This window comes from Micrasema longulum, unplaced genomic scaffold (genome assembly GCF_059751315.1).
Source record: "Micrasema longulum isolate JH-2025_06_02 unplaced genomic scaffold, ASM5975131v1 h1tg000794l, whole genome shotgun sequence".
NCBI classification, from domain to species: Eukaryota; Metazoa; Arthropoda; class Insecta; order Trichoptera; family Brachycentridae; genus Micrasema; species Micrasema longulum.
In genome coordinates, this window is record NW_028277986.1 from 243,929 (window position 1) to 388,107 (window position 144,179).

The window sequence follows — 144,179 nt, forward strand, 5'->3', positions numbered from 1 at the left end:
AAAGTGTTGTTAATTCGGGCGCTGTGACAGACGCGTCTCGTAAAAACGGATTAAAATAGTTTTAAAATATTCAAAGTAATTTAATAATAAAAATCCGTTAGCGTGTAGGCCTGCAAGGATTGACGTTTCTTATTTAAAATTATATTTTCAATTTGCATTATGTACGCTGATGAACAGAAAAAATTATTCAAAATGTGGAATAAGCGATACGTTTGCAATTTATAAAAAAATAATAACGTATGCTTAATTAAGTTTTTTGTTTCTTCATTGGATGAAAAAATTAGATATAAAAAAACCGATTTCAAGTATACCATGGTTTAAATAAACTGCTTTAAAAAGCCCCATTTTATGAGTTGACAGTGCGTTAACAATTACAATACGAGGGCCAGTATATATATTTTTTTAAATTTTATAATTACATTTTTTAATTGAAATTAAATTTATAAACTCTTACTCATAATATTCATTCAATAAAAGAAGTGTTCTTTTTTAATGAAATATTCTGTATTAATGAAAATATTTTTTTATCGTTTGTAGAAGTTGTCAGGCTTTTGATTAGTTTTGTTTAGTAGTTTATTGTATAACTTCAGTGCCTGGTGCATTAGTTTCGACTGTCTTTGTCTAGTTTTAGAATGTTGTAAAGGGATATTTAGAACAATAAATGTTGTAAACACGGACACGATACGTGAATATCAAAAGATTTTCTCGTATTGTGTCCGTGTTTACAACAATTTTTTTCAAGTTTTAGTTTTGTCTACGATTACATCAGTGGCTTATTAATTAATACATTTTAAAGATTGTGGTTGAAAAAGTTTTGTAACAGTAAATTAAATTGTTAAGTTTGTTTGAAGAGTTCTTCAGTTGCTGTTAGATAGGGGATGTCATAAATTAACTTTAGTATTTAATGTTGCCGTCTTTATGTTTATGTTATTTTGGATTCCTGTTTCCTATAGCTGTTGCATACCTATAACAAACTTAAGATTTTTTATTTTTTTTATTTGTTTCCGGAACACAAAGTCTTAAATTAAAAATGCAGTAGAGTTTCTCGATTTTTTACTAAAAAATAATTTTAAAGGAAATTGCAACGGGATTAAGGATGAAGGCTATGTTTAAAAAACAAATACTTACATTTTTAGGTATTAAATTATATGTAACCGTTGAAAAAAAATTCAGGCCTAAGAAATAATACAGAAGCGTGATTTTTATTACTCGTAGCATGCGTAGGAGTGATGAAAAGGTTTTTTTAGTCTTTGCTGTCCGATCCCACGTAACAAGTTCGTTCGTGATTAGGAGCACAGAACAGCGAAGAGGTTCGTGAGACGCGCTGTATTGTACGTACATACTAAGGAGAGGAGTCAACCAGCAGGAGTCTACCGTCTACCCTACCTACCTCCTTCTCCTGTCGCCCTGGGCGTTTGACAAACACAAATAAAGTACAAGGCTTTGAAAGTCGTATCGACTGCCGTACATGTTACTCCTTGTCAAACACACTCCACGCGACCATTGTAACTGGTCATCCCTTCGAAAGTTATACAACAGTACCCTTATTTTATTTTCTTATATGTAAGAGAATGTTGCTTGTTTAATCTGTTATAAAAGTCTTCCTTAAAGCTTTCCATTTAAATCCTCTAACGAAAAAAACCTCGTAAAAATTAATTAATCAACATAATAACAAAAATCTTTACAATTTTTCATCTGCAGATTCACCTTTTCAAATGTTATTTATTTATAAACGCTATTTATGGCACTAACGATACGTAATTTAACATAGTTAAGTAAATATACGGACTATATAGAAATAAATTAATTTTCAAGACCGTAAGGTAAAATAAAAAAAATATAATAAAAATATTTTCAAGGTGCAACATATTCATAAATATCTAAAAACAATGTAAAGTGTAATTAATTTGGAATGATGCCGGAATGTAACTCGCTTGATTGAAATGAAAGTTTCAACTTAAGCTTTCAAATACTAGCGTGTTATTTGCTACGTAATTTTAGGAAAAAATGCTTTATCCGATTTTTATAAATAATTGTTTTCTACCGGTGGTTTTTTGGTATTTACTTTAATTTCAATTATTTGGGTCGCAAGGCTGGAATTTCTACTTGGATATTCTCTTTTGGTGATTTTGGAAACCAAATACTTCCCGAAAGCCCCTAATGAATCTTTAACGAGTTTTGAGGCAAAATATGGAGGACACATTTCCTATTCCGGGAAATCACTGTTTGTTTATGTTATCATCTATATTAAATGATTTTCATTCTCAAGCAATCTACAATCATTTTGCTAATGTTTGGTTAGACAATATTCGAGGACCGTTTTCAGAAAGCGAAACGTCGACAAAAAAAACAATATTTGTTTTGTGATGAAAATTGATTTTTCTACATGAAGTCTATCGATTGATAAAATAACATTTTAGCAAAACTGTATATTTACAAAGTTGAAGCAATTCGAATTGAATTAGTTCATCATTTCATTGTGTAATAATACTAATTTATTATGCTTTATTAAGTTAGTTCATACATCTGAATATATTTTAGAAATAACATACGTTTTCATAAGGACCTATTTGATGGCAAATAAAATAAAATAAAAAAACAGTTGACAGTGATTTCACTGAAAAGTCAAATTATTTGTTATATTTCTGACAAAAATCAACTTTTTTATGCATTTCTTTCCCAAAATACTCGAATGAAGACATATCGTTTTTGTGCAAATTCGGAAAGTTTAGATTTTCCAAATGAATTATTATAAGTAACTAATGTTATTAAATATTTGCATAAAACCACTAACCGACTTTTTTCTATCTACCGGTTACGAGACGTACCCGTCTCTTTGTCAGGACACCAATTATACCAACATGCAATTCAACATGCAAAACCCATTATACACCTTCACCATAATTGTTGCACAACAATATAAAACCAACACGACATGTATTTTAATAAACACATGCACTCATTAGGACAAAAATGCACTGATTAAATGATGAAAATATTCTTTGGTTTTTGAGAAATAGTTGAAAAAGGTAGAGGGTATGGAAGGAGGGGGTGAGTTTAACAGGTTTAATAGGGTGACCATTACAACGGAACATCGTAAAAAGGACTATATTAAAGGTTTGTTTGATTATTGATCAAAAGAACATTATTTTTTGAAGCTCCACTAATTTGAAATATTTCCATATTATTTACTATTAGCCCTTTATTATTTGTATGTAAAATTTTAAAGTGAAGGTGCTTAGTGGGTTTTGCATGTTGGTTTGCATGTTAGTTTAATTGGTGTTCTGACAAAAAGACGGGTACGTCTCGAAACCGGTACACAGAAAAAAGTCGGTAAGTGGTTAGATACGAATATTTAATAACATTTAGTAAAATGTTTGACCACAAAGTTAACGCTTTAAATATTAATAATATATTTTGAGTAAGTACATAAAATCTCTATAAAACTATTTTTGTCTTGAAAAGTTCCCCTTTTGAAGATATTTTGCTTTTTGTAGATATTTATTGCAACCAAACAAGTTTTTTTTGCGTGATCTCATTTATTTTAATAAAAAGACCGTGAAAATCTACGCAACTTTGTTAAACAAGTACGGTTGAGTTTTTTTTTACTTTTAAATCTATTTGATTTTTTTTATAACACAGTGAACTAATTTTAATAACATAAATATTTACTCGAATTCAAAAAAAAAAAAAATCATAAACTTAAAATATCAAACTATAAAACTATAAAATATCATTTTAAACGTTTATTCCTAAACATCCATATTCCTTCTCTGGTTCTTCATTTCCGTTGTAACATGTTGACAAAATAAAACTGTTTCATGAAAAAAATAACAACAATTATATTTATTGTGACGTGCCGAAATTCATCCCCTTTGAGCATTTAATTTACTTTACAAATAAGGTGTAAATAAGCAATATTGATTTCGTTACTTTTACCACCCCCAATGACACGCGTTGCATAAAAAAGCTACCCCTTGGGTTTTTCTGATCAGGAGTTAGTGCAAGGGAGCACCACAAATGGTTCTAGATAGGGTGGCTCGCTGTGGAGGTAGAGAACTAGAGGGTGGGGAGGCGGTCCTGCCAATTAGTGATAGCATGCCCGAGGGACTAGGCAGGAAGGGTACGTCAGAAGCCTTGACAGGACTAAATACTACCTTCAACACGGAACTTCACTTTGTTGGTGATATAAAAATATCCAAGCGATTAATTTTAGCTGCTGTAAAAAAATATATTCATTTTGAGTGTCCATATAACATGAGCGTTTAAAATATGTTCTTTTTAACTTGCGGCCAATTGGCATATGTTTGATAGAACGGACTATACTCTGTTGAATAGATTCTCCAGCTACTTTTCTCCTCACAATTACTAAAATGCCCATGTGTTAGCTAAGATACTGCACAAATCGATCTGGAAAAACAAAAAAAGCGATGGCATAACCTTCCATTGGTATAAAATGTTTTTATCTTAATTAATACTTGTTTAAAATGGGTACTTCAATGTTACAAAATATTTTATTAATATGTTACCAGTTATTTCTTGTCTCTGTTCTGCTCATTTAGTCAGGCGTATATTGAAACGATAAATAGAGGTGACGCGTATGTGGAAGAGAGCGACGTTCTCAATAGAACTTACAGTAGACTGATAAAAAAGGTCCGTGTTTTTTACTGTATTACTTGTTTTGCTTCTCAAAGTAGACGTGATATGACGTGATGACACTTGTCATTCCCTTTCTTTGCGGATGACTTTTTAGCTCGTATTTATAATATCTGTATAAATTATATCTCAATAGTTGTATATTATTAATATTGTTGTATCCCAACTCAACACAGGGCTTAGGGATACGTTATATATAATTTTTTGTATTGTTTATTTATGTGTTTGCATGAATAAATACATATTATGTCCTTAAATTCTATATTTCGCCATTTAAAACCTCAAACGACAAAACATAATTTAAAAAAAGTGTAAAATTGACGAAATTCCCTTTTTTAAATAAATATGTGCAAAAATACAAAACTATGCAAAAAAAAAGAGATTTTAACAAAGTGTAGAGCAAGAAGCAACTAGGTGGGATCTAAATGCAGGAATATGGAATTCTTTCACTTCGACATAAAGTTATATTTCATAGTTGTTTCTTGGCTTGCTGGAGTATATTATTAATACGCTAAAGGATAAACACTTTATTATGACTCGCGATATCTAAATTGTTCCCTTTGAAGTCCAATTACAATTGATCGGTCGCTTGGCAATTGGGCAATTACGTTTATCGCTAAACCCCTCCATTTTGCGAGAAGTTTCCTTGTGTCGAAATAATAACTGGATCGCTAGGATATGGAACTTGGTTATGGCAGCAAAGGACGATAAAAGGAGCAGTAAGGACGATAAATGGAGAAAGAAAGATCGCGGTGGCCATTGATTGGTGGCGTGGTCCTATTAGGCGCGACACCCCGGCCGTAAATGTTTATATAAGCTCGTATAAGGACGGAAAATGGATTGAGCTATTTTAAGATGACTCTAATGATGTAGTCTCTCGCTAATTTTATATGGAATGATAAAAGTTAATGCTCAGCAAAATAATTCATTAGGTTCTAAAGATATTATAAAAATATAAATAATGTTTTTTTTTAGTATACGTGAATGTCTAGTTATTAATCACAATAACTTCTATGCCCCGAGGTGCAAAAGGCACTGATTTGGTGTTTCAAAGCAGCATATCTTGACCATTGTACACTAAAAAACAAGATAATCAGTCTTACTATTTCGGTTTTCCTAAAATTTGATAATTTTTTTATAAAGTTTTTAATGTTACTATTAAAATCCCTTATAAAAAATCAAACCTTACTTCTTAGGCATGGTACGCAAATGCTCTAACTCATACATTTTAAGGCGACTTTATCTCCAGTCAACTTCTTCTTTCGGGATAATTACCTCCTCTAGTGTCGAAAACACTTGTTTTTGGTTCTAAGTCACACAAATGACAATATTCTCGGAGGTGACAAAATTTATGAATACTAACAGACAACAGTTGGCAGTCACCGACTCTCGTATAGGGAATTCTGACCATCAGGTCTTGTTTTATGGGCCCTACGGGCCTCAGCAGTTTGTCCTCATTAATAATAAAAGACATGTTAGTTAAGATACAACTGAATAATTTTACGCAACGTGAAATATCAATAAAAATGTAAACATCCAAAATAATAACTGACAGAAAGTGTCAATATTAAATTAAAGGTAATTCGTGAATATTCTTGTTATCAATTTGAATTTTTATATCAGAAAAATGACGCTTTATAAGTAATTATTTTTTTTGTTAAGAAAATATATATTATGGTTTATATTATATAGGATGCTTCATTTTTTCCAAATCTTCACAAAACGTTACAACTTTTTTTAAAAATTTGACTCATTTAAATTTTGTCTCCAAAATTTTGCGTGTCTTAAAATAGACAGCTTATCTCGCCGAGAGACGGTGTAAAATTGGGGCGTGCGTGGGCAATAGTAAATAGTTCAACACGAACCGAGAGAAAATCTAAAGGGTCATAATTTTTTTTTATTAATCATCTGGTATTACTATTTCTCTAGAGCAACGATGTTAAAATATGAAAATAGCAATGTACCCCGAATAAGCGAAAAATAGGTATTAAAGGAAGATACTGGATGAAATCATACAAAAATGAATTTTTTGCATTATTTGTGTGCAACACATGGGTTCAATAGGCCTCTGATTGAAAAAATACGTTATTGATTGGTTGAAGTTGTTACCTTAATGTGTACACTAGGAGAACCAATATTTTTTTTACGAACTTTGAAATGAAAATGGTCTAAAAAGTTGCTTTTTGGATGACTCGGAATACAAAAAATATTTGATACTGCTTTTGGCCCTAAACCAAAGCTTGAAGTTTTCAAAAATGTCAATTTTTTGCGCTAAACCGGCTGTCATTTCGTATTTAAGTAAGAAAATTTTTGTTTTGTAATAAGTGGTTACACAAGTCATGGTCAAAATAGTTTTGTTTTCAAAGGTGTAAAAAAATATGATAATCTCCCCAATGAACTAAAATCTATCAAAAATAATACATCAATAAATAAATTTAAAGTAAATCTAAAAAAACAATGTTTGAGTATGTTTAAATGCTTGCAGACTGGCTGGATTTCCTCCCTAGGGAGGTATTCATATTTAAATTTATTTTAACAAAGAGAAGTCTAGGCATTTGCAGGGCTTATGACCAGTCATTGGCTGGTTTAAGTGGCCACTTTACACACTGTGTAAAATTCACCATTCTGCCCATGTTTGAACATCCACATTCATATTCCCTTCTCAAAAAAGTTTTCCCTCTCTGTTGAAATACATTTAAATAAATATACAGAAATTTGTTGTACCAGTGTAAAAACTGCATTCTATTTTAATTAATATTAATGTATTATTATTTTCTGTTTTTCTTTTTATATTCTATTAGTCTTTTTTTGCTATGTACTCGTTTATAAAATGATATAAACTCTTATAAATAAACTACTACAACAGTGTGTAAGATTATCACTCTCCAAGCACAAGAGTTAGTCTCTATTTTTTGGAGAGTTACAGTGATAACATTTAATATATGTATAAAAGTAGATCTGTATAAAATTAATAAAAAAAAAAAATACCTTTTAAGAAATGTATAAATAAAAAATAAAAAAAATATATAAAAAATAGGTAGCATTGTTTTAATGAGCCATTGTTTTAGTCAATATTAGCCAGGCGCTCAACGGAATCAGTTCCGCTTAGTGTAAACTTTTTCGTTTCGGTAGTTTTAAAGCGTTTTTGAATTTGTAATGTGATTAAGTTATATCTTTAGTATAAATTTTTTTTTTTTTTAATATAGATAATCAACAAATTATTCAGACAATTGTAAACTTCAAACCTCGGTTGACGGCCATAAGTAGTATGAAATATTTTTTAAAATAATTTTTAGGTTCAATGTGATCCAAAATGCAACTTTTTAGATCCCTTTGACTTTGATGTCTTAAAAATTAAAAAAAACTTTAGTCATCATCGGCCCCCTCTTGTGAACACTGACTTCCTAATTTATTTTGCCCTCGATTATTAAAAATTTTGATTTTGTGTTTCTTGAATAAATTAAGTTTTTTTGAACAATCGATAAAAGTTCGATTGCTAGAATAAATATTATTTAAAATAATGAAATCATGTTGAATTTATTTTTTTCAATCATTTATAAGTTAACAGCGTGCTAGGATAAGAACCGTATATTAACAGATTTGAAGTTATCTAGTCTCTTTGTGCATTGTTCGTATTTTGAAAACCGTTTAATATAACTTTAAAATTATGGTTCTTCATAAGGAAACATCAATGAAAATGTAACGCATTCCTGTTCTAATACTGTTTCTTTATACTCTAAGTTCTTAAAGAATTTTTCTGATGGAATTGATTCCCTTCGCTTGTATCTTTCCTCCCTTATGATATATAAAATGCATTTGATTTCACCCCTTGTTTGAGCAAAGCCGGGGGTAGCTAAAGACATTACAAGACAGCAGCCAACCTCCCCTCAATATGTGGCCGGCAAAAACAGAGGATTTTTTGTCTAAATACCATCAAGGGATGACAGGTTCATTTCTAAATGCACTGAGACTTTGAGAAGAGAAGTAAATATTGTCCTTTGGATGATAAATTAATTGTCAATAGTGTGTAAATGGTATTTTAAATATTTAAAACGAATGAAAACTTACTTATGAAAAAATTTAAAAAATGTATACTTCTCGTTTTAACAATAGGTTACGTAAATATGTTTTTTTTTACCGTGACCGTGAAAAGCTTCGCACTTATTTAACAGGTTACATTGTTTTACTTTTAATAATAATATTTGAGATTTTTTTATCAAACCAAATATTTAGATTTTCAGCCAATGTCCTCAAAGTCGTAAATATGTAATTTATGCTGGAAAAATAGGAATACAGTTATGGCAGAGTAATATTCGAATCTCGGATCTTAGATTCGTGAGTTCATATCAATACGGAACCACAACTCGGTTTATTTATAAATGTTTGTTTTAATTTATGATTTTTATTTAGGTGTTTTTTATTGATTTAAAATAAACGCAGTTTTTCTTTTATTTATTCGCTACGAGCAAAAAGTTCAATTTAAAATGAAAATGTCTACTTTGTTGATAAAAAAAACAAAAAAGAAATATGAATAAAGTATAAAAATGAAACTTTAATACACAAATGAAATAAATAAATTTATGATGGCCAAATATTCAGCTTAAGTTTGAATTGCAATATCAGAGATTATTTATACTGTGAAATACTCTTTGAAGATTTTTACTTAGTTTAAAAAATTAAAAATATGTAATGTACGTAAATCTACATTATTTGTTCGTGGTAGTAAAATAACATAATCGTCTTTTCGTAATGGTTTAACACAAACTTTTTCAGCCACTTAATTGTTATAATTAGTATTTTTTCGTAATTAAAGATACATAATTGTTTTTATGATATTGAAACAAATAAATGACTAAAATAAAAGCTTTAAATTCCATACTAAGCGTAATGGTTAAATTGATTCCTATAATAAATTAGCTATCGATGCAAAATTCACTGGAGTTAGTAAATATGGCATAAACTAATGAGGTGAATTCAAGTAAAGTTATTTAGTACGTCTCATGATGGTTTACACTTGGCTGCTTGCTGGATTCTGGATATCTATTGCCTGGAGATTTAGTGCAGAAAATACGAGTATATATTGAATGGGGCGTATTGACTTCAGTTTAGGAAACTTCCATGTTGATGAACGGAAATCATACAAACTTTAGATTCAATATTTGATGAATCCTTCTCAAAGCTTGTAACAAAACCTTTGTTTCTTCAATATTTTATAATTCAACTCATTTCGAATATCTAATCTATCATACTTAACTTTTCAGAAAGAAAATTTTAGTAACTGTTAACTATTAGTTTTTACATGTAGTATACAATCACTATTGCAAAAAGCCGTACACTGTGAAACTCTCCGTGCCTTGATGCTCTAAATCCTTTGACTATAAAACCAAGTCCTCGAAAGGGTCAAGAGTTTCAAATACCTAGGAATATATGAAACAGAAAATGGGAGCTTTTTTTTTTGACGTTGCCACGTAACACACTGTGTTACATTCACTATTCTGCCCATATTTTGAAATTCCCATTTTCTTAAAACATTTAAGTTTGTAAGTGAAAAATTTTGATGGAAGTTCAATGTAATTTATTATATGAATAAAAGACGTGTGATACTTTAATCCACAAGTTTGGAATATCCAGTGACCGGTTTCATCGCTTTCGCGATATCTACGAGACTGGTATCTTTATTAAGAATTAATTAAAAAATAATGTAAAAATAATTCATACTGCACCTAAAGGCCATAAACTTGACAAACTCGAAATTTTCGAAATTAATAGATTTAAAAATAAACCCGACGTAGAATTACTTAATGAACAGATAACACACGTGCATTCTCTATTATTTTACCCATTGTAATATATTTTTACTAATGACTTTTACCCTTTGTTTTTCAGAAATCATAATTGACAAAAATCACACTCACGAAGGATAGGACACTAAAAAAAATAAAAAAATACTTAAACTCATTAAAATAATATTATATCAACTCATTATTTAACCCAATCATGCATATTGCCGGTTACAACATATGGACTAAAAACCATGTCTATAACACTAAAAAGTAGTCAGAAATTAAAATGCACGCAACAATCTATGAAAAGACAGATGCTCGGTGTATGTCTAAGAGACAGAATAAGAAATGAAGAAATAAGGCGCCAAACCGGAGTCGTGGATATCATGGATCGTGCAGCGAAATTGAAATGGCAGTGGGCAGGGCGCTTGGCGAGACAAAACGATGGCAGGTGGACACCCAGAATAATAAAGTGGAGACCATGGGCGAACAAAAGAAGTGTTGGAAGGCCACAAAAAGATGGGTCGACGACATTGCCTCTATTGCCGGTAAAACGTGGATGATGAAAGTGGGTGATAGGAAGGAATTGAGACGTTTGGAAGAGGTCCTTATCCAGCAGTGGAGAGAATAAGGCTGCAGAAGAAGAAGAAGAAGTTAACCCGAAAAAAATCTTATAATGATCCTTAAGATAGAAATAAGTTTATTTAATTGACTTTTATTTGATTTTGAAGTATCTATCCTTACCTTTGTTTTGTATAAATACATTGAACTTCTTAATAAAGATACCAGTCTCGAAGATTCCAAATTTGTGTATTAAAGTGTCACTCGTCTTTTTTTTAATATAATAAATTCCCATTTTCTAGTCTATTCAATTTTTTGACTTTTCCGAGTTAATGACTTGTAAATGCCTAAACTTCATTCCCATTTTCATAAAAATGTGTTTCCTGTTTATTGCGATAAATTTCAATATTAACAAATCCTAAGGAAACCAAATCCACCCTTGTCTACGAACATTTAGATTAACTTAAAATACGGGTGTTCACCATAGTAGCTGCACAAAAATATTATAAAACCTAGTTGAATTTTTATAAATCTATCCATCTCACTGTGAAAACTGTAAATAAAACTGTATTCTGTATTTGTTCAAAGAACAAAACCTTTACAAAGTTAGATATTTTTAGTCAAGTGCATCAAGAATATACTCTCAGCGATTGGTCAACAGTGCAATTCCATTTAGTATTGGTTTAGTACGATTGCGGGGCGATCCGTCAATGTCTATTCGTTAATTTATTTAGACACAAAACTTCAGGGCTTGGTTATTCAAAATAAATAGCTCTTACAACCACTTGATTTTTTAAAACCTTCAAAATACTTTTTTCTGCATTCAAGCGCATGAAGAATACAGTTCTAATTGTAATAGGACCGGACGAGTGTTTTCTAAAAACTACATTACTAAAATACTGAAAAATAAAATCTAGCAAAGATTGGTCCACCTCATAAGCGCTTATGCGAATGATCGTTTTAATTCTGTAAAAACGGGCCTGTAAGAACAAGTCCTTTTTGACAATCCGTCTATTCCTTCTAGCCCATGCAAAACTGTCCAATAGAAAGTGGTCCGGTGCAAAAAACGGGTACAAACCCGTTGCAAATACGATTGTTAATAGCAATAATTGTTCATTTAAGGTGGTTCTACACTGCTTTATTTCACATTTCCTGGGCAGGTACTTGAAGCGTAAGACTGACACCCGATGGTGCACAAGACAGTTCAAAATCAAACGCAGTTTTTTTTAAAAAAAAAATTTAAAAATAATATAATTTTACAATTTTAATATTTAAAAAAAATATTATTATATTTTACTAAAACTTAAATCCCACCAAGCCACTTTCTGTAGCTTGTTGGTGTGTCTCGAGCATTTATCTCAAAAATGTAAAGTGATCAGTCTTACGCTTCAGGTGCTCGTCCGGGGACAATTAAGTATTTTACAATAAAACCACCTTGAAAACAAATAATTCATGTTAATTTTCGTAAGAATCGAACACAGTACATCAAGCATGGGAATGCGCCATCTTTTCGTTTTCTTAACGTGATTTTTTTTTCAGGATCTTCGAATGATAGCTGCCATCGAGTCGAAAACACTTGCATATAATTCAAATTCTATTTTACACACAAAACAGTATTCTCCATTCTCTTGTACATAAAATATATCATTAATATACCATATTAAGTGTTTTATGATATGTATTATGAACACAAAATATATCATCCAACACTGAATTCTATTTTTTCGATCAAATAAAATATATTGATAGTTTTTTAAAACTTTAATAAATAAATTGTTTTCTACTATAAAAGTTTATTAAATAGAGAAAATAAAACAACAGAATGAGCCATCTAAGATGGAGACTAACCTAACCAAAAGAGACTCCATATTATGCATATTCAAATGCTCTGGTGTTATAAAGATTCAAATTTATTGCAACAGAGAGGAAAAACATTATTGAGAAGGGAATATAAAAGTCTAGGCATTTACAGGGCCTAAGACCTGTCATTGGCTGGTTTATTCTATTTATAAATTTATTGCAAAAAAATATATACATACTTAATAACAGGGAATCTATATTAAAACAAATAAATGTAAAATGAAAACGGAGTGTTCTCTGTTTATGAAAGTCTCCATCTAACATGGCACAGCCTGTTTTAAGATGGAGATTTTCTATCTTTAGAGCATAAGTAGTCCTATACTAATAAAACAATAACACAAAAAAGAAAAACTAAAACTACCTTATTATAAATGTCTGGCTAATCAAATGTAAGAAATTAAAAATCGTTATTATACAAATATAAAGCATATATGTGTGGCAAAAATACATGTTTTTTTTACATAAATAATATGGTATAATAAATAAAAAAACAAATATAAAGCAATGAAATACATGTAAATATAAATAATATGTGTACCAATCATATAAAGTACTATGCTTTTTTATTTACATATATTTATGTGGCCACTTTACACGCTGTGTAACATTCACCATTTTGCCTATGTTTAAACATACACATTTCCTAATCTCTTCCATCTTTCGACTTTGTGAAGTGAAGGAGCTAAAACCTTTATCATGCGGGTGAGATTCACCAGGCTGAACCAAATCACATACTAGGCAACGCTCAGGCAATATTCAGATATTTATACAACTTTCCAATTTTCTTACTTCTTCTTTTACCAGGTAGTTAATCCAAAAATGTTTGAGTATATCCAAATGCTTGCAGACTTGCACTTAAACCAGCCAATGACAGATCATAGACCCTGTTAATGCCTAGACTTCCATATTTCTTTGTCAAAAATGTTTTCCCTCTCTGTTGCAATAAATTTAAATATGAGTTACTCCCTGGGGAGGAAGTCTAGCCAGTCTGCAAGCATTCGGACATACTAAAATATTTTTGAATTATAAAGATTCCCTGGTAAGAAATATGTATGCATATTTAATAAATTCATTAATTAATTATTTTAATTTAACGACCGCAATAGGAAAAAATCATATACTACGAATACCGATAAAAATATATAAAATGGATTTAAAATAATCAATCGTATTTTCAAAATCAATATGGATATTGTAGAGAAATGTTTTCAAATATAACTTTAAAAAAAATATAATAAAACAATATGTCACTAAAAAAACGCGAGATGTTTGGCATTGACAATTGTGGCGTCAAGATTCGTGACGATGTTCTAAAAAAATTCAAATGGTTTAGAATAATGTTGAAAAAAACACGAATTGTGACGTATTAGGGGCCTTGCTAATGCAATGACCGTTTTCGCGGAAATTTAAAATTATAAATAATTCTTTTTGCTAGTAATGAGAATTAAAAATGTTTTTTATTACCTCACAGTATTTCATAGACCCTCATTGCTTTAAATATAGATATTTCCTAATGGTTTTAAGAATATAATGCACAGCAATGTATATTAAATACTCGTTAATCATTAAACTCGGGTTGTGGTCCCGTGGCTAGTGTCTCGGACTCACGGATCAAAAGTCCGTGGTTCGAATCCCACTCTACCCCAACTTGATTTCCATTTTCTAATAGTGAGTTATTTACAACTCGTTGAAAATGGCCCTCAAAATTAAATATTTGCGTAAATTATAAGAACGCAAATATTTCTTTTAAAAAAAAAAAAAAAAACTCATGCAATTTTTCATCCATTCGTTAAAGTATGTCTTAAAAACAAAAAATATCCCGTTAAAAGTCATTGGATTACGTGGCCATCCCTCTTTAGCAATTTAATGCAACGTCACTGAATAAGAAAAATGCAAGTTGCCCTCGTGTCCCAGCCTTCTCCCCCTACTCCATCTCCCGATCCATGTCCAGTTCTCGTATCAATCATCACGATTGACTTTTCCTCCCCCGATTTCATACCCAATTTATTTCCTTCCACCCCCGAGTCGTGATGGATAATCCCGCCATTTTGAGTCCGTGCAAGACTTCAAGATTGAAAAGTCACCAAAGCTTGGGTACTTTTGTGATGAAATAAAACAAACGAATGTTTTATGGATAAGGAACCACATCGTTTAAAGAATCGCAAAATATTTACATTACTTTTTAAAATATATATTTTGAACTGTATATTATTAAAATGTGAAATATGCATACTTAATTGCTGCACTAGAAACTGTCAAAATGTTAATTATGAAATTTATTGTAGGCAATAATGATGATTTATTTTAACAATATTGATTTTATTTTCAGTCTTTTTATTAAAAGTTTTATTTTTCATTTTTTTGTTTTTCTATGGATATTTTTAGTATATGTCTAAGCGGATAAAAAATATAATTAGGATAGGGACTAGGTTTAAAATTTTTTTAAAGTTCATATTTAATGAAAATTTATTTATTTCTGTATGACGCAATCAATAATGAATTAAATGATCTAATTTATTGTATCTGCTTTTCTTTCTTTTACTTGCTTTTTTTATATATTGTGATGTTAAAATTCATAATTTTATTTTGAAAACACCGTTATTTGGTAACATAGTTTATTCAGTGTTAAATTTAATTTAAAAACCAAATTTAAGTTATTATTTAAATTATGTTTTCGGATCATTTTCTTGTTTTTCTTAGATTCTTGTATTCTTTATATATTTGATAATGTCTTCAACTTAATACGTATAAATTGTATTTATAATCTACACTATATTGTTTTTTCCATATTTAGATTATTATTATTTCTTTTATTATTATATTATATTTAATTATTATTTATTTAAGGCCACTTATTTTTTTTTCTTTTTGAATTGTTATGGTTGAGCATGGGCAAAGCCTGAAAAGCCATTATAAGTTCGTAAATTTGTAACAACCAGAACACTGGACAAGTATTTTCGACTGAATAAAAAAATTGAGTGGTCATAAGTCCGCCTCGTTTTGTAGTGGTTACTTATCTTCCAGTCCTGGGATCAATTTCTGGCATGATAGACATGAAATATTGTTTCTTAAGGTTGTTTAAACTGCGGTATTTAATCAATTTTTTTCACTCAATCTGTCAGCTCTTGAAATTTTCTTGGGTTATCCGTGATTTACCCAATTTTAATCGGGTTATGTAAAATTTTATGAAAAATTATTTGTTTGTAAAATTATTCAATCGTCTTCGTGATGTTTCTGATATTCGAATCAACCTTCTGTCCTGTCCTTTTATACCCCTCTAAAAATACTAAGTAAAATTTCTCGCTGCTCTTATTGGCCCTGTTATAGGTCCTGTAAGATAAACTGATCTGGTGTCTTCAAAAAGGAAATACAAGGTTTAAAAAATAAAAAAAAACATTTTAGCGAATTGGTCATGTGCAACCATTGTAATCTCAGTCAGAGAAGAATTCGCTTCCCTCTTTTCTTCAATCTAAAGAAGTACATATTGTGTACTTCTGGATTACTTTCTTTCAGCACGAAGAGGTTAAGGCTACCAGATTATAGTGAGTTCCCTCGGGAAGGTTTTTTTGTTTGGCAACAATATTTTTTTTCCTTACATTCATGTAACATATGAAAGAAATACGCTGCATTTCGCTAATAAATCATCTGAACTTCTGGGCGCAAAATGGGAATTATAATTAGAATTACGGATCTTTTTGCAAAACATTGCTCTTGAGAAGTAAAAAAAAAAAATGAAAAAAAAAGTATGGAAGCGCTGTTAATTTATTGTTTAATTAAAAATTTGTTTTTTAATTTAATAAAAATATCTACGTAAGTAAAAATTCTCACAAATGGGAACAAATTCCTTCATTCAAAATATTGACTTTCAAATCTATTGGCAACAAATTCAATAGAGGAAATAGTACCTTTATTTCAGCGAAAATCCATCAGTGATTGATAGTTTTACCAATAGATCGTATTTGTTCGTTTACTCTGTTTTATTCGAGGCGGAAAAACGAATTTTTAATGAATACATTGGAATGCATTTACTGTTTACGGATCCACGCATTTTTCGTTATTTTTTTTAATAGGCTAGAATAATTTTAAAAAGTTCAATTTGGCGACATTGCTACTACAAAATGACGTGTGTAAAAAAATTACAATGCAAATTTAATAAACAAAAGATTCAGTATTTTTATGTGGTAAAGAGAGTAAAAAACACTTACTTTAAACTAAACATAGATCAAAAAAAAAGTTCTCAATGCATCGTTAAAAACGCAAATTATAAATATATATGCGCCATGCGTGATAGTTTATGAAAATTTAATTTAATTTTAGCAGATATTATCCAACTATTTTATCAATTCATGTAAATTCTCATATTTTTAATTAAACTGAAGTAGAGCAAGTTTTGTAAATAATACGTTTTTATGTCAATATATATTTAAAAATTACACCACAATAGGCCAGAAGGACCAATCGCAGTGGTGAATTACAGCGCAGAACATTCAGGCTTAAGAAAAGTAATATTTAATTTTTATGTTCTCACCGGGGGATCAAACCTGGAGGCTTTCGCGCGTGAGTCATACGTCTGAGCCATTACACCCCAGAGGCCGCTGATTCTCTTTTCTAAAATGTTAAATTCATCTCTATTTTAACATGTTAATCTTAATAATGCCCTTTATAATGTGTGAAATCAAGTCATGTACCAAAATTGGTATGAAATCGAAATAATGTTGAACTTTAAATATAAATTAATCTTTATGGAAACATTTTTAATACCAGGTAAATTTGATTTAGTCGCTAACTCGACGCGATAAATTCTGATTCAGTTTCATATTGGAAACCCTAAATTGAACGATATCGCTTCTGGGAATTAATGTATCGGGGAAAGCATATTTGTTCCCGTTTTCAACAAACTAAATTTCGTTAATAATGCATGACATAGTTTTACTGCTACGCCGTCAAAATTCATGTACCGACAAAGATAAAATCCATTCTTAAAAGACGTCGTAAAAAATGACAAGAATATAAATATTAATCCTTTAGTAAACAGAAAAAGTTAATAAAAAAATAAATAGATTTTTTATTCAATTCATTAACAATCAAACACTGATTTGATTCCAGGAACTGTTCTTATTTTACTATTTAAACAAAATAATAGACAGTTAAGTGGTTTGAAAAACAAAATAAATTCAATCAGTAGCCTCAAATTATCATTTGATTTTAATATTAAAAAGTAATATAAATTTCTTCAAAATAAACGCCATCTGAATGAATAAGTTATTTAAATATTTCATAAGAACGACCCCTTGTATAATTGTATACGTGAGATAAATAAAAAAAATACATATTCTAATGTAAATACAACAGTTAATATGAAGACAAAATCTGTTCATAATTTTAAGAAGAAAAAGTTAAGTAAGAGGGAGTGAAATATTTTTAATTCATAGTAATTCTCTTTATAAGTAAATAAACCGCAGCGTATTTCGATATTTGTTTGTTACATATAAGTAAGATATGCAGTGTTACTTTTCAGGTACCAGTCCCAGTTTTATTTTAATATTTTTTTTAAGATGAAACAAAAAAAATTGAAAAGAAAAATTGCATTCATGATAATTTCTTTTTTAATCAAAAGAAGATCTGAACATGAAAATACCAAAATTTTTGTATTTATAGCACAAACTTTGTGATTATCCATAATAATAAAATAAATATAATACAACTTTTTTGTTTTTTACCACATATTTTTTCTCTACCGATCAAATAATTTATATTCACTATAGTCCACTCCAGTCCAGTTTTTTCACTTCATACTTCCCATTATTAAAAAAACAACTTGACTTTTTAGCTATATATATAAAGCCTTCAGTATCAAAGATGGCCAAAAGATTCCATACCTATTTTGAGAAAATTAAAAAAATCTGTGATTGCACTTTTTGATTGAAATATTTCTAAAATATTTTTTTTTTGAAAAAAAATGGTGTCATTAACACTTTGAACAGTTAACCTAACCTTAAGGTTAACATAACAAGAAACGTTATTTTTATTAAGTATTAAATATGCAGTTGGCCGCTTTTGGTACTATTTTTAGCGTTTGGCTATCTTTGATACTGAGGGCCCTCATATATTAATGTATTATTAAGTAATCTCCGTTAAAATAAAATAGGATAGAGTTCGTAAGTTAAGTATATCTTGATAAAAAATCTTGTGTAGCTTTGAAATCGGTCGGAAGAAAAAATAAAAAATAAGTGGTTAAAAACAAAGTGGTTTTATTTAATTTTATTTAGTGTAAGAGGGGTATTACCTTACATTTGACAAAAGTTTTTTAAACATGAATGCCATAAAATACATTTTAAAGGAAATACAGATCTATAGAGGGAAATAAAATTAAATAAATAAATAAAATATTAAATTATGGAAAAAAATACAAAAAATTAAACCTTCAATTTATTATGCCCCCCTATCCATTATCTAGTGAGCTATCTAGCAGGACATTTCGGCAGGCGGATGTTTTCTCTTGTCGAGTTTTTTTAATTCCACAGATGGAGCTTGAATGATTGCACCAATAAGGGTAATTAATGACAGACCATTTGGTCCTCGCGCAGATCACGAGAGCTAGTAAGGGTCTTCAGAAGTCGAGGTGAAATTTGTATCACTGATGGCTGAAACAAAGAAAATATATTTTTCATCCTAACCCAATATGTTTCTTCATTTTTGTTACGTATCTTATCTAAATAGGTATTATAATTGACTGTAGTATTAAGACTAAATAATGTCTTTTAACCAAATTTGTAGTAGATTAAAACTACTTATATAATTGGTTTTTTGTGTCTGTAAAAGTCACGTGTACGAAAATAATGTTTGTGTGAATATTTGAAATGATTAAAAATAACGATATCAGAATAAAATATGTCAATGAAAAAAAAATCAAAAAAATAAACCTGTGGTTTCGTTACGTATACTTAACATTCCAGGTCCTCTCCCTAGTTGGAGCATATAATATCCACAAGGAGCCTCCATGCATCTCTGTCGGCTGCCAGCTTCTATGCGTCCAAGTCTCGTTTGCGTCCCGCAGTTCTGACGCAGTTAGTAGCGGACGTCTAGGACGTCGAGAACCTGACGCCTAATAAAGTAGGTAAGCGTGGTTAAGGCTCTCAGGATGCATATACAGTATACAGCTTAACCGTAACACCTCTGCTTAGTGACAGTTGTCATAGGAGTCCGCCACGTCCATTCTCTTATTACTTTATTCCCCACAAATTCAAACCACCGTACACACAAGATTCCTCTAAGACACCAATTATCGTGACTGAGAGTTTTTCTGTTTTGGGCCCTAGTGAGGTGCCACAATTCGCCTCCGTAGATGAGAATAGGCGTTGTGCAGGCGTTCTATATGCGGAGTTTTGTTTTCAATGAGTAAATATCCGATCTCCAGACAGCCTTCATTCTGTTGAATGTGGCACCTGCTACACCTTTTTACGGCGTAACCTATACTACCTAATTAATATTAATCAAACAAAAATTAACAACTTAGACCATTCCACATAAATGGGTTGACTTAACATTTAAAAAAAAAAGTCTTATAAAATGTATCTACACTCGTGTCATTCACTCGTAATGATGCGCTGAACGGTGGCATTGTCTATGAAGCATCTCTTCAGCGACAGATTTGTGTTGAAATTTTGAAGAAAATTAAGCGAAATTCGCAGACACACCAAATATTGACCCGTTTACACAGCTGCCACAAACAAACTACATGACAAATCGCGTTAAAAATTAACACGAATATCTACTTACCTCAAACATTAGAAAAATGACCAACATCTTCAGCGTGGCTCTTTTAAATTACAAATTCCATGTCATATTTGAACATAAAAATATGACGTACTATTTTGAATAAAAATTTTGCAAACGACTTAAAAAGTATTAAGTAAATTTTCACTTATGTTTCGGATTATTTATTTGACTTTTTAAGTGAGTAACATGCCGCATGCCTTTTCAAATTATTTCTACTAAATTTATTAATTATAATTATATTTGGCTGATTTATGTAGCGCCATTTTTGTGAAAAATCACCTCAGGGACGCTTTACAATTGTATACCTAAACTTACATTCAAATAAAACTTAAGTGACATATTATATTTGTAGATTTAAAATTAAGGGTATGATAGTCTAAAGAAATGGGATTTTAGTCGGGATTTTTTTTTTTTTTTTTTGCACTACAACAGGCCAGGAGGCCTAATTACAGTGGTGAATTACATCACAGAGCACCCAGGCTTGAGAAAAACCACATTTTATTTTTTTTGTGTTCTCACCGGGAATCGAACCCGGAACCTTCCGTGCGTGAGTCAAGCGTCTTGACCACTACACCACGGAGGCCGCCTTAACTGACTGGGACTGTCATTTGCTGACTGTTGCTATTTTAGATAAAATGATCGTCCTTTTACAAATTAATGCAGTCAAATAAATATGATTTTTTAATATCTTTAATGGGCGGACATAGAGTACCACTCCAAAAATGAAACTTTTCAGGAGAGTAAAAAAACGTTATTTTGAATCAATTTTTTTAGCTACAGAACTCATATTTTGCAAAATGGGTAATTTTTTACTGATAATTTTATTTGTGTAATAACATTCAAGTAATTTGTACGAATAACATAAATATTCCAGATATACAACTTGAACCATTAAAGATGGGACAGAAATGAATTTACTTATACTACTAGAACTACCTAATATTATTTGTAGAGCTTAATTATAGAAATAAGTCTCCTTTTATTACTAAAATCATCTGGAACTATTTGTGCCTCTGAAAATATGACACAAATGTGCACACTTATTTCATTAAAACCAAGGTTTAATAAGCAAAAAATTATGTTTTGATTAGTCATATAAATGTACTGTTAATATCATTGATGCAGGCATGTACGAGGAATATTTTTGCATATAAATCACAAAAATGCCGTTATACTCTTATGTCAGCTCATCCAAGATATATTATCACATTAAATTTTCACTTACTGTTTAAAGAAAAAAATTTATCTCGAGTGACGAGTTATATTATATTTTCTTTCCCCCTTAGGCTTAAGATATTCCTGCAATATTTTAATAATGTATTCCTCCTCCCCTTTCCTAGGACAGTTATCAATTCCATTCTGCACTTTTCACCGCTTCCGAGGGATAAATTTCTGTTTTTATATTCGTTTGTCTGCGCGTCAAAAAAACAGTAGCAGCTACTACGTTTCAATTAGCGAAAAGCCGCAGAAATGAAAAAATGCGACTTCTTCTGAATTTAAATTATCTTTGAGAAAAACAAAGCTTCTGCTTCACCGAAAAAAATTGTACCTTCCAAACCATAATTGAACGTAGTTATGCCCAAAGCAGCCAGCCATAGAAAAGTGAAACTGAGATAATAGCACGTTTGCGAAAAGCGTGAATAACCCAATTTACACAACAGTTGTATTGTTTTTGACTTTGACAAATGAAAAAAAAAGGAAGTTGGTTTTTACATATTTCAAATAAGTATATAATTATGTATTTGCCTAGTTTAAGTAATAGTTTTAAAGTACCGAAAGATTTTTCTGCTAATTGAAAAATACCGTTTTTGAGATCGACTGATTTTTTAAATTATTATTAATATAACCATATACATATAGTACATATTAAACTCCCTGGAGTTATTTTTAAAAACTCATAAGAAACCGTACATATAAAAAAAAAACATTTTGGTGACAATACATAATATCATACATAGTTAATACATCCGAAATAGTAAGAAAATATTAAATAAGAAACATAAAACACAGTATTTTACACCTTCTGCATTTATTACACTAAAAACTATTACTATCAAAAAGATTTCATATGTTTTAATTGCGACGCTTTTGAATTTTCTATTTGAGTTTTCGTGTTAATTAGCTTAGCTCATCGGTCAGTTAATAAATTTCGGAATGGCCAATATTTTCCAGAGACCTTCTGCCAAACTTCGTTGAGCGAAACTTAAACACATGAAGATTCCCCGAGTAACGCGTATTGTAATTGTGAAGATCATGACCAAATTTGTATTTTGAATTTTTGTGAGAAGAAAAGTTTATGATATTCAAAATAGTATTGGTAATATCATGCAGTGGCATCACCTTGAAAGGAAGTATTTTTGTCTGTCGGTAGATATCCTTGACATGATAAATATGGTAGATAGGATAGGTGGGAATGTATCATAGCGTAGAAGACAGCAAACAAAACGGAAACAGGAAGCAAGACACGAAGTCTATGCAATACGCCAGTTACGGGTGCTATTTTTTATTTTACATGCTCAAATTGGTAGCTCCATGAAAGTTAAGAAGTTACTCTATTTTTAAAAGATGATCATTAAAGTTTTTCGTATAAAAGCGTCCTGGCTGTTTTAAGCAGAACATAGAATTGACTTAACTGCGCCCGACCACACCTATTTTTAATTTTTCCCAAATTGCGGACTGGCTGCTTTCTGCAAAACTACGTTCAATTATAACATAAAATCACTAATTAAAAGAAATAAAAAAGATTCACAGACTTACGTTAGTTTTATTGGTCATCCATTAAGATGCTTTAATTTAAGATATGACAAAAAATTTATATAATTTTTCTTCCTTTTTATAATTTAAATGTTAAGTTTATAAAAAATGTTTTTATATTACACAAAAAACCTACTAATTTAAGAAAAAATCTAAACATAATCTTATTTTATAAATATTTAATTTTTAAGCGTTATACCGCCTTTAATTCTTGTGTACTGTCACTCGTGTCTACATACGATACAAGACTTTATATAGGTTTAATTTTTATTTTTTAATGATAAAATTGTAATTTTTGGTATGATCAAATCATTTTCACTCCGGATTTGGGAAATAAAATTCATATAACTATGCTGGATTTCAATACAAAAATTATTTATCGAAGAATGAACGTGACTCTAATTCAGCAATGAATCTGTACAAGAGAGAGCACGAAGATAAAACTCTGATAAAACAAGGAAGACAGAGACGCTGTTCTGCGGCCGGTGTTAGCGTAAAAAAGATTCAGTGTGTAATTAATAGTGATGAAAGACGCACGCATGTCAGATGACAGAAGTATAAATGATTTTAAATTAATTTTCCTGTAACAGGGCTAAATGATACGGAAAATTAATTTTTAAATATAATGTTTCCATATTTTTAATTTCAAATGTCTGCATTAAAGAATATTCCGTCTATAATTCTTTATTCGGATAACCAACAAGTATATTTATATTATATACAAAATAAAACAAATTAGAAATTAGCCAATTACAAGTTTTCTAGCAACATCACAGAAAGTTAAAAAATATTCTTAAACATAAAATGAACGATTTTGCTTATGGTAACAAGATGTTACATCACCGAGCCCAAAGGAATTATTCACCACAGTCTTTCAAGAGTTAACCGTCAAATTTGTGTCTCCCGAATAGCGAATAATGGTTATAGCTGCCGGTCCAACAGACATTACCGAAAAGACGGTGAAAGTCAATTTGAAACTTATTTGATTAACGTATTACAACAGAGATAAAGAACATTTTGGAGAAGGTAATATAGAAGTCTAGGCATCTGTAGGGCTTATAACCTGTCATTGTCTGGTTTAAGTGGCCACTATACACACACTGTGTAACATTCACCATTCTGCCTATATTTGAACATCTATATTCCTTCTTTCATCTGTTGATGTTTTTGAAGTTAAAGAGCTGAAACCATTATTTATGCGGGTGAGATTTATCTGATTGAATTATATCACCTACATACTAGGCAAAGCCTGAAATTTTTATTTGTCTAATCTCTTAAATGTTCTTCATATCTGTTGTAATATGTTAATATTAATAGCTCCCTTAGGAGTTGAATCCAGCCCTTGTCTACGAAAATTTGGAACTAAATGTATTATTTATAAATCCACCTGGTCTACGAAGAAGTGTAAGAATTTAAAAATGAAAATTTCATTTTTTGCTTAGTATGTAGGTGATAATTATTCAATCAGAATTTTAAAAACAGTTGATAGAAATAGCAAATAAAACCTTTTTTTTCTAATATGATCTACAGTTTAAAAATCTTTAAAAAAACCTTTTAAATAAAAATTTATTCTTTGTGTGATTAGATATTATTATAAAACTACTTATAGACTCTTCTATGTCTACCGGTTTCGAGACGTACCCGTCTCTTCGTCGGGGCACTAATTTAACCAACATGACAAAAAAAAGAAAATATTTAATAACATTTAGTAAAATGCTTGACCACAAAGTTCATCAACATCATCATTCCTTTTCCGCATTGAATGGTGCATTGGGCACTACGTTGGTACATCAATCACGGCGTATCTTGTTCATTTTTGTTAAATGAAGGTAAGATGATCAGTCAAGTTGATACGCTTCAGGTACCAATCCAGGGACTATGAAATATTCTTGTGTGAAAACGAAACCGACACCTCTTGCGTAGTATATTAATAATAACATTTTATTTATTCATTGCGTTCGTTACATTATAATTATACCTTATTTTATATATTTTATGGAAACGTAATATTTAGTAATGCATAATGATGTTTTATATTCTATAACAAATTTTTCTCTTTTATTTTCCTAGATGTTTTGTTATTTTTAAGTTGGGTAGTTTCCTTTCCAGGAGAGCTTTTTCACGATAAATTAAGCTCAGTGTAACCATGACTTTGGTACAAAGTGCTGAGTCGGAGCCAACTTTTCTGATATTATATTTTCATTTCACCTACACAGGCTTCTGGGGGTTGTGCAGTCGGTTTTTTCTCGGTAAAATAATTATTTGATTATATTGAATGTGCCGGAAAGGCCCTATTTAAGAGTAAGGCTGTTTCATTTGCAAAGCGACAGTTTAATCTTTTGATTAATTACAGCCGTGGGCGAACTTATTACTGAAGCTTTAAAAAATATACGAAAATCTTTTGGCGTTGAGGCGATGAACGAAATACAGTAAAAAATATTTACTGCTACGATTTAGTACTTAAAAAGTTAAAAAATGTTATGGTGATTTATAAGATAAATTTATTTTCTTAATGAACACTAGAAATTGTTCTTAATTTGCGAAAAAATGGTTTTTTATTTCATCGACTGTTTTAATACTCTAATTCGAAAACTTTCAAGGTGCCTACATCAATAAAACAAATGTTTTTTATCGAAAGTTTCTAAATTTTTTTATACGTAGTTTTCAGCAGTAAAACTGCACTTTTAAATACCTTTAGACATACGAGCAATAAAAAAGTTTATTTTGCTTTCTTTTACCTTTTGATCATCATATGAATTACTTATTGGTACTTATAAATAAAATTAAAATAAAAAAAAATAAACAATTCGTAATAACTGTGATTAAGAAGAAATTTATGTCGCGACAAAATCTTGATATATTTGTCACCTTGATTTTTTAGTTTTACCTCTCAAGCGGTCAAGTTTGTTCCTCATTAGCGATAACTGGTACTACCAAGAGTACCCTCAACCCCTGTCAGGGTGCGCCGGTAGTTGTGGCGAGGGATGCTGAGGACTCATTACCTACAAAAGGAAAGGAGACTCTAATAAGGGTAATAAAACTACACCCATCGTCTATTTGCAACCTTGTATTTCGTAATATTTTTGGATTATTATTTTTATGGCTATTATTTTGTAAAATTGTTGGTTCTTCGCCAGTGAGATAATGATTAACTATAGAAGTTTTTCAATTTGAAAACAGGTTTTTGCAGTTCGATTTCTTACGTTATTGGTAACAAGCTACATAAAGCAAAGACTGGGACATGGTACGAATTCTAAGTCCATATAGATAAACAAATCTTTAACCAAAAATGACACTAACATTGTAATACCATCCAGTAGAGTATTTAGTGTTTAGAGTATTTATTGACTAAATAATCATTTAACACTGCACAAGAATACCACATATGATTTAATTAACAATGTATTCCTCACTGAGAAAACCTGTGAGGAAGAAGACATTTTACAATTTTAGTTAAGTGTGATAAAAATACATTTTTTGCAAAGTAAATTGTTTTCTATATCTTTGATCTATGATGCGATCAGAAACTTTGCAGTGCAATGGCGCTTTTACTCAGAAATGCTTGTGTGGGTTTTAAAAAATGTTTTTCGCGACAAAAAATATGGGCTATTCCATTTTATTTTATTTGGAGCTAAGTGATGATGACCCCGTCATAAAAGATCTTCACAGGTCGCATTGATGTCAGCCTGCCTAACACTGACCCCCCCTTCTAAGAATAGGGATGATAACGGATTTACAAAAATGATTAAAAAATATTGTTTAATAAAAAAATATGATATTTAGGCTTTCATAGTATTGAAAAAGCGATTTATTAAAAATTAAATAAAATGTATAATCGCACTGAAATACAAATAATAATTATAAGAAATAAATGACATTTGCTTTATTTTAAAAAACATTTCATATTTCGTACTCCCACATTACACTTCAAACAAATTATCGGGTTTTTCATAATGAAGTGCTATTCATAATTACATATGTATTACTGAAAACTTCATACATTTTCCCTCCACGAAAGGACATTATTTTCAATAACTTTTTACAGGAAGAAAACAAAATACCGGCAAAAAGCACAAAGGAAATTTTCTTTTGTTAATTTGCCCTTAAATCTGCTCATAAATACAGAGAAAATACTCCACAGTAAAGTTTGCAACCTGCGGCGGGAAGGGGCCCCATTCAGTGCAATTATATATTTTTTCTAGCGAAAGTTCAAGTACCAAAACGAAAGCACAATAAACCCGGGTATGTGAATGTATGTGTATCAGTGAGGGGAGATTCGAAGCGTGCGTTTGAATTCACCTTTTGTTAATTAGAACAGGCGAACGTACTATTTTCAGTTTGTAATTCGTTTCCATATGTTTAATTCCATATACCATAAAGCGTAATAAATTGTCCTTATGATTATCATTAAAGCAAGCGAAAAAAAAATAGATTAAAAGTAAGGTTTTGGTGAGAAATGAAAAAAAACAGTAATCTAGTGGGTAGATTATTTGCTTTTGAAAATGAATAACTATTGCTAAATGTTATTAAATATTTATATGTTTACCAGTTTCGAAACGGACCCGTCTCTTTGTCAGAGAATCAATAAAACCAAAATGCAAAACCCACTATACACCTTTACCGTTATTGTTTCACAAAAATATAAAACCAACATATGACATGCATTTCAATAAGCACATGCGCTGATTAGAATATGAAATTATTTTATGTTGTGGGAGAAATAGTTTTTTAAAAAAGGGGGAGGGGATAAAGGTAGGGGTGTGACTTTAATAGGTATAAGGTGATTATAACAATGGAACATCGTATAACGAACTATATTAAAGGTTTGTTTGATTATTGATCATAGGAAAATTATTTTTAAAAGTTTTCCTAGTGTGAAATATTTCCATTTTATTTACTTTTAACCATTTACTATTTGTTTGTAAGATTTAAGTTCCTGTATCTTTGTTAAAGTCACGATTAAAAATGATTAGGTGATTTGTAAATTCAAAGAAATTGTAAGACACCGGTACACATTGAAAAGTCGGTAAGTGGTTACACACAAATATTTTTTAAATTTTTTGCCACAACGTTAATACTTAAAATATAATAAAAAGGTACTGATTAACTATATGTGAGAATAAATAGTTCTAATTATCAAATGAGGTGTATTGTAATTACGTTATAAATTAAATTTAGTTCTTCATTTATGTATTTGTAAAAATCAAATTAATTAAAAGTTACGTGTCAACTGGTTTCGGGATTAATACCTTATCGATAGGAATAATGCTAACTTTAAACTTACTACCGTCACTTATTAAATTACGAAATGTTGAGCGATACGATTGAATTCAGTCGATATATAGTAAGGTATTTTCTTTAAACCTATTAAAAAAAACTGAAAATATTAACTTAATACATGTTGACTAAATCATGCTAATAAATTGTAAGGATTTCTCATAAATCGTATCTTTTAAACAAAAATTATGTACATATATAAGAGTATGTATGTACGTTCTTTAGGAACAGTTTTTAAATATTTTTTTCTTTAGATGTAGAAATACATACTTGAACTTTTAAACTGATTGCATTTAGAAATTTATTAATATAGGTTTGAATGTACACAATAGTCTCTTGATAAAAATATGGTCAAAGGTACTATATTTAATCTCATCCAGAAACGCGTTAAAAGAAATATTTTATATGTTTTTCCTTTTATATCCCTTATCAAAAAGTAAGTGGAGTACAGAATGAACAGCGAACAAGTTTAGTGTAAAAATGACACATAGTACAGAATTCAGCTGAGCATAAATAATGTTTACTGTCCCGTCAAACGAGAGGGGAGTTGAAATGTACGTATCGTGGAATCTCGCATGGCGAAACATCGTATGGTGAAAATTTGTATATCTGATACTCGCAAACTGGAAGGAACGCTGTAAACAGGCTATTCGTCAATGGATGGCCAAATAATAAAAAAAAAAACGAAAATAACGGTACCACAGCAAAGTACGGGTGGATTTTAATTTCGGTACAAGTAACTAACATTATCGGCTTAGATGATCGTCCAACGCTGTCACAAAACTCTGTCCCCCTCTGACTCGCGGATCCATCATTAGGGGCTGCATTCGTCTCACTCTGTTTCTCTTTTATCTTGTTTTGGTCCACCCCAGTAGCTAAAAACGGAATGAAAAGCTTTTTCACTTTAGAACTGGGTAACGAGATTTCGCAGAAAAAACACCGCTCCCTTTAATTAAAATAAAACTATAAAAAAATTAAGTAATTATACTTTTATTTCTCCGTTAATATGTCGAGTAAAATAAATAATATATTTTTGATTAAGTCGGAATGATGTTGGTCTGGGGGAGATCTAAAATTCTTTCATCACAATAACTCTCGGAATTATTTTCGGACTGAAGTTTAGTGTCATCTTAAAATGGCATACACGTCTTCATATCAGTGCAACCCCCGAAGAAGGGATAAAGGTAATACAGAAAATAATCAAGATATATAGGCATTATTATAGAGCCGAAACATTTCCCGGGTTATTAACTTGGAGAGAGGGCTTCAAATGGGAGAGCGAGAAGGTAAATGTTAAGATCAGATATGGTTGACTATAAAGGCTGATTATAAATATTAAGAGATTATTAGGCTTAATCTATAAATATTGACGTCAGTTATGAAAAAAATTCAAGTTGTTTAACCAACCCTCCTGATAATAATTTAAATAAATTAAGTTCTTTTTTATATTTAAAATGAATAATTGTTTTTTCCTCAGAGTAATAATGCGAACCCTAGAGAAAAGCCCTACCACTATGTTTCATAGAACCCAAGTGATGTTGGTTTGTTGGCTAGCAACCAATTGGTGACCATTTTGTTTTATTTGACAACATTAACATAACGGTTTGATCGGATACTTTTGTAGCTGTGATTGGCTTTGTTTGTAAATAACTTGCATATTTACGTTTTAATAAATAAAAATCGACTCTAGTGAATTTCAGTATGTTTAGTTGCAGAAGTAGGAGCGTCAAAGGTGTTACAGGAGTCAGTTTTCACAGGTAATTGATTCCGAATATTTTCTTATGATTTACATCGGATTTTCGGCCTTAATTCGATTAAAATTTTACTCAAAAATAGCAAAATTAACCTTGAAATCGCATCTGAAATGACGTGTTCAAATTTCAGGCCCCTACGACTCGCAATTTCGGAGATGTGACGGACAAACAAATAAACTTAACACAGGACTTAGGTTCAGTGGAGTTGGGACTTATGTCTCAATAAATATAAATTAAACATATTGTGAATTAAATGAATAAATAAATAAAAAAATAAACACAAACATGTATTTTCAGTTTTATAAAATAAATATAGGCAAATTATAGAAAAATAGGTTGGAATAACCCTGCAATGATAAATACACAGGTACATATTTAAAAGTAATTACAATGCAAATCAATATCCATTTTGCAATTCTCGACCTGAGTACGGCCCATTGTTTTGCTGCGAACTGTAGCTAACTTAATACCCAACTGTCATGGAATGGTTTTCCTACGTTTGGGCTCCTCTCTAGGTTACGCATTATTCCTCTGAGGTTTTTTCAAAATAAATAATGAGCATGAGTGACTGCAAAAGTGATTTTTGTTGTTGTCTTGTCTCCACTCTGCACAAAGACAAAGATGTGACACTTGACTTTAAATAGGAGCACAAAATTCTATTTGTGATTTTTTTTATTTGAAAAAAAAATGCATGTACTTTGAACATAATGCTCATATTACATTCACTAGAACTCCGTTTCTCCGAACTCCAATCATCCACATTGCCAAATATCTGGCTTTATGTCAGGATATTAAAATTAACCGTCAAGCGTATACGAGACCTCGCTGCTCGAAAAAGAGTTTCTTTGTCAAAGCAATAAACTTTGGGGGACATTTTTAAGTAAGTTATTAATGTGATTCTAATTCGCTGTATTATTTAAAAAGCAATTAAAAAAAATCGTAGAGTTAATTTTGCGTCTTTCTTCAAAACTTCGGCTTAATTTATTGGTTTATTCAATTATCTGGATTTCTGCATATCCGGAAAACGTCGAGCATTCGTCGATCCAAATAATTAAAATTTTACTGTACGTACATCCAAACAATACTTAAATCAAATAAAAACAACAATGTTTTTGCCCATTCATTTTTTAACCACTTATAAGTGGATAAAGACAAAGTTGTTGTGTTTAAAAAAAAATGAATAAATACAAAGTTAGCTTCAAAAACACCATTTATACTACTTGAATTCACCAAATTATTATTAAATAAAACTTATTTTCGTTTAATTTGAACACGTTAACTAACACAACTTTATACTTTCATGATTTAAAACCCTCCCCCTCACTTATTTATTTTATTTTATTTTTATTTAAATATTATTAAATATTATGCTATCCCATTGAATCATATATAAATTTATTGTATTTTCGCATGTGCATATATATTGTGTATATATGTGTGTATATATATGTATATGTATGTATATGTGTGTATATATGTATGTATGTGTATATGTATGTACGTAGTATGTATGCTTTATATTTATGTATTTAATTGTATTTTTACATTTAATGTAAACTGTAATATTTTTTTTTTCTTTTCTTCTCTTTTGGGCTATAACTGTTTTTCTATTTCTTCAATATTGTTTTTATTTATAGGAAACATATTCGAAAACCATATTTGCCGCAACAAATCAGTTTCTTAGAACAGGCATTTGCCCATATAGGAACCGATTGCAACATTAGGCATATTATTATTTCTGGCTTGCCGACCCTTCATATACTGAGCCTACTCCTAGTACAAGCAGAATTTGCCAGAGTGTTTTTTATCCCATTTTTGTAACAATGTATGTATAAACTAATACATGAAATAAATTTATTAATAAAAAAACAACGGTTTTTATATAAGAATACAAAATATATAAAATAGTACATACATGCAGTTAAAGTTTTTCACAGATATAATGAGAAAACATGTTACACGGTAAAAAGAAATATAATATACATGTATATGTATATACATGTATATATACATGAATGTATTATATAAGAGAAAAAAAAGAGCTCGTAAGAAAGTTAAGGGATGAGGAAATAGAGTGGAGGAGTGGAGGAGAGGGATTTTCATAATATAGTTGACCAATTCAAAATTTTGAAATAATAAAATAAACATATTTAAAGGAACATAAATTTATTACACACTAACAAATGTTTCATTTTACAGTAAACATTTTTTTTAAATATCTAAATGGGGACAAAGTAAATTAAACTTGGAGAGGCTACGATAAATAAATGAGTTTTGAACATATTTTTTTAGGCAATGAATTATAAAAAAAAAGATCTGGTCGTGTTGACTTTACGGGACAATTGATTGAAATACGCTCCAAGAGATGTGGAATATCGATAAAATTGTTTAAAATTTTAAAGAAGAAAGACAGATCAGAAATGCTTCTACATTTAGTAAGGGAAGTTAAACTATGAATGAAAGAAGAGTCTTCATACGAGTCAAAATATGTAAGAGATTTACGATTCAGAAGTTTAAGGAATCTATTCTGTATTATATCTAGTTGTGATATATAAATTGTAAATCGAGGATTCCAAATACATTACGTAAGAAAATGTATAGTCTCCCACCAATCTGATGATGTCAGTTACTACAAAACCCGGTCACTGGTGAAAATTATAAATAAATACAGTATTTTTATTGTTATGGTGTAAATATTTTTTAAGGGTAAGTCTTTCAAATAAAAGACGTTCGATGCATTTCTAAATATGTGTTAGGAAATCCATTTTCTTTCGTCTCTTAAACTGAAGAATCTATGTTACAGAGCAACAGCATTAGCACCCGCTAGGTTTTTAAGCGTCACAAAGGAAAAGTTACGCCGTAAAAAGGAGCTTTTCTATAGTGCATATGCAAGTAAGTGCTTATACACTATCGGAGAACTTAGGGGAGATTGTCTACGTATATTAAAATAAAGTGTTGGAGAAAATGATATTTTGTGCAGAAGATTGTTAGTATGAATATCGCACTCGGCATTTAGCGAGTTATCTACTCGTACAAGAGTAATGGGCTTTCACTAATGAATCTTTATAATTTGCTTGAGTTCCTATACATTGCAAGCAAAGTATAAATATAATAATATTTTTCCGAATAACTATAGCGTGGCTGTGGTGTAACGCGAGTCTTCATAGAATACAAGTCTTAACACAACTCTCTTATTTATTTGAATGTTGAAGTTGTGTTTTTTAAAATCTTCAAGTGGACATTTTTATATCGGATTTGGAAAGTTATATTTGTATGAATACGGGGGATTTTAATTTTAAAAATATTAATCCTTATTGTGCGAAGAATAATAACACGAATAAAAGTGTTGCCGATACCACAATAAACTTGTTTTACAATGTTCACAATAAATTTATGACAAGGAAGACAAAGACGCTGTTCTGTGAGCGGTGTCTTTATGAAAGAGAAAAACAAAAAAGACATCCGCTGAATCAGTCAGTTATTGGTAGTAAGCGGGAGTGCACGCTAGTTATATGACCAGGGTATTTATGTTTTTTTTTATTGATTTCGCTCTAACAGGCCTAAATGATATTTTTTTATAAAAATTGCAAAAGTAATTATTCAACAGTGTGCCTATAAGTTTTTTTTAACCAAATTAGTGGTTAAAAACAAAGTTGTTTTATTTATTTTACTATAATGAATAACCACAAAGTTAGTGCTTTAAATATAAACTTTATATTTATAGACTTATTATTAATTCATTATTGTTTGTACGTAAGATTTAAACTCTTTTATATTTATAAAACTCGTGATTAAAATATATGAGGATTTAAAAAAATATTTGTTTGCATTTCTTTTTAAGATTATCAAATACGTTCATATTTATGTGTTCTATTGGTGTTGGAATGTTGAATATGACGACTACCTACAGCTCAAATTTAATAAGTGGGGAAAAAAATATTAAATTATTATGAAAATAAAACTTTGTTATCAGTGTTACACAATTTTATTCTTTTACAAGAACACAACTATAGTTTCGGGAGAGCACTCCTCCCATCGACGGGTGATAGTTTGAGTTTTATATCACGACGGGTGATAGTTTGTGTTACGAAGTGAATGTCGATTCAATTAAAAAAAAAAAAAAAAAATATTACTTCAAACCGCGAGAGTTTTTTCTAATATTTTATTATTTAAATATTTTCAAAGCTTAGAATGTAAATACTCTCACAACTTTTTTATTTGATGAAAAAATATTTAATACATGTTCAAAAAATATTCAATACATGTTCAGATTCTCTGGAATATCCTAGTACCTGCATTACAATTTAAGTTTGAAGAGAAGTTGAAGGGTATTTACATTTTTTTATACATTGTTTTTATTTCTTTTTTATTATTATTATTATTTTATTCATAAATATTTTAAATTAATGCTTAGAAGAAGAAGATACGTGCTAAGGCACACAAAGATATGTTTATTTATATATCTCCATAAACATACACACACGTGTGCACCCTTATAAACATTTATACATATACTCGCATACATACACATACATACATACATACACTACATACATATATTTAACTACAAAAAGTCATTTTCATTATAAAATCAAATAGTTAAATGTATATTTTTCACCAATTTAAAAAGAAACTTAAAAACATTATTATTGACATATTGTATAAACGCTGGAGTTTTCAATAATTTCATTTTGTCAAATATTATTCAGGAAACATACATTATTAATTTATTTATTTCATTTTATTATATTAACACAAACGGCAAATCTGCCTTTTACAATTTTTAAAAAAATATTTGCCCTAGTATTAAAAAAAAAAACATTAATGACCTTTTACCTAAGGTTTATAAAAGAAATTTAATTAAAAAAAAAATATAACATATTCAGTAGAAAGTTTCAACAATTTAAGAATAAACTTAAATATTTAATTGAGAATAAAATATTTTTACGTAATATAACAAAAAAATTTAAAAAATGAGAAATATATAAACAAAACAGATTATATTTGAGCACTAAAGTTCTCATGTAAGCATTACAATACATATATTATGCTGAAAGACATGGTAGGTATGTACTTAAAAAGCTACTTAAAAGTACGAAATCATCTTTATTTTATTTATTTATTTCATTATTTTAAAACATACTAAGGTTCCTTGTTTCTAGTTCCGCAAAAAAAGTCCCATGTTAAGACAGACCTTATTTGTAACATAGATTTTTTCATTAAATGATGCTTAAGCTATTCAAATCAACAATAACGATGTTATAAAATAATAATAAATACGAATTGGAAAACGTACCAATAAAAATTAAAATTGAGGCATAGATATAAATAAAAAAATACACCATTATTAAGAAAAAATGAAACATAAACATAAATACTGATAATAATACAAGATTAGTGAACAAATGAAAATTAAAAAACATTAATAAAAGTTTGTGAATTATTTATATTCATTTAAATACATCGTTTTTTTTACAGTACATACTTATCTATTTTCAATCGTTGAATATTTCGACACTTTACAAATTTTTATTACTCTTTTACTTGGAATACTTTAATATTTTTACTTTATAATTTTTACTATACGAGTAATTATAATTGCCGAATTTTGTCTTCTGAATTTTAATTTAGCGCATACCCCATTAAACCTTTTATGCGGCCCTAAAATTTACAATTCAGTATTCAATCAATCATGTAAAGGTTTTCAATATCTAAAATTGTATATTTAAAAATGTACATAAAGGATTTTTATAATAAAATAAATAAAAAAAACTTTTTTTTAACCACTTATTTTTTATTTTTTTTATTTATTTACTTTTTTTCCACCTACCGGTTTTAAAGAAGCTTTTTCGTCAAGTTTTACGTAACTAATGAATTAATTCCTATTTTATTTTTATCATGTTTACTAAATACTACACGTGGACCCAATAAATCAAGTATTTTTTTCCTTACATGGGTGGTGATTTGATATTAATATTTTCGAAACTAGACAGGAATCACACTGGATTAAAAGTACTTCATGTTTAAAATAAAATATTTAAATTGGACTACTTAGAAATCTTAGAAATTAAAAAAGCGATTCATAATAAGAAAAAAATTGTTAATAACCAAATAAACAATATTTATTTTAGTCCCCTCCTGTCTAGCTAAGAAAATATTGATATCAATTTACCACCCTTGTAAGGAAAAAATGACTTGATTTATTGGGTCCACGTGTAGTATTTAGTAAACATGATAAAAATAAAATAGGAATTAATTCATTAGTTACGTAAACCTTGTCGAAGAAGCTTGTTCGCTTTGAAACCGGTCGGTGGAAAAAAAAAACCATGGTTAAAAACAAAGTTGTTTTATTTATTTTAATATGCCACTTGACATGAAAACATGTCATAGTAAAAATAAAATTAAGTTTCTATTACGTAAGTGGTTAGTAGATATAACGTTCCTTTATTGATTTATTATTTATGTTATACATTTTTTTTATATATATATTTTTTTTATTTATTATTATTTTTATTTATTTTATTTTTTATCCCTCATTGAATACATTTTTGTTATTTTCTTGGGTTAACCTTTTCTTTTCTTTTATCACTTTCTTATTTCATTTACATTTTTTAGATCTTAATTTTAAAATGTACTCTTAATTTTCTTATTAATTTTTTTTTTCTGTAGATATGAATTGAAATTCTCGATTTACTTTACTTTGTTTAATTTATTTTTTATCTTGTTTTGATTACATTTATGAGCACACACTATTTATATATGTGTCTATTTTTTTTTTCTTTTATTTAAAATATATTTAAGTAAATTACTATTCTTTAATTTTAATTGTATTATTTTACTCTATTTTCCTACTTAAAAAAAAAATCTTTAAACAAAGTAAGTGCTTCAAATATAAACTTTATAAAAGATTTTTATTTTAAAAGATTTCTTCTTTTTTGCTCAAGAGGGTTAAATGAGGCTCATATTTTGGAGGTATGATTAAATAAATGTCCCGCTTCGTGTAACATTTCCAATGAGACCCTTTTCCTTCGTAATTAGTATTGCAACTAATCCTTTTTGCAGTTACAGCGTCGCATGGCCCCGATTAATGACGTTTCTTCCCTCCGGTTCCCTTTTGGAACGAAAAGAGTAATTATCTCTAAATACTTGCCCAATCACGCGAGAGAGGCTTATTTGTCCCCCGCCAGAGCTTTCCGTGAGAGCCTTAGATTCCTATCGGACCTTTCATACCATACCGAGCGGAGCTTTCGGCCAATAAGTCGAGATTTCATGAATATAATCTGATTACTGAAAGTTAGCTGCACAGAGCTTTTTCCTGAATTTTTAAATGAAAAATTATTTTTATTAAGCGCAGATTTTTTTTAGCGATAAAATTTTCGTACGAAATAAGTAATGTAAAATGTAGGATTGGATTATTTTTCATAATACTTTTAAGGAAAAAAAATAAGGTTAAACGCAATAATTATTATTTAAACGCGCGTAAAATATAATTAAATATTGCAGCTTAACCTTAAAAAAACAAAAGAAAATGTATATTTCGATCGAAATACAATTAATAAACCACGTGGATTAATAAAACATGTTAAAATAATACCACCTCTTTTCATATAAATATTGAAATATCTGTTTGTGTACCTCATTGAATTATAAGCATTTAAAATACATTCAAAAATGTTTATATAAGACTTTTTTTTCTTTGTAGTTAATATTTTATTAAAAAAACTAGATGAAAATGAAAACCATATTTTTAATGTTAGCGATTTCAGGTTAAATCAATATTAAAAAAAGATTTTTTAATGATCTGATGCGCGTTGCCTTTAAATGTATGAGAACATTAATTCCTAACAGCCCTAAGAAGGGCATTTAGTTACAGGGGTTTTTGGAGCCGTGTTTTTGTGGATGGTTCTCATTTCAGTTGCACGCAGATAATGTCGGTCATTTCCCCGAGTTATTTGGGGCAAAAACAAACCCCGGTAATCGGTGACAAAATGTTAGTAACACGTGGCATACTTTAACGGTACATTTATCGATGGTTTGGTGATAAGGGCCGCAGAGGCCGTTAAAGGGCCGGAATAAAGCCAAGCGTGGCGTGACCATAGAGACTTGGCGATAAATCACAGAAAATCACTTAAGCAGGAGAAATATAAAACATTGGACTGATAAATAAATACACTCTGGTTTTCTCGTGAGAATTGCGTGAGGTTATGTAAGGTGAGATTAGGTGAGGTTAGGTTAGGTTGGATTACTTTGGGGCATTTTAGATTGTCCATAATAATTTATGACTCGATATATAAATACACTAACATCGAAAAATAAAATTGTTTGCTCATAATTTTTCCTTATTTTACGTTAAATACATTACCTTCATTTCTGATCAATGTTTGATGGTTTTCATGTAAAAAAAAAAAGAATTCTCAAAATAAAGCATAATTACAAAGCTGTTTTATTAATTTAATTTTAATCATGTTAATATTAAATTGTGTGTTTTGAAAAAAAATGTTTAAATGATTATTTAAAAAGTTGCAAACACGGAATTCATTATATGTTCTAATGTTTTATTAAGTATTATTTAAGAAAAGTAATTGTAATTGAAATTGTTGGAAAAAACGAAGTAATTTTAATTTATTCAAATAAACGGCACCTTGTGCCTTTTACATAAAGATAAGAAGAAAATATGTTATAAAATATGCAAACACGGAAATATAATAAAGTAGTTTATAAAATACAACATTCAAAAATAAATTAATAAAAGTAGTTTGACCAGCAATTTACAAATACCCTACTCATAAAGTGTGAAAATGGCATGAAAAAAATGTATTAATTAAATTTAAAGGGAAACATTTACATGAAAAATTTAATAAAATAAAAATATTATGTTTGTATGAGATATAAAATAATATGAAAGAAAATTAAATCGTCAGAAAAAAAATGTTTTTCATACTTAATGTTCGAATTAACGTAGTAACCGTACGGTAACGCCTATTTAAACGGCAAGACGCTGAACTTAAAGCTTCGGACTTACCTCAATAGATGGCAGTAATTCGATTTTCTAGTCTAAAAATTATGCGGAATTTTATTGTGTAAGGTAAATTTTAATTACTCCAAGTTGCTGGGCTTAAAATAAATAAACACTTTTAAAAACAGTTATTTTTAGTATGAATTTAACTAAGAACATAATAATAATATAGAAAAGCTGAATGTTTTAAAATGATAGTACCTAAATAAGGATTTCAAACAAATTCTTATGAAACAATGTCTTGAGTTATTTCTTTGGCCAAAACAAAAAAACGGTTTTAGTATTTAAGGAAATAATTTACCTAAAATTCATTAATATAAATATATAATATACTAGGTATATTTCTAACGAAGGTCATTTGGAATACTTTGTGCTTGGCTTACGTTTGATAATTAATTGAAATTATTAATGTATTGTGTAAAATATTATGTCTTTGATGTAGGCAACATTCGAAGAAAACGCTTTGCCGAGAAAAAATAAAGGAGGTTAAATAAATAAAATAATAATCTTGATTAAAGCAGCTATGAGCAATATTTTTTAGGCATTGCCTAGTACGCGGGTGAAATAATTTAGTCAGGCCAATCTCAGCCGCACCAATAGTGGTTACAGGCCTTTGATGTTGGGAAAACTGAAGAATAATGTAAAAATAATGTGTGCGGGTTCCGTCGTGTACTGGTTAAGACGTAAGACTCAAGCTTGGAAGGTTCCGAGTTCGATTTTCGGTGAGAATTCAAAAAAGAAGATGAGATTTTTTTCAAACTTTGGTGTTCTGAGTTGTAATTTACCACTGTAACTGGTCTCCTGGTGCTTTGGGGTACAAAAAAAACGTAGGCAGATGTGAACGGTACACTGTGTGAAAAATGGCAATTAAACCACCCAACGACAAATCACAAGCCCTGTAAATGCCTAGACACTCATGATCTGTTATCTAATTTTTTTTTGAACTTTGTCATAATAATATTATGTTAGAATTAATAATTCCCTGGGGGATTGAATCGAGTACTTGTCGGCAAAAATTTGGACACACTCAAAATGTTATTGATAATTGCATCAATCAATTATATCTTTTCGTAATGGCTACTTAAATTTTTAATAAAAACCCTACTTTAAGTGATAGAACCAGAAAAATATGAACATAAATTAGAGAAGACAATGAGTTATAATTATTTACAAATTACAACAGAGATGGAGCAGCTAAACTTGCAGTGTACAACGGAGTTTTAGTCCCAACACTTATGTATGGAAGTGATACACGGAACTGGCAGACGAAAGACGAAAGCCGAGTGAACGCGGTTGAAATGCGATTTCTTAGACGAATGTGTGGGAAATCAATGTATGACAGGGTTACAAATGATGAAGTCAGGGGAGAGTGTAAATCTGAGTCAAGTATAAATGATAAGATTTAGAAAGGGTCTCTAAGATGGTTTGGTCATGTAGAACGAATGGACGACGAAAGAATGGTAAAACAAGTATATATGGCGAAAATGAACGGTAGCGTGAGACAAGGACGACCCAGAAAGACGTGGCATGATCCGATAAACCAAAATCTTAAGTCTGGTTATGTTGAAAGCAAACAGAATCGAAGAGTATGTATAACAAGATATATGAATATGGAAGAAGCTAGGAATGTATGCCAGGATAGACATGTGTGGCGGTCCATTCCCTCTGCCTACTCCTACGGGGAAATGGCGTGATGGTAGTAGTAGTACTACTAGTAGATGGAGAATATTTCAGAGAAGGAAATATGGAAGTCTAGGCACTTACAGGGCTAATGACCTGTCATTGGCTGGTTCAAGAAGATACTTAACCCTCTGTGAAACATTAATCTTTTCGTCTATGTTTGAACATCCATATTTCTTCAGTGAAATCTAGTCGTTTTTCTATTAGTATTTGGACAAACTCAAAATATTGTAATAATTATAAGATATTTTGTGTTTAAAATATATTTTATGCATTCAATAATTATTTTTTTGCATATGCATGAGTACACGCATTGTTTTAATTTGAATGAACGATTATCGTATTTTAACATAAATATGCACTGTTAATGTTAAATTAGTAAATTGTTTTACTCAAATTGCAAATTTAAAAAGTAAAAATTATATTATTTGTTTATTTACAGAATAACTTTGTAAAGCGTCCTTGATGTATTATATTACAAAAATGGAACTTTATAAGTTACCCATAATAATAATAATAATGTCCTCTGATAAAGTCTCCATTTAACATGACTTAGCCCGTTCTAAGAATTTTTCTAAATTAAACTAAAATCAGTTTTATATCAATACAAGGGGATGTTAAATAAAACAAGAAGTCAAATTAATGCTCGAAGCACTAACTTTGTGATTTTCAATGATAAATAATCTAACTACCTATTTATTTTCTGGTTTTTAGGTATTGGCTTGTAATTTGGAAAGATTTAAAATGAAGTGTAGTTTTATTTTATAATTTGAATAGGTGTCGTCGTGTTCTAAAACAGATCGGCATATTCAAAGCATTTAGTTTAATTTTGTCCACCTTGTAGTCTAATGACCAGCGTATTTGCCTACCATGCAAGAGGTCTCGAGTTCGATTCCCGTCGCGGTTCGCACAAAATATTTATTTATAAAGGGGTTTTTATACCTTCAATATTCCATAATAAAACAGTCCCTTGATTAACACCTGGTTAATAAGTTTCCTCATTAAGGTTTAAAAAATAAAAAAAATAATTTTTGATAATCATTGTTCAATATGTCCACTTATATTCACTACACTTTGTCACATACATACAATACTCACACACCCATACACATATACACACACCCTCACAATATATCTATATATATATACAGGGTGTTCTTTAAACCCTGTCACATCCGAAACCACGAAAATCAGTATGAGCACGAAGACATATTGGCACATTAAAATATTTTTTTAGAACGAATAAATTTTAAAAATATAAAAAATCAAAAAAAGGAAATGGTTGCTTACTTCTGCAGGGGTGAACCGAGAAGGGGAAAGAGGGGAGTCTGATACTGCGCCGTGCTCCCCTCGCTTTTCCCCTGCAGAAGTAAGAAACCATTTGTTTTTTTTAATATTTTTTTTTTCTTCTTTATTCTAAATATTTTTAAAAATATGCTAATATGTCCCTTGCCCATACCGATCATCATGATTTCATGATTTCGGATGTGACAGGGTTTAAAGAACACCCTTTATATATGAAACTAACTAACATGCACAATAATAACACAGGTTCACTAAAACAAGTACTTAGCATAAATATTATTATATTAAAATTAAAGTTATCCTAATATTATAATTAAGACACATTTTATATTTATATTTCTACCGAAATATTGATGCCATTGTATTTATTATATAATCGGTTTTGTTTTATTCAGAAAAATAAAATTAAAAACTAAATAAAAAAAATAAAAAGTAAGACTGATCATCTTACCTTCATGCTAAAAAAATATTTATATATGCTACGGTTGGTATACAAATGCAGTCCCTTTTCCATCATTAGAAGCGGAAAGAGAAAAATGAATTAACTGATTTCACAATAACTAAAAATGAAGTGAAATTGTTTAAATAATCACAACCAATGCGACAGGAAGTTAAAACTGTAAAATTTGGCCTCTGTGGTATATGGTTACATTTAACTGACGAACGATAGGTTCCGAGTTCAAGCCTGGGTGTTTTGTGTTCAAATTCATCGCTGTTATTGGGTCTCTTGGCTTGTTGTGGTATAAAATAAGAACACAAATTCAAGTTGTGAAAAGGCTCTCAGGGGGTAGAATACGCAATTGTTTGATAAATAACTTACATATAGATTTCGATAGTTAGACATACAAACAAAAATAAGCTCAGACACACACAAACAAAGGATATTTATTTTACCCCACCAATGCTGTTTTCTTCAGCCGTATCTCATTTGATTTTTAAATGCGTGTGTCAAATTATCATCACTTTTTAGTTCGTAATATTATATTTGCTCACGATCCTTATCTTTATCGAGGAAGAAACAAAAAGTTTCGTTAAAACAGTAAAGTTGTGTTTCCTAACAAAGCTTAGAAAAGATTTCCGTAGAGATGGTTGCCTCAAGAGCAAGATCGGAAAACTCAAATAATTTTACTCTTTTTGTTTTTCTAGAACTTTAAATTTAAAGTCAATATTTATAAAAAAAGCACATACTAAGATACCTTATTGTAATTTATTAACTAGTCCTGTTCGGACAAACATAAATCTAGTGGCGTATCATACGAACTGAAATGACACGCATTAATAACTTTTAATTTATTGAGTAATAAGTTTCAATAAGATAAACATTAAGCACATTGCATTAGTAAAATTTATAGATTTGTCACAATTATTGACGGATATCATCATTAATATTAACATTTACCTATCCGCACAAAAATAGTGCAAAGGGCACTGCATTATTGCGCCAATTGCATCGTATTTTGATCATCTTTGGAGGAGAGGTGATCACTCTTAGGTTTCGAGTGCCAGTCGAGAAACAATAAATACTTTATTTCATATAATAAACTTTAAAATTGATATTTCATATTAACCCTGCTAGGAATCAAACCTAAAAATCAAATGCTAATCACTACATCACAAGGCAGACTTATCTTCACTCGATTATCTTTTTCAGGTTTTTTTACCTAAATAACCTCTCGAGTCAAAAACACTTGTCCAAGGTTCTGTTTTTTTTTAAACTCAGAACCCTACTCTTTATTCGCTCAGACGCATATCGACGGACGTATATTACGCATTTTATTTTTTAATAAATTATGCAATTTAAATTATTTGTAAAAAAAATGGTTACATTATTTGGGTCCCCAGAACTGTTTTGAGATGGTCATTGGTGACCCTACCAAAGCGTCAAACTATATAAATATCAAATGATTGTTACATGTCATGTAATGTATTTATATCCACACAGTGTTTTGATGAAAATATTATCCGTAATTCTGTCGTACGTATTTTGGATTTGTGCAGATTTTGGGCTACCAAGAACTTGCCGATGTAGATGTGCCAAGTAACCCATGACAGTGTCTTATTTTTCGGCTCAATATCTGCGCTGTACTAACTTATGGATGTGCTATGCTTAAAATATTTGATCGCGCCACTTGCCCGTTAGCAGACGCACGCTCGGAAATTGCTGATTCACGGGATGCGTTATCCTTTGTTCACATTGCCACAGAACCCTAAATACAATGATTGCAATTCCTTCCTTATTCTGGGTTCTGACACCTTTATTGCTGGTACTTCTGTCGCGGTAGTCAGGATCAGATCCAACCTTGATGTCAGGAAGGAAGAGCACTTGACGAATTACACACACAGTAGATTTAATACTTATTGATGGCAAAACATCTTTTTGCGATCGCGGTGAGAATATGAGAAATCAGATGTACACATGGTCGGTTCAGTTGTTGTTCTGGCGCCGGAACAATATAGGTACCCACGGTTGGCAAAATGCAACATCTTAACCCGGGTTCCGTAGGTAGTAAACAAATCCGAACGGCTCATCCTAGCAAATGTGCTATATATATAATATATATCAATGTGTGCGTAACCAATATTGTTTTGTTTTGTAAAATTATTTTTACATAAATAAAGGTTAAGATTTATGTACGTATTTATTTATGCGTGTATGTAAATATATATATTTATGCATATATCTTTTTTTAAATACCTGCTTTTGTAATAACTAAGAGCATACAAAAATTATTCATATGTAAAACAAGAAAATAAATAATTTGAAATAATGTTGAAATTATGTTATAAATCCATCACGTTTAATGTTTCGTAACACTTGTAAGTTTAATAAGGTATTCGAAAATACTTACATAGAAATCGACCAAGATGTATGGGAGCGAAGCTTAGATTTGGAAAAACAGAAATGAAAGATGGCTGAATGCTGTTGAAATGCGATCTCTCAGGCAAATGTGTGGTACAACTTTGTACAATAGATGCACAAATGTCGAGATCCGTACATTATGTAAGGCTAAAATAAGCATTATCGACAACATCAAGAAAGGAGCTCTGAATTGGTTGGAAATGTAGAGCGAACGGACAGCGAAAAGACGGCTTAAAAGATTTTTGATGAGAGAAAAAACAGAGGAAGACCGAGAACAACACGGCATGACCAAATCGAAATCATTTTTTTTTGTTGAAAATGGACATGTAAAGATGCATAGATTAGAGGAAACAAGATCTGTATGCAAAGACCGAGTAATATGTCGTTTAATCCTCTCTGCCTGCTTTTACGGGGAAACAGCGTGATGGTTTGTTTTTATTGTTTTTAGAAATGCATATCTGACGACATTTTTGTGCTGCTTATGAAAATTCTATAAAATTTATAGACTTATCTCGCTTACCTAAATAAGTAAACTTTAATTCACGGTAAAGACATTTTAAATTATAAATAGACCCACGGAAATACTCTTATCATAAAAATTTGTTCATTCTTCCATGAAGAAATATAAAAAGCAGACACTTCAGATCCCATAGAAATATCGTTTTGGGCAAAATTGATTTTTATTCACCAAACCCCGATACCAATTTATCACATATTGTGTCACGTGTGAGTACTTACCTGCATTACCTCGCTATACACATGTATTGTAACGTTTCGGGACAAAGCGTTGACAACAATAGCGCCATATTCACTCATCGCGGAAGAAAGGAAAATGGTTTATTCTTGCCAAGAACCTTCCCACCCAACACAGGGTAATTGATTTATCAAAGCCTTCTTTTGTCATAACAATACGTGAATAACGCCGGGTTTTCATAACTGGTTTGGTTTGATAACATCTTTTTACATTACTCATATGAATGGTACCAAATAGTTGTACTGAATTGAGTTTTCCCAATTAAGTCCTCGGACCGTGAAAGCCTTATTCCTCGAGTGAACCCTGGTATAAGCAACATTAATATATTGTGTGTTTTGTATTTTAACGCAAATAATCAGTTTAGTATCTGCAGGGAGTTTTACAAAAGATGACTGTAACGCATTTCAGTTACATAACATGTAGAATATTATTAGAGTTGAAAGCAGAACAAAAGTTGAGAGTATTTTTTTTCAATATCTACTAAATAATAATGAAAGCATTTAATCGTTCTGCAAAATTTCTCGAAAATGTAAGGTAAAATTAATAAAAATGAAATAATTAGAACGACGTCACTAGTTCTCGAAAATAAAGCAATGATCAAGTATTGTGATAGATTTCCGGTCACTGAGAATCTAACTGACTAGTCAAGACAACTCACCAAAGAGAAATTGTGACCTCACAGAAGGGATAACTTCAAAATCACCTTTGTTTTTTAAATATTTTTTATTGAACTTTTGCACCAAAACAGGCCAGGCGACCCAATTACAGTGGAGAATTACAACACAGAACACCCAGGCTTGAGAAAAATCACTTATTTTTTTTGTATTCATACAGGAAATCGAATCCGAAATCCTCTATGCGTGAGTCAAGCGTCTTTAACACTACGCCACGGAGGTCTATAAAAAATCGTAGCGCTGATAAAACGAAACAATTTTTTATTATTTTTTGTTTACATCAATAAAAATTTTTAACTTTATTTTTTACTTTATTTCAACAGAGAGGGAAAATATTTTTGAGAAGGGAATATGAAATCTAGACGATAATGACGATGTTAACTTAATTTTTTGGTATCTTATTATAATGGCGTTTCACCTGATTTTTTTTTGTCTAAAACTTCAATTTTTCGAACAAATTTAATTATGTACCTACCGACGTTTATTCATTTATTTATCTTTACTTATTCATATCAAACATACAACAACAAAAGAAGAGCACTTTATGGAAGAAAATATAGAAGAATAGGCATCCGCAGGACTTATGACCTGTCATTGGATGGTTTAAGTGGTTACTGTTCACACTGAGTAACATTGACCATTCTGCCTAGATTTGAACATCTGTATTCCTTCGATTCTTCCATCTGTTGACGTTTGTGAAGTCGAAGAGCTGAAACCTTCATTGTTGTGGGTGAGGTTCATCCGATTGAATTATTTTTATTTATAAATTATGAATATTTATAAAGTAAAATATCATTCGATACTTCGAAAAAATGGAAAATAACTGTTGTTTGTTAAATAAATACTATATTTAAATTTATTTCAACAGAGAGGGAAAACATTTTTGAGAAGGGAATATGGAAGTCGAGGCATTTACAGGGCTTATGACCTGTCATTGGCTGGTTTAAATGACCACTTTACACACTGTGTAACATTCACCATTCTGCTTATGTTTAAACATCTACATATCCTCAACTCTTCCATCTCTGTTGACTTTTGTGAAGTAAAAGAGCTGAAACCTTTATCACGTGGGTGAGATTCATCCAGCTGAACCAAATCACCTACTAGGCAGCGCCTGAAAACAATTTTCCAATTCTTATACTTCTTCATTTACCAAGAAATTTACAATTTTTACATTTTTTTTTCTTTGAATTACTATATTAACTGACTATACCATAAATCGCTTGAATTATTATGTTATACCTATCATTTAAAGCCCTCTGTAAGTAAATAGGTAAATATCTTCGTAAACGCGGTATGTCAAATAATAAATTTACTTTTGCATATATCTCATTAGCTTACCTATAATGAAGAACATTGTTAAATACAAAATTTTGTGACAGTACATATAACTTTTTGCTAAACAGCCCCAATTCTATATGAATTTACCCTCGGCCCTTTTTAAAATGACTCCGTTTATAGTGCTTATATCCACACATTCAGGTGGATAATGTGTATTACTTTACTGATAATCCTGCGTTTCCGGTAGGCTGCCAAATTAGGGCGGAAGTAGAAGGGGTAAGCAGTAAATCTGTTCTTCTGAAGCGTCGTTTGTTATCCGGGGAGGGGGATGTAGAAGAGGAAGAGGCGGATCGACCCCCCTCCAGCATCACTATAAAGCGCGGGATTATTCAATCAAGAGGGAGGGGGGCCTTATCATAATGAATGACTGACTTAATAACGGATACTTCACTAGGGTGAAAGGATATTTTTTTAACGGAAGGGCTAATTACTGAACAGAAAGCTGAACGTCGCTACCGGTGCGGCTGGTACCTGTTATGTTTTTTATTGCTATGTTTTTTACCATGCTAACTCCATTTTATTTAATTAATTTATTTATTAATTTACACGCCGTACAGGTTTTTACTTATATCAGAAATACAGTTTAGTGCAGCAGTAAAACATAAGTATATACATTTAGTTCAAATTAAAGATAAAATAATAATAAATTATAGATACAATAATAAGTAAACTTAAGGAAATGTTCCAACGTATGTATATGGGTACATAGAAAAATATTTAATAAATTTACATATAAAAACATACACACATACATACACATGCATATGCATACATACACACACACACATACATACATGCATGTACAAACATTTATATACATATACATATATGCACATACATATACATACACATAAGTTTATACATTATTATAGAGATACATGAGAAAAAAATAGTAAATAAAGAACTATATTAAGTAATTTTATACAAATTAATTTATAACGTTTTGAATACTTAACCTATATTTATATAAAGACAGACGAAATATATCAACTTCACCATACTCGTTACCGAGCCATTTTCCATCGAATTAGCGTTGATATTGTGATCAATAAAAAATGTTTATTAAAAGTCGCTTTTCATAAAAAGTCATCAATCGTATTTTAATAAAATCAAAGCTCCCAATGACTGATATAAAATTGATTAATTTATTTTATCGGGAAAACAAAGTATATCTTGACCATAATATTTAAAATGCACGAAAAAAATAGGCGAAAATATACATCAATAATTGATATGCATTTTTCGTAATTCATGAATATTATTTTTGACAGATCAAATATATACAAACTGTAAAATAAAAGCTAAATTCATAGAAGCGAAGAGAATATTTACTGAAAACGTTTAATAATTTTAAGCATACAATTTTTACATTGTGGGATAAAAACGGGTTAAAATGGGTTAGCTCAAAGTCATATATGCTGATTGTGTTTTTAGATATAAAATAACCAACTATCGCACTGTCCATGTTTGTCTTTGCCACATAGTTTTAAGAATTTTTTATTACGTTTTTTGTAGTAATGTTTTTTTTGTATAATGTTGTAATTGGTTTAGGCCGTATATGTTATAAATAATATAAAATAAAATAATCGAATATGTCAAGAATAAAAATAATTGAAAATTTTCCTTTTTTTTCAGGGGATTTTTATATCATAAATTTAGTGTAAATCATCTCCTGGTCATATTTTCTTATGTCTAATAAATCCAGAAAATATAGAGAATTATAAAACTTTATTGAATAAAAAATTTAAAAAGTAACTCTTATAAAAACACGATTATATTTTTATCAACTTACAAAAATTGCTTAAGTAATAATATGATTTAAAAACGTCTCAAAAGCGATATTTTTGGAATGGATAGCTACCCTTGTCAAAGCTTAAAAAAGTAAATTATTACCAAATCTGAAAGCGTTTTTTCATTATAAAATTTTCCTTTGAGCTTATATTCTCTGCCCTAAGTACATTTCCCATGGGACTCGCCAACGATTGTTACATTCGTTAAAATATTTTATCCTAACACGGAAAATCTAACATCAGTATTTTCGGTCAGTTAATATTATTACGTTTTTCATAATGTCTCCTTCCAAAATGTTTGTGTCATCTAATTTTCCAATCATCCTGACCCAAAGAAACTACAGACATCCTTTTCGGGCCGAGCAGCTGCTGTTCTCGGTTCCGGAAGTAAGGGATAGGAAGTGAGGGGAAGGGGGATGGGTTGATCCGAAGGGATTAATCCGGGATGTGGGTGGAGAAGGGGATCTTTGTGGTTTTTGCGAAGTTTGCCCGCCGAACTGAAGCAATAATAAACCTTAAAGATAGGGACTCTTGTGATGTCGGGTGGAAATCTTTTTCAATGTGATTGAAAATATAAGAAAATATTCATTTGTTCCGTACTCAAAATTAAATTCAACATGTTTAAGTTAAATTCAAAACATAATTATGTGTTTTCAGATATAGATTGCCTTACACAAAACTCTGTATAAAATGTAACCAAATATTTTGTTAAACTTTTGCGTAAACTTCTTAAAAGACGCCTAAAAAAATGCTACCCACATAATATATTATAACACCAAAATTGAAATCTGTATTTTAAGTAGTTTTAGTAATAAGTGTTATGTCACAAGAGTATCGTTATAACGTATACTGGTACCAAAAAAATGTTTAAAAATATACAAATATACGAAATTTGTGACATCTTACGAGTACGTGAGCACAAGCACATTTATTAAAAAAAAAAATTCAGCGTTAATATCGATGTACAAAAAAAAATATTGAACGATGTAATTATTAACAATATTTTTAGTCTAACTAAATTTTTGTAGAGAAAACTAGATTAAACCACCTTGGTAATAATTAATATCAAGATGCAAATATATATGAATATTGCTTAGTGTGTAGTGTTCACTTAAACAAGCCAAAAACAAGTCGTAAGTCCTGTAAATGCCCAAAATTCTATATTTCCTTCTATAAAATGCTCACGAATAATTGATATAACCAGCTAGTCGAAGAAGAAGTATAAAAATGGAATAATATTTTCAGGCGTTGCCAGGCATGTAGGTGAAATAATTTAGTCAAAATACCACCGCATCAATACAGATTTCAGCTCTTCAACTTCACAACGATCAACAGATGGAAGAATTGAAGGAATATAGATGTTTAAACACAAAAAGGATTGTGAATGTCACAAAGTGTGAAAAGTTGCCACTTAAGACTAGAGTACCCGCACATACATTTTAAACTAAATGCTCGCATGGTCTTTTACAGTAGGTTATATTGTATACTGTTTGTATTATTTCGGGTATTAAAAAAAAAATACGCTTAAAAAATGCAATTTCATCTAAAGATTAAATAACAATGTAAGGTTTTGACATTGATAAAAATTAAACATAACCTCCAATTCTAGTAACATGGTTACAAAACAGTATCTTTGAATTCCTGACAGATCAACTAACCCTCAAAATTAAAAACAGTCTCTTTTTTCTATAACACCAACTGCTTCCAAGTTTAGATCGTCCTGGTCTTTCCCTCTCTGGCAGATCTTTTCTCTAAGCTTCCAGTAATCCTGTTTGGTTTATCTCGCTCAGTTTCCGTCCATTCTCTCTCGTCTACCACTCTCTTTATGTGTACTCTCCACCTTTTACTCTGTAGCCACGATGTCGCGATTGCACTAACCGTAATTTCAAGAGCAAACTTCACGTTTGTTATTGAAAAATAAACTTTGTTTTGTCTCCGCTGAAGCGAGTTAAGGTGCGCAGTTTGTGTTCATTCTTGGCCGAGATGGGTTACTCATATTATTATTTTTGAGTACATCAAAATGTATGCGGACTATTCTTTTACTTATTTTATTTATTTACTTATTTCTTAACTGTTCTAAGAAAAAACTTGGTTGAAAGGACAATTTAAATAATTAAGTACAAAATAATGAAGTAAACAAATCTTGGAAAGAAATCAATATGTAGAGATATATATAAAACAGTACACGAAAGCGACCGAAAATTGTAAATTCAACAATATTTTGAGTCTGTCCGAATTTTGTAGACATGGACTGAATTCAACTCCCTGGGGAGCTGTTAATATTTACATCTTACAACATAGATGAAAAACACTTTAAAGAAAGTAATGTAGAAGTCTAGGCATCTACAGGGCTTATAACTTAAGTTTATGTGGCCACTTTACACACTGTGTAACGTTCACCATTCTTCATTCATCTGTTGATGATTGTGAAGTTAAACAGCTGAAAAATTTATTTTTGCGGGTAAGATTCATCTTATTAAATTATTTAACCAACTAGAAAATCTTATATTTTAATTTCTGTACTTCTTCATAGACCAGGTGGATTTATCAACAATATTTTGAATTCATCCAAATTTTTGTAAACAAGGACTGGATTTAACTCCCCGGGGAGCTGTTAATATCAACATATCACAATAGAGATTAAGACGAAAGAATTGAAGAATATAGACCATCAAATATTGGCACAATGGTGAATGTTACACAGTGTGTAAAGTGGCCACTTAAACCAGCCAATAACAGGTCATAAGCCCTGTAGATGCCTAGACTTCTATATTACTTTCTATAAATTGTTATTCATCTATGGTGTAGTATGTTAAAATTAACATTTGTAATATGTTAAGTTCCCCAGGGAGTTGAATCCAGTCCTTGTCTACAAAAATTTGGACAAAATCAAAATATTGTTGATTTAACTTTTTTTAGTCACTTTCATATATTATATTATTTATTACTACATACTGATTTCTTTTAAATATTTATTTACTTTTTTACTTTATTATTTTGTTATTTGTAACAATGAATTGTTTAAAGTGTCTTTCAAACTAAAGTTTTTCTTTGAACAGTTAAGAAATAATTAAATAAATAAAATAAATCCAAAAATAGTCATATTTGTTATTTGCTCTTATATATTCTTCATCTCTGTTGTAAAATGTTAATAAAACGTGAAATGACTGACGGATGTCTCAAGGGAGTTAAAAAATATTGACATTCAATTTTTTAGTAAGGGAAAAATAATGTTTAAGTATTAGGAGGGTTTTCCCATAATATTCTACCCTGGTGTTTATTTGGGCATACCCTAAAAAAGTGTAGTAAAAATTTATTGATTCTTTACTGTACCAATACAGTGCCCTATGCATCACTATGATAATGATAAATGTTAAAAAAAAACACATAAATAAATTAAATTTGACTTCTGAGCTTTTTCATGTTTTCAAAATCATATCTTAAATACGATTTTTCAATGTTTTCTAAACAAACAACGTAAATCGGAAAGTAAAAACTGCATTCAAATCCCTTAACGATCATCATTCATACTTTCTGAAACTTTATTCTTCCTTAATATAAAGTTAGTTTAGGAATTGTTTCCGCTTGGATTCTCGAAAATTTTTCGGTGTGTGGGTATTTACATTATATTATTTTATGAAACTTTTAAACATTTTTTATTAAAAGAATGTTAATCAGATAATGTGAAAAACAATACCGGAAGAATTTTCTCAAACCAACAAATTACAACAGAGAACGAGAGTATTTTAGAGAAGGTAATTTGGAAATCAAGGCATTTACAGGGCTAACGACTTGTCGTTAGCTGGTTTAAGTGATTACTTCACACACGTTGTAACAATTACCATTTTGCCTATATTTGAACATCCATATTTCTTCAATTCTTCCACCTCTTGAGATTTTAGTGAAGCCGAAATCTTTATCGTTGTAAAGATATTCATTTGATCGAATTATTTCACATACTAGGCAAGTTAATTTTTTTTTAAATTTTTAAACTTCTCATTGGACCAGTTGGTTTTATTAAAATATTTTTAGTTTGTGCAAATATTTGTAGACAAAAGATTGGATTTAACCAGGGTTAAATCCAATCCTAATGAATTCCCAGGGGAATTCATTAGGATTGACAACTTACAACAGAGATGGAGAACATTTTAGAGAAGAGAATATGGAAGTCTACGCATTTGCAGGTCTTATGGCCTGTCATTGACTGGTTTAAGTGGCCACTTTCCATATTGTGTGACATTCACAATTTTTCCTATGTTTGAACATCGGGGGTGAAATCCAAAAAATATTGTAGGTTTATTATAAATTTATATTGGTACGATGTATGTATGTTAAAAGAGCAGTTTTGGACATTATTGGCGTGACTGGCGCACCAATTCACAAGTTAGATACAAAATTAGATTTTTGAAAATTTGTTTGAAACCATTATTGAAATAATCGTGATTAGTAAGAGATTTCTCATGGGGTTATGATTGTTAATAGGTGTATAAAAGGAATATACATATACATCATTTCAGCATTTATTTGCAGCTACTTCAATACCGTATTTAGTTCTAGGGTACTTAAATTATTGTGTGTATTATATTCCCGACATAACACAAACGTATCTAGTAAGTTGGGATATGAATTTTTTTTTTCAGGCTGTTTTGAATACACGAAATCTTAAAAAAAAAATTGCCGTAATATTTATTGCAATTAATATTTATTGTCGGCCTTGTGGTGTAATGGTCAGTGCGTTTGCTCACAATGCGATAGGTCCTGGGTTCGATTCCCGACATGGTTGATTCAAAATATTTATTTAAAACGGTGTTTTCACACCGGAATATTTCATAGTCCCTGGCAGTTTAGGTACCATTGTACCTAAAGCGTAAAGCTGATCATTTTATTTTCATGAACAAAAATGAGCAAGATACGTTGCGATTGGTATACTAGTGCAATGCTCTATGGATCATTAGGTGTAGAAATGGAATTATCATGATGATAATATTTATTGCTTCACAAAAAAGGGGGTATATTTGTAACAAACTTACTTTATGTAAAAAAAATAAACATATTTTTTGCGCGTGATTAAGTACTTGTACAAAAATAAATTGAATAAGAATCAATTTTTTTAGCGACTTTCACCTCGTGGTCAAACGATCAGCGCATTTGCCTACCATACAAGATTTTTAGAATCCGATTTCCAGCATTATTATCATAATTATTTAAACAGGTGTTGGTTCACAATAATGTTTCATAATCCCTGAACTGGCACTTGAAGAGTTAAACTGGTTATTTTACTTGCAATAAAAGTTATCAAGATATTTTGCGGTAGTAGTGCCGATACAGTGCCCTTTACATCATTAAGTGGGGAAAAATAATGACATTTTCTTTTATGATTCATAAAAACGCTATAAAAAAATATTATTTGATTTGATTACTACTCCAAACAATGGTATAAACTATGAACTATCTAATCGGCTACTCGTAATTAGATTTTCGATTAATTCTTTGATCTTTTATAAGACCTGCTGGTGACTTATGACACAGAGCGTTGTTAAGGCTTTAATCGTATTGACCCCCTATGGGGTTTGAGAGCATCTACTCGCCTAGGGCGAGACACGGACCCTATAGTTAATTTCTCAATCCCGCGGTCTCTTCGCTAACATCTGCCGCTGAAGCCTTCAAATATTCAACCTACTTCATCAGTACAGCCTATAATATAGCTTTTACCCCAATACAGCCTCCTTCTGAATAAGTTGGATTAAATTTGGACTGATCGACGCTACGGGGGAGGAATGACTTCTGATATTAAAAACCACATGATTTAAAAAAAAATATTCATAAAGAATAAACTGAAATAAATACAAAAAAGCGGATTAATTCAATATTTGTTTACAAATTATAAATAAAACAAAATTGAGAGAATAAAAGTCTGTGTGTAAAATAAAACCAGAACCAAGCCATGGGCGAGTGTTTTTTTGACTCGACGCGACGTGGCGGCTCATCTCAAGTAAAAATCCTAGAAATGGAAAATCGAGTGAAGATATTTCCGCCTCAAAGATTATAATGCTTTACACAATTTTCTACGATGATTGAGGTACCATTTTGATTCCTGGTAAAGTGGACGTAAATTATTGAATAAAGGGCGGTTTACACCTGAAGCGTAAGACTGATTATCTTACTTGTAATATGCAATAAAAATGACCTAAAAGATTAAGTTTTTCTACTGACATATCTGAGTAGAACTGCATTTCAATTAAAACAATAAAAATACATATGTAGTTTTATTCCACTTTTACTTTTTATTTTTAACTTTGACCGGGTTTCAGGTTAAAATAAAATCAAACGATCAGAAAACTTACTGTAATTCCCCATTATTGTATCCATTAAAATATAAACAATGACACTATTCGATAAGTATTAAATGCCAGAAATTTTGCTTTCGGAAAATCTCTTAATTACCCGTGGGCCCGAGGACATGGCTTTCGAAAGACTACCAACCAGCGGCTCCTGTTTATAAAATTTAAATGCATATGATTCAAATACATTTTTATTATAAAACTTCATGAAATTATATATATTTCATCTGTTCTTATTAAATACAAAATGATGTGACATATAACTAATCACATAGGCTTTAAAACAGTTTTACAGGTGTTTTTTCAAGTACGTATATGTTTTGTAAATCTTTTAATTTACTCGAAAGTAAATTGTAAAACTTTATTGCTGTATACATAAAACTGTTTCTTTTTCAGTCAGTCCTAGGTTGTTTGTAAGTAATATTATTTTAAGCTCTTTGGTATTGGATATATATTGTAGTTAAAATTTAATTTAACATTAGTCCTATTTTTTTTTTCCTCTTAAACATAATCTTTACCTTTTCTGCCTAAATAAACTAATCTAAATTGACCATTTTTGTTATTTTATATAAATCTGTTTTTCTAATATATTTATTAATATATATAAGTTGATGTTACTTAAAGTGCTTTATTCACTGTTTTTTTACCTCATTTTTTTTCCAACATTGCAACAATATTATTAATTCATATATAAAGTGTGGAAGTAAAAAAGCATTGAATATCATTAATTTTGTCCTTTAATCAAAGACTTTTGTTATTCTCACTACCCCAATAATACAGCCCAGTTTACACTCTTTTATCCCCACAATTATATAAAGTTACGATATACAACCCCTGCTTGTACTTGTATATAACGAAGTTAGTCTCCAACTATTCTGACGATGTCGGTCACGATAAAACCCGATCACTGCAATATATCAAATAGTTTTTTTTAAAACTTTATACTGAAGAACCTTAGCTCTACGGGAAATTGAATGCAATAAATGTTTTTATGCGCGCAGTAGAAATTGGAGCATTAAATTGTAGGGCAAAGTTTCCTGAAAATGCAGCAAAAAAAAATATATTTTGATAAATCGAACTACATGGAACGACGTCACAGGTTCATATGAAGCAACCAATGATGAGAGAGTTATTCAAGATTTCTGTTTTTCTTGCCGCAAATGGACCTCTGGGTAGAACTGATCATGAATATGTGGAAGAAAACCTCTGACGTCACACGCAGAGTTATTTCAGAAATGTCAAACTTTAAAAAATCGTAGTGCTGATCATACAATTCAAAATTTGAAAAAAAATAAAATAGTTAAGTTAAATAGTCTATTAACAAAAAAAATAAAATAAAAAACCACTGAACTTCTTCATTATTAATTACTTCGTATTTAACTTTTTTTTTGTCAAGAAACTGCCTTTTTGCTTATGTCGGCAGTATATGGCACCCCGTTAGTATCTTTATCGCTGTGTATCTCGATTTTTCCTTGCGTATTAAAAAGCTGGTCAAATCAGTGAATCATCAACATAAATAAATAATTTTCCAAAATCAACAAAGGCTCCAAGACTGCTGATTATGCAAAACAAACATTTTTTATATTGATGTATTCATATAATGTATTAAAAATATTCGTTTGAGAAATTAAAAAAAATAAAATTTTCTCAAGAGAAATCACACGTAAAAAAATGTGTATTTTTTCAACAATGTTTTTTTATTCGTGTACAAGGAAAACACAGGTTTAAAAAATATCACAAACTATTAGTTCCAGAGTTTTACTTAAAAGTAGGTGCATAGTTATCAAGTCAAAAAAACTTTTACCTTGATGTAGGTATTACTTCACATACAGAACGAGGGAAGTCAGTAGTTTTTTTATTTGTTAAAAGACTATTTAACTAAGCCAAAAATATATTTTAATTATTTTTATGTATCACGTATGTTGAAAAATGAGCAATTATCGAGGCACTTCGAAATTGAAGAATAGACTCTAGATATATACAACTAATAAAACTAATACATGAAAATAGAACAATGACTGGTTAAATTTATGACGACACTAAGACTGATAAAATAAAAATACAAAAAGCTGTGTGACAAGGTGACACCATTTCACCAAAGCTATTTACGTTAGCCCTAAAAAATATAGTTAAAACCCTCAACTGGGATAACAAGGGGCCGAAGATAGATGTCACATATAACTTAGATGAGTCACCTTAGATTTGTTAATAACATAATAGATATAAGTAAAAGCATTGATGAATTGAGTCTTATGATAAACGAATTGCATGCGGCTTTTAGTAAAATCAGTCTGAATATGAACACTACAAAAACAAATATTATAAGTCCAGAAAACAATATCACCACTGTTAACAATAAAAATCTCGAAATGGTAGATGAATAAATATACCTCGGACTTAAGATAAAACTCGGCAAAGAAAATCAAACGGTGGAACTGCCAAGACACATAGAAATATGTTGGGCAGCTTTTGAAAAATTTAGGCACATACTTGAATATAAAGAAATTTCAATTCGTCTGAAAAGAAAAAATTACGAATCATGTATTCTGCCAGTGACTACATATACATTAGAGACCATAGCCCTCACACAAAGGAATGTAGTAAAGGTCAAATGCACGCAGTGATCCATGGAAAGATCCACGCTAGGTAAAAGCCTAAGAGACAAAATAAGAAATGAAAAAAATAGGACCAGAACCAGAATAACGGATATTATGGATCGCGTAGCAGATCTGAAATGGCAATGGGCAGGACATGTTGCGAGACAAGACCCAACAAGATGGACCCCTAAAATTTTAAGATGGAGATGGAGATGGAGAACCTCAAGAGAATAAGCGAGGCTAGCTCGAAAAAGGTGGTCCGACGACGTAGCTGCTGTAGGGGGTAAAAATTGGCTGCAAGTTGCAACCGATCGAGAAAAGTGGAAGAATACGGAAGAGGTTTATATCCAACAGTGGTTGACAGAAGGCTGAAGGAGAAGGTGTATCATATTATTACCGCTATGATTTTTAAAGTTTTGTTATTTCAAAAACATCACTATTTCTCGTCAAAGAGTTCTGCTGTAGGGGTGAGAGGATAGAACGCCATATCACTCTATCTTTGCATACAGACTTCGCTTCTTCTCCATTCATAAATCTTCTCATGCGCGCACGCCGATTATTCCTACTTTTGACATGTTCATCTTCAAGTATTTGATGGACTTGATAATGCCATGTATATCTCTGCCTTTTTCATTTTCTGCATCCATCAACATTTGTATCGTAGATCCTTTTAGCCGTTCTTTCGTTGTTCATTCGCTTTGCATGTCCAAACCAACGCAGCACCCCTTTCTTGATTCTGTCGATAATGCATATCTCAGCTTTACACAGTTCACAGATCTCGACATTTTTGCACCTATCATGCATCGTTTTACCACACATTTGCCTAAGGAATCGCGTTTCGACAGCATTTAACCTACTTTCATCTTCATTTTTCCGATTCCATACTACGCTCCCACACATTAGAGTTAGCACTAGAACTCCATTTTTACCGCGTATAAGAAAACATTTTTGTATCCAAATACCCGTAGTACTGAACTTCCATTTTGTATTTAGGCACGGGAAATATATACAAACCAAAGATTTAATCGGATTAGTGTATTGGTTAGGAATAAATGTGTCGATAAGCCGTTATATTGGCGTCTGTTTGTTCTGAGTAGATATTCGCAAAGTTTGAGGACGTTATATAAAACTAGTATAATCCCAATCGTTATGTAACCCGTCCTCAATGGAACATCAGAGTTGTTCCACATCCCCCGATATCTCGGTGCGGGAGCATTATCTGCAGCTCGAGGGCTACCAACATCGCCACTTTGCGAAACTTCTGCTACCTCTGCTAATCTTCTGAGCCCCGCGGCTTTAATCATATTCCCAAATACTTCAACTTCTGAATCGCAGACTCCAAATTAGTTTAAAATTAATACCGCGGCACAGACGCCTTGTCGAATTTTCACCCAAATCATCATCCCATGCGTGTCTATGTTACATTTCATACGAACACACACTCACACACAAAGGTTTGCCAACATTCGTGGGGTGACCACGAAGTAACAATTGATGCATTTAAAATATCAAATATGAAATCAACAAAACAAAATTATAACTGTTTGCATCCAGGCGGATGAAAAATACTGTTCCGTTTGTGAAATAAAACCCAAACCCTGGACGTGTTTTCGACTAGACGCTGCTCTCAAGTAAAACTCCTGAAAAATAAATTCGATTGTTACGTTTTCCCACCTTGCTTAAGGTCCTAGGTTCAATCTCCGGCAGGAAGAGTGTGAAATATTGCTTTTAAAGGTAGCTCGACAATGGAGTATTTCATTATCACTGGAACCTAAACCGTAAAACTAATCACCTTCACTATTCCCTAAGGGCACTACATTGGTACACTACTAGCAGTCTTTTTTTTGTAATTTGAAGGTAGGATAATTAGTCTTACGCTTCAGGTCCTTATCAAAGTATTTATATTTTTTTTTATCTTAAAAAAATAAATAATAGCGTTTTTATAATTTACCCGAATATTTCAATTTTAGTGGCCATTTTGAATGAGTTGTAAATAGCTTACTATTAGAAAATGGAAATCAAGTTGAGGTAGAGTGGGGTTCAAACCACAACCCGATTAAAAAATATTCTTGTAAAAAAAACACCTTTTTCAATAAATATTTCATGTCAACAATGTCAGAAATCAAACACGCGACCTCTTGCATGGTAGCCAAACGCGCATATGAGGCAGACAGATCACCTTACCTAACATCACATTACCTTCAATGTAATAAAATATATCCAGCTAAATCCGGGTATAAAAATTAAAAATTAGTTTTCTGGCGTTGCCTCGTAGGTGAATTGGTGGAACTGGATGAATCACACCCACATGATGAAGGTTTCAGCTCTTTAATTACACGAAAGTCAAGAGATGGAATAATTGAGAAAATGTAGATATTTTAACATATTTATAATAGTGAATGTTGCATAGTGTGTAAAGTGGCCACTTAAACCAGCCAATGACAGGTCATTGTTCTTTTTAATAAATGCCTTCACTTCCATATTTCCTTCCTAAAAATGTTTTCCCTCTCTGTTGCAACAAATTAATATATGACCAGATACGATGCAAAATTATCAATGCAGTATCTTATGCACTTTTGAGTGTGGATAGGGACAGTTTAAAATGACATTTTTAGTTCCCAAGTGAATTCTTCAAGTTACAGAGAAGTGTTTTTTGGTAGGTGTGAGTAGGTATAAGTTTGTGTTTATTATTTTATTTTTTTAAATTTTATTTATTGGGGATATCAACAGTAATACATGTTATACAAATATAACAAATAACATATACAGAGAATAAAACCAATGACAGATATCCACAGAAATACATTAAATACACGTACAATACATACTAGTGTGTTTGTGTGAGTGTAAGTGAGTGAGAGGGTGGGTGTGTGGGTGTTATATTGGAAAGAGGGTGTCAGGTTTCGAAAATATAAATATATATAAAATATTAAGAAATAGAGATAAAATTTAATAAAATAAAATAAAACTTTATTATTGAAACTAAGTATAAGACAAAAAAGAATGTTTTAAGACGCGCATTTTAAATGTTATTTTTTTACAATCAAATGGATCAATAAGGGGGAAGTTCAAATTATATTCACTAGCAAAACGTATAAGTGGAGAGTTCTGGGCATAGTTCGTACGAACTGCTGGCACATGAAATAGAGAGCTCGACGTGTGACGGGTGCGGTAGCCGGGGACATTTAATGATAACTCTGACAAAAGAGCCGGACTATCAAGGCGTCCACTGAGTATGTCATGAAGCACCCCCATGTCCAACAGTAGACGGCGATCTTCTAAAGTAAGCAAGTGGTGTTTTTTGCAGGAAGACATATAATTGAGATCGGTATACCTGCATCTCCAGTTAAGATGTCTAAGAAATGTCCATTGAATTTTCTCAAACTTTTCTTTATGTGTGACATATTGTGGAGACCAAACAGAAGAGGCATACAGGCATAGTTTATTATTATAAAAAAATTGTATCTGTGCCTTATTAAAACAAAATTAATAAACAAATTAGCGTATTTTGTACCTATATGCATTTGATTTTAGGTAGTCTGGGAAAATTAGTGGAAAATCTTTTTTAGGAAGGATAAAATTACACAAAATGATATTTGGTTCTAATGGACAGTGAATATTTCATATCATGTTACATGCTCAAGTGATTGATTTAATTAAAATAAATTTTATAAATTTTATATGATAATAGTAATATTTTAAGAAAAAAAAGGATAAGTGAGCATTGAAATTGATGAAAGCCTAAAGTAATTTGAAAAAAAAAACAACATTTTCAATAAATTGCCTTGGAGTATTTTATAAATTTCCAAAATTACATTGACTTCCATAATCCATTCTCAAAGAGGCTACTTATTTTGTTAATTTATTTTATTTTATTAAAATAAACGGCAAATCTGCCGTTTACAAACATTTATAATACTAACATATTTGGCTTAGTATTTTTTAAACTTTTATAAAACATACATTTCCTTATATCCAAAATTTGTAAAAAAAAAACTAAACCTTAAAATTATACAAAATTTATATAAAAAAATAACCTAAAAATTATACAGCATATTCAGTAAAAAGTTTACATAATAAAACCTTCTACAGTAATACAACAAGAAAATCATAAGTACTGTTTCATACAGCTGGGCAAAGTGACCAAAAAACTGCATATTATGCAATGCATGAATCAATAAATATAATTACCATTCACCATCTTTGAAAAAGTTCAAAAGGTTTGTTCTATAGGAACAATACCCTACATTTAATATATCAGATACGTGGGAATAACTATTGCCGAGTTCATGAAGTCTATTTAATACTACTGAAATATTCATTAGCCTTATTTTATAGTTCCAATTTTTTTTCAAATGCGGGCACCCTACGTGTTTAGATATCTTGACTAAATTTGCCAATCATCCAACGGGATAAACTTGGATTAAAAAACTTTTCCCAAATATGCTTGTGTTAATATTGAAATACACAACTTCCTCGCGGTGGCGGTGAGTGATTCCTGGGAAGTGATAGGGAAAATTTACATAATTAATATTATTTATTTATGGCGGATGAGTTTCCGGGTATTAACATTTTCTTAGCGAGATGTCGAAATTTTGATTGATGACGTAATTAGTTTTTGATTTAATTAGATGTACGCAAGGATTTTACTTTTGTATGTTTTAAATGCGTCAAGACTAATCATAAATATTTTGTTGGCAAATAAAGTTCTGTTTTATTATTTCAACATTCACAAAATATTTTTTAATAAAAAATGTAAATATGATACAATGTACGAATAAAAAATAAAAAAACAATTAGTTTTAATTTTTTTAATTTTATTCAAGGATCGTTCACTACCAAAATAGATTTTTAAATAACCACTTTTGTCGAATGTATTAACTGTGGTTTAGTAAAAAAAATATAATTTTTGGTTATTAATAATAAATTATTTCAATTATTTTTTTTTTTATTTTGACTATAAAATAAATTCATAAATAATACTGAAATATGTAGATTAAATTCTTGTGCTCCAGTTATTTATTAATAAATTCATTTCTTTATTTTACAGAAACAAACAGTTGACAATGATATTATAACATAAAAAAAATACGGTTTAAAGACAGGCAAGCAAAGTTTCTAAATAAAAAGGTTAGAATTTAAATTGTGGTACAAGAAATGGTATGTTTGTGTGTATTTGTACGAGAGTAAGTGTAGAGGTGTGTAATTGAGTATGATGATTTAAGTTAAGCTAAAAAACATGTTTTTTTTATGTATTAGTTTTTCTTAGAATACCCTTTATCGATAACAGCAAGTTGGATACAAATCCTGTTTATTTTAAGTAATAAATGCTATCGTGGTTGCGCAAGCAATGCCAGCCCTTGGCACTACGGGCAACGTAAACCGCCCCGTCTACTTCACTATCCTCCGCCTCTACACATACTTACTCCACTATTGTAAACCACACTTTTGAATTTTGTAACGTTAAGATTAACATAAGGAATAAAAAGGATTCATCCGTTAATTGATTATGATTATATAACTCCACGATAAGAGACCGAATAAGGAATGAGGAAATAAGACGCCGTACAAAGGTGACCGATATCGCAGATAGAGTGGGAAGACAAAAATGGCGATGAGCGGGTCATGTGGCGAGATGAGAAGTCGATAGGTGGACCCCCAAAATACTAAACTGGAGACCCTACGAAAATAAAAGAAAAGTAGGAAGACCACAAAGGAGATGGACTGACGACGTCGTCGAACTCGTGGGCCATGGATGGAAACAGAGGGACCTAGGACAGAAAAACATGGAAAAAATTGAAAGAGGCCTATATCCAGCAGTGGAGAGAAACGGACTGATAAGAAGAAGAAGAAGATGTAACAAATGGGTGAATTTTACCATTTGAACATAAACCTTTATTTAAAATATTTAAAAAAGCTGTAACTAACGTTTTACCAGAACGCCTTAAGGACTAAAAAATGTAAATTAGAGAAAAAATTGTTTAAGTAAATAGACGAATTTTTGTAAGAGAAAATTGTATGAAACTTAAAATATCGTGCATAATATGTTACTTCAGTATAATTTTTAAGATAACTCGATCGAACTGGAAAATGTGATACTCTTATATCAATTTAATGTGAGCGCTTTTATCTTACGATACTATAATTTGTCCTCTATCGTCTGTAAAACGAATTTTCTCTGGTACTTAATATACGCGTTTCCCATTCAAATTTATTCAAATACCGACTCCTTTAAAGCTGGGAACGGGTCCTCCGATAACTCTTTTTCTGATGTACGATTATTGTCACCTACAAAAACAATTACAGCTAGCTCGAGCTCTACTTTAGAGTTAATTCCCTTAAAACATCCCATTTCAGAACTAACAGGAAGACCAGGGAACGGAAACATGAAATAAAAATGGAATTTTACCTAAAATTTCATCCAAAATACAAAAAAAAATTTTTAAAGGTATTTTCTCTTCTGAAAAATCAATTATATACGTAGATACATGTTGTTTCATTTTATATGATATGATATAATGTGTGTACCGTGTCTGTCATGTTTTCTGTCACTCGTGCTTCTCGGCGACATCTAACCTCAAATGCATTACCCCAAAAACCTCAATTACAAAAATCCGAACGGCCATAAAATTCTAGAAAAGAGTAAAATTATAACTAACAGTGGAAATGTTTTATCTGCTTATATTATTTAAAAATTTTTTTTTTTTCCAATTTTAAAGAAAAAATGTTCAGTTTCTTATAATTTACACATATTTAAATTTTAAGCCCATTTTCTAGAACTCGAAAATCAAGTCCCAGTAGAGTTTTTCGGACTTTGAGCCTTTGATCCGTTGTTTTAGAACACTACCAAAGAACTACAACCTGGTTAATTCGTTCATTTTTTTAATAACTATATTCGCTTAATTTAAATTGTAGAAAGCTGAGCATTATACGCATTTTACTCAAACATTAATACAGTTTAGATTTTCACGATTTTAATTCGACTGTTTAAAAATAATAAATTATTGGACGTCGTCTTCCGGATTGACATGATTTTTGGAGTACTAAATTTCGTTTTTTCATTTAATTTTTACAATTGTTTTTCGATCCTATAGATAAAAAAGCAAAATAGTAAATATAATCATATGTTTCATTTACAAGAATAATAATTTTAAGAAAAAACCTTTGATTTCTCAAACAATTTTGCAATCGTCGCCACGCCACGCCAAAACAAAATAACGGCAAAAAAGAACAATTTCTACTTAAGAAAATATTTTCATGTATTTAAAACGAACATAAAATACATTGATTTTATCAAAAAAGTTCTCTTTTATTTTATTATCTTTGTTCGTTCAAATTCATTAAAAGAATCTTCTAAAAATAATGTATTTTGTTCGCTCACCAGTTTTTAGAATTCCTGCAAAACTTTGTTACCTTATTTACCCCGATTCGATACTTCGGAGCTTTTGGTGTTTCACTTCCTAAGGTTTTAGTGGAATTATTTAAAAATGGCCATGTTCCGTATTCGAAAAAAGTACGGTACTGCATTTTTTTAAAGTTAATTTTTCACTTCCCAATTCTGTTTAAAAGAACCATCAGCCACCACGTTATTTTTATTCAAAGAGGAACTATTTTATGAAAAATTAATCACGTCTAGCTAAATGTATAATCAGTTCGTTTTTTTTTGAAAACAAGTGATTAAGGAATTCTTTACAAATATAAATGAATTTCTTTTGAGCACAGATTTGATTAATCAAAGTCACTTTATTATTAGTTCTCAAATACATAAAAAACCGATTAATAATTTAAATTTCAAAACATTTTTATCTGTTTAAAAGTTAAACAACGTGTTATTAAAAAAGGACAACAATTTAAGATCAATAGGTTATAAGGATTTATTTTGCACTCAAAAGGCTAAAAGTCCTAATAACGTCAAAAATTTAGAGCACATAACACTCAGACTTAAAAACGTATGTTTTTTGTTAACTCGAGAGAAATCGAACCTGGAGCCCCCACGCGCGAATCTTTTTTTAAAAAAGTTTTTTAATTCGAAATGGCACATGGGATATCTTAAAAAATATAAAATCTGGCTTTTAGTATGGCAATTAGAAAAGTTCATGTCTCTCATGTTGAAAAAGAAATAAGGATTCAATGAAACTAAAACGATTCTAGTATTCCACGTACAAGCAATTGGAATCAAATGGGATTTAAGTGAATTAAAAACCATTTCAAATGTTTTAAAAGCTTTTATTTGAAAATATCTCTTTCGTAATATCAAAAAAAATAAATCAAAACGTTTTTTTTCAATAAAACAAAGGGATTTGAATAAAAAATAATTAACCCAAACTCGTTTTACTTTACATAAGAAAATAGATGAAAGAATTAATGACATGGAATTTCAAACATTATACGAGACACTTTTCTTAATACGTGGATAACTATTTTCATTTTAATTTTTATACCGATTTGTTATTTGTTTTTATCTTGTTTTTTTATTATGGTTTGTTACAGCCTTTTGTTTGATCTGTGAAAATCAAATAAACAAAGAAATCAAGTTAAGTCAGATTTTTTTTTATACACATTTTTATTATTTAATAAAATGAATACTTTTGTATTTATTACTGATTTTTCCAGCTATGTTTATTTGTAAGTAATTAATTTGTTAAGTAATTTGAGGTACATTGCTCTATAAATAATTTGGTATTAATATAAATCTCCCTTAACAAGCAAAAAAATATACTCACAAACCCATGCACATATACACACACCTTCACACAGTATATACACTCACCCTTGCTAACATGTACAATAATAAAACTGATACATTAAAACAAGCTTAGCATAAATATTATTGTGTAATAATAAAATTATCCTTATGATTTAATTGAGACACATTATACGCATATGTTTCTACCGACATATTGCTACCATTGTATTAATTCTAGAATGTGTTTTATTTTTATGAGAAAAATAAAATAAAATAAAATATCATACTTTTATTTAATCAAACCATAATTAAAAAGTTAAGAATAATATATTTTTTAAATAAAATAATTTTTATACAAGGAAACCTATCTACCACTGTTTTTTTATAGTACACATTATTTACATGGTACTAAGTAGATTCTGTAGTACCCGCCTCAGATTAATAAGGCTCCACAGCTGTAGATTCGGCATTTCGCTTTCTTGCATAGAACAAAAGCTTTGCAAATCTTTGGTTTAGTTTTTGGTTTAACAGCAAATGTGTAACAAATAGTTTCGGGTTGCACTTGCGACTTTTGACTTAAGTACCTACAGCCCATTGTTTTTGACAATCCTGGAATGATTTAAGTTCATATGAGCGGCTTTAAAGCTGTAGCGCATTATTACTCTGAGGTTTCTTCGTGTTAAACGAGGTACCGGTATGTTTTTTTCTTGCTTAAATGACGCGTCAATGTTTTATTGGTAAAATTAAGCGTTTCCTACAATAAAAAGTTCTTAATAAATTCAAACATAATTCGGGTAGTTTCTTCAAGTATTTCCTTAGCGTTTAAAACTTTATTATTGAATTTTCCGGGAAATACTTCGGGGTGCAATAAAGCTTCTTAATTTAAATAGCCTACTTAAGTTCACGGTCTCCCCAATTAATCGTGAAGTTAGGTGCAAGTTGCATTCTTTATACCTCCCGAGGGTAGCAATTATTTCATTCCCTTATCGTATCTGACATTTTCTCTCCCCAGTAGCACACATAGCACCCTTAAGGGCAATTTTCACGTATAAAAAGTTAAAAAAGCACAAAATCAAAAACGATTCAAATATCATATCATAAAAACCAGCTCATTTATTACTTCAGACTATAAGCATGGCGATACTAGGCTTGCGTAGAAAAAAAGATTATATAATTTTTTATCCATTACTTTATTATTATTTTGTTTCACATTATATAAATCTATGCATTTATATTGAACAAGCTGAACCCAGCAATACTTTACTTTTGCTTTTGCTTACACAATTGGAAGTTTTATATAAATTTTTTTATTTAGTCCAAATAAGATACATTATTATTTTTGCGTTTCGGTTTACATTAATTTTGAGGGCAGAGAGTTTTGATAAATAAGTATTCGAACATTGTTTTCCTGTCACTGTCTTGCATGTACCTCCCCAATACTGTGCAAAAAAGACAAATGCATGTCAGACCTATAGTTAGAATAAACAAAATCGACGTTTCTTTGTTCCGTTTTTCGCACCTCAAAACCAAAACAGGTTCAGTGTTCTTAATTAAAACCATCTACTTATTAAGGTGCATCCGGAATCCTCTTAAATTATGACACTTAACCCATGCCAAAACGCTTAATTCTGCCCTATGCGTATTAAGTTGTTATTTAACTGCCAGCCGGGTTTTGTCGTGAGCTTGATATTTAATTCAAATCCAAAATGCTTAGTTGTGTGGTGAAAGCATGTAAAAACCGTTCAAATTGATTAAAACAAGATGGTGTAACTTCAAATTGTTGGTACTTGTTTATGATTGAATTCTAGAACTTGAAATAATTAATTTTCATGTACTAAATTTATGTAGGTACCAAGGTACTTGTTTATGGTTGAATACAAAAACTTGAAATCATTTATTTTTAAATATAAAATTCTTTTGTTCCTCTTACCAACAGGAGTGCATTTTATTTAGGAATATGAATCGGGTTGTGGTCCTGTGGCTAGTGTCTCGGACTCACGGACCAAAGGTCCGTGGTTCGAATCCCACTCTACCCCAACTCGATTCCATTTTTTTTTTTTTTTTTTTTTTTTTTTTTTTTTTTTTTTTTTTGTAAAAAGAAATATTTGCGTTCTTATGATTTACCCAAATATTTAATTTTGAGGGCCATTCTCAACGAGTTGTAAATAACTCACTATTAGAAAATGGAATCAAGTTGGGGTAGAGTGGGATTCGAACCACGGACCTTTGGTCTGTGAGTCCGAGACACTAGCCACGGGACCACAACCCGACTAATTTTCTAATAGTGAGTTATTTACAACTCGTTGAAAATGGCCCTCAAAATTAAATATTTGGGTAAATCATAAGAACGCAAATATTTCTTTTTTAAAAAAAAAAAAAAAATACGATTTTCAAAAATGAATTTAATGTCAGTTAATATTATTTTGTAAAAATAAATAAAGAGTTAAAAATTATAAGGAATTCGAGGAAATAATATGTTTTGAATCCAGTAAAACGAATGTTGTTTGAACAAAAAAGCAACATCCTTCCATTTTTTTAATATGCATTCTTGGCGAACGCAGCCCTGAACGATGAAAATAACATTTATGCAGTTTCTTTTTTTCCACTTAATAAATTGAAGATTTTAGGAGCAACAATTATGATCATGGCATATATCTACATTTAGTTGATAACCTCAAATTAATCGGTCCAGTAGTCGATCTATCGAGGACACACATACGAACATTAACTTAAATATATTCTCGTACATAAAGATCGAATAAACAACAGTATTTTATTATCTGAAAAAAAATACGGCTTTCTCATATAAAAACTCGTTTTATTTTTAATTTTTAAAAATTTATTTATACTTTTACATTGTTTGTATTTTTTTTATACAGAATAATGTTCCCTCACTGGGGTGTCCCGTGCTGAGGGAAACATTTTACGAAATGTAAAACATGCCTAAGATTAGCTATTTAACAAAGTTAACAAAATAATGACAATAAAAAAAACATAATTAAACCAATTAACCTAATTATAAATAACATAATAAACAATAAAAAAACAAAAATATTCATAAAAAATGTAACCAATTTATATAGACTAATTAATAGAATTCATAAACAGTGCATACATTTTACATATTTGGCTTGATCCACTCATCGATCCGTGCGCAACCCACCTCCACTATCCATTTCTTAATAGAAATTTTATATTTTGAGAACTTACTAATTGTCCTTATGGATAATGGAAGTAGATTGTACACTTTAACTGAGTAGTAGGTCAATCCTCTTTGACCGAAGGTTGTATTTTTTAATATTTTTTTTGCAGCATCAGGGTGGAGTATCTAGTAACTCTTGTATTTGTAACGGTAGGTGGAAAATAATGTTTACGTGCGTATAGTAACAAAGTTTTTACGTAAAGTTGTTTTATAGATTTGACATTTGGATTTTCAAATATACCGAGGGAGCTAGTTCTGATAGTTTTAATACCAAACCAACGAAATATTAAAATTTAAATAAAAAAAACTTTTAAACACCAGGGTTTTTTAGATTTTTTTACCTACTGCTTTTGAAACTACACAAGATTCCTTGACACGGTATAGTTAAGTTACGTAAAAAAAAAAAGTGTTTACACTCAGAGTTGTTTTATTTTAATTTTAATTATTAAAATAAATACTTAACCACGCAGTTAGTACGTTAGCGAATATTAATTTAACAATTTATTTAACACCTTGAAATTGTACAAAAAAAAAAAAAATAAGTACCATACGTCCTCATATAATATTGTGAAAATTATAAAACTTTGTCATTCTTACGGTTTTCAAAAGATGATTGTAGGTCAGAATTTGCTTCAATCAGAATAAAATGATTTTGAAAAGGTCTAACATACTAAAACTTTTTATAACAATTGAATATTTTATTATTTTTATACATTCAAATTTATACCCATCTAACAGCAATTTTTCGCCTTACAATAGGGTAATTAAATTTAATATTTTGTGATTCAAACAAATTTTCAAAAATTTAAACCTACGTACTATGTAACCTTATCTATATATTCAAAAGCTTATCTACTTAATAGAAAATCGATACAAAATATAAATAAAAATGATGTGGTAGAGCGAAGTTTATAACTCGGACTTCTGATCCGGAGTTCGAGATAATACTACAGGACCAAACCCATTTGCATGTATTTTAAATTCACATTTCGCAATATTTTGAGTTAATTAAACAGGCTTAAGGAGTGTTATTCTCATTAAAAGCAAATATAATTGAACAGTTTAATGCTCCATGAAAGCTTTTCAGCATAATTCACCCGCTTGAAATAGTGGTAATTAATTTAACCGCTGGTACTTAAGTGAATTTTATTTTAGCGGCCATAAATAATGGCTGGAGGTGCATGAGACTCCAGGGCGCACTTTTATCATGCAACTTCCATCCCCACGATTCTAATCAGTGTCATGTTAATGAACGCCTTCGGGTCGGGAAAGGCTTCCTAGGAAGGAGAATTTCAATTTATGTACAAACACCCGGCCACCTAAGGAAGTGTGATTAATATTTCTTACGGATAACATAAGATATTTGCTACCGTAATTTGTATAAGTTCACTGGAGAACTATGTTTATTTTATAGCGCCTACTTTTTATCAATATGTTGGGTATATTTTTACATTCACTTTTAAATTTAATCTGTAAATAAGTGCCTATATCGATTTCATCTTCGTAATGTGGAAATTTCTCATACTTCGAATATCAAAAAAATGTGTGAAAAGGATTATTGAAAAAAAAATCATTGTTTTTTCAAAAGCAATATGGGTATTTTTGAAAAGTGTTTTCTATCATAACGAGAAAAGAAAAAATTCTATAAAATACACCTTCACTAAAACGCAACATGTTTGGCATCAAAATTTGTACCGACGTTCATTTAATTAACATATTACAACAGAGATGAAGAAGATTTAAGAGTAGGTAATATAGAAGTCCAGGCATCTACAGGGCTTATGACCTGTCAATGGCTGGTTTAAATGGCCACTTTACACACTGTGTAACATTCACCATTCTGCCTACATTTAAACATCTATATTCCTTCAATTCTTTCATCTGTTGATGTTTGTGAAGTTAACTTTCAAAACTTTTTCTTTAACTTAACGGTCACAAAAAGGTTAAAAATTTAACCGAATCGTTACTTTTTAGGTGCGCGGCCAATGCAATCAACCATTTTTTGCGGGAATTTGGAATTATAAATTTAAAAATATTTTTAATGCTAGATACTAATACAGACAATTTTTTTTACTAGACACTTTTTCATAGACCCTTGTTAATTTTTAAATGTGAAAAAAATGTGATTTTTCTCATGTCCTATGTATTTTATTGTCATGCAAGCTTTACATCATAATCTCTAGAGATTTTTTAGGAATTTTGTGTATCATAATAAATATAAACAAACAATCCCTCCGTTTTCCGCAGGGGTAGGCAGAGTGAATGCAACGTGACACTACTCTCGTCACCTACATTACTATGTATATTTACATAATAAATATTATTTTTTAAGTTATTAAGACCTTCTACAAAAACATGATAAAACCGATGGAAAACGCGTGACAACATGTGTATTTTCAAATAGCAGAAAAAATAAAATAAGAAAAGACAATGGATAGTATTATTATGCACACCAACATTTAAAAATACATATGTACAAGAACAACATAAAATAGTTTTGTAATAAAAATGTAGATACGTAGACATGACTAGATTTAAAAAATTTGACAAAACTTAAAACGAGTAGGTAGGTATCTAGTATTATCAGAAAAAAACCTACCAAAAATCTTTGATATAATTGAGTGATGGCCAGTAAAACGTTGGCCAATGTAAAAAGTTAAATAATTGTTCTGTTTGTGTCAGAAAAAATTGTTTTGCATTACGTTTTCGACCAAAAAAAACATCTGCTCAAGCAGTTAGTTAAAACTAAAACGTATTTTTTTTTTAATGATTTAACTTAAGTATTTTTTAAGCATCTTGCCTTATTTACGTTTGTGAATAATGCAAGAAATATGAAATATAAAAAAGATAGTATAAAAAAAAATAAATATAAAATAATAAAAAATATATATAAGACAAGTGTCCATATTCTGACTTATAGGTTGAGAAAAAATGAAGTATTGTTCATCGATTAGGTTAGAACAAACTATGGCCTTGATTCTCCAATTACCCGTCTTTGTCGCATTGTCAACTCAACACAAGAAATGGAATTTTTTATTTTAAGTTTACAGCGATTTAAACAAGCACTAAATAAATAGTCCAGATCTTGTTTTGATGTCTCTAATGTTTGTCAATGCTTCTTTTTTTTTCAAAAATGTTTTCATCTATTCTTTCATTGTAATATTTAAACCCTATAAATTGTTTGATGTGACAGTGTCCGTTAATAAATAAAAAAATTAAAGAGCGATGTATAGCATTCCAACTAAGAATAGTATGATAATAATATTACTTTTACCTTTTTTAAAATTATGTATTTAATAATGAATTTAAAAAATGTACCCTGTTATTTCAAAACCATGTAAAACAAGGTTTCAGCGTGTTTGACTTATTACAAGGACCCTAAACACTTATTTTTTAATAGATTTTTATAGGGGATGCTGGTGTACTTTTTGAAGCTTATTTTTATTAAATAAAAAAAATCATTAAAGGCTTAAGCATTAACATTAAAATTACTAAAACACCTTATACCACTTAGATACAGAACGATAGAATAATGCTTTTGACTTTACTTTAAGTCACGTTCGGATTCATCTTTTAGACCGAAATAGAGCAGTTGAAACAAATCATTTTGATATATTGACTGCAAGGATGTAGTTTATTCGGGCCGTTTCCTCAGAACCTATATCACATATTGCAAATTTGAAATTCTAGCAATTTTGATTGGATTAATATGGCTATCTTTTCGACATTCTGTTCCTTTCCATAATAATTTGTTTGCAGTTTAAGACTAGCAGAACAAAACGTGGGAATAAGTATTTGATACAATTTGATGCAATTACTCCGATTAATTACTTTTATACGAACAATTAGGAAGTTTAGTGTTTTTATTTGTTAACTTTTGTGTGGTTGCAATGTCACACTAGTCGACAAAGGACACAATACTTGATATATCTCTCTTATCTTTTCAAATGATGAATTCGTATTTTTCGTAATCTTCAATTGCATATTTTCACACCCGATTTGGAAAGCAATATTCGTAAAACTATGCTGAATGTTAATACAAACAATATTCATACTTGTTACACGAAGAATTAATGTCCGCTAATTCAGCAACACATCTGCATAAGAGAGAGCACGAACGTAGAACTCGTAACAAAAAAGACAAACACGGTGTTCTTTGACGGGTGTTGTGTAAAACAGATTCAGTCTTCACTCGGTTGATGACAGTGATGGGGGACGCACGCGCGTAATATGAGCGGTGTACTTACGATTTTAAATTTATTTTGCTAAAACAGGGCTAAATTCTCTATTTATTTGTATAAAGTATAAAAAAGGAATTATTATACAGAAAGTCTCAATTTTTTTTTTTTTTAATATCTGAAGTTTAGAATTTTACTTTTACATGGTAACACGATGTTACATCACCATGCGCAAAGGGATTATTAGATTAGGGTTCATTAACTCTTAAAAAGTCTTTTAAAAGTTAATGAACTATCAAACTAAGCAATTAAAAAGACAATATTTATCATATCACCATCGCTACGATTTTTTAAAGTTTGCTCATTTTTTCATTACTTTGCACGTGACGTCACTAGTTTTGATTTCCAAATATACTGAAAGAGATCAGTTTGTATGTTTCCAATAATTATACTAAAGCGAAATCTCATGCACTGTTTTACACACCCAGAAGCTGTATAAATGCAAGTCAAACTTCACCTATCTATAGGGCAATTCGCTCGCTAAATACGGCTTCTGCGGATAATTAAATTTGGATCTATTTTTCTGTACATATTGGCAGTTAAGCAGCTACCCGCTTTCTATAAATTAACTTATAAGTTATGTTTACATTTTGCATTACGCGATGGATTAAACGACCCGTTCATTAATGCAGACTACAATTGTCAAATAAATAAATCACCTGTTACAAAAAAATAAGGTGATCAGTTTCACGCTTCAGATGCCAATCCACAAACAATGTAATATTCCAGGATATTGATTAATTCTCGAAGATATTATATTATTTTTATTCATTCATTTATTTATTAACGCCCATAGCCAATTTCTGCAAATTATATATGACAGTTAAAAAAGTAATGAAATATAACATACAAATTGAGTTTATAAATCTTTCACAAACATATATTATGACGTACACATAAGCACATTATATATGTTGTATGCGTTACTATAAATAAATATAATTTTAAATTTAAATGTATTTCAACAGAGAGGGAAAACATTTTGGAGAAGGGAATATGGAAGTCTAGGAATTAACAGGGCTTATGACCTGTCATTGGCTGGTTTAAGTGGCCACTTTACACAATGTGTAACATTTACCTTTCTGCCCATGTTTGAACATCCATATTTCCTCAACTCTCTCATCTGCTGACTTTTGTGAAGTTTAAATATTTATAAACAGATTTATTGTCTTTATTTAAACATATTTCTCAATTAAAGCCACAATTTAACACAACTTGAAAACAGTTTTTTTTTTATTGTGATTTATTAACTCGTTGAAAATGCCCCCCAAAATTAAAATAATATAAAGTCTAATCGTACGAACGCAAATACTGTAAAAAAACAATTTTGTTTGTTTAGTGAATTCAGTTAGTACTAGGTGTGTTATGATTTATTTTTTATTTTCTTTTCTTTAGGAAACAAACAGTACAGTTACAAAGTGTAATATTTTACACAATTAGACTTAACTCTAATGGACCAGTGAAGTTTTCATATTATAAAGCAATTATGTGTAACTAAAATATTTGAGTTTGTCCAAATGTTCATAGACAAAAGACTGGATTTCACCCTCTCGGGGGTCATTAAGATTAACAAATTACAACAGGGATGGAGAATACCTTAAATAAGGGAAGGGAGTATATCTATGAACATTTGGACAAACTCAAATATTGTAATGAAACCAACTGGTCCAAGAAGAAGTTTAAAAATGAACATGAACACGATCACAATACTAGAGAAAAGAACAAAATTAGACTTCCATTTAGGAAAAAGGCAAAGTCACAAAATTCAATTTTATTTAAAGCAATTTAAAAGTATTACGAAATGGAAAAAAATATTTATGAAGAAAAAAACATATCAAAATTTAAAATAATGGTCAAGACATATGTGATAAACAATTTATAAATTAAATACATTTGCAATGTTATTATTAGAACACACACAACAATATGTATGATATGTGTGCCCTACTTTAAGATTTAAATAAAAAAAAAAAGAAAAAATGTTTTCAGGCGTTGCCTAGTATGTGAAATAATTCAGTCAGATGAATCTCTTCACAATAATAAAGGTTTCAGCTCTTTAACTTCACTAAAATCAACAGATGGAAGAATTGAAGAAATATGGATGTTCAAACATAGGCAAATTGGTGAATGTTACACAGTGTGTAAAGTGGCCACTTAAAACCAGCCAATGACAGGTCATAAACCCTGTAAATTAGGTGTAAGGTTAATTATGAAAGCATAAAAAAGAGAAGGAAAAAAAACATAAATGAAAGTTGTTTAAAAATTAAAATTTAAGTAAAAAAAGATATTTAAAGTTTGTAGTTTGTAGTGAGTATTTACAAATGGAAAAAAATATTAAAAATGAAGAAAATTTGTAAGAGTAATCAAAAGTTAAGAATTGAAATAAAGAATGAAAAACATGCTCAAATGTAAAAATAAAATAAAATAGTAATAACATTTTTAAGAAAAAAAGGAAAAACATAAATATACACACACATATTTTAAGGGATTCAAAGAAACGACGAGAAGAATCTTTAAGTGAAATATAAGACAATAAGTTTAAGTCAATTGTATAAACAAGAACAGCAATATATTGATTTTATGTACAAATATAATATAAGTAATTTAAAGTAGTTGAAAAGTATAAAAACATGCCAATGCAGCAGAGAAAAAGAAAGAATAAAGAAAGAATAACAAATATAGCAAGTAATCTTTAAAACTCGAAAAAACAATATAAGGAGAAGATTTTAAACCAAGAGAAGTCGATAAAATTTCATTAAAGCGAGTTTAGTAGTAATACAAATTTCAAAAGAGAAATTTGATTTATAATAATAATAATGCATGTAATTTGAAGTGATAATATTTGTAATAAGTATATTATTTTTATTCTTGGTTTGACTGTAGGAGATTGGTGGCAATAAGTCCGCCATTTCTCCAGAGATTTTTACATAATATTATGATTTATAAATATTTTTATTAAAAATGTACTCCCCTGCGAATGAATCCAAAACTTATCGTCAAAATATGAACACACTTAATAAAAGTTGAGAAAAAGCGGATCTAAGAAGCGCAATTTATTAGAAAAATATTTTCCATCATAAACCAAAAAAATAAATATCGTTTTTGGAGTGGGACTTGAAGCCTTAGACCAATCACCTAACTGTCCATGTGACAAAAATAATCAAAATTCACCCTAATTGTAGCATCAATGCAGTACCCTATACAAAACTGTAAGCCGATAAGAAAATAATAATGACGATTCAGGCATTTAAGGTAAACAATTCGTCAAATTTTCAAAAAAACAACGTCCATATTTTCTGCTCGATGTGGTTATTCATCTCTGTTGAAATACCTATCAATTTTATCGAATCTAATTAATTATTTGCTTTGATTCGAATCACAAGGAAAGTCAAAATATCGTTCCATTACATAAGTACCCAATATTATTTACTTGGGGTAAATAAATACTGCCTCGGGAAATTAATTATTATCCGCGTCAATTAACAGTTGATTATTGGATGCTTTACATCAAATGTGATGAAGCCGATACTGTAGTTACATTAATTATCATATCGGACTTCGCAATAATTAATCATATCAAAAGAGGTCTGAGCGGACGAATCATTTCACTGGGCTGTAAATCAACAAACAGAAATCGCTTGCGCCAGAAGGGTGCTTCGTTGTTTGAGTTTCTACAGATTAAACCATTCCCAGTGGACTTTTGCATTAATACTGAAACTAGCAAAATAAATGTATAAGCACTGAAAATATATTTATTAAATTTAGGTAAAACTGTTTTTGTGTTATTTAAGGAGTAAAACAAAGTAAAGAAGAATTTTCCATCTAAATTTATGTTATATTAATATAGAATATATATTATACTATAGAATTGAGAATTAGGTACATGAAACCAAGAAGAGAGGAAAAGGATAAAAAAAGTTTCTTTTTTTTTTTTTTTTAATCATAACAAAACATCAGACGTAGGTAGGCAACATTATGTATTTTTATGTCTTTAATTTGTTTTTTTTTTTTAATTTATTCAAATTTTTACACAAAACAACAATATCTAGATCGCGTCAAAATAATAATAAATAAAAATTGATCAGCGCGTTTCTAATACAAATAAAAATAACAGGAAATTACCACAAAAAAACAAATAAACACAAAAATAAAACTTTGAGTATAACAAATAAAACAACTTTATTTTTAACCAGTATTTTTTTATATTTTTTCCACCGACCGGTTTCAAAGCAAACAAGTTTCTTCGTCAAGATTGAAGTAACTTATAGTAAAGTAAACTTTGACGAATAAACTTGTTCGCTTCGAAACCGGTCGGTGAGAGAATAAAAATTGTTGGTTAAAAACAAAGTTGCTTTATTTATTTTACTAAAATTAATATCAACAAATTTAGTGATTCAAGTATAAAATTAATATTTAAACTAAAAGTGTTTAAAAAAAATAGACTTAAACTTAACAAAAAAATTGTGTTTTGATAATTTAATAGGTACGTTGATGTTACTAAAACTGTCATTGTTGGTTGTCGGTATTTTTCGAAAATTGCTGTTCATATTTATAATTATCAACTTTGTTCAAACCTAAGGCAAACATCTCCACTACATTCAGTCGTCCCGTGCCCGATAAGTTACCTCCTCTTACCCCAGATGGTGTTTAAGGCTATAATGATGATGTCTAGTACCGCGGCCCTGGGTACTGAGGTACACGGCTATAGGTATTCCTCAGGAACTATTATTATGTACTATATTAAAGGGACTCGCGGTCCTTTGTTGGTCTTTAATCAGTCACGTTCCATCCGACTCCTCGTGCTGAGTTAGTTTTAGCGAGCAATTTTCCATATTAACACTGGCACAACAAACAACACATTGAAGTCAAATAAACACATGAGTTATTTATTTATTTTAATTCTTCTTTGATGAAAATTCATTCAAAATGTTGAACAACGTTTTTTATTTCTCTCTCTCTCTTCAATCCGTGCCTCGTGTCTAAAGATGATGATCACGCCCGATTCCAGGAATGGTTTATCCTGTGAACAGTTTTCCTCCATATGCAACAACAACTACAAACCATCATGCCGTTCCCCCGTAGGGGTAGGCAGAGAGGATAGAACGCCATAACACTCTATCTTGGCACACAGACCTCGCTTCCTCTACATTCATACATCTTCTCATGCACGCACGCCGATTATTCCTACTTTTGACATGTCCATCTTCAAGTATCTGATAGACTTGATCGTGCCATGTCTTTCTCGGTCTTCCTCGTTTTCTGCATCCATCAACATTTGCATCGTAGATCCTTTTAGCCGTTCTTTCGCTGTCCATTCGCTCTACATGTCCAAACCAACGCAGCACCCCTTTCTTGATTCTGTCAATAATGCATGTCTCAGCCTTCCACACTTCACGGATCTCGACATTTGTGCACCTATCATACATCGTTTTACCACACATTCGCCTGAGAGATCGCATTTCGACAGCATTCAACCTACTTTCATCATTATTTTTCCATTTCCTCCATATGGAATGGTCTTTTGCTGTTCTGTAGACATTTCGTCACTTCAGTTCGTTTTTGTCCAATAAACCACAACACAAACATGCAGGAATAGAGCTTTAAAGGTTTTTTTTTGGGTTTTAGGTTTTTTTTTAGAAAAAAGCATAAATAATAACCACAACTTAAGACAAAAGCTCTCTGGAGGTATCCGCAGTACATGACCGAGCCAACCGTATCGCCTCCGCTTGATGACAGTTGTCACCGGAGTTTGCTGCGTCCGTTCTCTTATTACTTAATTCCGCACAAAAAGATTCTTCTGAGCCACTATATACTCTTTATTATACTTCTATTAATTTTTGTATGTTATTTATTTTTTAGGCAATAATAAATGTATACCGAAACTTACACAGACATATGCAGAACAAAATTTAACTCAGCAAATAATTTATTTTTATCCACAGTATGCAGATAACAAGAATTTTTATAAAAAATACGCGAAACATTAAATAAAACACGAATATAGAGAAAAAACTTAAAAACACGGAGCAAATAAAATTAAACACAAAAATGATTGGGCAAACAATAATGGCAAAACCTTATTCTTAAAAAAAGGGGATAAGTCTCGCAATATCTTTTAAAATATTATGTGCATTTTTAAATTTTACCAAATGAAGCCTATCCAATCGGCATGCACGATTTTGACTATTTAAGTTTTTAGGTTACCAAATTGCATCTCGCTTATATTAATCTTTCTCCAAAGCCTGTTGTGCATACAAAACAACAATCATTAATGATCCGAATCGATGTGGTCCAAATTATCGAGGCATAAGCTATTGGATCAAATATTAGCTACCTAGAAAATAAAAATTTCATTTTTTCCCAAGTTGTATATTTTGTCAAAAATTGACCATAATATCATCAATTTTGTCTGTTAACAAAAGTCAACACATTTTTACAAATACTTTTTTTAATATGAGTTCTCTCTCATTTATCGCGAAAATAAAATTTTTACAAGCCTAAAGATATTTCAAGCAAATGTGTATTATTTAACGCAAGAATAATAAGAATTACTCTGGTGGAAAAATAACCCCCGACGTTATATTAGGGTTCGCTTATCAAACCGCAAGTGCAAAATTTCATCTCTTATGAAAATAAACATTTTGGTCCAGATCCATTCACTTCCGTCAAGAGAAAAAGCAAATAAAAAAAGTTAATAAGTAAAAAGGTTCTAAGTATTTTATTTGTTGTATTTTCCCCGCGTTCGGATCGAGTAATATTTTTGTGCAAAAACATCGTAGCTGTTTGTTGATATTACACTGAAAAGCTTGGCATTTTGAAAATAAACAAGTGGATTTTATGGCCAAGGCATCCTAACAATGACTATTTATGAAAAATCGCAAATTATGAAATAATAATGAAGCTAAAATCACATGGAGTTGGATTCTGACGCTCCGTTTTAAAGGGAACGAAATGCGGAAAATAATGTAAAGTTCTGTATCAGAATATTTATTTGTTTATTAATTTTTGTTCAATAAATCGACAGCTCAATTTATGTACATATCTCATTCTTTTACAATAATAATCTGCTCAATTCACCAACAACATATTAAACTTGTTATAACAATATTGAGCAAAAATTATATCGGCTTGTGATAAATAAAAAAAAAGAATAATATCATACATTAAAAAAAAAATGTTAAGGCGTTTCATAGAGGATATCGTTAATTAAATATCATCATCATTTCATTTTCCCTATCCGATTCATGGTGCATAGAACACTGCACTAGAATTCCAATTGCAGCGTATATGAAAGGAAAGGTTCAGGGGGCGCGCGGTGAGGTTTTCGACAAGGGGAGGAATATGTACGTACATACTCAAAAAATACATAAATACATACAAGTCCAGTATTCTGTGCATTACAACTCGTAGAAACTGATCTGTGAAATTTAATATTTGATTTAATCATGGAAACGCAAATATTTATTTAACATGTAAAATACATAATCGTTTATCTTTTATTTTATTTATTCACAAAATACAGATTTATTAGAATTATTATTTAATTGAGTAACAGGATCCAAATCTATGGGACTTATTTTGAGTTGTGATAATTGGACACATTATTTGGATTTGAATAAATATTTGATATGTTTTCCATATTGATTTTTACTCTCACTAATAGCGTAGTCGGATTACATTTAGTATGTTAAGTACAAAACAAACACGCATATCTAATTGTTGTCGGTTAACTTAAATAATATGTTATTTTTTTAGAATAAGTGTAGGAACAAAAATCCAAATTTTTCCATTCAACTAATTTTGTGCTCTTATGATACCGCAGTAGGGTTAAATTTAGCATTAATATTCAAAATTTGGTTGGGTCAAGCGATTCTATTCCTTCATTTGTTAAAACACAGTACCGCATAACGAGAGAATGAATTTGGATCGGTTTTTTTGAAGTGGTTCCAGATATCATTTTAAATTTGGGCTGCGCAGGCGTGATCTTAGAATTTGAATACCAAGGCCCTTTTATGAAACTGAGTGAATGTGCTGCTTATTTTAAAAACTACGCAATGCGTTGAGATTTTGAACACAAGCGAACTTGCCTGCGCAAGGAATGGTTTTGCGTTGGGGGTGCCCTCGTCACATTTATAAATTTGATTTGATTGTTGGTCGATTCCGTCACAGATTGAAGCATTTAACGCCAACAAATAAAATTATTATTTGTTTATTATAGTTAACAATTTTACATATTTATGTTTAAGTATCGTTTCGATTTAAAAAATATTCTTTCGATACAATTTAAGGAACAAATAGTTCAATTCGTTCTATGAAAGGACAGCGCATATTAAGGTTGTCAGTCTCATGCTGCAGTGTCCAGTCCAGAAACAATGAATTATTGAAGTGTAGAAACACCTTCAAAATCAATATTTAACGTCCACCTTGTTAGGAGTCTAACCTAGGACATCAAGCGTAGTAGGTAAATACGCCAACTACGGAACTGCGAGGCGGAGTTATTCACTCGAGTTCCGTTTTCATGACTTTTATCTGAGAGCTGTCATTGCATCCAAAACACTCGCCTAGCGTTCTGAACTCTAATTGTAAAAGAATTCAACAGATTTATCTTCAACTTTTTATAAACTAAATCGAATTTTTATTTGAAAAATTATGTTTAAATAATAAATTAACGTATTAATTTACTGGTTACTGCCGAAAATGTTTATTTTTGTCCAGACATTTAATTTGACTTTGTCGACAATTGAAAATAATTATGCCTACATCCCATTGCAATCAAAGCTTTGGTTCTATTTTAAATACAGAATTGTAGTTCGCCTGAACACAGAATGAAAAAAAAAACTCCTATTTTATTATGAACGCTAAGAGTATTGATATTGTGTTTCCCATTTTAAGTGTTTTAAGTATGTACAAATGTTTGTAGACAGGCTAAATTTCCACACAAATATTCGGACATACTCAAAACATTGTTGATTTAACTAATTAGTATATAAAGAAGTAAAAAACTTGAAAAATTGTTTTCCGGCGTTGCCTTGTAGATAAAATGGTTCAGCCGGATGAATCTCACCCCCCTTATATAGGTTTCAGCTCTTTTACTTTACATAAGTCAACAGATGGAAAATTATATAAAATCAGAAATGTCGTTTTTTAAACACAGGCTGAATGGTTAATGTTACGTGGTGTGTACAGTGGTTACTTAAACCAGCAAATGACAGGTAAATGTCTAGACTACCATATTCTCTTTCTCAAAATTGTTATCTCTTTCCAACAATGAATTAAGTACTCAAATGCCATATAGTTGTTTATTAAAGGCTTTGGCTGCACTGCAGATTTATTTTAGTAATTTTTGATAAATGAAAACGCAAATGGTAAATAAAAAAATTAAATCGTTAACGAAAATAAAAAATATATTTTTGCTTTGTCGCGAATGGAATCCGGAAACTCGTGCTAAATATGCTCACAATTTCACCATGAAACGAATACAACATATTCAAAATAAAATATATGATGCAATGGTTAAATAATTTTTACAATTTGACTTGAGGATTCGATGCAAATTTTTAATCAAATTTAATGCCGAAAGATTGAATGAGCTTGTGGAATAATTTTAAACAATTGATTTATTTTTCTTATCACGTTTGCAATAAAATATTACCCAATGACGAATCCTGTAAATAAATTGCTGAAATTTTCTGAATAAGATTTTATCACAAGGGTCCTATGTAAAGGTATTTATGTGTGGGGTAAACTTTTAACGATATTCCCAAAAATTCGTATGAAAATTTCTGGATGTCAGAAGTTTAATCATCCTACGTTGTTTGTTGAATATAAAACGGGACATGACTGCGCAAAAAAGACTAAATATTCAAAACAGAAAAGGATGGAGATAGAAGCGTTGAAACCTTGACTGAAAGAATTTACCCCTAAAAATTCTTGACATAGGAAAGGGTAAGAAATGACGGAAAACACATTTGCAAATGCCTGTTTTTAAAAAGACATCGTATTTTAAATAATAATCATCATTCCTGGACTCACGTTTAGCGGTGGAGAGGGCACTGTATCGGTTTGCCGTACATAAATATAAAATAATTTAAAATGTGTGATTTTTACGAAATGTTATTAAATATTTGTATAAAACCATTTACCGACTTTTCTACGTCTACCGGTTTTAAGACCGTCTCTTTGTCGGGACACTAATTAAACCAACATGCAAAACTCACTTTATGCGTTCACCATAGTTGTTGCACAAAAGTATGAAATATGAAATGCATTCCCGGCGTCAAGTGATTTAAATAATTTGAAATCTTAGATATAAGGCAATTACGTATTTTTAGAATAAAATTGTTTGTGAGAGCAAATTATTCTACCAAATCTCAAAAGAAAAACTCCCACACAACCAGAATTCAAACTAGAGGATAGATCATGGGGTCTACCAAAAACTCTGAATTCGGGCAAAGATATTTCAGGTTTCTGGGCCCCAAAATATTCATGTTCATGTTACTCGAACATTGCAAAACCATGAACAGGATTCAATTTAATAAATTTTTAAAAAATTGGTTACTACGTTTTAGTCAAGAAAAATTGGAAAATTTACTCAAAATACATAAACGGTATAAATTAATATTGTATAACTGTATAGTAAATGAACTTGTAGGTAGCAATGTTATTGTTTATTTTGCATCAAAATGTCTGCCTTAAAACAGGTTGTACCTAGTTAGGCAGACTAGACATGATCCAGAGAAATCTATTACCTAAGTGTGTATGTAGTAAACAAAGTAATTGTTATTTTTCATTATAAACCATGATTACTATGATTATTATTATTTTAATAAACACGTGCACTGATTAGGACAGTCATGCACGGATTAGATTATTCAAAAAAATGTTGCTTGAGAAATAGTTGCAAAAATGCATGTCGTGTTAGATTTATATTTTTGTGCAAAAACTATGGGGAAAGTACATAGTGATTTGTGCGTGTTGGTTTAATTAGTGTCCTGACGAAGAGACGGGTACGTCTCGAAAACTGTAGACATGAAAAGTCAACAAGTGGTTATATACAAATATTTATCGACAATTAACAAGCGGAATAAATTTGGGATTTTTACCTAAGCCAGCTATCGTTTCAAAGGCACTTTTCCAGGATTCTCATTCTATTTCACACACGGAATCGTATTTCATTTCATTTCATTTCATTTTTTTTGGCACCACAACAGGCCAGGAGGCCCAATTACAGTGGTGAAACATTACATTACAGAACAACCAGGCTTGAGAAAAATCACATTTTAATTTTTGTGTTCTCACCGGGAATCGAACCCGGAACCTTCCGTGCGTGAGTCAAGCGTCTTGACCACTATACCACGGAGGCCGCCAATTCTTCATATTCTTCAATATTCTTACACCCAAACACAGAGCATCTCAATGTATAATATGATCTAATGATTTAGATGTTTGCCCAAGCCTGGTTGTTCTGTTTTGTAATTCACCACTATAATTTGACATTTTGGGTGTGGTCATGTAGCAAAAAACCAACAAATAAACTACATTAATAATTACAGCTTTAACTTTGTGTTCAAACATTTTATTAAATAACTACTACTACCATCACGCAATTTTCCAGTAGAAGTAGGCATAGAAAATGGACCACTACACACGTATATATTTGCATACATTCCAAGTTTTATCCACATTCACACATTTTGTCATAAATGCCCTTCCATTCTGCCTGCATTTACCATGACCAGATTTAATATTTTGGTTTATCTGATTATGCCACGTTTTTATTGGTCATCTTCGTCCCACGTTACCGTTCCTTTTTGCCTTATATATCTGGTTTACCATTTTTTTGTCATCCATTCGTTCTATGTGACTCGACCATCTAGATCTAGAGATCGTTCTTAAAATCTTGTCTGACACAGATTTACACTCTCGCCTGATTTCATCCTTCCTTTGCCAGTTTCATGTTTCACTTCGATACATTAATATTAAGATTAAAACTGTGTTGTGCATTACCAATTTATCTTTGATTGACAAACTTTATTTTATTTTTTATTTTTTTTATTATTTGATTATTTCAGTATAATATTTATTGGATTAATCTTTTGTAAATAGTTGTATGTATGTAACCATTAACCGGCTTTTATATATCTACCTGTGTCGAGACGAACCCGTGTCTTAGTCAGAATATTAATTAAAACAACATTCATACGCATTTACAATAAAAGTATATGCACAAAAATATAAGACCAGCTTTCTGATAGGACACATGGGATTTTCATGTTGGTAATAAGTCTAATTAGTGTTTTGAAGAAGAGACCGGTCTGTCTTCAAACCGATAGACTGCGAAATTCGGTAAGTGGTTACAAACAATTATTAAGTCAGGTTTTTAAAAAAAACTACAGTTTTAAGGTTGAAGTTCGACGCCCTGTAGTTATTTTAGTACCATAACAAATAGTCCTCCTTTACTTAATTAGAACAAATCGCGTTATTTACGACTCCCTTACGGCGCGTATTACAGCATTTTAGTATTTTTCTCTTTCTCCCGAAGCCGATTCGATACAAGCAATTGAGCGTTTTATGGGCCCAGCAAAATTGACGCGCGTATAAAGTAACACAGTGCTGTTATTTGGCGGTGGTTCCGCAGAAAAGGGTAATAGAAGAATATGTGTGTACTTTCGCCCGCCTATATTGGAATCGTAACTTACCCCACAAAAACACCCCTATTCTTTCCCTTGTTTTTTAGAATTTCTACGAAATCTCTGCCAAGGCGAAAACGACCTACAGGTTTATATGTAGGTATTTATTAAGTGTTTATTTCAATTTGCTAGAAAATGAAAATAAATTTGTATTTTACGCTAAATTAAAGCAGGGCGTAATATGCGATCCCGGGTATTTTTAAAGACATATTTCTTCGTTTTTAAAAGTACTTCGATGTATTTTTATTCCATTTTGTTTTTTTTCTGAACTCGCTTTGTTGAGACGGGTTGTGGTCTCGAGGTCTTGGCGTAGACTCCAATTAGAGGTCCAAGATTAAAAAATTACATTATCACAAGTTCTTTCGAATTTTCCAACGCATTTATTTTCGACTTACTAAAGTATTTGAATCCAAAAGCTCAGATATTTTGAAAAACATATCGTTTTAAAATACAAATGAAACGAAGTGATGCAAAAAGCAGCCAGCCATCGAAAAGTGAAACTGAGATAATATCACTATTGTGAAAATAGTAAATAATCTAGTCTATACAACAGTTGGAATGTTTTCTTTAGGCAAATGATTTAAAAAAAAAAAAAGAATTTAATTTTGATTATGACCAGATTTCATTATTTCAATGACAGGCATATCAAATATTAAATGAAACCTCATAGAAAATCTTCATTTATTAGGTGACATTCATTTTTATGACATTTTGACATAATGAAATTTTCAAATGGTGATTATTACATTTTTTTATAAAACAACGGCCGGTCTGTTTTGATAACACCTATATCCCATTTTTTTCACAATTGTTGAATGGCTAATTTTAGCTTAACTACGTTCAATTGATGTACCTAGTGAGAATTTCACTGAAAAACTGTGTCTAGTTTCTATAGTAATCAATTTTTAAAAACGAAACAATAGGGATACGCCAATAGTAAATATACACATATTGTAAAAAGAAACCACTGCTGTAGTGTCATAATCCAGAGAGAAAATATGAGAATACGTGTATGAAGAAAACTCGGACCGCGTTTCATCTTAAGAATAAACATTTTTAAGTACACTTACAAAACTTAACTTCCTAATGCTTTTATGTTACCATAGAAACAGGTTCGGTGTTCTTTATTAAAACCATCTACCTATTAATACACATTGACACACCCTGTTAAATTATGATACTTAAACGTTTAGTTCTATCCTACGTGTATCGAGTCATTCTAATCGCCATGCCAGCCGGGTTTTGACGTGAATTTGACATTTAATTTCAGACCAAAATGCTTGATTGTGACGTGAAAACATGTAAAAACCATTCGGATAAACGTAAAAAAGATGGTGTAACTTTTTATTGGTAAGTAGGTACCTAGGTACTTGTTTATGATTGAATTACAAAAGTTAAATTAATTCGTTTTCAATGGTGGTATTTGAAAGGGATAGTTAGGTTACTGACTGCATAATAAATGTAAACAACGAATGTCTCGAGCAAGTACAAGAATTTGTGTATCTGGGAAGCATGTTTTCAAGAGATGGAAGAGTAGAAAAAGATGTTGAAAGAAGAGTGAATGCGGGCAACAAAATGAACGGAGCACTAAGCATAATAATTTCTAATAAAAATATGTCAATCGAAGCTAAACTGGCAGTGCGCAACGGAGTTTTAGTCCCAACATTTGTGTAAGGAAGTGACACATGGAACTGGCAGAGGAAGGATGAAAGCCGAGTGAACGCGGTTGAAATGCGATCTCTTAGACGAATGTGTGGGAAATCAATGTATGACATGGTTACGAATGATAAAATCAGGCGAGAGTGTAAATCTGAGACATGTATAACTCATAAGATTAAGAAAGGGTCTCTAAGATGGTTTGGTCACGTAGAACGAATGGACAACGAAAGAATGGTAAAACAAGTATATATGGCGAAAATGAACGGCAACGTTAGACGAGGACGACCAAGGAAGAGGCATGATCAGATAAACCAAAATCTTAAGTTTAGTCATGTCAAAAGCAGATAGAACCGAAGGGCGTGTATGACAAGATGTATGAATGTGGAAGAGGCTAGGATTGTATGCCAGGATAGACGTGTGTGGCGGTCCATTATCTCTGCCTACTCCTACGGGGAAATGGCGTGATGGTAGTAGTAGAATTCAAGAAGGTACCTAGGTACTTGTTTATGGTTGAATTCCAAAATTGTAAGGAATTAATTTACAAAAATAGAATTATTTTTGCAAATAACGTCAAACGTTGGTCTATTTACCAACAGTGGTGCATTTTGTGTAAGAATCCGTTTTTCAAAAAATTATTACTAAAAATCTTGTAAAAATCATTTCTTATCTAAATTAATCAATTGAGTATCCATTAAAAATAATTTTTGTTTGATAACGTTAAAATACAAACTTTTTTAGTATCCAAAAAAAAATCATCCGCCGATTTTTTTAATATATGCATTTTAGTCGAATGTAACCCTAGACAATCGATGAAGACTATATATATGCTTCTAACTTTTTTTCCACTTAACACATTGAAAATGTTATTATTTATAAACCTTGAGGACGTAAATTAAAAAAAAAATGCGAAAAACCGCACGTAATTTTTTCAAGCCATTTTAAAGTTTTTGCAAGACTAATAAGGGCGATTCATTTATACAAGTATATATATTGATTTATTAACTTACATCTGTTTTTTTAAAAATGAGGAATCTATGCCCAAACAAGATATTGACATCATTATGACCTATGTAGATCTACTTTTATTGTGACCTGATATGTGCAGTACATCTGAATTTATGTATGCCGCACACCGGAAATAACAGTGACATAACTCAAAAAACTCATTTTTACAGGAGAACAATTGCATACACAATATATACGTCCCGTTATTAGTAAACTAACATATTTTGACTAAAAACAATGCCACAACTAAAAGTTCCTTATTTTTGCCATAAAGTTTCAAATATTTTCAGAGGTAACAAGAGTAAGTATAATGATAATTGTGCCACTAGTGTTTCTTAAATTTGAGTAAAACGAGTTTGCTTTTAATTTTACATACTTAACTCGTAAACGATTTTTTGGAATTTCACCATTATGTTCGCTTCAGTGCGATGTACATAGTAAAAATTTATAGATAACTAGCGGACCCGATAGACGTTGTCCTGTCCGAACGTTGGTTTACCTGCTATTAGCTTGAAAAAAGACTTTTCATTGATAAGTAGGTACCTAGGTACTTGTTTGTGATGTAATTCCAAAACTAAAAATTATCAATATTAATTTTTTTAAAATTTAAGTAGGTACTTGTTAATGGATGAATTCCAAAACATAAAATCAATATTTGTTCAAATATGGCATTCTTTTTGCAAACGTCAAACTCCGGTCGTCTCACCAACAAAAGAGTGTACTTATAAGGAATTTAAGAAACAAATCTGATTGAGATCCAAAAACACAAATGCTGTTCGTAAACATTCAACAACAATTTTTTTTTATACTCAGAAAACCAACAACTTTGAATTTTTTTGTAAATGCTTTCTCCTCGAATGCGATCCAGGTAGATCAACGAATAAAACATTTATGCTCCTTACATCTCTTTTACATATTGATTAAAGATTTTAATATCTACGAACACGCACAGCGCAAAGATCTATATTTTTTCGAAAACCGCACGTAACCGGTTAAGCCGTTTAAGAGGAGTACGGTGACATCACACGTACAGAGGAATTATATATTTAAAGATGAAATTAGGTATAAATAAAAAAAAAACAAGTAGATGCATACTCGTAAAATATTTTTTTGGCAAAAGAGCGAGAGAACGCATCTGTTAAAACAATTCTGTATATTGGTATGTGGAACAGTCAATGTCGACGTTTAAGGGCTATCGATAATACAGCGCAACAATCGATAGAATTTACATAAAATTTTCAAAAATTAAATGAAGTCCTTTAAAAAAAAAGGAACCTTGATCATAAATACTGATCGCAGATTAGTTTATAATTGAGGCTAGCAATTTTTTGTCTAGAAAGTTCAACGCAGATCTTAATAAAAACCTTTTTTCAAAAGTTTTAACTTTCATTTTTCTTAGTAAAAATACTTTTGAATATTGTTGAAAAGAAACATTTTTTTTTAATAAACAAGCTATAACCATTGAAGTAATATTGAACAATGAATAAATAAAATGCCATTAAAATACAACGAGAAATGAATAAATGAACACGTTAAAAGTTTCAAATATTTTTCTATTGTTATTATTTCATTTTTACGAATCAGCAATAAAATATTTCAATTCGTTTTGAATGTTAACAACAGCTTCTTCGCTTTTGGTATGAAACACAATGGAGAAACAAAGAACAGAAAACATTTAACAAATGTCTTTCTTCTTTTAGTGGTAATTTTGTTTTATTCTCCGATTACGTCATTGGGGTAGAACGTAAAAAGACTTTTAAAATGGCGCCGTAGTTATGTCACTGCCTTCTTTTTATTGTACGATAGTAAAATGCTGTTTTATTTCAGCGTACATTACTCAAATTACACATTTTTAACCAAATACAGAAAGACAACCTTCACCTTAACAAGGTATGACTTTTATAAGGCACTAAATGTAACAGAGATATTTTTTTTTAGGATATTTGATTCAATTCCGAAGATTATTTTTGGTGACATCCAGTGTCTAAAATTTGTTTTTTAAAGTTAAAACTTATTAATTAATTAATTTAAATTATTAATTACTTCATCAACATTTTAAAAAAAAGGTCTGAAGATAGTATTATTTTCTTATTTAATGACACAGTAAATATTTGTCGAAAAACATTCTGCTGAAATTGAAATTGTAAAGTTTATTTATGAAAAATTTACAGAATGTTTAAAATACAAAGTTTACAAATACTACGCAAAATGGTATGTTTATCACCAAACTTACAAATTTAATTTTACTGTTATACCTAAAAACTATTTTGCAAAAGCTTATGCAGTAATGAAAAATGCTACGTTTATTTCTTTAAAATCTCTTAAACCGTAACGTGAAAAATATTTTTTAAATGACGCATAATAATCTTTATATATATGATTTCTCTGTACGTATGATGTCACCGAACTCCTCCTAAACGGCTTAACTTATTTACGTGCGGTTTTCAGAGAAATATATTTCTTTGCGCTGTGCGTATTCATAGATAATAAAATCTTTAATAAATTTATAAAAGAGGTGTAAGGAACATAAATGTTTTATTCATCGATCTACCAGGATTGCATTCGAAGAGAATGCATTTACAAAAAAAATGGAAAGTTGTTGGTTTAAACATAAAAAAAATATTTTTCTAATGTTTACAAACAAAATTTGTTTGTTGTGGATCTCAATCAGATTATTTCCCTAAATTTCTTATAATTTCTATCAATTTATTTATTTCTTTATACTGAATTTTTGGTACGACTAAAATAATATTTAATTAAATATATTTTTAAAAATCCTATTCCTACATAATACACCCCTTTGTCGGTGAGAAGACCGAAGTTTGAGTTTGCAAAAAGAATGTCATTTTTAAAAAATATATTTATTGTTTGTTTTGGAATTCAACCATAAACAAGTACCAAGGTACCTACTTGAATTCAATATTTGAATATTAACAATTTTTAGTTTTGAAATTTAATCACAAACAAGTATCTAGGTACCTACTTATCAATGAAAAGTCTTTTGCCAACGTTTGGGCAGGCCAACGTTTGTCGGGTCCGCTAGTTCTAAAAATAATTTAAATGAAAAACGCACCGTTTAATTATGCAAAATCTCTTACACCGTAACGTTAAAAATATTTTACGTTAAGCAAATCTCAAACTGTTTGTTTGTAGAACATTTTAATTTTAAATCATTATTAGTCTTACTTTAGCTCTGGTAATCGTAATAACAATAATGAATCACGCAAAGGCGAAAATTAAATTAAAGGCGATAGGCAAAAATTTTTCCATAAATATTATCATTAACAATTCGTGAGTACACGTCAAAATCAAAATGGTACAATTACTGTTCTAATATTTGTTCTTTTAATAAGTTCTTGAAAACGAGAAATCTCTGTCTGTCTTTTATGTAAAATCTGTGAAAACCAGAAACTATTGGAATTCTTCCAATATTCTCCGATACTGACGCAGCTTAATGCTTTTCCCCCTTAATGAACCCTAAAAAATACCTGCATTAAAATTTTCTAGATAAACTTTTGCGCCATATTGCAGAACAAAAGTTTCCGCGCGATAAGCGACCGAGAATACAGGCAACTTTTTAACAATTTCCCCCTTATTTTTCTAAGTTTTTTTTTTCAAAACAAAAAAGCTTCGTTTGTAACCTAATACCACATAAAAACGTAATTTACTAACACGGCTGCATTATTTATTGTTTCAGCATTTACTTTATGGAAAAACATTTTAAATTTATTTTAAATAAAACACTTTGTAATTTTTTACCACCCACGAGTTTAAAATAATAACACTAGTGTATAATTAATACTAACAGCGTTTGCCTTGAGATATATCTGTAAATAAATAAAGTGTTTGAATTATTTTGTACCATAGCAAGCCAAAAGTCACAATTTTAGTGGTGAATTTATACCACAGATTAAACCACATATTATACCACATTTATACACAATTTATACCCATTTTTACCATTTATCTTCAGGTCCTTCAGGCTTGAGAAAAAAATATTTAATTATTTTATCAGCATAATAGCCACTATCAAACAGGGTTTTTCTTGTTCATACGCTTCTGATTGACTAACTTAAAATATTAGCTACATATTTATTAAATATTTGTAAATAACAACTTCCCTTCTTTTCTATGTCTACCGGTTTCAAAACGTACTTGTTTCTTCGTCAGGGAACCAATTAAACTAACTTACAAAACCCACTATTCACATTCACCTTAGTTGTTGCACAAAAATTTAAAATCAACACGACATGCATTTTAATAAGTAACCCTTACATTCACCGATTAGGTTATGCAAATATTTCATATTGTAAGAGAAATAGTTTAAAAAAGAACGTGGAGATGAAGGGAGGGGCGTGAATAGGTATAGGGTCACCATTACAATGTATTACGAGTTGTACGATGTAAAGCGTAAAAACTAATAGACGGTATGTGTTCCTATGGTTGTGTCGCAAACACAACGGGTTTCCTATTTCCTCATGCAATTATTTACGACTTACTTATAATGGTTTTCAATATTTTGGATTTTATAAAGAAAAATATTTGTGGTTTTTTCGACTTAAGTTATTTTTAAATGGTGACATTATCCTACGAGTCTCAAATTACTTACTATAAAAACTAAAAAATCAAGTTGCAATTGAACCTCGGACCTCTGATCCGTGGTTTGGATCAGATAGATGACTGAATTAAAAAAGTATATAAACCTTTTAACATCATAAATACAAGTGTTAAAATATACAGGCATAACCTAAGCTACCTACTTTTTTACAAACTATAGTAAACCATATATTATTATCAAGTTTTTACCCGTGTTGTGTGAATATACTTTGAATATGAATGCTGAGAACGAACCGCTGGAAAATTCCAATATTTAGTACCTAAACCCGATATAATATTTTGTGTAGCAAATTGAACGGTTTCCAAGCGAGGCTCGACACAATAGTAAGGTCCTTTATGCCACCTTAACAGAGGACAGATGAGAGACTATCTATCATTTTATATCCCTCAAATACAGAAAAATATATAATTTACTTATATTTCCACTGCGTAATAATTCTATAAGGGAAAAAAAATAAATTATCCGTAATAAATATTTGAGCACAAAGTTAATGCTTAAAATATTAATTAAAAAACTCTTTTTATATGGATGATTCATTGTTTGGGATTTTTTTTTGTTTGAAATACTATGAAAATGAAACTTCATAAAATGATAAAATATTCCTTTGTGACGTTTTCTGAAGTCTGTTTATAGCGATATTTTTCTTATAATTAAATGTTCTTAAGATTTTCTAGCGGGTTGAGGTGAGTTCACAGACATGGATCATTCTTTGTTGTGTGACTATACGCTGTGCATCATCTGTACTTTAAAATATATGTTTTTAATGTACTAGTAAATAAAATAAAAGAAATCGTTTTATTTTTCATTTATTGCTTAAAAAGTTTTAGTAACAAAAATATTGATTCCATGCAGTCGTTTATGATTATAAATTTTAAAAAATAAACTATAATTTATCGTCTTCTTTATTATGTTAACCATGATGATGGTAAAGTAACGAAGTATTTAAGTATCCAAATGTTAATGCAGTGAGAGGTTTGACGACGAAACGGGTACGTCTCGAAACCAGTGGACGAAAACAATGACGGTAAGCAGTACCTTGTAAAGGACGACCTAGAAAAAATATTCCTCCAAATACTCGAAAATATATCGCTCCCTCTCACTATCACTCCCTCTCACTTCTGTTCAATAGTATTCATAGTCCTAACGCTCCTATATACCGTGAGGGAAAAATTTCAACGCTTACCAGTTTATGGTTTGACTCTTCGTTCTAATTCTCAAGGCACTTTCTTAATATTCATCCACAATTCCTCTTCCTTCTCTAACTCATAAAGTGTTCATGCGGCTTGACTGTGGAATCATCTCCCATCCACCATCAAAGATATTACTATAGTATCTCTCTTAAAAACACGTCTGAAGAAACATCTCCCTTCTCTTCCTTAATCTCTCCTCCTTTCCTTTTTCCTCTTTTCTCCTTTTTCCCATTGAGTAATAGTTTTGATTTAAGGTTATTTATAAACAAATACGTTTATTTATATTTTAATACTTTATTTTTATATTAAACTTTTTAATCTTTATTTCCTATTGAATATGTTTCGTTACTTGAATTATAAATATAAAACTATTATTTTATTGGTTGGTTGGAAAAATTGCCTTTTGGCAATAAGCCCACCATTATGTACAATAAGTTAAACAAATAAAATGAATAATAAATAAAACCGTCAACATCCAATACGGAAAGTCTTTTTAAAATATTAAAGGTTCATACAGCAGACACTATTCATAAAATAAATTCTAAAATACAAATTTATAAAAAAGGAAAAATAAAATAATTTGAGAAATATAAGTCACTCAGATGCCAGCATAATATTAAGATTCATAAATTTCACTCAAGTCATGACTTGTGTGGAATTTAGAAACTGACCATGGTCAAAACAGCTTTGTCTTCAGAGATGTAAAAAATTAAAATAATCTCCTCAATGAAGTAAAAACTATCAAAAATAATACACCCATAATTAAATTTAAAGTAAATCTAAAGAAACTTTTTGAACACATTACATTTTAACTAATATGAATGTATTATTGTTTTATGTTTTTTTCTTTATACATCCTTTGTTTTTTTTTCTCATGTACTTGTATATTTAAAATTATATAAACTCTTGTAAATAAACAACTACAACAATGTTAGTCAATCTCCAAGCACAAGAGTAAATCTCTTTTTTTGGAGGGTTACAGTGATAATATTTACTAGATGCACAAAGGTAGATATGTATAGAATTTTCAAAAAACATGTACCTTTTATAAAATTTATTAAAAAAAATAATAAAAAAATCCGTTTCAAAGACTCAAGGTTTTTCCTATCAGTCGAATTTTTATTTTTTTTTTACGAAAATCGAGGGACTATATTTATTTAAATTTTTTGATTTATGAAATGAAAATGGTTTACGAGCCGTGACTTCAATTGATTTTAACTTTAATGATTTCATTTCTCTTTTGACTGTGAGTTAGGCAAATAATACGGCGGGCTTGTGTCGCATATTATTATTCTTTTTCATGACTAAACCACAATTACACGAACAGCTGCAAAAACAATTTTATTTACTTGTATTATCTAGTTACAACAATCCATTACCATAATGGTATCTGTAACAACATCAACCGGGTCGTGGTTCCATGGCTAATACCGCGGATTTATGGATCAAAGGTCAGAGGTCTAAATCCCAACCCATAGCAAATCGATTACATTTCTTCCTCTGCCAACCAAATTCAGTAAGTAAAACTGCGAGCAAATATTTACATTTTAAACTTTTAATATCTCTTTCACTGTCGCTCTTAACCCCTTCATCCTCTACATGGTAGAAAAAAAGGAACGTATAGGTAGAATAATTCATCACCCAATTCGAATTCCTTTAAGGCGAGAGTGATAGGAATGTTGTTATCTACCCTCTGGAGCACCAGAACGCCCCTAGGTGACCCTCAAGGCCGGTCATACTAAAGACTGGATGGCCAAGCATATTTTGTTTTGTATGTGTCTACTGGTTGATTACTGCTTATATGTTTTTATTTCCTTATAAATAAATACACTATTTGATCACCCTACAAATCGCCATGGCACCAGACTGTTGAGGTTAGCTTTATTAGTTGGCAAGCCTCTAGGACGTTATTAGGTCTATACTTCACGTTTTATTTCATGGTTATAAGGTTTTCGGTATCATTTAATAAAATACAATCGTGCACAATGTTTAATCAACTATAATACCAGGCGCCTTTTTAATGATGCAATGTATATTTTTAGCAAATACTACGTGGTTATTCATTATTAATTTTTTTTTACAAAAACAGTCAACATTTTTAAAAATGTTTTTTTTGTTGTTTTTTTACAATATACACAAGAGGTAAAACAGAGTATACAAAAAATAAAGGATAATAAAATAACAATGAAATACATATTGTAACGTTGTAAAAAACAAGTCCAACGTACCCCGTTTTGAAAGCATTTTAGTACTGGATTATAATTCTAAACTGCCTGATTTAGCGCCATCTGACGGCCGCGGTAGTAACTCATCCATACAATATCCGTGCATTAGAAATAACTTCTTTTCCATTTGAAAACTCGGGACGAACATTCCAACTGTCGCGCAAGGACTCAAAGAGAGGCGACCGCACATTTCAAAAATGTAGTCCTTCAAGAAAGGAAACGTTCAACGTAACGTAATCCTATTTTAAAAAAATTTATTACCGAAATTCTTGTAGAGAGAGATATCATATTCTAACGAGATTGTATTTTATACAGGTTCCCTTTTCTCTATCTTTTTTACCTTTTTTTTACCTTTTTCTATCTTTTTACATTTTTTCACCTTATTCTACTTTATTAACTCCACCTTTTATCTACTTTGTACGATGATAAAGATTTAACAATGTAGTATATTGACTCCATGATTCGAATGGATCACTAATTATTACAAATTTTATTCGTAAATACCTGGAAAAGTCGGTGTCAGATTTTAAAGTTTTCTTCAAGATCATGAGACACAAATTTACAAATGCAAGGAAGCAGACGATCATTTACTGAATTAAAATGTCGACAAATAATCTTCTGGGAAATCATCAACTGAGCCAACCACGAGTAAAAATATATCAACCGAAGACGTCGCATATCGAGTTCCATCTGTGGATTTTATTTTGTAAAATCAACATTATTTTATATCATCTCGAGAAGAAAACAATTAAAAATCTATTTCACTTGTCATTATTATTGTTACGAATATTTATTTCTTAGATAAATTTATTGTCAACCACTTACTCATATTAGCTAGGCAGAATTCTGAATTTTTATATTAACTAATGTTGGTACATTTGTAGAGAATTGCTTCTTTTATTAAAATTTTGTATTTTACTAACGAGTTGTTTATTTCATAAAATCCAGATCTTTAAGTCATATTTGTTCCATTTTACAGTAACGCATTTCATATATAACGTTTTTGATTCCGTTCGTAAAATTAAATTTATACAACATAATCTTATTCTTTTGGAGAATTCTCATGTTCTTGCCGATTGAGCGAAACTGGTGAATGGTAAGTTGTTTGTAGGTACTTTATTTGATTATCTGCATTATTCTTTTTAATCTTAAAAATTTGCTTATTGATTTTTGATAGCCTACCTCTATAATGTCACCCAACTGGGACCAAATAATTTATTTCAACCTACACTGACCGTTAAAATGACGCCAACCAACGTAGTGCCTAACTTTTACCACGACACAATCTTGCAAATATCACCATATTTATTATATCATATATTTACTTAATTAAACCTTGAGACCTCCATGGCGCCCAAACTTCATTCTTATTTTTAAATGTCATGAGACTGGAAAATATGAAATAACGCTAGTAATCTAAAAAAAAATCATTTAATTTTGTAATTCAATATAAAATGTTAATTGATCGTACGGAACATAACTCATTTAAATCTGACAACTTTAAGATGTGCTTTTTTTCTAATTTAATTGTTAAAATCAATATTATGTGACAAAAACCTTACCAAACTCCTTTCCCTTCAACTGACGACTGATGCTGAAAAAGCGGTACGAGAGATGACGACGGAGCTGTACCAGAAGCTAACCAGAACATGGAGAAGAGAATCTTTAAACGGCGTCTGTCATCAAGAAATCACATATCTGGTGATATTTTTTCATTTTATTTTATCATATGGCCTATTATGCTAATTAGACTGAAAGTTTTCTTGTAAATTATCAAGTAGAGAATTAAAAAAAAAATGTATGTATAATTGTGGGTAATTTTAATTTCATAAACGTGGTATTGTACTGAAAATATAAGAAAAAATTCTGTAAAAGATTATAAAGAACTTTTTTTATTTTATAGTAATTAAAAAAAGAAATAGAAAATATAAAAATAAAAATGCGTAAAAATAAATATATCATAGAAAAAAAGAGTTAATATCTTTAGTTTGAATCCAGAAAAGTGCGTGTTTTTTAAAAGAAGGAACATTTTGAAAGTTTCGGATCAATGAAATATTATCAGTTAAAAAATAATTTTAAAAAAAATGTTTAAATTTATTTCAACAGAGAGGGAAAACATTTTTGAGAAAGGAATATGGAAGTCTAGGCATTTACAGGGCTTATGACCTGTCATTGGCTGGTTTAAGTGGCCACTTTACACACTGTGTAACATTCACCATTCTGCCCATGTTTGAACATCCATATTTCCTCAACTGTTCCATCTGTTGACTTTTGTGAAGTAAAAGAGCTGAAACCTTTATCACGTGGGTGAGATTTATCCGGCTGAACCAAATCACCTACTAGGCAACGCCTGAAAACAATTTTCCAAAATATATGAACAACTCCCTAGGGAAGAAACCCAGCCAGTCTGCAAGCATTTGGACATAATCAAACATTGTTGAAAAAAAATTGTGCCTATAAAATATGCATATCTTTGTGCTAGCCTCGTTTTATAATGTGGTATTCCTAACACACGATTCCTTCTTTGACTTGATCTATTTTAATTACTTGTAAATACATTTTGGTTCTTAAATATTTATTTTAAACATTGATAACAATATATTTGTCTTATGTCTAAAAGTTTAGCTTCTTCGAATAATTGAAAAGAGGGAACGGTTTTGTATAATATTAACAAATTACAACAGGGATGGAGAATACCTTTAGAAAAGGAATATGGAAGTCTAGACGTTTGCAGGACTTATGACTTGTCATTAGCTGGTTAAAGTGGCCACTTCACACCTTGTGTAACATTCACCATTTTGCATATGTTTAATTATCCATATTTCTCCAATTCTTCCATTTGTTAATTTAAGTGAAGTTAAAGAGTTGAAACCTTTGTTGTTGTGAAGAAATTCATCTGACTAAATTATTTCACACACTGGGCAATGCTTGAAAACAATTTTCCGATTTTTAAACTTCTTCTTGGACCAGTTGGTTTTATTTCAATATTTAAGTTTATCGAAATGTTTGTAGACAAAATACTGGATTTCACCCCCTCGGGAGTCATTTAGATTAATTAAGATACGGTTTAAAGACAGACCGGGGAAGTTATAGTAAAATAAATATAATATTACTGTTTTAAACCATTTACATTTTAGTTTTCTACCTACCGTTTACAAAACTTCACAAGTTTCTTCATCAAAGTATACTAAGCTGATGGATCTTATTCAATTTTTTGATAACGGTGATTATTAAATAATATAGAATAAAAATACATCCAAACATACGCAGCTAATAAATCAAGTCTTTTGTCATGTATTCTTGTAAAGATGGGAAGTGTAAAGTGAGATGGATACGATTTTAAAAACTAGACAAGAGTAAACGTCACTAAAGGAAATATTGTTTATTATTTGGTTACTAAGGAAAAACTGAGAGTCATGATTAGCCCTCTCAAGAATATCCTTCCTGATCCTAAAAACTAAGCTTTAATATTAAGTAAGTTATCTGCAGAAAAATTCTTTTTAAAACAATATAAAACCTTGTATATTATAAGCAAGATAAAAAAAATGCAACTTCCATATAAAAATAAATAATAAAAAAAATTGCTCTTTTACTATGATATTGTGTTCCTTTTGGTTATTTCAATGTCCGTTGATAAGCAATCAATTCAATAAAATTGGTATTTGCCAGATTTATTATATTTAGGGTCATTATCTTTGTGATTTTTCACCAATGTTTCTTAATTATTAGTTGTTTGTGATGCAGGTTTAATGTTTGATTAGTTTGGAAATTAGATAATTAATCAGAAAACACCACGTCCATTGTTTATGTAGGTTAGTTTTATTAATTGCAGGAGTGGAATATAAATATTTATTTTCCTTTTTAATTAATTTACCAATATTACACACATTAGGTGTTATATAATTCAAATGTACGTAAATTTTACTTTTTTTATTTTTTATTTTTTATTTTTTTTATTATATTGAAAACATATTATACATAATTATATACAATATTCCCAAGGAGTTTTTTAAAAAAAAACTCATTTAGGGACACACAGATAATAATTTTTTTAGAGACGTTTTTAAATTTTAAACTATAATATTATTTAACAAAAGCAGAAAAATTAAAATTATGATATACTACAAATTAAAAAGGGTATGAAAAATACTTGAAAATAACAGAATAAACAGAATACTAGGCATGAAAATAAATTCAAAATAATGTTATGCAATCTAGGAAAGAAAATTGAAAAAGTTTAAAAATTACATGGATGTATATATACATACTGAACTAGTACAAAATAAAATCATTTTTCTTAATTAACAAAATATGCGCACACCCAATACAGGTTAATTTTTTTTATCAAAAACGTTGAAAAAATTGAAATTATGTATACAAGCCAAAAAAAGTATATAAAAAGAAAAAAACACAAATAACATTTAAATAGTATTAAAAATTACATATACAAGCAAAAACGGTGAAATATTAAAAGGTATATGTTCAAGATGCGCATTCTCTATAAACTAACATTATTTATTCAAAGTACTTCTGGAAAAAATAATTCTTCAATTCGCACGTCCTGTTTCTATATTTTGAAATAGGTACTTTAAATTTTTGTGGCAATTTATTAAATTCCTTGAAACCTATGTATTGTAAAGATCTAGTACCAAACTTCGTAGACTTCACAGAATCAATATATATATTGTTTTTTGATCGAGTACTGAACCGATGGATGTCTCCAATGAAAGCTGGCTTTATGTTACTGTGCATTGAGTCGAGAGTAGTATTAATGATAGTGTCAGTTATCTCGAAATAGGAAAGCATGCTAAAAGGCATGATTTTTGTTTCAAAATAAATGTCCCTTACATGAGTATCATACGGTAGGTGAAACACATTTCTGATCGCTCTATTCTGAATAATCTGCACCAATAATCTTTGACAAAGTTAGTAAACTATTTCTGTTTTTGGTGTACTAATGCAGTGCCCTATGCATCGTCATTGTAAATTTTGGTTTGTTAATGATAACGATGATATCATAATAATAATAGTTTTCTTAATTTTTATAAAAAGCGGCAAAATAAACCAACATAATGTTGTTAACTAGAGGATATATTTATTTGTATAAATTATATATGTCATGTTTTTTTTTATTTTAAAACAAATTTATGATCATAACTAAAATATTATAACCAAAGATTTTTTCAAAATCATTGAATGATCATAATAATACTTGAGATAAAAATAAACAAAATAATGCATATAACATTTCAGAAGGTTGGGTTGGGGTTGGGCTGGGGCCTATTGAAATGGCGCATAAAAAATGTGAATTATAAAACAATAAAATTAAATAAATTAAATTAAAATTAAAATTTATGTTGTTTATATACTCATCTTCTTTTTTTTTATACCAACTTTACTTCTAAACACTGTTCTATCTTTTGTTACTTCATATTGTATTTTTTAAATTTAATGTTGTTTATATACTCATATTTTATATAACTTTCATGTATGTAAAAGCTTTATGGACGTGAAAAATTGATTAAATTGAATAAAAAAAATACATTTATGACAAAAAATACCAAAGCTGTTTTTTATTTACCGAATACTGAAATAACAACGAAAATTTTTGGATCAAAAACAATTTAATACAATGATATCAGTCACTTTATTGAACATATGTTTCTATTTTGATAAGTTTGATCAGTAAATTATTAGCAAGATTTTAGTTGGATATTCAATGTTTTAATTAAAAAAACATTTTGAAATGGCATAAACCTATCTACAATATTTTTTAATGTATAGAATCAAATATTTCAACAAGTATTTTCAGTTCTTTCAGGCTCATGAACGTAGATTTTTTGTGAAAATATTGTGTTTTAAAACGTAATCCCCCCATACAGGAGTGATTTATAGGGCTGTCTAAAAGGGTGAGAAAGTCCTCGTTAAAAATACCACAAAAAATGTGTCTGTCTGTTTTCATAAGCCATTCCTAGGGCGGCATACGGGTGACAAGTTACACTTGCTGAACGGGTTCCAAGGACTCTATTGTTCTTTCTCAGTGGACGTTTTTAATAGGACAAATTTTTCCTTTTCACTTTTGTGAATGGTGCGACCGCTCGTTTTCCGTAAATAAAATGTTCACTTGTTATCAGACGGAAAATAATGAATGAACTAGAATTATATTGGTATTAATTATTATTTATCTCTCTGTCGTGTTGCACGTTAAACGTTTATTTGACTATCCATTCCTACATGTTTAGCTTATTATCAAATTACAAGAATATTTCCTCAACATAAAAAAATAAAGTTTGTACGGGAATAAATCATACAAAAAATAGACCTTTTGCTTTATTAGTGTAATAATTCAGCAAACAACAACACTAGGGCCTCATATTGAAAGAATAAAATAAAATATTATTTTAATATCATTTTGCTACTGCGACAATATACATACTCTAAAACTTGTCCCGTGGAACTTTTATGATGATGTGTTTTATTGATACTAGCGGAGTCAACAGATGTTGTCCTGCCCGAACGTTGACTTGCCTGCTATTAACTGGTTAAACAAATGTTTTTTTTTTGTAAATAGGGACAAATGTCATTTATTTTGGACTTTTTTGAGCTCTGTATAAATTCAAAATAAGGGTTAGTTTTTCGTTTTATCTTCTCATGTGATTGGTTGAGAGTCTTCGTTTTGCACAAATCATAATTGTAAAAATCATTTCTCTAGTACCATAATCCGGAAAGAAAATACGTAAACACATGTTAATGAATGAAAATCAGACTGCGTTTTAACTGGAGCCTTCTAAAATTATGACCCTCAACTTATTTTTTACGCAAAATTAGCCAATCTTTAACCACCAGCCTTCTTTTGACCTGATTTTGACATTTAATTTGAGACCAAAATATATGAAAAGAAAAATGCCTGATTAAGTCGCGAAAGCGTGCAAAAACTGTTCCGATAAAATGAAAAATACTCTTCATTTATAAGTAAGTACCTAGGTTTATGATTGAATTCCAAAACTAAAAATTATTAATATTTTCGAACGTTTGCTTGCCTGCTATGAGCTGGTTCAGCAAACGTTTTTTCATAAACAAGGACACACGTTATTTATTCATGCTTTTTTTTGAGCTACGTACAAAATATGATTGGTTTTAGTTTTATTTTATAGTTGGTTTCTTCATGTGATTGGTTGAGAGGCCTCGTCGTGCTCAAATCAAATTCGTGCTAAAATCATTGCTCTTGTGCCATGATCCATGGAAAAAATACGTGAATACATACGTGTTAATGAAGAAAAGTCAGGCCCCAGTTTCAGCGGAGCCTTCTATAATTATAATAATCAACTAATTCTCGACTCAAATTTAGTCATTCTTTAACCGCCAGCCGGGTTTTGACGTGACCTTGATATTCAATTCAAAACCGAAAGAATTCCAAAATTATAAATAATTAATTTTTAAATATTGAATTCTTTTTGTAAATGTCAAACTCTGGTCTTCTCACCAAAAATGGTGCACTTTGTGTAAGTACCCGTTTTCCGAAAATGTATTTAAAAAAAGTCAGTTAAAATTATAAAGGCATTACTAAAAACCTATTCAAAATAACTTGATATGCAGAAATGAAGAAATCATAAGGAAATTATTCAATTTTGTATCCACTAAAAATAATTGTTGACTACTAACGTTAAAATATAAACTTTTTCAAACACAAAAAAAGCTACGAATTTTTCAATACATGCACTTTACTTGAATGCAACCCTGGAAAATCGATGAAAAACACATATATGCTTCTTACTTATTTCCACTATTAAATTTATGTATTAAAGATGTTATTATTTATCAACTTAATGAACGTTTTGCAAACAACCACACCAGATTTTATTGTATACATTCAAACAAAACTTATATTCATATAATTTTTATTACCTTGAACTTAAATGATTTTAATTTTACTTCTTTAATTTCCATAATTACATAAAATAATGATTTACCACCCCTGCTTGCACTTGTATATAACATAAAAATTTGTTTAGTCTCACACCAGTCTGACGATGTCAGTCACGACAACACCCGGTCACTGGTAACAATTTATAAATAAAAGTGGAATAAAACTAAATGCGTATTTTTATTATTATAATTATACATTTGAATAAAAAAAACGTGCACGCGTACTGTAAAATAATTAATTTTCCATTGTTTATAAAAATGAACAAATATTTTAAAGCAAAATAAATTCAACATAATAAATATGCCGATCATCTTACTTGCGGGCGTGCATTCACCATCACTGTCACTAACCAACAGAATCTCTTTTCTCGCAAACTCTGGCCACAGAACGGCGTCTTTCGTACATATTTATTGCTGTATTGGCGTCACATTCATTCTTTGCGTAGCAAAAGTAAATATTTTTTGTATTGAAATCCAGCGTATTCATACAAATTTTACTTTTCAAATCCGGTAAGAAAATGTCCATTTAAAGATTGCAAAAAAAACTTCGTTATTAAAAAAAATTAAGAGAGATACATGTATATAAAGTCTTGTATTCTATTTATGTATACTAGTGGGCATTACAGCCACACAAAAATCAACAAATAAACGACTATTCTACATACTTTCCTAATTTAGCTTAACGCCCAGGGGTAAAGATATTACTTGTGTTTTGCAAAAATAAATCTAAAATATTTTAAATCGATGTCTGCGTATAGTTAAACTTTATTACAAACAAAGGGAAACATTATTTTTATTTAGTTTAAAATAATATTTGGTATACTTTTACTCAATATAAAATAAGTAAATCCTCATTCATAGAGATTCTTGAAAGACCATGTATCATTTCATGTCCTTATACATTACAAATATTTGAAGGACTAAAAATCCTATTCCGTAGTAGTTTCCAGTGGACGTTGGCGTAGTAAGAAAATAAACGGAAAAGCGATTCGCTGGGAAAACGACCCAAATCTTCTTTTCAATTTTACAGAGCAGCTTATCCGGAAGTCGATTCCAAAACTCTGTCCGATAAAGCGGTGAGCTTTTCCTAAAAGCTCACCCTGTTCTTAAGTATAGGAACGCCGAATTGAAGGATACGATAAAAAGGATTCCACTTTAATTACAAAAGGATTTTTTATCTTATTCTAATCTACGCAGAGATTTCAACATATGGAACAAATTGTAAGTTTTCGACTCATCTTGTATCCTTTAAAATTGCCTTAATATTTTTTTTGTTAAGATATCAAATATTTTTAAATGGAATTTTTATTATGTATATCTGTACCTCAGAGGCAGACGGATGCAAATCCAGAAGATTGATAAAATGACATTTTGATTTTGGTATCCAGTTTATGATCACGTCCATTGATTTTAAAAGAATGTAAGTCTTATTATGAAAGAACCAATGTATTAAGATACTGAAAATACAAATTAATGCAACACATTATTAGAAATCACTTAGAAAAAGTAGATTCTTTAGACTCTTGTTGAACATTTGACGTTTGGATCTGCATTCGGTTGCCTCTGAGGTACAAATATAATGATAATATTATTTTGATTATGATAACGGTTTTGATCAGGATTTTATACATTTTGCATTGAGTAGATGGCCAACATTACAACTTTGTATTTTAGAATTTTGTACATTTTTTTGTATTTATATTTTAGATTGAAAATATTTCATCATCATCATCTTTCTTTTTCAGCACCTAATGATGCATAGAACACTGCATTAATACACCAATCGCATTGTTTTTTAATCATTTTTGACAAATAATGGTAGCATAATCAGTGATCAGTTTTACGATTTATGTACCAGTCTAGGGATTATGAAATATTCTAGTGTAAAAACACTTTTTTGAATAAATATTTCATGTCAACCACGTCGGGAATCGAACTGAATCGAATCAGTATTACTCTAATGAACAAATTACATTATTTATAACCTGTGATGTAAAATCTTTTATAAGCATTCAAAATAAATGTGGCTAATCTGGCCACAAAACACATTCAGTGTATTTTATTAGTCATGTTGGCAACATTTAGTGACTATTCAGTTCCACTCAATAAATTCTGATAATGAGGTAAAAATAAAGCTTAAATGATGATAAAATAAAGCCAATATACAGTTTTAGTTAGCAAAGTAAGATATATCGGATAAAGTAAAGTAAATGAGATATAAATAAATTAAATTTATAACACGGGTTAGTGAAGATCATTTGATCATAAATAATAGTTAAAATAATTATTTATTTATATGTGTGTAACTATCAACAAACACCAATGTGTCAAATATTGTAAAAATATATGGGATTTGATATTGTAAACCGAAAAATAATAATTATCATACCACTAACGGCATCTGATGATGCATAAAACACTACATTAAAACACCAAATGCAGCGCATCTCGATCATCTGGTACATTAAGGTTGGGTCATTAATCTTAATCTTTAGATGAGGGAGTCTTGTGTGAATGAGAAATTGCAGTTTTAAATCACTTTTCAAATTTTTTTCACGTTGACCCAACCAGGAATTGAATTTGGGACCGCAGGCTTACAATTTCACAAATTAAACTGTTTCTTGAAACCGTCTAAATAACAGTTTAGAGTAGCGAAGGCATAAAATCTAGAACAAACATCTGCTCGGACAGTTTTACTAAAATATATAAACCTCATTTTTAAGAAAAAAGTGTGTTTTTTAAAAAAAAATGTGGAAAGAAGGGTGGGGGGTGCAAATTAATATAATGAGACATTTTTTTACATAAACAGCTAATTTTTTTATGAGACTGCTACAGCTGTTTCCGATAAAAATAATGAAGTAACAGTTTATATTTTTGTGAAAATGATTCAGTTGTTTTGAAAAAATATCTGTTTTAAAATAACAGTTTAAATATTTTTTTTATCTCATTGACACGTTGTTAATAAAATGAAAATAATGTTTTTTCAATAGGAATTAAATGTATGTATTGAAATGTTTAAAAAAAAAATTGCGTTCATTTGCTGAATTTGCTGAATTACTATTGCGTTACGATGTGAAGTTTGATTTATTTGAAGAAAATTGACTTTTTTTTTAATTGGCGTCTCTCTTGTATCCCTTCAGGATAAAAAACACTGAGTTAGGGAGAAATACAAATACATCAGGTTTAAAAGAGAAAAAAAATATTTTACTTTCAATGTGACTAAGATTTTTGTTAAAAACTAAAACCTACTCAAATTTTAACTTTTTTTGATGCACCAGATAAATTTTATGAATATTATCCAGCGCCTAAAATGCGTCCCGTTTGCCCATTTTTATCTATTATACCATTATAAGATAGGGAGCTTCTAGCATAATTGTACCATAAATCAAGTTTAAGCCATGGATCATTAACTTTACTTGGATTAATTAATCAGACAGCATCCAAACAGGTTCTTTGATGAATAAATTGTTATCTTTAAGACTGCTAACTAAACTGTAGTTAATCTGCTTGATAAATATTTAATTCTCGCCAATGTTTGAGAGCATATTCATCGGTTTAGAAATCCAATTTAAGCTTTCAAAGAAAATTTTGGTTTGAAAGTGCAAAACTTAGTGTTCAATTTATTTATCTAGTAGAAAAAAAATACTTGAACTCCTAAAACTAATGTTAAAATTTAAAAAAATGTTTTAGTTTTTCATGAGTAAACTTTGAAAAAAATAAGATAAATGAACAAATGCATGAAAATAAAAAAATCCGCATAAAATAAAATGCCATCACTTTTGGTAACAAGAAAAAAATACTATTTACGTTTATGTAAACATTTTATTTTATTAGTGTACACGGCACAAATTCCTTATCTAAAAATATATAAAATAAACAAAACAGTTTAATAAGTAAGTTGAATTATTTTGAACTCAATACTTGAACAAAAATAATATGCAAACATTATCTTTATTATGATTTGAGCATAATCTCAAATACCCTTACAAAACATTTCTATTGCAAATCCTATTAACCAATAGTTATAAAATATGTTTGAAAATTGCGAGAACTTACTTCATGTTAATCGTAAAATGAAAAAATATAAACTTTAAAGCATTTTTACCTTATAAAGGATTTAAAAAAATTGTTTTTAAGAATATAAGAATGCTCTCATTTACATATGATGGTTACATCACTTTGGTTAAAATGTATTATAGAGATACCTATATTTTTAGTTATGTAGACCAATGTATTGTTTTATAACAGTGTTACACTGTATAGAATTGTGTCCTTTTCTCTTCCTCCGGGAAATTCGTATAAAATTTTCATTATTGTAGGAATTTATACGGAAAATAAATGCCCTAAGGCTATTCTGTGTACCGGGGGGTGAGGACTGTGAAGGGCTTTCAGTTTAATTAACGGCATTTGCGTTGGTGATTCAAATGGCTGAACGCCATCTCAGTTTCACCAGAACAGGACACATTGTTATACATTCCAACTTATTGCCTTTGTGATTATGCCTTTTTGTTCTCAAACCACATTTAAAACACTAAACTCATTACATTTAAATAAAACGTTTTACGTCAGATATCTAAATATTTTGTTTATATTCCATAAATGAAATGCTCTCCGATCCATGGGTTTCAGTTAATTTAAGCTTTATGATGATACTGGTTTTTAAAAAGACCAAAAATAATACAATATTTTATTTTGCTTACAATAAATACATTTTTTCTGATTTGATAATGATTAAACATTTAGGCTAATAAAGAGGTAAAATTTGTTTAAATTGCTACTATTACGCCATAACTTTAGCCAAGTAAAAATAAACACGCTGTATCAGCATAGACATTGAAATGTCAACATAACAAATGTTTATCTAAAATCATACGGTTTTTTTTTCAACTATTTTTATTAATTGATAAAACATATAGTACATATAGTGCATATTATACTCGCAGAAGTTTTAAAAAAGTATAACTTACACAAATAATGAGCCATATCTTGATTTATAATTTTTCTGTACGTGAGATGTCACTAAACTCCTTTTAAACGGCTCAACCGATTTACGTGCGGTTTTCAGAGAAATATAGATCTTTGCGCTGTGCGTGTTCGCAGATATTGGAATTTCCAATCAAATGTGTCAAAAAGAATTAAATAGCATTCATGTTTTATTTATCAATCTACCAGGGTTGCATTTGAGGAGAATGCATTGACAAAAACATGGAAAGATTTTGTTTTTTTTGTGTATAAAAAAGTTGGATTATGAATGTTTACAATCATCATTTGTTTTTTGTGGTACTCAATCAGATTCTTTTCTATAATTCCTTATAGTTTCCATCCATTTATTTTTTTTTATTGGATTTTTGGTAATACTTAAAAAATATTTAATTCAATACATTTTTAAAAATTGTATTCCCACATAAGTACACCCTTCTGTTGGTGAGAAGACCGGAGTTTGGTATTGTAATTGTGAATATCATGACCAAATGTGTATTTTAAATTTGTGTGTAAAATAATTTAAAAAATAATAAATTTTAATAAAATTATGATGAAATTATAAATAAACTTATCAATGAAACTTCTTGGTTTAGTTTAACTTTTTATTATTTTGACCAACCTACTTAGGTGAAAGCGCTCGTTGGTCAAAATAATAAAAAACAAAACTTAACTTAGAAGTTTTATTGTTAATTTTATTTATAATTTTATCATAATCATTAAATATGGAGTTTTATCAAGAAATATAAACAAAAAACATCAATATTGTATGTTTATCTGTATATTTCTTTTAATAACAATGTACTAAGTAAATATGATTTTATTTTGTTTATAATAAAAGTACATAGGTTTATTAAATAAAATTGTAACGTATTTCCAACTCAATGAGACCGAAAGCCCTGTATTGAGTTTGGATACAATATAATGGAAAGTGGAAATATAGGTATTTACATATTCTCGACGTAACAAAATAATACATAATATAAAATGTGACTTTAAAAACCAGAAAATATTTTGTCGAGTCACACGTTACTGTATGAGCAAAATGCTTCATAAATCCTTGAATTATATTTAACATCACGTTACAAAAATTCTTTGTTATGTTTGGAATAAATCCTCAATGCAACCAACCGCATAGCACAAATTATAGCGCTGAATAAAATTTCTGATTTTTCGCTCTCCGCTTGTAAGGCGGGGGGCTCGGGCCTACATCCGAAATTCAGGGCTTGCAAGTAACACACAGCCTCGCTACGTGACGCCTCTATCGACAGACCCAAATGCAAAAACCATGTTTCGCTTAGGCGAAAGTTTTAAGCTCTCGCTTCTCCCATCGGACGTTTTTATATATATTTTTGTATGACGAACCCGACAAGATTTAATGGACAACTTGACAATCATTAGCCGTAAGTGGTAACAATATATCACTGTCTACGTTCTCTTTCTTATTCGCTTCGGATGAGATATAGAGGGGGATGAATGTTTGTTGTCTTTTGAGGTGTCATTTATATTTTCTTCGTTGGAGCTTTTACGGTCTTACTGACAATCTACTTAGTAGTTGAAAGCTCCTGCAAGGTAAATTGTTTCTAATAATATGGAGACATCAATCTTGTAACTACAACCAAATGAACACAACGACTGATACAGTCCAATAAGCGATTTATAAAACTGTTGACTTTATTCAGTAAGAAAACCGAAATAATATTAATGTAAATATTTAATTTTTATTGAAAGTTAATAAACATATCGTATACCTACATATGTGGGTGTTATAATTTCACATAAAATAATATAAAGCATAATGACTCACTCTCAGATTTTAAAGTCATTGTTAGCGTTTATCACAATAACAATAGACCTAAACACTACAAAACACTACACTAAAAAATAATGTATGGTAAAAACACACATTATTTAAAAATACAAAAATAAAAATCATATCATTATGTCAATTCTACATAATCATTTTTCGATAAATCATATTATTATAATATATTAGAAATTTATTTTTTAAAATGAAAGACTTTGGGTTTTATTTCCTTCATAATTTTGCATTTCGACTTTTAAAATTTTTAACTTTGTGTGCATTAAAGTTTCCCCAAAAACTTGTCAGAATTTATGACGTTTATAATTTACAATTTCAAAGGGGTGTTATAAAATTAATGCAGGGTGCATTATGACCTTTATAAAGGGATGTAATGGAGAGATAATGGCGTAATCTCTCTAGTCTTGTATATATCTACTCCATAATGCAGAAAAAAATCAGTTAAGAAAATGTTTCCGTAGATTAAAATTTTGATTTAGTTTGATGGCATATTTAATGTTGGTTATAAATTGAATATGCTTATTAAGTGTTATTTATATTTTAAGTTCATTAAAGGGCAACATTGTAAAACTCTGACTAAAATATGATGTACACAGTTCTGTTCAAACAAATATGGAGAAATATAAACAAAATATTCGTATAAGGTTTTCCCAGAGTACAAATCATGTTATACCCAAACCCGTACGACTTTCGCTCAGAGACATCTTTCCTTTATCCCACCAAGAGTGTTCAATATTTTGAAAGAGCGTATTAAGCTCTCAAGAACAAAAAATATTTTCATGATTGGTGTTAATGACTGTATTTTCCTTAGCGGTAGGGATCTGAGTACGAAACGCCGTGATGATTTTTCAAATATAAAAAAATATATATATTTTATTTTATCGTAAGTCATTTGTTTTTGTTTGCTATTTATCATACTGATATATTTAATATGCCATATATTTAATTATATTTTTTGTTTTCGTTGTTAAGTCTCAGATTTTACATAATATTTGTAGTAGTATAATTCAATTCAATTTTCAATTTCAATTCAATTCAATTCAATTTATTTATTTTAAATATAACATATACATTACAAAAATATATTCAATACGTACATATTATAAAAAAGGAAAAAAAATACACGAAAGAGACTCATGTCAAAGGAGTCGAAGAATCCTGCACCGGAAAACCCCTTCGGATACATGGAACAGATCAATATCCAGAGCGATGTTGTTCAACATAGCGGTAGCTCTTCCAACAGGCATAACCATAGGCAGGTTGGTCCTGAATATCGGAATATGAAACAATCTATGCTGACGCTGTCTGAGGTAATTATCAGGAACATACAAACCAATGCTCATCATAATTTCAGAATTATCGATCATACCGCGCAACAATCGATAAAAATGTGTGGTCAAATACACATTCCTTCTAGTCTCTAAACTGTTGTAGCCAAGCATACCCTGGAGAAACTCGGTCGGGTAGAGCCAAGGATAATACCCGCACTCTCTCATGTAGAGATATCTCAGAAACTTCTTTTGGATTTTCTCTATCATAAGAGAGTACTTCAGTTCATGTGGCCCCCAAATCATCGAGCCACTCTCGAGTCTACTTCGCACCAAGGAGTTGTAAAGAGTTCTCAGTACGCGGGTATTTTCGAAAACCCTGGCAGTACGCAGAACAAATCCTAACATCTTCAATGCATCACCACTGATTGTCTCTATGTGTTCATGAAATGTCAGAGTGCTTACAAATCTAACGCCCAGATCCTTAACATTCGATGTTCGTATCAGATTCTGGTCATTCATTTTGTAGCGAAAAAAAGAGTTTTTTGGGCCCTAGTGAAGGACGTGACCGAACACTTGGAAACATTAAACCCAAGTTTGTTTTGCCTTCCCCATTCAGATATATTAGATATATCCGCTTGGAGAAGACGAAAATCGTCAGAAGTTGTCACCTTTAAAAACAGTTTTAAGTCATCCGCAAACAACAGAAACCGCGAGTTCAAAATTACATTTTTAATATTATTAATGAAAATTGAGAACAACAATGGACCCAGGTTAGAGCCTTGCGGGACACCCGAGAAAGTATGGAAACACTCTGACGCGAATAGACCGTAGGAGACGTATTGGTTTCTGTTTTGGAGGTAGCTCGCCATTAATTTTAACATACCATCCGAGAAACCGATCTCATACAGCTTATTTAATAAAACATCATGGTCGACAGTATCAAAGGCCTTGGCGAAGTCATTATATGAACAGTCTACCTGATGTCCTGCATCCAGAGCTTCCGTGACGTAGTTTGTAAAAACCATTAGATTGGTTTCAACCGAGCGGCCTTTCTTGAACCCATGTTGTTCATCAATAATAAATGGCTCTACTCGGGAAGTGACGATTCTACATATGATAATTTCAAATACCTTCGCTGGTGCAGAAAGAACAGCTACAGGTCTGTAATTTTCTACTGATGACTTAGATCCACTTTTATGTATAGGTGTTACTTTTGACGTCTTCCATGTTTCTGGGAAGACCCCCGTATTAAAAGAAAGATTATACATAATATGTCTGTATCAATTAACTATTCGTCCCAACTCAACACAGGACTTTGGTCTTATGGAATTGGAACATATGTCTCAAGAAGTATATAAGTAAAGGTTAGTAATGTTAGTAAATATAAAAACTAAATATTATCAATTTTTTCAATAAATAAAACGAGCGTTCTCGGCGAAAAAAAAAAGATTTGAATGGAAAGAAATACGCCTTGAGTAATGGCTGGCGTATTTGTCTATCATGCTTAAGGTTTTGAGTTCGATTCCTGGCTGATTCGAGGTAAAATTTATATTTTTAAGTTATTTTAACATCACAACATTTTATAGCCCCCAGACTGTACCTGAAGCGTAACTCTGATCACCTCGGCTTCTTATAATAGGTGATCGTGATTAGCTGCATTAGTTGTTTCATTGTAGTGCACTATGCTTCAGTAAAAAAAAATTATTGTATGAGCATAAAAAGTACCCTATTTGGGATAGAAATTAATTCAAGGGTACACGGCAAGAAAGGGTTCATATAAAAATAATGAATTTTAAAAGAGAGCAAAAAAAATAATGAAAACCTTATTTATGAGATGCTTTGTTCATGTGTGCGATAAAATAAGATTTCGATCATTGAGGCTGTAGTCTGGTAAAACGCACGAAAAATGAGGAAATCATACGATTTTGCCACGAATGTTTTTTCAAAATCGCGCAATGATAAAAAAAAAAAAAACAATCATTTTAAAAGGTATTTCTTAAGGTATTACTTAATTAAGGCGGCCTCCGTGGTGTAGTGGTCAAGACGCTTGACTCACACACGAAAAGTTCCGGGTTCGATTTCCGGTGAGAAAACAAAAATTAAAATGTGATTTTTCTCAAGCCTGGGTATTCTGTGATGTAATTCACCACTGTTATTGGGCCTCCTGGCCTGTTGTGGTGCAAAAATAAATAAAATAAATAAATAAATAAAATTTATAAAAATTGACCGGCAGATTACGCCATTTCTAATTTCGACTAAACTTTGGGGTGACGATTCTCATATAAAAACAAAGTATTGAAATAAAATTTATTGATATGATATTAAGATAATTAATTGAAAATGAAAAAGGTGGAAACAACATCTTTGTTTTTATTTTTTTTAAAGAAATACAAGCATTTTAAATCGCATAAATTTTTGTTACATTTTCCTTTATTTCTACTTTTGAAAAAAATACTTTTAATACTTTTGAAAAAAATAAGGTAATGAAATATTTTACTTAAAACCTTTTTTTATAGAATTGAATTTTTTTTCTTTAAAATAAGATAACTTTGGTTTCAATATTCAATATTTAGTTTCTAGCAATATCCTTTTAAGGTTTTTATTACCTTCATTATATTGTTTGAGCTCCTCATTTTTCGCACGTTTTACCTGACTAAACTACATACTTAATATTGTATGGATTTTTACGCATCGTACATTTATTCCGAAAGTGACACAATTAAAAAAATGTTGTTTTAAGAAAAAGTAAAAAATATTTACAAAACCAAAAGGACTTTTCAATGTAGTTTTTTTTTTTTTTTTTTCCAAGGTTAAAACGTTAATTAAATAAATAAAAAATTCTTGAGCCTCAGATATTTCTTTTTCATTATAAGAATTTTTATAGTGAAAACTTGAAATAATGCCAAACTTTCTACTTATCTTGATCAGCTAAATTCTTTGTTTTCATCAATTCTATCAACAAAAATGTCTTATCTTTAAAAAATTAAGATAATTTTTTTATTAATAAATGACATAACTTCAAATAATACAGTTTTAAATATTACCAAGACTCAGTTAGTTGAAATAAGTCAAAACGACAAAAGAGACACGAGCGCCATTTGTACATGGATTTTTAAAGCTCAGTTATTACGCTTTTAATGGTTCGTAGAGGAATATTTCCTTATAACCTACATATTGATAACTCGAAAACACAATTTTTTGAGTTGTATTACCCAAAGAATTACATGTACGATATGCACAATAATATAAAAAAAGCCTACTTTATCAAAAAAAAATACTTGTATCCTTTCTTGGAATGACAAAAACTAGCTCGTCGCAGTTAATGTTAGTTTTAAATATTCCATTTTGTTGAAATCAAATGGCATTAATTACTCAACAAAAAAAAACGGTCATTTTAGTCGTGTACCCTTAAATTCCAAATAGTGACGTAATCAATGTTTGTTATATAATGTGTGTTCTTCTACGTGAATGATTTATCAATGATACGGTATACATCAGATATTCGATACATGCACTCTAGTTCACGTGCGCTTTCCCACGAATGTTTTAATTCGGAATCAATTTCCCAGTTATGTGTTTGTATGACGAACGGTTTTGGTCGTCCCAGTTATGGAAGGGATGGTTAGTAGGAACTAGCAGTTACAGGGTGGTATCCTTTCACCCCGTACCGGTGATAACTCGATAACACACTTTGGCCCTATTAGTGGTCAGATGAGAGTTTACTCGCTGTTATTTATTTGGGGATTCTGTAAACAAAATGTATCAATTCAATGTATAAATTATTTTAAAAGCGAGTTTATTATCGGAATTACTTCACAAATAAATACAATTTTAGACGTGTGAATAAAAACAGCATTTTTGTGGCAACTTCATTCAATTATCAACAATGTTTTAGGTTTTTCAAAATTTTTGTAGACAAGAACAGGATTAAACCCCCAAGGGAGCTGTTAATATTAACAAGAGGCCACTTAAACCAAACAATAACAGGTCATACGCCCTGTGGATGCCTAGTCTTCTTTATTCCCTTATGTAAAAAGTTCTTCATTCCTGTTGTAATATGTTGAGTTTAATTATGTTTAATTTATTGTTTTTTTTCCAAACGAAAGAGAAAAATTATTTATCCTTAGGTAATTCGAATTGTTTAAAAAAAATATTTAAAAAATATATATGTATCATCATCATCATTCCCTTTCCGCACGTAATTGTGCATTGCATTTTTACAACGAGCGCAGAGTGTATCTTGATCATTTTTGTTACATGAAGGTAAGATGATCAGTCTTATGCTTCAGGTACCTAACTGTCGAGAAACTATGAACTATTTTTGTATAAAAACACCTTTATAAATACATATTTTATGTCAAGCATGTCAGGAATCAAACCCGAGACCTCTTGCATGGTAGGCAAACGCGCTGACCACTACACCACCTGTTTTTTTAATTAAAAAAATGAAAAATACACTGATCGGTCATTAGATAAAATACTCAAAATTTACTTTCTAAAAAAAAAAGAATTGTTCAAGAAAAATATATCGGTGCTGAGATAAACCATTCAATCACATTTTCTGACTGAAAACCAAATGCCGTTTATGTAACGCCTGCCTAATACCTATCCTCCTCAACGGATGTGAATTGTGGCACCTCAGGGGCCCAAAACAACAAAATACTATGTTTTGAGAATAGACGTCTTAAAAGAATCTCGAGTGTGCGGTAATATGACTTTGTAAGGAATAAAGCAATTAGTAAACGGACGCAGCAAACTGTTACCAAGTGAACGCGATACATATACTAAAAATGCCTCCTGTGAGCGCTGATCACACTTGCCTACTTTACAAGGCGTCATGTTCTCGACGTCTTGGACGTTCGCTGCTGACTGTACGTTGGCAGTTTATGTCAGAACTACGGGACGCAAACCTGACTTTGGAAGATGCACAGGAGCTGGAAGTCGAAAGACATAACTCAAAAGGCTCTTTGTGGACACCACATTCTCCAACGGAGAGTGGACACGATAGTGATGATAGAATTAATTGCTGTAATGAATATTAGAAAAGAGTTTCGCAATCCTCTACAATGTTTGGACCCTGAGTTTAGCAATTTTAAAATTATTTAAAAAGTATTCTAATTATTCAAACACTTATTTTATTAAAATTACATGTGACAACCCAGAATGTGTAAGGGTAAATGGAACATACAAATCGTGGTTTGATATTCAAACTGGGATGTGTGATGTCACCATGGCTGTTCAACGTGTATAACGATAAATGTATGAAAGAACTGAAAAGCTTACGAATGGGAGCAAAAATGGGTGATCTAAATGTCAATTGCCTTTTGTATGCTGATGATGCCGTGCTTCTTGCTAACAACAAAAAGAAACTGCAACTTTTATGCGAGGGAAGTGATTTGCTTATGAATGTCGATAAATCGAATGCGATGGTTTTTGAAAACAATGAAAGTATGGCCAAATGTGAAATTACTGTGAATGGGGTTATATTAAAACAGGCAGAAGAGTTTGTGTATGTGGGATGTATGTCAACTAGGAAGGGAATGACTGAGGATGATATTGAAAGGAGGGTGAGTGCCGGGAACAGAGTGAACGGTGCTCTGAAAGCAACCTTAGCAAATAAATGTTTTTGGCAATAGGCAAAATTATCAGTTCACAATGGAGTTCTGGTTCCTTTTCTGATGTATGGGAGCAAATAATGAACTTGGAAAAACATGAATGAAAGCAGGCTTAATGCTGTCAAAATGCGATCTCCCAGGTGAATGTATGGTAAAACTATGTACGATAGATGCACAAATGTCAAGATCCGTACATTATGCAAGGCTGAGATAGGCACTATAGATAAAATCATGAAAGAAGCTCTGCGCTGGTTTGAATGTGTAGAGCGAATGGACAGCGTAAGAACGGCTAAAAATATATACAATGCGAATGTTGATGTATGCAGAAATAGAGGAAGACCGCGAAAGACATGGCACGACCAAATCCAACCAATACCGAAAGATGGACATTTCGAAAGTCGGCATGATCGGCGCGCGTGCATGAGAAGATGTATGAATGTAGAGGAAGCAAGATCTTTATGCAAACATAGAGTGATGTGGCGTTCTATCATCTCTGCCTACCCTCACGGGGTGGTTTGATGGTTTGTTTGTTTATTACATGTGACTTTATTTGGACTTTATATATACCCAGTAGGTCTTTGTATTTAAAATGTCGTTTATGATATTTTGTAAAAGAAAAAACTGTTTGTTCATATCTGATCGATTTTTATTTATCGATTGTGTGACTTTGATGTATTTAAAAAAATCTAAAACCTGCCTTTTTTTGCAATAGATTCTCAGTTTTAAATATTTATATCTCATCATATCTGCGATATGGGAAATTCTAAACAACTCGGAGAAAGTAAGAATATGATATTTCCAATGTATTTTATTTACGGGGCATATTTGCTTCAATAAAGAGATTTTCAGTATCAAAGTAACATGAACCTTTAAGTACAAAGTCTAATACGGAACATATTCCCGTAAAACGCTATAAAGTATCGAATTCAAATTTCGTGTCGATATACAGGGCGCCCTGAAACTTGGAACAATACTAGGACATAGAGCGCAAGTTAAATAAGATATCGCGCAAGTTGGAGGTCCCCGGGGCGGAGATGACAAACTACTGTTTGCGAGATGTTTCAGTAACACGAGAATACTCCATGAAACTATAAGGAGAATGAATATGTAGTAATCGCCGACCCCTGCACTTGTATGCAAAGATAGCTTCTCCGCGCGACATTTTTGTTTTCCCATAAGATTACCGTACGACATTGTTGCGCTTTTCTGCATTGTTTGTGTGACAATGATAAAATGTAACCGGAATGAATTTTATATATTAAAAATCTAGTGCCGTTTTGAATACATGGCTTTTAATTAATGTTTTTATTAAAACCAACACAGTCATAGTAATAAACAATACATAAAGAATAACAACAAATAACAAGACCAATTATGGATTTTATATAGGAACAAAAATATAAAAAAACAAAACGTTCAGTGCGCTAGGGGTGAAAGGAAGTGAAATGGGAAAATAGGGAAGGAAGAGAAGAAGAAAAAATAGTAAGTTAATATAAAATGACGAAAAAAGAAATAAAAATGCGCTTTAATGTACACATACAACATACATACATATACATACACACACATTCATGTATATATACGAGTACATACAAACATACACATACATACATACATATACACACATGAACATGCATATACATGGTAGATTTGTATATTTTTTGTTATTTTGATCAGTTTAACGGCCCTATACAAATTTATTATATAAATAAAATAGTGTGATATTTTAATCGAAAAATTTTTAAAAACCAGTGAACGGTTTCATTGCTTTTGCGATATCTTTGAGACTGGTATCTCTATTTTAAAAAATGACGAATGTGTACGAAACAGTAAGGATAGATAATTCCAAAATACATAAGTAATTATAATTTGGTTATTTTTGTGCGAAGCACCTTTTAACATAGTGTTTCGTGGTAACTAATGTCTTAATATCATGATATTGTAACGAGATTAAATATTGTTAAGTAAGTATGAGCGTTTGAAATATGGTCCCTCAACCTGCTGTCAATTGGCAAATGTTTGATAAAACGGACCTTAGTGTGTTGCGAGCGTTCATCGGCTACTTTTGAACTTTTGTCTCCTCGTAATTACTAAAATGCGTATAATGGTATAAAATGCGTATAATGGTATAATGGTTTAACTGTTCACTGGCAAGTAATGTTTTTATCTTAATTAACACATGTTTAAAATAGCTATATGAATGTTAAAAATGGCTGGTTTGAGAGGCCAAAAGTGGCCACTCAAACCAGCCAATTTTTTACTGTCAAACGTGTTTTGATTGCCAAAGTCGACATGATATGACGTGCGACACTTGTTCCCTCCGTCGGTCATTCCCTTTCCTTTGGGGACGAATTTTTAGCTGGGATATGAATGGAGTCTCATCTCTATACATTATATCTCAATGTTTTGATTGGGGTTCTTTATTGTCTTTGTAGCACTAACTTAGTGGATCGTTGTAATAAATAATATTTTTGAAAATTAAAAATACTTTGTTCTGTGAAACATTTTATTTGTTTACCACAATCGGATAGTTTTGGCAACAACACGTCGTCCTCTTCAAAGTTATTGAACAACTTAGTATTTTTATATTTATAATCAAAAAAAGTATTTTCAAGTATCAAAAATAAAAGTCTTTGGAATCATTCATATTTTTGTTCTTATGTTAAAATTTTGGGAGTCATTTTTAAACAATTGTAAATAAGTATATATTCGGAAACGGGTATCAGTTTGTGGAAAAGCGGAACTCGAGCCTCGGTTCTCTAATCCGCGAATCTGTGACACTAGCCACGGGACCACAATCCGGTTAAAATATTTTATCGTCGTCCTTCCAAATATATCAATAAATATCATTATCGTCTAAGTGAATATTATTTGAGCTGTCAGATATTTTATTTATTTAAATTATCAAAGTTTTTTAAAAATAAAATGCAACGTGGTACGTGTAATAATGAAATATTTATAATGAAATATTTTTCTGACATAGAAACAGTCTCCATCGTTTGCGACCCTTCAGAATATCCACTGACTCCACCCCTCCACTCCACTCCAGGAGAGAATAGATACAATAACCAACTTTTGTTTGAGAGCTGTTTCAAAAACTGAAAATTAAATTTACTTTCATCTCAAATCTTCCTAACTCCTTATTTATTTTATAATGTATTCTTCTTTCGAAGTCTAACCGAGTTTGTAGAAGTGTTTACTTACCTATCGAGGGTAGATCTGTTTAAGGATGGTTTAAAGTATTCGTGGGTAAAAACTACGATTTTATTATTAGATATTTTGTATACAGATTTATAAACACTTTTTTTCAGAGAATTTATTAATACAGCCAATGTTATTTAAAATACAACACAAAGAAGAGAACGGAACGTATTGGGCTTTTAAGTAAAATATAGAGTAGGTTTAACGCTGTAATAAATATAACGATGATATTAGGGAGGAAATCTAGGGAGGAAATCCAGCCAGTCTGCAAGCATTTGGATATACTCAAACATTGATGATTTTCTACTTTTATTTATCCTTTAAAATATTTTATTGTTTAATTTGATTTTTAAATTTATTTTTAATTGTTTTAAACTTTTACTGAATGCGTTGTATAATTTAGAGGTATAACTTTTGTTTCTAAATCTGGAGTATACAGTAATGTATGTTATTTTAAAAATAAATGGTATTTTAAAAATACAACTTTTACTTAATGTTATTAAATATTTGTATACAACCACCTACTTTTTTTTCTATGAGCACCGGTTTCGAGACATACCCGTCTCTTCGTTAGGAATTTTAGTGAAATATTTGACCACAAAGTTAGTGTTTTAAACAAATAAATCATCTTTATCTTATGTACAATCAAATCAAAGTTGAAACAACGAGAAATATTTATTTATTGTTTAAGAGACTCCCAATTCAATTACAATGTTAAAACAACAATTTTTAAGCAATAAAAAAAAATTACACATTAAAAATTTAAACAAAAAAGTACACATTATTTCGATTGCGCCAAATAAATAATAACAAATGTTTATCAGCGCGTTTCTAATATGAATAAGAATACAAAAAAATATCACAAATAATTAAGTAAACACATAACTAAATGTATTAAGTATTTAAAAAACAATATGATTCTAAAAATTTAAAAAAGTGGTATGATAATTTGAACTCTAAAAGTCGTGGTTTTTGATTCGATAACTAATGATAAAAATGATAATATTCCTCCCCATCAGATGAATATGATGTGATCGATTATATTTCGATTTAAAAAAGTATTTTGTTTTAGTTCAGTGGTCCATATATTGCAATTTTACTCGTATTTGCTTTTTTTTTGCATTTTTTTGCATTTTTTTTGCAAATTTTTCTTGCATTTTTCTTGAATCGTTATTTTTTATTAGAATAAGATTTGCCCTTTTCGTCAGACCATATCAGTATTTTAATAATTCATAAAATGATAAGCAAATACATGTTATCGTATGTATATAATATTTCTGATTGAAATAGGCGACATATATGAATTTTTATGTTGATTATTCAAGTGAAATATAAGTAATGCCTAGGTACGTATTCTGACGGGAAGTTAAACTTTATCTTCAATTTTATCTACAAAGCAAAATTAAGTTTTCTGTATGAAAAATACAACATGTCAACAGTTTTTTCTTTTAAACGTGTTTAATTACCGGTTACCGACAAAGATATTTTGAATTTTTATACAAATATACATTTTTTCGTACATTAATATCGATATTACTTTAAACCGTCTCAGTATATGTATAAGGATGAAGATATCCATACTTTTTTTGCGTGAAGAAAAGACTGGTTAAACATTTTGTAAAAATATTTTTTCTTAAATTTTGTACGCAAAATGATTAATTAAAAGTTAAATAATTTATGCATCAGAAATTGATATATAAATAATGTTTTTGAATAAAAGAAATGATATCTATAAAAAAACATCAGTTACTTTTTAAATCTTTGACTATATTTTAAAATACTTTTCATGCTACCCTTTTACATTGTTTTTCAAATTAAGAAATCATACATTTCAATAAAATATTTTTAAATTGAAATATTTTATTATTTATTCTTTTAAACTTACTTTTTATAGTTCAAAATATTGAATCCGGAGAAATGTTGAAAATAGACGGATGAAAATTTCAATAAATATTGACAAACAAGTCAGAAACAAAAGTTAAGTTGGTTATTAAACACAGATTTACGTAGAATTAGTTTATTCCCCGAGGCATTATTAAAACTTTGCCGTAGCTTTCTTACTTAAATAAGTAATTTTACAGATGATATTAATATTTCCATCTTCATTTAACTCACTTTAATATTTTTTGGACAATTAAATGATAATTTAATTATCTGTGCATGTTGTTAGTTTATATAAATTACTCTGGCAACATTTATAAATGATTAATTAAAATTTCTTTATATTAAAAAAAACACACATTTAATACCTAAATGCCAGATCAGTCTTACGCTTCAGATAGAGTGCGAGGATTTCGGAATGCTGGAGTGTCAAGCCATTTTTAAAACAAATATTTCACGTCGGTCCCACAGGGAACCAAACCCAGTACCACAAGCATAGAAGGCGAATTCACTAATCAGTACACCACGAGGCCGAATAATCTCTTTTTTTTTTAAATACTCATCTAGGAATTCGGATATATTTCTTTCACGTAATTGTATTTTTAATTTTGCCCTGATACGGAAAAATACTGATTCAAATATAATTTTTGGCATTTAAAACTTATAAACTCTGCATTTTGATTTCTTGTTACTTTTTTTTGAAAATATATGAATTTTGAAAACAGTGTTTTAAAATAAATGGTGGTACTTTGAGGAGTTTAAAGAAATATGTTATAACCCTGCGATATATTATACGAACGGCGATTTAGTTCTTCGCTACAAACGAAAGCCGAGACTCATTAATATGAATTTTAATTACCTTTTTTTATTTAACTTAATTTACTGCCATAATGCATACATCAAACTCATCACATTTCACATACTTATACTTCACTCCGCAGTCACACTTTAAACTCATAAATCAATAACGGCAATAATGAATACGTACAAATAATATCATGTGTACATTGTGTACCAATATTTTTTGTATTTTGATTGTTTATTGTGTTGTGTACTTTATTGGTGCTGGGTAAGGTTAAATTTTAAAGATAAATTTTTGTGTATCAATTTTTAAACATTATTCCAACTCATCCACCCTTGCACAAATATGTATCGTAACAATACTTTTTTAAACATTAAATACATTTAAAAAAAAAATAGGTTTTAGTAATAAACTTGTTTTAAATATCTTAAATATGAAATTCACAAAAAAATATTTAGATAAAACGATTTAATTAAAATATATTTAAAAAAATCTTGAACCGCCATAGTAAAAACCTATATTTTAACCATTGGCTGATAAATTTGATAACTTTCATACTGAAAAAAAATTAAGGTTAGATGCGTGTAATATTTTTTCTTCTTCGGTAATCTAAAATGTAGTAAATATTATAACCACAGAGCTAAATTCTAATAAAGCTAAGTTCCTATCTCTATTATTTACAACCGTTTAATATATTTTTTTCGATTTATAGAGCTGATGAATTCGCTTTGGAATTTTTCGGCTTAAAATACTTTGGTAAATAAATAATATTGATCATGTCCATCCACGTGGTTTGCTCGTTGTAAGTTATCTCTGGTAGTACCCGAACTTATAGACTCAAACACGTTATATAGACCTGTGCGCTGATAAAAATAATATTTTATGGATAAAAATATTTTTTCTGTATTTACGTTACCAAATTTTTTAAAGCTTAATATGTATTTTTTTAAAAAGTGGTTTCTCCTTTCATTTTGCAAATAACCTCATATTGTATGAATTAAAAAAATTAGAAAAATGCACATGAATAAATATCACACAACATAGAAAATGTCAAGTCATCTAAATATTTTGGTACTAAAATTAATTATACTTAGAACATGTCTATCGGCAGCAAACAGATGTAATTATGGCTTATTTAAACATCTGGGATCTAAATTTCTCTCAAGAAAAACAAACATTATGACCAACAAAACTCTTCTCAAACCGGTCATTGCCTAGAGATGAAAACATGGTAATAGTATTTAAAAAAAAAATATTAAGGAATATTTTTTGAACATCTGTTTGGTGCTGTCAATAAAATTAAGAAATATGTTTGGAGCTGTCAATCAATGTTGAGAAGAGTGCGGCAGAGAAAGTTTACTAATAAGTTAGAGGCACAATATAAACCCAACATTGCACAATTCATAAAAAAAATAATGATTACAATGGCTAGGCCATGTGCACAGAATGAATGGTAATCGTATCCTCATTAAAAAATATGTACTCCTCCCGAAAGCAGACGAAGAAGAGGCAGACCAAAATTATGATCGCAAAATAATGTAAAAAGTGACATCCGAGCAATTGGCTTGACAGACTGAAGAAGGGTCACAGAAAAAAGGAGGAATGGAGACATATTCTGAAGGAGGCCTGGGCCCATAACGGGTTTAACTCCACTGATTATGATAAAATATGAAAAGTACTCAATGAAATTTTGTTAGTGACAATCCATTATAATTAACAAAGCATCAATGAATAACTGGTTGACACTTTAATGCAGTAAAATTCTGTCTCATTAAAAAATTCCGAATAAAATTTGACAAAACCCATAAACTATATTCAAGTAACCAAAAACGCATTTAACTATGTACTTACTTATAAATTAAAAAAAAATAATGTAACGTAACCCGCAGACAAACTTCGGTTTTGCGGGAACGAAAATACAATTTTGTATGTTACTTATTTGTTAAAATGAATAATACTTAATAATAAAAAATAAAAATAAAATATTTTACAAAATAACCACTCAAACATATTTAAATTGGCCTTTTTTTAAAAACACAGTTGATATATTATAAGTAGGCTGAGTTCTATCAAAATGCAGCTTTTTTGTCAAATGTGTGATAAAATTATATATTATGATACATCATAATCTGTTCAGCATGCAAAGTTGAGACAATGAACAGTGAAATGATTGTTTGATTAATTATTTGCACCATAACCGGCCAGGAGGCCAAATCAAAGTACAAAACTCCCAGATTGAAATAAAAAATTCAGATTTTATTGCGATCTTATCAGAAATTGAATACGAAACCCACTGTGTGTGAAGTGAAAATCTTAAACAATACTAAGAATGATGCAGAAAACGAAAAAGACTAGCATGACCAAATCTGGAATTAATAAAGATGAACATGTCAAAAGTTGGCGTGTAATAATAATGCAAACACAATTATTTATGAGTTTTAAGGATATATGGTGTGTAATCCGTATGCAAAAATAGAGTGAAGTGGCGTTTTATCCTCGGAAACAGTGCGATGATTTGTCTGCTTGTGGCGCAGGCTCAGTGTTCTAGATAAGATAAAGTGAACTCAGGTTGGTAAGTCGGTAGTCGGTAGTCGGTATTAGCTAGTACCCGGCACAGTATAGATACGAGGAATATAGACCGTGGTATGTTTGTGGGTGCAGCAATAAAACTGTACGTGAGCGGAATACAGCCACCAAGGCGATAAACAATGAACGGCCAAAAGATATAGAGATTCCTGCCTTAGAACTACTAAAATAGAATTACATGCCTTAAAATTCACAGCAAAAAAAAATGGATTGCTTTTTACTATTTTCAAAGGTAATTTGTTATTAAATATATTTTGTATTGATCTTGTATAAAAAACCGCTTCTGCGTCAGTTAATAATGGATGTCGTGGAAACAAATTGTGTAATTTTGCTTACAGAGTGGGAAAAATGCGAAGACTGTTTTTAGGCACATCTTTTAATCTCAATAGCGATTTTACAATTTACGCAATGGCTTAAGGGAAAATCCAATTTTGATTTTTTGTAAAATGAGAATAATCAATAACTTATAATTTTCTTAACATCGAGAACTGTATATTCCAAATTTTTATCACTTGATGTAGATTCTGGTGTGGATATTATGCTTTGTGACATGTGTTTAAGCTTATATAATTTACACACGGACAATACAATAGATATGACAATATTGTCTTATACAACCACGAAAGACAGAGCGCTGGGATAGTACGAAAATTTAGCCGCAGTCTACGCGTGAAAATGATAACGACGGCGTTTATTTCAGGTAAATTCAAGAGAAATATTATTTATTTCAAATCATGATGTATTGAACTTGTTGAATAACGAATTAAATTACAATTATTTTATAATGCTCCATTTTCTGCAAAAAAAATGCGCGGGAGCGACACGTACAGGTGGAGAAAATCGCAATTGTCATAAAATGTGATCCATACGCGTTCACACGAGGACAATGCGGCCACTCGTGGTAGTAGTGGTAATCATTGTTACGAGAAGATAGCCTGCCCGTCTATCTTAATAAGAATGTCTCGAAACAATGTTCGATTTGCTGTTTACACGTCGACAATGGTCGAGTCCTGGGACAGAACAATATTGTATTATCCACGTGTAAACGCCTTGTAATACTCAACTGGCCAGTTGCGGTAGTTTAACTTGTCCAATGTTTATTATACTTTTCTTTGCGGTCATAGAATTAAGAATAGTCCTTCTGGAGCGTAGCATCATATTTGAATACATCGGACTGTGTTCAATAATTCCCCCACTATGCCTCACTTTCAACGCGCGCATTCGTGATGCCGCCGCGTCATGTTGCACGATGGGAAAAAAATAAATTATAACACAAATGCAAGGTAAAAAAAAGCAATCTGTTAATTTCTCTAAAATTTTATTGTACACGCGGAAATATTGATTGACACAACAGAGTAAATAAATAAAGGGTCATTTAATAAGAGTAATTGAATCAATGAACATTGAACTTAAAATATAAAACAAATTTCATTTTACACAAAACGGATATTTTTATTTCATGTTAAATAATATTTGATGTTTTAAAGATAATGTTGGTCAAAAGTCCACGATAGAGTTGTTTAATACGAGATCCAATTTTCATTAGTTCTTTCATTATATGAGCAAAGTAGGGTAAAAAAAATACTACCCTTGCAACACTAACAAAAATTTTATTTTGTTACTTCGACAATCTGACAGATGGAAGAATAATTAAATTTTTATGTAATGCCTTTGTTACATATACATTCATTTGCTAATTACACATGAAATGTGATTGCATCCTGTTTCTTTAAGATCCTAGCAGTATTTCTACACTTTGAAAAGGACACAACACGGCATAGTTGAATTCAAATCAAGAGTTGCGTACTGAGCGACGTCTACAAAGAAACTAATGGGTCAAAACGTAAACCTACTCATTTATGAGTTTTATTTTATTTTATTTTATTTTATTTAGAAAACATACAGTCATACAAAATAAGTCCTAAAAACAACAATTTTTTAACATAAAAAGACCAATTAAGTTTTCATAAATTAAAAAGATATAAACATTAAATGTGACAAAAAATAAAAAATAAATAAGAATTTTAAGTTAAAAAAGGATAATTGTTGACATTTGCATTTTCCATGGAGGTAATAAATTAAAATAAATAAAAATACCGAATGTACACTCCGAGCCATCCACGCACACACATGAACGCACATATAAAACATACACAAACATATACATTACATGCGGCACATATACATAGCATGAACCACTCAAGTTGTTTATTCGCCTTCTGTTTAATGTGCGTATGCGGTTTCTAGACTATTCTTAATTCTATGTTTGCAGGTACCGCGCTAAACTAAAAATGTATCTGGTTAAGATTTTTAAACCGCTTCAATTTTAAAACCCGATACGATTTTTCACTATAACCTAAAACCATGAGTTGTTAATTGCGAGTAAACAAACGCGCGTTTTTATATCGCAATGCGAGTTTGATTTAACAACGTACGAAATGAATTTTCCACACTTCGTTTTTTTATTGCATTATTTGCACGTGGTAAACCAATTTCATCGAACAATTTATTTATTTATAAACGCTCAATGGGTATTTTATATAAAAAATAAAAAAATTATAAAGAAAATTATTACTAAAAAGTATAAAGAGTCAATGGTTTATGGTAGACTTTGTGGGAGTGGAAGCGGGAGAGAGGTGTTTATAAATGAATTTGAATCAGTGATCGTTTGAAAGAAGACAACTTGTTATCAAAGAAATCAAGACTGGTATGTTTGTTAGCAGACCTAAGAATTCTGGGCATAGGGAAATAAAAACCATAGTTAGTTCTATGGTTATCGGTATGAAAGAGTAAGTTTTGTCTGAAGTTTCTATTTAGGATATTTAATTTTACTAAGCGCAGTAGTTCAGGCGCATCAAAAAGTGAGTTGATAATTTTAAAAAGGACTATAAGTTCTGATTTATTTTGACGGTCTTGAAGAGAAGATATATTCAAGGTAGTTTCTAACTCATTATATGTATGTAGGTCTCTGAATAAGCCTGACTTCTAGCCTATCTTTCTCAAAAATCGATGTTGAACTCATTCAATAGATGTGAACATCATAATATGGAGACCAGATAACAGAGGAATACTCTAGGTGCGGGCGAAGTGGAGGTTAGAATTAGAGTAGGTAAATCGTATATATTTGAGTCTCTCGTTTCCCTAAGGTGCATCAAACATATTAATTGCTTCCTAGTACCGACACATATTAGTTTCTGCAACACGATCCGGACAATACGATCCCTTTACCCTTCCGCATTAATACAAGTACCTACTACCTATTATACGAACAGCAACGGTAGTTACAATATGTAGATATCCATCCATCTACTAGCCTCCCCATTGGTCCGAATCACCTGCACGCGTAATTAATTTCAACCCCGTTGCGTTAATTTGGACCATCTCAGTCGTTATCGCGAACCGACTAATAACCAGTGACTCGAATGAATAAAGCACTTTGTGGGAAGCAACTAGAGAAGAAAATATTGAGGATATTAATTTAATCAGTTTAAGTTTGATTTTGAATTGTATTTCTTCAATGAAAGTATCCCTTCTTTTGATATGATTAAAACATAGTGTACGGTATCAAAATAAAATGAAGCTACATAAATAATAATAAAATCATCATCATCATTCCCTTTCCGTCGCAATGGTTCATATGTCACGGCATTGGTACATATATTGCAGCGTATCTTGATCATTTTTGTTACATGAAGGTAAGATGATCAGTCTTACGCTTCAGGTAGCAGTCCAGAGACTATGAAATATTCCAGTGTAAAAACACAATAATACATTTAAGTCGGGTTGTGGTCCGGTGGCTAGTGTCTTGGACTCAGGAATCAAAGGTCCGTGGTTGGAATTCTATTCTAGACCAACTTGATTCCCATTTTTTTAAAGTGAGTTATTTTTAACTCATTGAAAATGGCCCTGAAAATTAATATTTGGGTAAATCCTAAAAACGCACATATTTCTTTATACCATAAAAAAAAACAAATCAACCACGTCGGGAATCGAACCCGAGACCTCTTGCATGGTAGGCAAATGCGATGACCATTACACCACGAGACCGACCGAATAAAATGTTTTGTAGAATTAAGGCAAGACAAATAAATTAAAAATTATATGTATTTTTAAATGTGTCGGGCTCGTGGTGTTATGGTCAGTGCGTTTGTCTACCATGCAAGATATCTCAGGTTTAATTTCCGAGATGGTTGATTTTAAATATTTATTGACAGGGATGTTTTGCACATGAATATTTCATAGTCACGGGGCTGGTACCTGAAGCGCAATACTGATCATCTTACCTTCATGTTACAAAAATGATCAAGATACGCTGCAAATTGTGTTCCTATGCAGTGCCCTATGCACTATTAGGTTCCGAAGGGGAATAATGAAATAAAAAAAATTATATATTTCAAGCACTATGTTTGTAGTTTTTAATTGTTTATTATATGGAGGCTTTACTGACAGAAAAACAGGTTCTGAGATAATTGCATTTAAAGCTTTTTATTCTTTCTACGCATTATTTCTCCCGCAATTTTTTTTTTTTTTAGCTTTAAAAAATTTATATTTATTATATTCTAGCATAAAATCAACATCTTGCACATATATTTAAAAATATTTGAAATATATAAAGACTGTTGATTTAATGTATTCTGTCAGTATGGCCTTGATATGTATTGCCTTAACCAATTACAGCAGTTACATGAAGAAACATATATTATGTACAAGAAACTGAACACAAAGAACGTTGAACTAGCAAAGACAAACAAGGGCAATAAAATAATGGATACTATACATTCATTAACAAAATAAACATTTAACTTTGATTTTCTTTTTTTAAAAATATTTTTGCACCACAACAGGCCAGGAGGCCAAATTACAGTGGTGAATTACACAGAACACCCAGGCTTGAAAAAAATCAGATTTTTATTCTTGTGTTTTCACCGGGAATCGAATTTGGAACTTTCCGTTCGTGAGTCAAGCTTCTTGAGCACTGCACCACGGATGCCGCTTAATTTTTATAGCGAGTAAGAAAACATTTTATAATATTTATTTCAAGAAAACAAAACACACTTTTAAAAATGAAAACTAGGTCAAACAAAGTAATAATAATAACCACTTCGGGACAAGATCTGAAAATTTTAGAGATTGTTTAAACGAAACACTTTTACCAAAAAAAAAATTACGTACATAATAAAATATATTAAAGTACCTTTAACAAACTGAAATGCATACATTTACTCAATATAACTTTAATTTCACGAGAATTATCAGATTACTTTTGATATTACAAAATATCTTATTTGAGGAAACAGGATTGAGCTTTGTTAAAATTGAATTCATCATTTATAACCCAAGTAATAATTTCATAGTTTGATGGTAATATTTGTAGACTTCGGATCAATCAATTGAAAGTTCTATCCAAAGGTCGGATCGGGCACTGAAACTTCAGCCAAGTTCCCAATAAGTATGGACAATCGATTCATCTTAGGGTGGTTGAGGTTATATCGTGGTGAATATTGGAAACTTTACACAACCCCTGTTTACTAAGATTCTAATAAAACAAAATATTCTCTTTCTGTTAAGAAATGAATACTAAAATTATTACATAATATCTAAATTTTAAGCTTGTTAGTTGTTTTTGGAGTTGGGAATATTATGTACCCACGGGAACATCATTTCACGTAGTTTCGGAATATCACAGCACAGTGCTTAATATCAATGTGATTTCAATCTTTGTAATTGGAATGGCCTACATTGCTCTTTAAATTAACAAATTTGCTTTTAATATACAATAATGATAATGAATAATCTGGATGTCGTGTTATATTTAAACCCATCTAAAACACAAATTATGCTTGCGGGTAGTCGAAGATTGCTTAGTAAGTTGGACGTATCTTCACTTAATTCTCTTGATGTCAATGGTACCAATATCTAATACTTGAAATCTACAAAAATCTAGGAGTATTGATGGATAAACATTTGTGCTGGCGAGCTCATACTAATGAGTTAAGCCGCAAAATATTTTTCAGTCTACACTCACTTAGAAGGTTGAACAAATTCTTACCCATTAATACTAAATGCACTCTCGTTCAAGCATTACGTCTACCCATTCTAGATTAACGCTGATGTTTCCATGATTGATTAAAGCTGTGAGCAACTCGATAAACTTGAACGACTCCAGAATACATGCAAAAGGTATCTTTTTGGTCTAAAGAAATATGACCACATTTCTGATTATCTTAGGCAACTGAAATAGCTCAAAATTAGACAGCGGAGAGACTACCGCTCCTTCTCACTTCTGTTCAATGTATTTCATAGTTATTGCGCTCCGTTACACCTCCGTGAAATTTTTTAAAGCTTATCAGTTCACGGTTGACCCCTTCGTTCTAATTCTCATTAATACCGATCCACAATTCCTCTTTCTTCTCTTACTCATATAGTGTCCATGCGGCTCGACTGTGGAATCATATTCCATCCACCATCAAATATGTTACCACAGTATCTCTGTTTAAAGCACGTGCGAATAAACATCTCCTTTCTCTTCCTTAATCACTCCTCCTTTCCGGTTCCCTCTTTTTTCTTTTTTCCCATTGAGTAATGGTATTGATTAAAAATAATTTATACACAAACACATTTATTTATATTTTAAAATATCTTCAGCTTTTTTTATTTTTATGTTCTTTTGATGTTTTGTAACATGAATTATAGAAATATAATATTTATTCAATTAGTTGGTTGGAAGAAAACGCCATTTGGTCATAAGCCTGCCAATGTACAATAAACATTATTAACAAAATTTAAAAAAATAAAATATCTAAATACTTACGAAAAACAAAACATGTGCAATTAATATTAAACAATTGTTTTTTTTTAAATCCTGAATTCATTTTATTCAATTAAATTTATCCATAATTTTTAATTAAACTTTTTTTACACCGTACTGTGTGGAACGCATCCACGTGTAAAAAGAGGTTTTAGTGTGTTATAATATATTTGTTGATTGATTGAATTGAATAAAAAACCTTAATCGGGTTGTGGTCCCTTGGCTCTAGTGTCATAGATCAGAGGTTCAAGGCTAGAACCCCATTTGATTCATGGCCTGCAAAATTGAAATATCTGGGTAAATCATAAAAACGCAACCATTTATTTTTTTCAAAAAACAAACACAACCACAATTTTCTTATACGAGTGGTGCATAGGGAATTTCATAAGTACCTGCAATAAAAGAGTATCTGGATGGTCTTATTACATGAAAACGGTACTGTTAAGATTCAGGTGTCAAAAACAATGAAATATTGCTGTACTCGATATTTTAACATTAATGGAGATCTTGACTGACAAAATACTCAGTTGAAAATTATCTTTAATATCTAGCTATGCAATATATTGTTTATTTGAAGTTGATTAAGAAAATCGTCGTAATATTTGTTAGTATTAAGTTCTATTTGCAACACCGGTTACACCACAGGAACGGGCGAGTTAAAAATAAATTTAATAGCATGGTACAAATAAATAAACTTTTTTTTATATAATCCATAGTATTCTTCTTCTTCTTCCACTTGGCCGTGTGTCCCATTAACTTGGAATCAACCCCCCTCTTTTTCAACCTCCTCGTCAGTCTGTTAAATTCGGTTTTTTGAGGTCTTTCTCAGTCATCTTTCTTCAAGTCTGAACTTGCGTTTCTCTAGTTTTTGGTCATTCTTCCAAGTTTAGCATTATTCTCGTTAGGAGTTTTTATTGCATCGCATTGCACGAACATACCAGCGAATATGGTTTTTCTTTATTTTTTGGTCTACCTTTAACGTTCCACAGATGTAGTTATCCCTGACTCTGTCCAAGCTCGTGACTTTACCGGACCACCTTTACAACTTCGTCTCGGAGACATTGTATGCAATGTTTATCTGATATTTTGTTTTTTAAGGCATTCTGTACTAACATAAAAAAATACTATCCATAGTATTTATTTGAATATTTTGCACATTATTTTATCAATATTTTACAAAAATATACAACCAAATAGTCACATCTGTGATTCAAGAGTGCATTTTACACTTGTTATAATATTTAGAAGACTACGCACTTTTATTTATTTATTTTATTAAAATCTTCAAGTTCAAAAAATACGTTCTTTTGCGAACTTATTTCTAAAAACAAATTTTCCAGCCAACCAAAAAACAAACTGTTCAAAAAAAGAGTTGGGCAAAATAACAGCTATTTTTAGAATGGAGAGATAAGGATTGTTTTTTTTAATACTAAAAGAACATTACGTTACAAATATTAAAATATGGCAAATGTGGAATCAGGTTATGAGTTTCGAAGGAGAAAGAAAGAGAAACCATGGAAAAAAAGGAATGATAATATATCTTTCAAAAACAATAAAATGAAGGGAGGTCAAGGTTCTAAGGATGTTTAGTAATATTTCAGGCGTTTCTTGAAGATGGCCAGAGAAGATGCATTTTTGATATAAAGAGGTAGCTCATTCTAAAGTACAGCACCATTATAACATATATCTTTTAAACTTATTAGTACATGTTAGGTTGACATATGTATAATTGATGAAAAATATAGAAACTCGATAAAAATTTTATTATCATACCAATGTCCTACTACAATATTGTCACCAAAATTCTCTAAAATGAGCCAAAAAAAACATCTAGAAGTGCATTCATTTTAAACTTGGAATTACTCGTAAACTTTCAAAGTACGATTTTTTATCTATTTTTTTTATTTTTATTTATTGTTATTATTGTTATTATTAATTAATTTATTTTATATTAAAAACATAACATTTTAAAAATCTAAGAATACAATGAAAAAAAGACCTACGTATTTAAAATATTCAAAATTTTAAATTCGATTTTGGATTGCTCAGAACTGTTATCTCTCATCAACTTCTGGGTACCAGGAAGAATGACTAGACAGGTGCCACCGTTTTGTAGCTACAATTTACGGACAATGTATGCTTGTAATGCAGTTTTAAATATACTACATGAACTCGGCAATAGTAATTCCTACGTATCGGCAATATTTCAAGTAGAGTATTGATTCTAAGTCTTGGGTCAAAATTAATGTATTTAAAAAAATTCGAAAAATGTTAATATTATATGTTTGGTAAAAGGCAATTTCGCTGTATATGGTAACAAAATATTAAATGGATTCTGTGCAAACTATAATAAATAAAACAGCGGTAGTAAATTGTTTCGTTTTAGGTTTTGAAAACATGGTCTTCAATTGACTAGAAAACAAGATTGAACGAGTTCCACTTCAAACATTATTGGCTAGTTTTTCATCAGTATCTTTTTCATTTCCTTTGTCCACTCGGCTATTTTGCATTTTCCAATAAAACTCGATGACTTTGCTTATGCCATCCTTTTATCGCTCTACGTAAATATTCATAAATGGAATTCCATCCAACTCCCGAGGCACACTGAACGACAAAAATTCTCAAGAAAATATTCCATCCCTTACGGAAAACTAAATATTTTTCATACTCCGAGGATTTCAAATAAAGTTCAGAGGTACTTTGACTGCTGACCATACGAAATAGGCGTAAAGAATGAAACAAGTAAAAAATATTTTTGTTACCAATTTTTACCATAAATGTATATTTAAAAAAATGATATTTGACACAATGCGCTAACAAAAACGTTACTTAGGATAGTCAATAGCAAATTTGTAAGTTTTCCTTCTTAAATTGAGTAATTCTGAATTAAACTTTTTCAGGAAACAATTTTTTAAAATACGTTGTTTAAAGTCAACAAATGGATTTTAAAAAAAGAAAAAGATACGATGGTAACTCGTTAAAAATGGCCCCAAAAATCAAAATATTTGGGTAAATATTTTATTTTGTCTTTAAAAAAAAAATACTTTTCAATTTTTACAAAATTAACAAATTATTGTATTTTGTATGTATTTTTTTAATGTATTGTTTACTGTTATTTTTATATTTTTTTATTCTTTCTCTAAAAAAAAACTCTTCAATATTTACGAAATTTACAAATTATTGTATTTTTATAAAAACAAACAAAATAAAATATTTTTAACACCAAATAGTCGCAAGAATAGCAGCACTGCAAATAACTTACAATATCTATACATTTGTAGTTAGAATGGGTTGCAATTATACCCTTTACCCGGATATGCAAATACAAACAAACGGTTTGGGTAAAATTAATGTCAGAATAATTTATATTTATCAAACATGAAACAATACAACAAACGTATCAGCTGTTTACTCAGGAACAAAATACACAAAGGGGAATGGGGTTGTATTGGGAACCATAGAACAGCCTTTGCTGATTCAATACGATATTTTAACGAAATGTATCGGTTTCCTAAGTGAGAAAATATTTGATATCGAAATTATTGTGGTGAGTACTCTAAATGGTTTTTGTATTGAACGAAAGAAAAAATAGAATACAAAAATTATTTACTCACCTGAAAATACTTTTCATATGTATTTTGAGTGTTTCCATAAAATTGAAGGAACAGATATGAAATATAATATAGTAGAAAAAGTACTTTAGAATAAGATGCGATTTTTAGGATTCAATTTACTATTAATAGTTCACATGTATAAATTTATAGATGTTTAAATATGAGCAGAATGATGAATATTATACAGTGTGTAAAGTGGCCACTTAAACCAGCCAATGACAGGTCATAAGCCCTGTAGATGCCTAGACTTATATATTACCTTCCCCAAAATGTTATTTATTTATGTTGAAATATGTATATAAAAATATATATTTGCTAATAATTTATTTACGGTTAAATGAATCTATTACAAAAATTATGTTTTGAAATATTTGTAACGAGGAAACATAAAATACGTTGTTGTTTTGAAAAACAGCTTGTCCGGTACATACCCCACACCGCATCTGAGGACATTTATTAGTCTCTATGACAGTGTCCATAAATGTACACGGAAAAAATATCGTTGTCAAACGAGAAAAGCCGACTGAAAGACCTCTCTGTAATCTGGTAGCCTTCGAATCTTTGTGCTAAAAGAAGGTAAACCAGAGATGCATTATATGCACTTCATTGGATTTTGGAAAAGAGGGAAGTCAATTCTTTTCATACTGGGATTAAGTTAATTGGACATGAACAATTCGCCGAAATGATTACAATGCTTTTTCAAACTCATTTTTTTTTTTGAAAGCCACCAGATTTGTATATCCAACAGGGTTTATGACAGGGCCACGGATAGTAGCAAGAAGCTCCATTGTGTACAGTAAAAAGGAGTAAATTAATGAAACAAAAATGTGTGCAGTGCATTTGGATGCTTATACATAAGTCTATATTAATGCTTGTTAGTGAACCAAGTAAACGACATTTTTGCTTATGTAAGTACATATACTTTAATATTGTACATCAAAAAACATTTCTTGCACACAAAGGCAAAGTTTATTCAAACAAAAGTAAAGAACTCCCTGGCGTAATGGCTAAGACGCTTGACTTTTACATAGAAGATTCCGGGTTCAATTACCGGTGATAACACAAAAAATAATGTAATTTTTCCCATGCCTAGGTTTAATGTTCTCTAATTTACCACTAATATTGGGCCCCCTGGCCAGGCGCAAATAAATATGCATATTTGAATGGACTAAACATGAACAGAAACTATCAATACTAATATGACATTTTGTTTACTTTGCCCAGCTGTATGAAACCGAATTTACAATTTTCTTGTTTTATTACGTTAAAAATATTAAATTAATTTATTTGTTTTTTTCTTTTATTCTTAAATTGTTTAAATTTTCTACTGAATATCTTGTATAATTTGGAGGTTTAATTTTTTTATAAATCTTGGGTAAAAGGAAATTTATGATTTTTCTAACAAATATATAAAAATCTTTGTATTATACATTTTTGTAAAAAGCAGATTTGCCGTTTATATTAATAAAATAAATAAAATAAAGATAACATCTCTTAAAAATACGTATCAATGAAACTAAAACGTGAATTCAACAAAAACAGTTATTTCAAAAATCATTTTTAAAAAACAGTCTTAGCTGTTTAAAAATTACAAAAAAATGTAGTCAGATTGAAATAAATAACAAAATTGAAAGAAACAAAAAAAAAAATCTCAATTTGAAACATGTTGAATGTTACACTGTATGTAAAGCAAATACCCAAATAAACTGACGAGCGGTTTTAAGCCCTGTAAATAACCCAAAATACACAAGCTTTTGACCGGTTTTTGGCGTTGATATATTTTCCTTTAATTAGTAGCTGCATACGAAAGTTTAGCAACGTAATTTAAAAAAAAACGAAGGGACTGTTTTTAAAAAAACTTTTTGTTAAAAAAATTAAAGGTGATCAAATGTACCAAGAATTTACCGCATAAGAAAAATAAACTATTTTGCCTCCTCCGGAGGTCAAAAACCTTCGGACGGCGGTCACAAAAAACTATAAAAGCTCACCACAATGTATTGACGGGTAGATATTGAGTGAGATTGATGAACGTTTCTCAGGAGCCATTTTGGCAATCTCTTGTGGTGACATATGACTGGAAACTGCAATGTCACCCCACTGAGTGATTTTTAGTTATATTGACGTCACGTCATGCAAACGTGGACAATCTGTACACCCTATACTGAATTTGACAGATGATTCTAATTTCAAATATGTCAACTTTTTTTTATTTTCTAAGACTTTCTTATGGCAACAAAATAAACTTAGTAATATTATTAATTATAAATTTAAGACAAAAAAACAGACAGAAAGAACGTCACCTTATTGTTTTAGTGTATTCCTAAAAGTAGGTAGACAAGGACTGGATTCAACCCTCTGGGAAGTTATCAATATTTACGTGTATTACATCAGAGATGGAGAGCATCCTTGAAAAATAAATATGGAAGTCTTTGTGGTTTTAATATAGTATCTGTGAACAGATTTTAAATTTTGTACTTCATCAAAAAATCAAAAGTTGAAGAATCATAGAAAAAAAACATAATTCAATTAAAAGAAACATATTGAGTATTACTCAGTGTGTAAAGTGGCAACTTAAATCAGAATACAAGACTTGGCATAAACATACATACATACAAATCAAAATGTTTATTTTTTGGGTGATACCGTGTGTGTTGGATTTGTTCCGACGTTTCGACTACTATTGTAGGAGTCTTCATGGTAAACTGAGTATATCTTTATTGATAACAGTGACCGTGAAAACGTTCGTACCTATTGTACATGCATATGTCTTTTTTTTTAAAAATAATTAAGTCCTATTTTACTAAAACAGGTCTTAATTATATTTTTTTTTTTTAAAAACATAAATTTTATATTTAAAGCACTAACTTTGTTGTTTTTCATTTTAATAAAATAAATGAAAACAACTTTGTTTAAACCAATTTTTTTTGTACCTACCAGTTTCAAAGCTATAAACGCTTCCTTATCAAGGTATACTTATACTAAAGTAAATTTTTATATCTTTTGCCTTATCTCGTACAACACGACGTTACAACACTGTCTACAGATGATTTTTTTAGCACGGTTTTTAAAGAGTTAACAAAACCCTGGCGGGTTTTTAAAATTACAAATAAATATTATTTAGAATGTTTCCCGTATATCGATCCACGTGCATTCTAAGCAGAATTTATTAAATACAAATAGGTATTTAAAATGGGATTTATTTTTTAATCAGTCTAAAATACAAATCAATTAATTATTAAAATAGGATTTCATTTGGATTGAAAATAAAACTATTTTTTTTCCCTTCACGCCCGAACGTAAAATTGTTATTTTTTTATTCACAGTAAAATTTCTTATAATTTCAAATAAATTGCAGAGTCGCAATATGACCAGATATATTCGATACCTTATCCAAATAGAACCTGCGGATGAAGGAAGAGAAAGGCTTTTTTACAATTCAAACGGAATAATATCTTAAACTGCTAAAGGTATAATAAATGCTATTCTTGCACTATTGGATCGAAAGGAGGACGATGAAATTGCACCGTCATATATTGTCGCCGTAAGCCTCTTTGTGACTTCAATTACTTTCTCAGACTACGGCCAGAAGGTGCCTATGGAGAAGATCCAAGTGTTATGGAAATGGATTCTGGAGCTTTAAGTAGAAATGATGATTGGATTGGGAAACTTAACGGCTCGTTATCTGGGTTTGTTTGTTCGCTAAAGAAAAATATTATTGTCTACAGATAATAGATTTTTGTTTTCTAAATTTATATTTTTTTAATTATTATTATTAACTTTGCCTTTGACACTTAGCATTATTTAAAATGATGTAAAAGCCATGAAACCTACTGTTTAAAAAAAATAAATTGATAGCTGTTCATTCTTATAAATAGGCATTATTTTGTAGATTTTTTTTTTGTTCAAAGCATATTTGTTTAAAAATTTAGTACTTGATTAAATTATGAATAGTTTTACAAGGTGACGTTTACTTTTTGTATTATAAATTTACAAATAACTTTAACGTTTTTTTTTTTTTTTTCAAATTTATTTACTAACCCTTACGGATTAAAATATTCATTTTACAAAAAATAATAAATCATTTTTATTTATACTCTATTAATGATAATTACATTTTTACAGCCTTTTGAAAAGTTTGTTTGAGTCTTTTGTTAAGTTTTGTCTGGTAGTTTATTGTATAATTTCAGTCCCTGATTTATTAGTCTCGATTGTCCTTGTCTTGTTTTGGAATGTTGTAGGTAGTATTGTTCTGATATTCTTGTATTTTGTATTATGTCCATGTTTATTACAACTTTTTTGCAGTTTTGGTTCTTTGTCTACAATAATATCAGTGGAAAACTTATGAAAAAAAATTAAAGATTCTAGTTGAAATAGTTTATTTACATTAAATTGTGAAGTTTTTTTCAATATTTTTTTAGTTGGTGTTAGATGAGGGAGGTCATATACTAGCTTCAATATTTTATTTTGCTATCGTTGTTGTCTGTTTATATCATTTTGGTTTCCTGTTCCCCAAAGTTTTTGCATATAACATATTTTAGATTTGACATAGGTGTCATACGTAAGAATTTTTTCCGTTATCGGTACAAAATTTTTGATTTTTGAAAAAAGACTCGATAATGTTGCTATTTTGGTAAAAAAATTATTGATGTGAGCTGTCCAAGTCAATTGTATGTCTATCGTTAATTCTAAATATTTAACATTTTCAATTTCAATAAGTCGTTCTTCGCTTATGTAAGCATCTATTTTATAACATTTTTTTCTAGATTCAAAATTTATAATATTACATTTTTTATCATTAGGTGCAAGTTTGTTTGTATTTGTCAGTCAACATAGTTAGGTCATCATTAATATCTTTGTTAGTAAATGCGTCAGTTTGATTTTTTTTAAATAGTCCTATGTCGTTAACATACATAATTATTTTTAATTTTTTAACAAATTAAAAAAAAATATGGTTTTATGTAAAATGTTTTATGTAACTTGTTTTATTTTTTCAACATCGTAAGAACTTTTATTAAATGTTAATAAATTTAACTAAAGACAAAGTCACATCGCGAAGCTTGGGCAATGAGATCACATTCAGAACGGTGTGATCACAGCAGATAACGGGACGATTTCTGGCGCCTCCAAACCAGAGTTAACCAGCTAAAAGAAGGTAACCCCGACGAAAAAATCCACCAGAGAAGGCAACAGGAAACCATTCTGGTCATCATTTCCCAGAAATTACTACAGCGAGTGCATCCAATAAGCAGTTATCCTAGCTGCGGAATATAAAAGTAGCGTTGGACCGAGATGCTTTCGCTGAAGTGATCACCAACGTCGGGGGCCTGACAAGGCACCGCAAGAAGAAAAACAAAGTAAAAATCATTCATCATTTATACT